Source organism: Carica papaya, chromosome 6, assembly GCF_054855325.1.
Source record: "Carica papaya isolate Zhongbai chromosome 6, ASM5485532v1, whole genome shotgun sequence".
Lineage (NCBI taxonomy): Eukaryota > Viridiplantae > Streptophyta > Magnoliopsida > Brassicales > Caricaceae > Carica > Carica papaya.
The window spans coordinates 29,079,281-29,218,439 of NC_142314.1; the positions used below are offsets into that span (position 1 = coordinate 29,079,281).

The following is a 139,159-nucleotide window of genomic DNA, read 5'->3' on the forward strand; positions in this document are numbered from 1 at the left end:
TTTTTCTCAATTTAATTACTTTATTTTGATTAAATTATTTTAAAATTTTTCTCTTTATAAATTTAATTCTAATTTATAGATAATAATATAATTTTTATAATTTTAATATTTAATACATAATTTCTATAAAATAATATTTTATATATTATTTTATTATTTGAACGATTTTGAATAACTACCAATTCGTCCACCAACATCTTAATAAGATAAATTAAATACTAATGAGTTGAAATGTTTACTCCATCCCTCTAACATAACTGCCTTCTCTCCTCTTTCTCCCTCGTTGCTTCTCATAAGCACAAGAAACTCAATATCTTCTCAGAGTGTTGTTACTATGTATTAAATTATCTTTTTTTTTTCTAAATTATTTAAACATTAAAAAAGTTAGATAATTTTTTTAAACAAAAGTTTACATCTTAAGTCTTTTTTTTCCTTTTGTTTTTTTTTACTTCAATCAATTAATTATACACCCCTATTTATCTTTAAAAAATTAATTTAGAAATTTCTTAACCATTCTCCATAATTTAATTATTTTAGCATACTTATATTATATTTATATATTAACATTTAATTAATGTGAAATTACAAAATAATTTTTTTTTAAATCTATAAATGTTACTAAAAAATATTTCACGTGTTGGTTTAGAAAAAGGAGAACAACTTTTTTTTTTTTTTATATACTTTTCGCATACAGATACATCTATATATATATGAAAAGAAAATATCTATACATAATATTTAATTTTTATTAAAGGAATATATAGGACACAAAAACTATATATTATAAATAAATAAATCAATAAAATAATTGGGCGCGTGTATAGAAAAAAAAATATTGGCGTGAAGAATCGAAGCAGTTCGTCCACGCTTACAACAACAAAAATCCTGAAGGGAACACGTGGATGCCATGCAAGTAAAATTGTGGGTCCCACTATCGTACTTCTACGATACGAGCCAAACGGAAATGATAATATCGCGAGAAAACGAAAACAAAATCTGTTTCATCTCAGTCAAGGTGAAGCCTTAATCAATGGTGGATTGGGATTAGATCTCCACAACTTGGGCTGTTCAACACTCGGGGTTGGTTATTACCCCTCTGTACACGAAATCTTCCTTCTTCTACATCTTAACGCCATTAAAATTCCTATTCATACATTTCTCATCATCAACCAGAGGAAACTTGCGAGAGCTGTTCCGCGGCAAGTTTAAAAATTCAATTTCAGATCTATCCAATTCGTGTATTTATTATATATATTAAGCTGAGTGTCTGAGTTGTGGAAGAACAGCTAATGAATTAAGTTTACCCGATTGATTGTCTTTCGGTTGGTTGATAGATTGATTGATTAATTGATTGGTTGAAGGGTGAGAATGATGATGAGGGAAAAGCTTGGGTTGTTGTTATTATCATGGTTTCTTCTCTGCGGGTCATGTTTGGGTAGGTTTGTGGTGGAGAAGAACAATTTGAAAGTAACATCTCCAGACTCCATCAAGGGAGTTTACGAATGCGCAATTGGGAATTTCGGCGTTCCTCAGTATGGAGGAACCTTGATTGGGACAGTTGTTTATCCCAAATCCAATCAGAAGGCCTGCAAGAGCTTTGACGATGTTGATATCTCATTCAAGTCCAGGCCTGGAGGCTTACCCATCTTTGTCCTCATTGATCGAGGAGGTTAGCTTTTAAATATTGTTTCTCTTGTATAACATTATTTTTTTAGACTAGTTATATTATATTCTTTGAATTCTCTTTCTTTTTTATTATTTTTCCTTTTAAATAATCCTGCTCTGAATGGTAAATTAGGTGGAAATAGAAAAACTTTTACGTTCGTGTTTGTGGTTGGGTTTTATTATCAATGGATTACTGAAACCCATTTCATAGGATTTTAATCCTCTCCTTTTCTCAATTTAAAAGGATCGTCCAATAAATGATCGATAACACCCCTTTCCCCATAATAACTAGAATGAGGAGCTGATTGTGAATGCAAATTAAGGAATATCAATGAACCTATGAAGAGACTACTCTCCAGTAGGTGCCTTTCCTGATCCTTGTCCTTGGCCTCCAAGATTTGTTCTTAATTCTCAAGCCAACAGGAAAAATAGAATGTCGCCTCCTGGTGTTTACCCTAATTAGGTGGTTCCGTTTGTTCGAATTCTTTTACCCTTTGGTAGGTGCACTCCTTAATTCGTTACAGAAATATACAAGAGAGGGATTCCATGAGAGTTCTAGATTTATGAGATACTAGAAATATGTTTTCAGTGAGAGACTTGTGAAATTAATCAGGAAAAGAGAGAAACCAGCAAAAAGCAAGAAGAAGATAGAAACCAGAAAAAAGAAAGGAGAGTGCATGATGGATTCAAGAAGGGAAAGAGGGAAATAGATTTTTCTCTGTTATCTGCTGCAGTAACAGTAGTTTTATAACTACAAGCGGTTAATGGACGTGGATCAATATTGTTAAAATTTTCAAGTGAGGTGGAGTTTAATTTACCATCTAACCAAGTGCTCCTTTTAAAAAGGGAAAAGGAGAGGACTTAAAATCCCATTTCATATGCTAAATTCTTTTCTTTTTTTCTCTCTTTTTGGAGATAGTATCTCATATTTTATTGACATCTAAAGTCTGTATGTATCTCATTGGGATTTCTTTTTTCTTTTTTGGTAAATAAATGATAATTGCTTTGGAGGTAAGTCGGGTCATTTCAAAGTGGTTATGTTAGAAGTCCCTTAAGATTCTGTGTCCAAGACCTGGTATTTCATAAGGAAATTTGTCATATTCCATAAATTTGACGGTGCTGCCTGGTATGCCATTAGTCACCAAGATATTCTTGGAATTTGACTTCGGATATTGGTGAATTCCATTTTATAGTCTCAGATGTTCATTAAAATTTTCTCTTGTGGCAGATTGTTACTTCACCTTGAAGGCATGGAATGCACAGCAAGCTGGAGCAGCAGCCATTCTTGTTGCTGATGATAAGAAGGAACCTTTAATTACCATGGACACCCCTGAGGAAGGGAACACTGATGCCGATTATCTGCAAAAGATCACAATCCCCTCGGCTCTTATCAGCAAATCGGTGGGAGATAGTATCAAGAATGCTATTTACAGCGGGGAGATGGTCAACATGAATCTTGATTGGAGAGAGGCTCTTCCTCATCCAGATGATCGAGTTGAGTACGAATTATGGACCAACAGCAACGACGAGTGTGGGCCAAAGTGTGACAGTCAGATTCAGTTTCTGAAGAACTTCAAAGGAGCAGCTCAGATTCTTGAGAAGGGAGGTTATACTCAATTCAGCCCACACTATATAACTTGGTACTGCCCAGAGGCATTTATCCTTAGCAAACAATGCAAGTCTCAGTGTATCAATCACGGGAGGTACTGTGCTCCAGATCCAGAGCAGGATTTCACTAGAGGGTATGATGGGAAGGATGTAGTTATCCAAAATCTACGCCAAGCTTGTGTTTTCAGAGTGGCCAATGAAACCGGCAAGCCATGGCTTTGGTGGGACTATGTAACTGACTTTGCAATCCGCTGCCCAATGAAAGAAGAGAAGTACACCAAAGAGTGTGCTGATCAAGTTATCCGAACTCTCGGTAAGTTGAACACCAAACCTTCGTGTTCAGATTGCCAACTTAATTAAATATTATAATCATATTCTTGACATTTTTTGCTCTTGATAAATACCTATACATGGTACACATTCCTTTGTTATAACCATTATAACTAATGCGAACAAATTGTTTTGACATTTCTCCTACGCTTTTAGCTTACCGCCCAAACTCTTTTGAGATTTTTAAATTCTAGAATATACAAAGATGGAAATAATATGGTTATTAACGAGCCTTCTTTTGGAATTCATTTTAATTTTTCTCACTTTATATTCTTGGAGAGAGATTGAGTGTGGAAACTAATAAGCTACTTATAAATTGAAGTTTTTACTGTGGCTTTTCATTTTTATGCTTTCTTCTACTTCTTATTTTTATAATAATTTCTTGTGAGTGAATTGTTTCTTATAAGTAATTGAGATGTGTTTAAACTATAAATGTGTTTTATATAAAATTCCTTAATTTTGTTTTCATGTAGACTTGGTATTTTATTTTGTTTGCTTCAGTTTGATTTTTGACTGTATGTTGCAAGGTAATTAACATGTTTATTTATTAGCATTAAAGCCCTTATATTTGTTCTGATTAAAATGTCTCAGGTGTTGATCTCAAGAAGATAGACAATTGTGTTGGAGACACCGAGGCTGATGTGGAGAATCCAGTCCTTAAAGCTGAACAAGATGCACAGGTAAGGCTTACTAGAAACTTGTTTTGAATAATTTTCTTGATGCACTTTAATGTTCAATTCTTTGTATGTTAGCTTCACTTATTTTGTGTTTTCTTGGACTTCCTCTTCAGATTGGCAAAGGCTCACGTGGAGATGTGACTATACTGCCAACTCTTGTTGTAAACAATAGACAGTATAGAGGTTTTGAGCAATAGTTATATATGTTAGTTTTTATATGACTGTCACTTGGCTCCCATAACCTGAGATTTTGTTTTTGGCAGGAAAGTTAGCCAGAGCAGCGGTTCTCAAGGCTATTTGTTCAGGTTTTCGGGAAACAACGGAGCCAGCAATTTGTTTAACTGAAGGTTACCACCTGGTGAACTTTTCCTTTTACATTTATCATCTAGCTTATCGGAAATATCTAGAATTTCTGGTAGATGGTACCACTCCTTTTACGTACTCTCATTAGCTTCTTTAGGGCTATCCCCTGTTTCTCACCATTATCTAAAGAATCTGTTTGTGTTGTCTTTTGGATTTCTTGATTTCCAATTTATTGACATCATATGATTTCTTTTTTGGGGTTTCTTATAAAGATTTTATTTATAACTTTTTTGTTTTCTTTTGTAATTGATGCAGATATAGAAACAAACGAATGTCTGCAAAACAATGGTGGATGCTGGCAGGATAAATCAGCCAATATTTCTGCATGCAGGGTATCTTCATGACCTCAACATTTTAAGGGGGTTTTATTTGTGAGGAATCTTGTGAAAATGCATTCTTCTAAGTTCAGTTTGTTTAAGGCTTGATGGATTTAACTTCAGACTGTTTTTTCAGGATACTTTCCGCGGAAGGGTGTGTGAATGTCCTATAGTACAAGGAGTGAAGTTTGTTGGTGATGGTTACACTCATTGTGAAGGTAGTTTTTCTTTTTATTATTTCCATTTAGGATATTCATGGCATGTCAAATATCTGCTGGTGACTAATTGTACTAGTAGGTTCCTGTTGTTTCAATCAGGTTCTGGACATGTGCTGTTCTATATAAAAAAATGAGGCAACGTGACATTTCTATCTAACCCAATACAGATTGACTGTCAGAGATATCATTTATTACTTTCATTGTTGCATCACTCATCTGAAAATAGAGAACTTCTGTACAGCTGTCTATGCCACTGCTGTCTCTCCTTACTCAAAGTAGCTGCCTAAATGGATTTTCCTTTTATCCGATGTTTTTCCATCATGAAATTGGTTCCAATCTTAGCTGCAACTTGTGCTTTTGCCACGATTTCTAACAGTCACTGTTGCATTTTTATGGCTTCTCCTTGTGCTATATAATAGAATAATCGTCTTGCTTTTCTGAATGATACATGTTTAATCTTGAGTCCCTACAGGCATCATGTTCTGTTTCTTTGGTTTTGCAGCCTCGGGAGCATTACGTTGTGGAATTAACAATGGAGGATGTTGGAAGAAAACCCAAAATGGCAGGACATATTCTGCTTGCCGTGTAAGTGGCATTTCTTAGCGGGGGTATATCTTCTTTTTTATAGTTCTTTTGTTGTTATTTGTTCGATCATGTGGTTGTTCAGGATGATCATTCACATGGCTGCAAGTGTCCACCAGGATTTCAGGGTGATGGAGTCAACAACTGTGAAGGTACTCTTTTGGATATTGTAGGAGTTTGCATTTGTCTTAGATATTATTACTGAAATTCTTTAAAAGTGACCAGAGCCTTTAGCTCAAATGGTCATTGTCTTTGCTGGGAAAGGTGCACGTATGCGATTTAGTCAATCCTCTGTTTATGCAATATTGGCACAGCCTCTCTTAACACCAGAGAGATACTTCCTCAAAAAGTGGATTGGACACACTGGCCAGCCCATATGTTTATTTCTGTCACAAAAAGAACCTGTAGGCTATAGAAGTCAGTAGGTCTCCCTTATGCATTTATCTTCTACTCTGTTTGGCATATTTGAGTTGCTTCTTGTTCACATTTTTAATACTTTAACTTGTTGCTGTACTTTGCAGATGTGGATGAGTGCAAAGAGAAGCTGGCCTGTCAATGCCCAGCATGTAAATGCAAAAATACCTGGGGCAGTTATGAATGCAGCTGCAGTGGTGGTTTACTTTACATGCGAGAACATGATACATGCATAAGTGAGTATATGCGGAAGAAAAACCTAATCTATTAATTAAACAAGTGTGTCATTTACTTCCTCATGCACTTTACATCTTAGTGCATTAAGTTCCTCTATGCTGATGCAGTGAAGTAGTTAAATATTTGTCAACTTGGTTGCTCTTTGAATTTGGGACATTGTGCACGTTTTATAGTATCTTGAATTCCTATTTTGGTTTTATGATGCCTGATTAGTGGCTTCCCATTTGATCCCTCTTGAAAACAAGCAGGTAAAGATGCCAAAACAGAGGTCAGCTGGAGCTTTGTTTGGTTTATTGTTCTTGGCTTGTCTGCTGCTGGTGCTGGGGGATATGCACTTTATAAGTACAGGATCCGGGTATGACTCTTAATGGACTAGAATCCTAAAATTGTTTCCTTGCGTTTATGTTAGGTTCCAGTTTACTGACAAACAGTTCATGTGAAGATGTGAATGCAACCACTAATCTAGGACAAGGCGATCCTAGTTTGTTTCTTCTTAGTGATCCTATGATGCGAAGAAGCAGGGAGATTGAAGATGCCTTGTAATAGGTCCTTAGAACTGCTGGATGGTCCAAGGGAATAAAACAAGGAGAATGTATGAAAAAGGAAGCAACACTTAAGCACTAAAAACATTTTAGGGTGAAAGAAAACAAAATTGATATTGGCTATGCTTGAAAACAGTTGAGATCAATATCCGTAGATGATTTTGAGGTAATCAGACAAATTAGAACATGGAAGAATTTTGAATCTCTAAAGAATTAGTTATGAATGTAGAGGTGCTGGGTTCCTTATAATTGCTAACCAAACAAATGCAATGTTTAGCTTGTGGATTTATTGACTAGGAATGCATAAGCAGTTAAATGTCTCCATCAAATATCAAAACTTGCTGGCAATTCTCATGTATGAACTGTTTTGCAGAGATACATGGATTCAGAAATCCGGGCTATCATGGCACAGTACATGCCGTTGGACAATCAACCTAATAATGTTCAACATGCGGAGATCTAAAATTAGGACGGTATATAAGAGATGCAAGATGAAGCAGATTAAGGATCATCTTTCCAAAATCCTTTTGAGTGCTCGGCACCAAACACCACATTTCATTCATGGGGTGTGATATCGTCTGCAATCTTTTGCCAGCTCTTTTGCTCGGTTAGCATTTTACTTTTTCCTCTTGGTTTATTTGGTTGGAGAATCTTGTCACCTGCTGTTAACAATGTAAATTTGAAGGTTTTACTGGTGCACATATTTTTAGTATTATCATAAAAAAATAATAATAATTTCCACCTTTTTAGCATTCCAGCAAATAATTTTTTTTTTAAAATATATATATATATATTTATAAAAAAAAAAAAGAAAAAGAAAAGAAAAGAAAAGACAAGTAAAGAGTCACTGGTGAGGGGGATTACTTACAAAGTTCAAAAAATTTTAACATGATCTTAAGGCTATAAAACTGATGTTATTACTTAAACAAGATATGTTCTTACGAGTATAAAACATTTTGTGAGTATAAAACATCTTGGGCTGCCTTCCCATGTCTAGAAATTGGATTAAAATTTTTTTTTAGGTTTAATTTGTGTGTGTGTGTGTTTATTCCTATTTGCTTTAGAATTTTTAGCTCAAATCTTTAATCAAGATCAATTCTATCATGGTTTTTAAAGGTGTTTTAAAATCAAATTTACCATAAATCTTTTTGTAATTTATGAATACTATTAATTCAACAATTTTTCAAATTTGAATTATTGTCTTTTAAAAGTTTAAACTTACATTATTAATAGTCTGTAACTTAAGCTTTTTAATATCAGATTTAAGTATCACATATATATATATATATATAATTATTAGTCATAGTGAGTATAAAATGCAAGAGAGGTATGTGGAAGTTAAACCCAATACGTGAGTTTATAAATGTATGATTTAATATATGCTAGCTATTTTGGCTTTTCTAAATTTTATATTGGGAATATGTACCTCACCTTTCTTTACTTTTTCTTCTCCGTAGCTTTTTTTTTTTTTTTCTCTCTCTCTCTCTCTCTCTTAATATAACCCCCCCTTTAATTGCTTATTGAGGTTTCTTACTAAGAACTTGTGATTTTATTTAGTTGTAGGGACTAGCTATGGTTTACAGGCCAAAAAAATAAAATGAAAAGTTCATAGAAAGAAATGAAGATCTAAGAGCGACATGAGTGTCTGCATCAACTTTCTATTCGTAACTATGTTTTACCTAATATTTATGTTAGCTTAAGTGAATTGTATTACGTATGTCCATGATCATCTAAATATTTAGTTTCATATAAGATGAATGTTTGATGACGATACTCTCTTACGTACAAGGTAGAGAAAAAAAAAATTAGTATTAATCGATATGATAACTAAAATATCGTAAACATTAAGTTTAAGTGATAAGGATATATAATGTCAACCATTAACTTCCATCATATGGATTTTCTAGGATCATTAAGTTTTATGTGATATCTACATGTCTTTTAAAATTGAAGCAATGAATATTTACTCTGTTACACATGAGCGGTCGTAGTAGAATTTTATGACTTTACCCTTCTGTTTGCTACTGATATTGGGGTGTTTTGTTTTTCCTTGACTTATACAAGTGATAAGCATAAATTGGCTAGTGAATCACTTAGTTTTTATATTATACTTTCATACTTTATTAGGGATTTAAAAGCAAAATACAAATCAAGAGTTTTATATGATATAACTGAAGATTGTTTTCTACTAGTGGACACCTTGTTGTCTGATGGAATCTTTATTTATCTTATTATGCATAATAATCTTTACCTTCTTAAATTATGAGTTTATCAATTAACACTAATTAGAGAAACACAATTAATTAAGGTTTTGGATTCTTTGTGTGTATTAATAATTAACATTTATTATGTTATTTAATTAATCTTGAAAATATATTAAAGCTTGTTTAAAGGCAAATTATGTTTATAAACTTTAATCAAATTTTATTAGCAGTTTTAGAATTTAGAAAATGATTCTCATTCAACTTAGTTTTTCTAAGTCTTAAACAACCCGTGCCTGATTGTGATCCTCCCAAGGAATATTTAGTCCTTTAGTAAAAGTGATAATGATCCATTAGCTAAATGACATTTCTTAAGGAATAGAGTCTATTATGGGTTTCAAGCACGACAAGGATAAAACTAAACTAATGGAATATTTGGTTCTAGGATAACATAGATAACTTTGGGGAAGATATATTAAATAAATTTCTAGAAGCTTGGAGAAGACTTATAAGTTTGTACAATTTGGAGAATAACTTGTCGACAAACTCGTCATCCTTAATATTAGATTACTAGATGTGCTCAATGCATAAGGATTGAAAAATAAGCGATTAACAAAAGCAAAAAGAAAAAGAACCAAAGTTAAAATGCATAAGTACAATAAAAAACTTAACTTACAATTAAAGTACAACAAAATGGTTACTATGTAGCCGTAGTATCACATAAATAGACAGTAGTTTAACAAGTTGTTAGATTAGTTATGCGATCATGGTTACTCAATGACTACATTTAGACAATAATTTAAGAAAAAAATATATACTTTTTATTTAATATTAATTGTTTGGTCATGTTATATTGGAAATAACTTTACAAAAAAAATATTTATTTATTTACATATTGAAGAAATGGATGAGGATGAGTTTGATATCCATGCATAAACAATTAGTTATTCAGTGTATAATGACAATGAAAACAAGAACAAAGGATACCTAATTCTAAAGGACTAAAAAATATGTAAACTAAGATTAATAGAGTGCATAAGGATGAGTTTTTCAGACCATTTTTTATATAAATAATGTTTAACTTCTAAATAAAGTCTCATAGATAAAGAATGCAAGAATCCCTTCAATTGAAACAGAGAATAGACATCAATGAATTTTTAGATTTAGTACACATTGACAAATGTGGGATCCAATAATAATACCTATCAAGAATTTTTTTTCCCCTTATTTAATTACCTTGGACATTATAGAGTATAGCATATAATTTATACCGAGATAAACAAGTTGTATAAGAATAATTGTATGCTATATGTTATCACATTTCATGGAAAATTTGTTTAAATCTTTATTTGTTTAAAATAAGGAAAGGGAATTGACAATCTTGGGTTTGATCCATTTAACTTCTTTTTAGACCCAAACACTAGTTTTAAAGGAGGTTTCTCTTATTTTACAACCTTTATTGATAAATTCTCCAGATTTCAATATGTGTAAATGGAGTAAAAGTTCAAAACTATTAGAAGTTTAAAGAGTTCAGGGTGAATATTTAATAATGAATTAAAAGAAGTATTAAAACTCTCTGATATGATAAAGAATGAGAATAATTGAGTAATAAAATCTCTTAAAATGAACTCCCTTGAGAACACTTCAATTAAATGGCATGTCAGAGAAAGAATTGTACTTTATTAATAAAGTACTATCAATGGTAAGTAATATCACATTCTTTATATTGTGTAAAGGGTTATTTCCTAATGACTATTATGTACATACTGAATAAAACTTTAACGAGACAATGCTTAAGGCCTAATATGAGATGTAGCATAACAGATTAAGATTTAGTAATGTCTCACTTTTGTAAAACAGCTAGAAGAAGAAATTCTCAAGGCTAAGTCAAATAAGTATTTATTTGTAGGATATAAAATTTTTTTGGATATTACTTTTATAAACCAATAGGAGGAAAATGCTTCTATCTTTAAACATCAATCATTTATAAATGAATGGTTCATTATAGATGGGAACAATTGGAGTATAGTTGATGAATTTCAAGAGAATGCAAAAACATCTATTCTTGTATGGAGTCTACCCATGATACAGATTACTCAATCTCAATTAAAGCATATAAATATTTTATTGAATAAGGCCATTCAGAGAAGATGAGAACTTAACGACTTACCTTGAGACAATAATAAATATCAACTCAAAAAAATGGCAAGAGATAATAGAATCTAAAATAGAGTTCACTCTTCCAATCAAGTTTAAATTTTAGTACATTCACCTAAAATAGTTTGACCCATAGTGTATAAGTGAGTTTATAAGAAAAAATAAAAGCAGAAACAAACGTGTGGAAACTTACAAGGCAAAATTAGGTAAAAAATTACGTTAGAGACAATCAGTTGATTATGAGAAAATTTTCATGCCACTAGCCTATTAATAATAATATTTTAACAAATCAATCATATGAGATATACATAAAAAAACTGATATAATAATCGGTAGATTCAAAAATGTTATAACTTATATCCTAATAATAAAGACATTTTTTTAGTTTTATAATTATATTGTAAACTATATAGTTGTTTAAAGTTACAAATAATAAATACAAGAAAGATAAGGAAAGATGAGATCGTAAAAATGATACTTATTTTTTATAAACATACTTTATGAAATCCTTAATCATAATATCAAATATAATATTTTTATAAACATACTTTATAAAATCCTTAATCATAATATCAAATATAATATAGATGTTATTAAATTCGGAAAGACTAGTACATAATAATATTATTTGGTATGTAAGGCTTTATATGTTTAACAAAGAAAACACTAACTTTCTGTAAGTGAGCTGATGAAATATAAATGAAAATGATAAAAGAGTCAATAAAAACATTATAGTTAAATTTATTTAAAATTATATTTTTATTATACTATTTTTAAATGTAAAATAAAAAATCAATCTATTAAAATAATGAACTTCCATTTTATCACATCAATACATAGAGTTCTTTTTGTAACATCCCAAGAAAAAAAAAAACAAGGAAATAAGAAATTGAGGGTCCAGATCTCATCCCGTAATGGACGGCTATGATTTAATTTTACCCACTATATAAATGGCACTGTTTGTACACCCAAAAAACCCTCAGAGAGAGAGAGAGGCTGCCGATGGATGGAGAGGGAACAAAATAAAAAGAAATTCGGGAAGAGAGGAGTGCAACCAAGCAGAGAAGCGAGTTGGCTGAGAGGAACTAAAAAGAGGAAGAGAGTCCACTCGATTTATTTCTGTCTCGCGAATCCGAGAGGTAAGTTCATTTCAGCCCCCTTTTGACCTGAATTTGAATTACAACGTATGTAAATTCATTTAATCACATTAGGAGGATTTGAAATGGAGTCTCTGGAGACAGATGGAAGCAGGCTGTAAGGAAACTTAACAATAAATGTAAAATGCATATATGTGTACTGGTATGTATTACATTGTCCGGATTTCACTGTGGCTGTTGGCGAATGGTAGGCTGAGGGAGAGGGCTCGGGTGAGGCTAATATATGAAGGTTCTGAGTGTAAAACTGGGCGGAGTTAACCAAAATTTGGGAGTGAATTTCTGAAGTGTGTAGTAGCCAGGGAAGGGAAAAGTTGGTAATAGACAGAGAGAGCACCGAATGAGAGATGAGTATCACAGAGAGGGATAGAAAGAGATCCTAAGTAGGCATAAGCATGAAAACATTTTGATAATTGATACAGATGAGAAACTTACTGGATGATAGGTTAGTTGGGACGATTTTGAGGTGAGTTGAAGTACTTTCAGGTGAACCATACATTTCAATGACTAAAAACCAGTGAATGAGGGTGAGGACAGAATAGTAATAATGACCAATGGGCATGAAAAGAGTAGAATATGGAGTCGTAATTGGCAGGGATGGTAGTGTGGGATAATGAGGACGCTGGTGACAGAAGATAGAGAGTAAATATTAATCAATATTAAACTGAGGCTAATTCACATTTTTCTGTATGTTGTTTCTTATTGTGTGGTGTGTGTGTGGCCTGTGCTGGCCGGAGTGATAGGAACCAGCTGACTAACGCTCAATCAGCAGGGTGGACCGGATAACAGAGGGTCCGAAGGGGAGTGAATATCCCGGATATGTTCTGTATATGAGGCCAGAGTTGTGACCGAGAAAGAGAAGGGCGGAAGGGTCATGTCTGGCATGTAGAATGCAAGCCGTGTGTGTGTGTGTGTGGCCCTAGTGGTCGGTGTTTGTGCGTTATTTGCTGGTGTGAACAGTACAGGTAGAGAAATGGGTCGGTGGAGCAGAATGTGAAATCCGATAGAAAATTAGTTAAAATAAGAGAGAGATGAGGGATAATCATGAAAACAAAACATGGAGTTATGAATGAGTGAAATAAGTAACTGTGTTGGGTGATTCAGTTGACAAATATATATTGTTTTAATGTTTTTCAGTTGCTAGATAAGAGTTGTTGTATGTATATGAAAGAGATGAGGGGAGCTCATGGAAATAAAAGTAGCGATTCTAATAAGTTAAATAGGTATCTATATTGAATGGTTTAGTGGATATGTATACACTGTGTTAATGTTTTTGTTCATCTGCTGGACAAGAATAACTGCATGTATATAAACTTCAGCATGTATGTGAAAGAATAGTGTTGGGAAGCAACTTAGTTCTGCAAATGGATGAACATGTAAGTAAGTTGAATGCTGGTTATTCTGTTTAAATTGTACAATATGTTATGGAAATTGTAAAGTCTTGATAATGGCTTGAAGAAACTTGTAAGATGAGTATAAGAAGAAAATTCAGGTAAGTGTTTTGAGTTGAGGAAAACACCCACTAGGGTGGATGAGTTTCTGCATTGTAAAAGAGATTCTGGTTGCTTGAGGTGTTGACTTGAACTTACTGAGCGTTTTATGCTCATCCCATTATCTAATGTTGTTTTTCCAGGTGAAGTAAAATAGGAAGAGGATCCTGGTCTAGTCAACATTGCTCTAGAAGCATAAAGAAAAAGAAACTAAAGTTTTTGTGGGAGTGAAGTGTGATAGAGGTATTTAGGAACTTAAACATAGTGCAGCTGGAATAGAAAAATAAAGAGAGGTAGAAAAAGGGTATATCTTTAGTAGCAGAAACTGAACATGATACAATTGTATGAACATTTTTGGATTTGCCTTATTATGTTTCTCAGTTACATTTTCCTGATATGAATTAATATAAGTATTCATACACCGATATTCAGGTCGGGTCGTTACACTTTTGGCTTAGATACAATTTTTGTCTTTAAGCTATTTTTTTAGTTCGATTTAATTTCTTTCCTAATTTTGTGTCAAAATTAATCTATATATTTTTTAAAAAGTTTAAATTATTCTATATATGTCAGTAATTATTGGATAATTAAACTTGATTTAATTAATATTGGAAATTAAAACTTCAATTAATTAACAATAAAAAGAGGTAAATGTGAAACTACAACAATAAATAGAGAAAATGAAGGACAACAATAAAGAAAGTGAAGGTAAAACGATAACCTTTCTGTTTGTATAATAAGTTTAGGCAAAAGAGAAAATACAGATAAGTGTGAGGAAAAGAAAAATGTTGGAGACGTGAGGTGAAAAAAATTAAATGAGAATTATTAGTTTCAACAAGCTAATACATAACGAGTTTAGGGAATGAGATTTTATCTTGTGAGTGTTGTAAGATTTATGTTTTTTATATTAATAAAATTTTGAGTGTTTGTTTGATTATGAATTTATTCTCTAAGCAATTATAACGAAATTAAATTGTCAATATATGGTATTAAAGCGTAAGGTTTGATTAATATGGCTTTTAGTTTAATTTGAGAAGTAATGGTTATGACGAAATTTTAGATAATGGTTTTGCTAAAAAGGAAAAATCGTCAGCAGCAGGTTTACAAGACTTGGTTCGTAATCATTCATTAAATGAGAAAGTTTTATTTTTAATTTGTTAGTCTGTGGAGTTGTCGGTTCTAGAAAAAATATTACATACCAAAACAATAAAAGAGACTTAGAATATTTTACTTAAAACATATGAAGGTACATATCCAGTCAAACGAACACAACTGCAAAAATTGAAAAGGTAGTTCAAGCTAATGGAGCAATATAAAGATGAAAGTATTCATGATTATTTTTTACAAATTGAGAAGTTAATAAATGAGATGAAAACTAATGGAGATCAAATAAATAAGAGAAATGTCATGGAGAAGATCTTACGTACATTGTCAAGTCGATTTGACTATTGATAACAACTATTGAAGGGTCCAAAAACTTAGACACCATGACCCTTAATGATTTATAAGCTTCATTACAATCACGAGAGATGTGGATGTGTGAAAGGTCTCCAAGCACAATAGAACAAACTTTAAAGGCTAAATTAAATTTAAAAGATGAGACACCTAGATCATAACATAATCAAAGTGGCTCAAATCTTAGAGGCAGAGGAGGAGGAAATTTCATAACGACTTCAAGACAAAGAGCAACAGAGAATGAATCTTTTCAAGATAAGTATCGCATCCAATGTCATAAATGCAAAAAATATGGTCATTATCAATTAGAGTCTAGTAGAGAATGTTATGTAAAGAGATCAGGACATAGAGAAAATTAAGTTAGGGTAGCCCAAAATGATAGTATAGAAACTTTATTGATGACAGCTCATGATAGTAATGGAAGTAACAATAGTCAATGGTTATTAGACTCAGATTATAGCAATCACTTGAGTGGAAATAAGGAAGTATTCTCTGAGTTAGATGAGTCATTTCATTTTTCGGTGAAACTAAGCGACAACCATGAAGTCTCAATTTTAGGAAAAGAAAAAATTACCATTAAACTAAACAATGGGTCTATATATTATATTTCTGAAATTTATTATTTTCCTATTATCTGTCAAAACTTGTTAAGCGTGGGACAACTAGTAGAAAAAGGTTATGACTTATGTTTCAACAAATACGGATGCACTGTAAGTAACACAAAGAAAGGAATGATCTTGAAGACAAAGATATTATCCAACCATTTATTTCCAACGCAGATCAATTATGGTAATGCTTATAACTGTAATTCTGTAAGTATCGATGATAATTGACTATGGTATATTCAGCTCGGGCAATTGAATTTTGGGAGCATCAAATTTCTTGCAAATAAAGAGTGGGTTTCAGACTTACTAACTATTCAAGTTCCTAGCCAACTTTGTGAGTATTGTGTCTTAGGCAAGAAGCATAGAGATACATTCCCTACAAAGCAGGCATGGAGAGCCAAAAACCCACTTGAGCTTGTGCATTCAAACTTATGTTATGTGAATATTCCTTTTACTGGAGATAACAAGTACTTCATTACTTTCATTGATGATTTTAGTAGAAAGGTATGGGTATATTTTTTGAAGCATAAATCAGATGCATGTAGAAGTTTCTATATTAAAAGACAAAGTCGTTATTCTCTCAAAATTTTAAGAACTGATAGAGGCACGTAATATATTGCTTGTGATGATTTCTTTGGAAACTATGGAATTAAACATCAGTTAATGGCTAAATATACTCCTCAACAAAACGAAGTGGTAGAAAGAAAAAACAAAACTATTATGGACATGGTGAGAATCATGATGCATTGTAAGAAGTTACTGAAGAGTTTTTGGGCAGAAGTGGTTACTCATGTAGTTTATATTTTGAATAGATGTCCTGTTAAAAGTATTCGTGATAAAACACCACAAGAAGTATGAAGCGGACAAAAGCTTAATTTAAGCCATATGAGGGTGTTTGGTTGTATCGCTTATTCACATGTACTTGATGAGTTAAGAAAGAAACTTGATGATAAAGCAGACAAATGCATCTTCATTAGTTATAGCATGGAAACAAAGGGCTATAAGCTATACAACCCAAAGACCCAAAAGGTAATCATTAGCTGTGATGTTACTTTTGATGAAGATGGAGTATGGGAATGGTCCGAAGAAGAAAAAAGATCATTATCAATTCCAGTGTTCATAAATAATGAAATAAAAACAAGTAATCGCACTGGTGAGCATTCGTCGCCTTCAATTTCTGAAGAATCATCTAGTGTCGCTCTAGAAGCTTAATCTCCTCTTGTACTAAGACGTTCACAACGAGATCATCGTCCATCTATCTATTTAAAGGATTATGAAATTAGTGATGATCCTGATAATGATGGAGATATTGTTCATTATGCTTTTTTTGCATATTGTGATCCAATAGTGTTCGAAGAAGTATCTAATGATGATCGGTGGATTAAAGCAATGGATGAAGAAATTTTTGCTATTGAGAAGAATAATATATGGGAATTAACTACTGTACCGAATGGAAAGAAGCCAATTGGACTCAAATGGGCATACAAAACAAAGTACAAGCCTAATGGAGAATTGGAATAGTTTAAAATAAGGCTAGTTGCAAAAGGATACAAACAAAAGTCAGGTATTGATTACTTTAAAGTATTTGCTCCTATTGCTAGATTGGATACTGTGCGTATGATTATTTCACTTGCTACCCAAATTGTTGGAAAATATATCAAATGGATGTGAAGTCAACATTTTTAAATGGTGTACTCGAAAAAGAAGTGTACATTAAACAACTACCTGGTTATGAAAAGAAATGCAAAGAAGATAAATTTTATCAGTTGAAAAAGACTTTTTTTGGGCTTAAACAAACGCTAAGGGCATGATACACTCGTATTGACAACTATTTTCTTGATTATGGTTTCCAAAAGTGTCCGTACAAACATACTCTATATATTAAGACAAACAAGACTGGAGATATTGTTGTTGTTTACCTTTATGTAGATGATTTGATCTTCACCGGTAATAATTCAAGACATTTATCAGAATTCAGGGAGGATATGATTGCCCACTTTGAGATGACAGATATGAGGTAAATGTCTTACTTTCTTGTTATTGAGGTCAATCAAACAGATACATGTATATTCATTTCTCAAAAGAAATATGCAGGAGATATCTCGAAGAAATTTAAAATGGAAACATGCAAACCAATACTAACACTAGTGGAAGAAAGGTTAAAGCTTATAAAAGACGGAAGCACTAATGTAGTTGATGCAACAAATTTTAGGAGACTTATTTAGAAGCTTGAGGTACTTAACAGCAACTGGACCTGACATTGTTTATGGAGTTGGTATTGTAAGCAGATTTATGGAATCACCAAGACAGTCTCATTGGCAAGTTGCAAAGAGAATATTGAGATATATTGAAGGAACGCTTGATGATGACATTCTTTATTCAACCACTAACAAGATAGAATTAATTGGGTATACAGACAGTGATTGGGCAGATGATACGAAAGAAAGAAAAAGTACTTCAAGTTATGTATTTAATCTTACTTCAAGTGCATTTTCTTAATCCTTTAAAAAACAACAGGTAGGAGCGCTTTCAACAACAGAAATAGAGTATATAGCAGCTGCAAATTGCGCTGCTCAAACAATTTAGCTGCAAAGGATGCTTAATGAGTTGGAACATCGGCAAGATGGTCCAACAACAATCTATTGTGATAATCAATCAACTATTGCTTTAATAAAGAATGCAGTGTTTCATGGTCGTAGGAAGCACATCGATATCAAACATAATTACAACCGTGACTTAGTGAAAGATAAAGAGATTGTGATTGAGTACTGTGCATCTGAAAATTAAATTGTAGATATTTTCACAAAGCCACTCAAAGCATATATATTTATTAAGTTAAAGAAGATGTTGAGATTAGTTAAATCAAGTTTAAGGGAGGATGTTGGATGCTTAAACTTGATTTAATTAATGCTAGAAATTAAAACTTTAATTAATTAACAATAAAGAGAGGCAAAAGTGAAGCGTCAACAATAAAGAGAGGAAATAAATGACAATAATAAAGAAAATGAAAGGCAAAACGACAACTTTTCTACTTATATAAATAGATGTAGGCAAAAGAGAAAATAAAGACAACTGTGAGGAAAAGAAAAATATTGGGGACGTGAGATGAAATAAATTAAATGAGAATTATTAGTTTCAACAAGCTAATACATAACAAATTTGATGTGTGAAATTTTATCTTTTGAGTATTGTAAAATTTATATTCTTTATATCAATAAAATTTTGATTGTTTATTTGATTATAAATTTATTCTTTATACAATTATAACAAAATTAAATTGCCAACAGTAATCATTAATACTACTAATGATTATGTTATGCGTCATTAAATTGAACACGGACATGATTTATTAATTTTTGACATGAGATATCGAATATTATCAGATGTAGCATTTGATATTACAAAAATTTTAAATAATATTTTAAAATAAATTAATTAAAATTAATCTTTTCTTTATTTTTCCCAATACTTTCTCTCATTTTTTCTTTCGTTCATTCTTCTTAAACACAAAAATAATAAGGTAAATCCCACTAAATCTCAAAAGTCGTAAAGAAAAAAAAACAATAATAACATAAATTATGAAAAAACGAAAATTAATTAACAAATAACAAAACACATAAATTAATTGTTCCCGGCTGCTGCTTCTCCGATCGAAGCACAACCACTCACGGCTCTACAAAACCCTGCGGCTCCTTCTCTATTGTTTGGTACGCCAATTTCCTGTCTTCATCTTTCTGCCATCTTCGATCAGCAGAAATGCTCTTGATGTTCACTTCTTTTTCTTCCTTTTTTATTTTAATTAGAAAAGAAGCAAAAATTCAATTTTTGTTGGGCCGGTCCGTCAATCCATAATCGGGTCAATTATGAAATTACAGCGGCCCGAATCAATCCATTAAAATTTCCTTATCTAAACAAATCAAGAAGACCAGAATTCTGACCCTCCAGATTTTGGGGGGTAAAATCATTCGGCGTTGGCGATTTCAGACATACCTTTTTCTTTCCTTTTCTTGGCATTTTTCTTCCTTCCCAAACTAGCATGGCGGGAACGGCCGCCTTCAGTGTTTCTCCGCGTCCTTCTTTCTTCTATCGTCCATTTTCAGCTGCATCACTTTTTCCTTCATCGTCTAAGCCGTGCATTCTTCCAGTGCTGTCTGTTCCCAGAATGCCCTTGCGTCCCAAATTTCCTGGTAATTTTCTGATACTCCGTCGTTTTAATTTGTCAAAAGCAATTTGACTTATATATTTTATGATGATTTACTATCTACAGAAATTTTTGTGCTAGACTTCTTTTGCATTTGATTGCAGGAATTTACGCATTGTCTAGCAACGATATTAAAGTGGGTACTAACATTGAAGTTGATGGAGCTCCGTGGCGTGTTTTGGGTATTTTCATCATCTTCTGGTTTAAAAGGTTCTATTAACTTTATATAGTAGAGATAGTAATTGCTATGTATGATTCTTTTTATTTAGCCTTAGGAGGGATGTGAAGCTGCAAAAGAGGATTTAGTAGATTTCTTGAAATATTTTTTTAGCTTTTGTGATTGCTAAATTGTTCCTGTTTCTGTTGGCTTCTACCCCAGCTATGGTTCCCAGTTTGCATTCTCTAATTGTTTGGTTGTATAGAGCTTAGTTAATGCTGTTCATGGGAAAGTAATACTTGTATTCTAATAAATGCCCTATTTAGACATCCAATTCTCAGCTCCTAAGTTTCTTTCTTGTTTGTCTTTCTAGAGTTTCTTCATGTGAAACCTGGGAAAGGGGCAGCATTTGTCAGGACAAAAATGCGTAATTACGTAACTGGGAACACGGTTGAGAAAACTTTCAGAGCTGGAAGTACGGTAATCTGCTTCTCAAATGCACAAAAAAAAAAGTGCTAAATTCTCGTTTAATTTAGTTTGCAATGGCCAGAATTCACAAGCAAGACAGACGTTGCATTTCTTTTTGGACTCTGTTTCTTTGGGAATTCCACTCAAACTGTGGCCATGAAGCTTTCGTGGAAGATAAATCCTGTGTTTATGACAATGAAAATGAGGACTTTGTAACATGATTGAAGATATATACCTGACAGTTCTTTTTGCTCAAAAAATCTAACAGTGACTCAATTCAAGCTTGACTAACCAACATTTCTACTTCTCAAATATATGCTTCGACCATGAACCCATAATAGCAGGAAATTAGGTAATTGAGTATATATATTTACTATTTGGCAGAAAGAGAATCTTCGGAAGAATTTTGTTTATTATTGATAACGGGTGATTTGGACAACCTCAAAATGATGGATCATGGATGCTTTTCTGCATTGGAAATGCTGCTTTACGAACCATTTTTAGCTCTTTTATGACTATAACGGCCTCTTCAATGCCTCAACATGCATGTCTTTTTGTAGATTGATGAAGCAGATGTCTTCAAGGAAACAAAGCAGTTTACATACAAAGATGGTTCCCAATTTGTCTTCATGGATTTGGTAAATTTCAAACCAATATAAGCTTCTAATGAAGGAATTTCTGTCTCTTGGATTTCCATTTATTTATGTAATATCACTCCCTCTCTCTCATTTTGACAGTCAGTGCATTTCAGATGTCCCAAAAACATGTAGATTTTGAAAAATGAAATTTTCGTCTAATATTTTCAAGTTATAATTCTTTTGTTTGTTTTTTAATCCAAATCATGCATGTATAAAAGTAAGAATTAGGAATTGATTTTCCTAACAGAAAAGTCTCTTATAATGGGCATCAAAATGGGACAGGGGGACTGAGTGAGTAATCAGGTATATAATTGCCAGTCAACCATTAGCTGTAGTATACATCGGAATAATTTCTGTTCCCAGGGTTTCGAGCAGATTCTGTTATAACAATATGTTGTTTTAATTACCATATCTTATTTATATGTTTTATTTGCACACAGACTACATATGAAGAAACTCGTCTTGGAGAGTTAGAGGTTGGAGACAAGACAAAGTGGCTGAAAGAAGGAATGGATTGCAATTTGCTGTTTTGGAACGGAAAGGTTGTTTTCAAGTTCTTATAATTGTTTTATAGTGTTTTCTGTCATTGACTTCTCAAAAGACTTGGGTTCTTAGGTGACTGACATATTTATAAACAGTGTTAAACGTTTATGTGAAAATTGAAGAAGCCTGAGTTTGTGTGGATGGTTATTAACTATTGTTCATTCTGGAGATATGCTTAGAATCTATTTTTTTATTTGCTTGCAGGTTATTGATTTTGAACTACCAATCACAGTACAGCTAACCGTGGTTGATGTTGATCCTGGCCTTAGAGGTGACACTGCTCAAGGTAATTTGTCTTTGTTTTTCATTAGAAGGTAAATTTTCTTTCATAAATGGCAAAAATGAAGAAAGATGAACTATGAAATCATATCATTTTTCTACGAAGTAACCTTTTTGATATTTCCTATCGATTCCGCTTGATATACAAAAATATAATTATATTTAGACAGATGGATAAGACTTAACCGGATCCATTATTCTGGGAAGAAACTGACTCTTGGATTCGATACTTGGGCTCCACAAGATCATGCTGCCTACTTCATTTTTATGACTGATAGTGCAAGGTTTTATGACTTATTTTCACATTACGTACCTTCTGAGAGTGAAATGTTGTGGCAGGAGGGTCAAAGCCAGCAACTCTTGACACTGGCGCGGTGGTTAATGTTCCACTATTTGTTAATATAGGGGATGAAATATTAGTAGATACAAGAACAGGTACATATATGAGCCGTGCATAAAGTTTTTGAGTTTGGAGAGTTGAAGGAAGGCTTTTGTTCTATTTTTGTCACTTGTCGTCCTTGATAGGAATGAACTTCCCAACTGTGGTATGCTATCCAACTGATATTTTACATAATCTGTCCTCTTAAATCCCACTATGTTTTCTCATATTTTTCTACTTCTACTTCTGCTGTGGAAGTTTGGTCAAATGATATAAAGGATGAATTCTTTTTGGTAAAAACAGAAGTTAGTTTTTTGCTCTTGATAAAAAATGAAAACTAGAAACTGGAAAATAACTTGTATTGGAGGAGAGGTAAGTAGTATTTTCAATAATTATATTTTTTATTTATTATAAATTATTTGAAAATTAATATGTATTCGGAATAAACTAAATTAAATAATTATATAAAAGCGAATAATATAAAATAATTTTAAAAAAATAATATTGTCTGAATAACTATTATGTTATTTTTCATCATTTTTAATACTTATTATTAATTTTATGACATAATTAATTAAATATTTATGTTAAAACCATTGTTTTTATTAATCATTATATTGTTTTTTTTTTTTTTTTTTTTTTTTTTTGAAAAAGAAAAAAAAAAATAGATTTTTTGTGCAAATGAAAAGTAAGAGAGCATTAAAAAAAAAAAATTTAAACTCAGAATGGTAGCGTGATTTTTGCTCTACTTATGTGTATTAGCTTTTGTGTGATATAAGGAAGAATGTAATAATGGCTCCTTTTCTTCCTCCAATGAAAGAAGAATCAGTCTTCAGATTATTAATTTGGAGTGAATTTTACATCTACAACTTTTTAAATTATGACTTTCTAAAATTTTCAGTATTAAAATTTTCCTTAAAAAAAAAAAAAAAAAAAATTACCCTCAAATACTAATAAAAACCCAATTGAATTCATATAAAATTTCTGAATTTTTAATTTTCATCATGAAGTTGCTAACAACTTCCCAGTCTCAATAATAATAAATTTACCAATACTGACAGCATTCTTGTGGATGAAGAATAGATGGTGTCTATTAATTACTGCTTTCACTTGGCCTTTTCAGTTTCCATGGAAGATGCCTCGTGAATAAAATTTACACACACACACACACACACATATATATATATATATATATAACATCTGTGCGTAGGAGAGGATATATACGTATACATATACACGGGTTGGTCGCATAATCAATAGATATGCAAGTGAAAGACATGAGATTGGGTGGTGCAAATGATGAGAAGAAGGCAAATGGGAAGGAAATAGAATCAGTTGAGAGGAGGTTCGGAGACGAGCAGAGCACATTGTTGGACCAGTTCGAGAGGTTGTCTGTGGAGGTTCAACTTAAACGAGCCATGCTGGGCCGGAGCCTCTCCGAGCCGAGCACCGCAAGCTCCTCCTACTTTCTCCAATCTCATCCGCCACCACCGTTGCAGTCGTTGTTCAAAGAGCGTCGTAGCTCTGGTCTCAACAAGCTCTTCAAAAGGCTCTTTCGACCATTTTTCCGTAGCAAAAAAGGTAATTCGAATGGAAGCAATTCCAACCAGCTTAATTCTGATCTTAAGAATTGGAAAGCTTTTAGTAGATCTATGCGGTTTTAAGTACTTTTCATATCAATCTCTGCATATTGAAATTAAATTTATATTTATTGCGCACACAGGTGATTAAAAGAAGTAGAATAAGTTGTAACTTTTAAATCACAAGTTACCATTTGCTCGTACCACTACAGGATTAAGTGATTTTTGTTCTTCTTTCTCTTTCTAAGTACTTGAGCATTTGTTCTCCTGTAAACATTCTCATACTATAAACAAATTATATGTATCTACACACACACACACACACACAAACACATGTATATAAATTATTTTTTGGGCATCATTACTGCAAAATGTGTAATTTATGTTTTTTTAGGTTAGCATGCTATCATTAAATGATGACAGAGAAATTATATTAGGGCAAAAAAACAGCAACCTCTTAATCAGATAATCCCAAATGATATTATAAGTATTTATATTTTTTATATATCGTTAAAAAAAATGTAAAAAAGAAATTAAGAAAAAATGAAAATAATATATATGTAGAAATAATCAATACTAATAATAGTCTCAAGAAAAGTAAACACAGAAAAAAAAGCTGAAACTAAACAAAAAATAATAAAACAGAAAATAAATTGATGTCATTGGTATAAAAATAACTTAGTAAATTTGTGCACTAAATTTGGCTCCATTAGTTACAAAAGACAACACTAATGCAAAAAATTCAAGTTCTTGTAAATCAATTTAAATTACTTACATACATATAATTTTGATAAAATAAAATTTTCTATTAAAAATTAATTCAAGTTCTTGTAATTTATTTTATCATCAATTTTCCAAGTTGTCTTATTTAATTGAATATTTGTGGAGTATCTTCAAATTATAATAAAAGTTAATTTTTCATATAAAATTTGATTTATTAAAAGGACAACATTATCATCTTTAATATCATAATAAATATTTATCCCAACAGAATGATGAGTGGGGAAAGGGGGCTGAAATTGTTGACTTCATCCGATTACACAAGTAAATCGTCACAACTTCATTCATGTCTTCCCCGTCACAACTTCAATCTACTTTCCTTCAATGTAGCAACAGTATCAGAATTAATCAGAACGATATCCGACGTTCAAAGCTGCTCGTTCCGAAATCCCAAGTCTTACCCATCAAACAAGCTAGTTTGAATCTTGACGTGAGAGTACAAAATCTCGTGGAGAAAATCAGAGCATCACCTTCAAAAGAGATGACTGATATTCTCAGAATCATTGAAAATGATACAGGGAAGACCAAATGTGTTCTAGATCGGGTCATTGAAATTGGGTATCACCCAGATGTTTCAACAATCACCGTTGTTATAAATTTACTGTGTAAAAAGGGTAAAGTGCAGAGAGCTTTTGAGGTTCTTGAGGTGATGGATAGAATTGGATGTAAACCCACAGTACAGATATACAACTGCTTGTTAAAAGGGTTGTGTTATGTTGGAAGAGTTGAAGAAGCATACGAAATGTTGATGAACATCAAGAAAGGTTTAGTCAAACCCGATATCTATACATACACAGTAGTAATGGATGGGTTTTGCAAAGTGGGTAGATCTAACGAGGCAGTGGAGTTGCTTCATGAAGCCATGGAGGTAGGATTAGAACCAAATGTCGTCACTTACAACACTCTGTTCACTGGGTATTGTAAGGAAGGGAGACCATTAAAGGGTTTTGGTGTTTTAAATCATATGAAGGAGAGAAATTGCAGGCCTGACTTTATTAGTTACAGCACCTTGCTAAATGGGTTGCTGAAATGGGGAGAAGTGAAGGCGGCATTGAAGATTTATGAAGAAATGGTGAGGATTGGGTTTGAAGTTGAGGAGATGATAGAGAACAGATTGCTGAGAAGATTGTGCAGAAAATCATGGGAGGAAAGAGAGCTGGTAGACGACGCCCACCAACTGTTTGATAAAATGATAGAGAAGAAAGTTTCTGTAATGGATCCTTGTACGAGGAGTATGTTGATTAGGGCTTTTTGCTTGGGAGGAAAGACGGAGGAAGCTTTGATTCATTTGAAGGAGATGATTGCAGAGGGTTTTACTCCCAGGACGATTACATTTAACAATGTGATTCAAGCATTGTGTTTGGAAGGGAAGGTTGAGGAGGCAATTAGTGTTTTAGTTTTCATGTATGAAGAACACAAAATCCCAAGTAGAACATCCTATGATTTCCTCATTAAAGAGTTGAACAGCCAAGGAGGTTTCACGGCTGCTTGTGTTGTCTATGCTGCTGCAATCAAACAACGTGTATTTATCCATATAAAACCTCAACAATCAAGTAATTAATATATGTTCAAAATGAATTTCTCTTTTGTCTTTAAGCACCAAGAGTGTCTTCGAGTAAGCTTTTCTATTGAACCGAGATCAAATGTTTATTTGGACAATGTAAGAGCAAACTCTCCAATATCAATCAATCTATTAGTGCATTTAGGATTTTAGTTGGATAATTTTAAAGGTTCATCTTCCTAAATTATTATTTAGAATTTTAACTCAATGATTTTAAGGGCATATTAAAGTATTACATTTAAGATTTTATTCTCAAGAGTGTGGTTAATAAGAATCGAACTCAATAATCAATACATATAAAACTATGCGTAATTTTATTGAAAAAATAAGTATGATTCTTTTTAATTATATTTAATAATAAAAACAAACAAACAAACAGTCGTTGTATTAAATATTTATCTACTTCTTTCTCTATTATCTTCGAGTTAGGTTTCAATATATTAAAATACGATCATACATCAACATAGTGTATTTAAAATTTTAGTTAGGTGATTTAAGAATATATTTTGTTATATTAACAATAGTGCATTTAGAATTTACTGTTAAAATATTAGGGACAAAAATGTAATCCAATAATCAATATAAGAAACATATATTTTATCAACTATACTAACAATCACATTTTCATACAAAATTAAAGATAAATAATTAATATAGTCAAATATTTCCTAATTATCTTGGAGTTAGGTCTTGATGCAATGAGACTAAACTCTTATTAACAATCTTAAAAGTGTATAATAATATCTAATCAGGTAACTTTAAACTAACAGTTTCTATTGTATTATAATAATTGTTTTCAATTAAATCAGGCCCAAATTGTGAGCCCATTAGGCCCAAAACTTAATCGTCTGGTCCATTCGCCCGCTTTGACAGGACACGAGACAAACAGCGCCGTACAGTCTTCCTCTGTGGAACAAGGCCTATGTCTATCCTCCCAATTTCCAATCAACCTCTATACGATTTCAAACATTGCAAGATATCTCAGACCTAAATTCTAATTTAATCTTCATTTTATTCTTCTTCGTCTTTGTATAATCCCATACATATCTTTTTCTTTTTTTTTTTTCTCATTTATTTGCGTGAATTATAAGCTTGAAAGTTTGTATGTTTTTTTTTTTTTTTTCTTTCTTTGTAATTGTTGCTTTTCATACGACGCCTGACAACAACTGATAATTTTTCTGGAGTATGACCTTGTCGATCCTGCTATTCGGATCCGGAGCCGGATCAGTTGACATGAACCTAATCTCCACAGGCTGAGAAGTCAAGTTTGCGGATCTCAATCAGGTTATGATGGAAAAAAATGGAGTCTGGGCAGTGTTTCTCACAGTCTTGTTTGTTGCAGATGTTGCCAATGCTTCCTTGTTTTATCGGAAGTTAGCAGAGGAAGCTCCAAAGAATAATTCTTCTTCAACGCCAGTAAGTATTTCCAGTTCTCGTCTTCTCCAAATAGAGCTGCTTGTTGTTTTGCTTTTGTCTGTTTGATGAATTAAATTTATCTTTATACAACTGAATTAAGTTAAAATATTATCCGTTTCTGCTTCAGGTTCCTCCATCTCCGAGTCCTATATCGGCCGGCAACAACTTGGATCCTAAAGCGACTGTTCATAATAAATCCAACGACCAAGATCCCAAAAAAGTTCCGGTCCCCGATAATAATTCAACTAAATTGGATCCAAGTCGGTCAAATACCACCGATTCTGCGACTCCAGCTCCTCAACATCAATCAGATAATACAAAAGGCTCCAGTAAAACTGACCCGGCAGTTCCACCTCACCAAAACCTAACGGATAATCAGAATGGGAACAATGAAAAAGGGTCAAGTAAAGCACCTCCTCAAGCCAAAAGAGACAATGGGTCGAGCAAAACGGACTCAGTGAGTCAACCTGCTCAACAAAAGAAGGGTTCGAGTAACAAGGATTCTGAAACTCCACCTCCTTCTAACACAAGGGATGACGGGATAAGCACTAAGAAGAATGATGATAAAATGAAGCCACAGATGGATAGTCTTCAAAACTGCTCTGGGATGCCTAACAGGTGCAGGGACGAGAAGAATTTGGTTGCCTGCATCCAAACCCCACAAAGTGGTAATTTTATATTGCTAATGCTAATGCGGATTTTCTTTTTTGACCCAATAATATTGTGTTTGTGATGAGTCTACTCTCTGGAGAAAACATGCTGCTATTGTAGAATAGTAATCTGAAGTTCTACATGCCCAAAAGTGTAAGCTTTTATTAACAGGGGCTTTCTTCATGTTATTACTGGAACTATTACCTATTGAAACTACTAGCAATGCAGTAAAATGTTAATCTTAAAGTAAAAATAAATATGTTTTCGAAGGGATATAGATTTCGCACTCCATTATATTTCTATTTTAGCATTATTACTTTAGGAGGAGAGAGAGATAAAGCTTGTGCACTCCAAATGGGGAAAAAGGAAAATGGTTGTGCAGGGTCTTACATTCCTTTGAGAGATAAGCTGCATGATTGCATGACTTGTGGCTGCAAGTGAATATATGTGCCAATTCTCAATACTTAGTAGATGGTAGCCTTCGCTTCCAGCTAGGTTGCAGTTATATGGAACACTTCTTTCACCTGAGACAAGTAGAAATTTCAATGTTCACCAAGTAGTCTTCATAGTTATGAAGCTAGGTAGTTTCAGGTGGGGGTCAATAAGAAGCATCTAAACTGTAGCCTTGTATATCCAGTTCATGCTGAAAATGTTACAATCTGATATTAGTTTGAAGCTGTTTGGCTTTGATCACTATTTAGTGTGAACCGTACTTGCTGTATATTTCAGGAGCTCTGTTTTGTACCATGGATATGTTCCCAACCATGCTGTAAATTCTGATAACTGTAATGGTACTACTGTCTGGCCCTTGAACTGGTCAGTCACCAGGGCTTGAATAGATTGATTGTGATTGGTGTAGACCATAGGTTCAATTCTGCCAGTCAAAAAGAGAGGCAAATGTAATAGATCCATATTAATGGGCTCGTTTTTTTACATTTCTTTTAAATTTTCTTCATGTGCTCAATAATTTGGATGTTCTTTTTAAATTAATCTTTTTATGTATCTTTGAATAATTATTGATGGATCATGATGGTAGTACTAGATTTTTTTTTTTAAATAAAAGTGAGAAATTTATATTAATGTGAGAGTGCGAAGGGGGGGAGGCAACCCATGTACAAGAGAAAGAAAAAGAATTTACAGATTTATGAGTATATCTACAATAGATCCAAAATCTTCTAAGCTATCTAGATTATGGCCAAGAATAGTTGATCGAAAGAAATGGAACCATCTATCCTTGATAGTGTCAAAATCAGTAACCTGGCCCTAAAAAATTCTGTTATTTCTTTCATTCCACATCACCCAAATAATGGAGAGTGGGATGAGTCTACGGCACCTATGTTTCGTTCTAATCCCCTCCCAAGCAAGAAATTCATCTTTGACAGATCCGGCAATGACCCAAGGGATGCCCAGAACATTATAGATCATTGACCAAAGCTTAAAAGAAATCGGGCACCAAGTAGTAAGTGATTGCAAATCTCAAAATTCTGCATGCACAGTGAACATCTGTTAGCCAAGCTTAGACCTCTCTTCATTAGATTATCTACAGTAAAAATTCTGCCTTGGCTGCCTTCCAGGCAAAAAAAGAGATTCTGGGAGGGGCTAGAGATTTCCATATCAATTTGGAAGGAAAATTGCGCAGGCCATCGTTCTGATCACCCACCAAAAATCTGTAAAAGGACTTAGTTGAGAAGACAGTGTTTTTGTTCAGGACCCAGCTAAGCCTGTCATCATTAGAGTTAAGGTGAATACTGGCCAGAAGCTGAAGGAGGTTCTCATACTCTTGCAACTCTCAATCTGGTAAATTCTTGGTCACCACCACATTCCAAGTGGAAGGATAATTGTCCCCATAAATATCCTTAATAAGAATATTTCTGTCCTTCGCAATGGCATAAATTAAAGTGAACCTCTAATGGTAGTAGTAGAATTAGGAGGGTATTAGGAGACTAGTTTAATTTTTTATAATATTAGTAGCATTAGTATTTCATTTTTATGCTTTAGATACTTTTTAGTTTCTGGAAGATTTCCTAATTATAATCAGACTACAACAAAATTGAGATGGTGTATTTTTTATCTTTTTTCTTCTTTTTTGTCAAGATGAACTTTTAAGCTACAAAATTTTAAATTTTTTTACTTGGTTGATACTTAATAAACAATATCTTATAAACTCTTGAAAAAGATATTCTTTGAAAGCTGTTGAGAGGTACCTTTTCTTTTTAAGTTTATTTTAGAGAGCTTAAACTCTCTAAAAACACTTTTATTAGCCAAGGAAAAGAACCAAATAACCCTTAACAGTTTTAAGAATTCTATTTCTGTATCCCTAATTACACAATATTTCCCATTCTTCTTTTTAGATGTGTTATTTTTTGTCATGTTAACAGAACTGACAACTTATAAATTATATTTTTACGGAATATATAAATTAGGTAATAAAGCTTACAAGTTTTTGTTACTCAAATACTTTAACAAGTTTTTATTAAAAAAATTGTATCATCTTGTACACCAAAGACTTATAAGCTCCTAGTTTTTAAGGTGAGTCAAACACCCCCTGGAGCACTATAAATACCTCTATAGCATTACTAAAAATATTTGAAGAAAGTATTTTAAGGATTTTCTCAATATCTTGATTGTTTGATGTAATCAACTCTTAAGCATGATGCTTAAGTAGGTATGGCATCTAAAGTATGTTATTATAAATGAGAATTGATCTTAAGTCCTATATCACTTATACGTTGAATCTTAAAACTGTAAACCTTAAGTTAAAGTTTGTGGAGAAATGAAACTATTTGTTTTAGAGATTTTGGTCTCTGGAACGTGGTCACTAGGAGAAATTAGGTCGAGATTTTGAAATGTGTTATAAAGATAATAACACTGATTTGTGACCAAGCAATTGATTTTTACTAATTTTTAGTAGCTCCTAATCTCCATTGAAAAATGCATTTCTCTGCTTTTTTTGTGACTATTTGTAGTAAACCTGCTTGGAATTCTTTTATTCTTTTTCTACTTCTTTATGTATCTCTCATATTATATCAAGTGATCAATGCTATAAGACAACTTCTTTACCACTATGTCATATAATATTGATTAGTAAAGTTCATCAGATATCTAAGTACTTTTCTTTAGCAGGTTCTACAGTACGTATGGTTCTAATCCAGAATGAAGGGGACACTCCCTTGAAAGTGAACATTGTGGTCCCTGCTATCAAAAAATATTTGGAGCTAGAAATACCAAAACACCATACTGAAAGGGTATGAATCCTCTTTCTGCTTCCTTTCTAAAATTTTGAGTTTAAACTGTAGAATATCGCTATCTTCATACCATCACTTCCTTACTAAGAAAGATGAACCCCAACCAACCCCCAATCCACCCCTGTCTAGAGAAGAAAAAGGAACTTGAAGTTTTTTCTTTAGTGATTACAAAAACACCAGACTGAAAGCATATGGATCCTCCTGCTTCCTTGTGCTTCTTTTCTAAAGTTGAAGTTTAAACTGTAGAATTTTAGGGTCCCTATGGATGGATCTTGTTATGGGTCTATGGACATAGAAATCAGTAGGAAGAGAAGGAATTCTTTTTAGATTTTCTACCTTAACCTATTTTTGATTTAAATTAGGGGCTTGATAGAATGAGAGAACCTTTTGATCTCTAGAATAAGAAAGTCCTCTACTTAATTGTCTTCTCCATACATAGTCTGTCTCAAGAAGACAGCCTTCTTTTAACAATTTATTTCTGGAATTAAATTTCCAGAATCACCCTAACTACCCCTTATCTTGATAAGACTTTTTCTCCCAGATTACAGTCCCATCCTACAGCTACTCACACAATGCATATTTTAACACTTACACAATATTTTGTACATAATACAGCCTACCATGATTAATGTCTAATTACACATAATTTTATTTTTTGTTCCTCTTGTATAGACCCTTTCAAAAGGAACTAGTTTGATGTTCCTAGCAAGAATATTGTTATTCATCATACCATTGCTACCCTTATTAAGAAAGATGAACACCAATCCCAGTCACCCCTGACTAAAGAATGAAAAAATCTTTAAGTTTTTTCTTTTCTTAATTAAATATCTTATGAGCGTTGGCATTGCAAGAGCATGGTGTTATCTTTCAGCACAATTTCAGATTTTTCTGCTATGTTTTCAATTGCAGCCAGCTTGAATAAAATTGTTATATAATATGTCCAAAGAATGATTACCCGAAAAGTTATTTTTTAAGTATTCACCAGAAACCATGACCAAGATAAGAAAAAGGGAAAGGTAGGTGAACATCTTCTGATACCAGATATTGGCTGAAATCAGATTTTCTTTATCTCATCGTAATTGTTAGGTTAATGACTGGAAGCCTTTGTTTAATTTTATGTTTCTGACTGGGTTGAAGATCCTGTATCGTAGATTCTATTTTTTGTTTTGCATTTCCTTTGAATTGTATTTAATTTCAGAATCATGAATGATGCAGAAATAGAATTTTTGTTTACCGCTGCAGATGGTGGTCAGAAGTCTTCTTATAAACAGAATTCTCATTTTTCTTTGCATATTCTCAGGTAAATACCTCTTTGGTTGGTGATAAAGGCAATAAACTAATAATAAACGCCGGACACGGAGATTGTGTGCTTCACATCAATGCTCTTGTCTCCGAAGGAAACTATTTTCTTCGGCTTCCTTCTTATGAGAAGTTGGTCACTCCAATCAACGGCGCCTACTTCTTGATTTTCACAGTTGTAGTTTTTGGCGGGACGTGGGCTTGCTGCAAATTTGGTAAGAGGAGACGACAGGAAGGGGTTCCATATCAGGAGCTAGAAATGGGATTACCAGATTCTTTTTTAGCTAATGACTTGGAAACAGCGGAAGGTTGGGATCAGGGCTGGGATGATGATTGGAACGAGGAAAACGCTGTTAAATCACTGGGGGGACAGCACGCAAGGAACATATCTGCAAACGGTTTGTCTTCTAGGTCTTCCAACAGAGATGGCTGGGAAAATGACTGGGATGATTGAGATTTTTGTTGCCGGAGATGAAGATATACACAGATCTGTGAATTTTATGAGCAAAGCAAAGGAATAGTCAAACGGAAACAGAGAATAGGAGATGTCACAAATAAACTGTAAATTCTTTTGGTCACAATTGATGATTTGAGAGTAGTAGTTTTCACGCCATGAAAATGTTCATAAGTTCAGTGTAGTACAGATTTATGCCTCTGCAATCTGTGTCACGTTTTCTTTTTTCTAACAACCATCTTTAATTTCTTCATCAGAATGCTTTGTATTTTTGTTATTACTCAAATCTTTTTTGTACCTATTATTTTGAATTTAGTGGGTGGTGGATAAATTAATAGTAACTTCAACACTTGCACCTCAAATATATATATATATATATATATATATATTTTTTCTTAACCTTGTAAGTATATATATTTGGTGTATGTATTTTCAGAAAACGATTCAAATCAATCCATCTAGGTAACATTTCTATAGTCTCTGTGTCTTGGGATCATATCATATTTCTAATTTTATTTAAAATTGGTTAAGTTCTTATATTTCCATCATTCAACTGTCTTCTACTTCAAAGAAACTTTTGAGGTTAGATTTGTTTGTGAATGGTTCTCTTTAGATTTTGTATCATTGTTTTCCTTTTCTCAAAAGAAGTTATTTCTAATTGTTTTCCACACAATTTTTCATCCTTTTTTTTTTTTTTTTTAATTTAATAATTAGATTTATTCATCAAATATTACATGGGTAAATTTTTTTCTAAATTCAATAATTACTAGTTTAATAACTTTTAAATTGAAACTACTAACATTCAAAATCTCAAAATCGAATAGTTGATATTATAATTGTAAATGACAATCTAAAATCTTACAGTGTTTAAAAGTTTATTCGATTAAAATTATTAATTGATATGTATTTTAGTACTATTCACACTGCTGAAACAACAATATTTTGACATAAAATTATTAGTTATTAAAAATTCAAACTCAAGTTATTGGTAATAATAATTTGAACTTTTATATAGAGTTTGATAATTATATATTTTTTTTCGAAGTAAACTCAAGTATGACTATATATATTTTAAAATCAGTAGATTAACTAATAAAATATGGATTTATTATGTCTAAAACTTAAAAAATTTAAAGTGCACAAGTAATACTTTTGGGGAAAGGTAAGTAAATACGAGCTTGGATTTTAGTACGTACCTTAATCATTGTTGAAGATGTAATAAAAGAACAATTGAATTGTTCATGAGAAGAGAAGAAAATCATGGTGGTAGAGCATTTTATTCTTTAAACATCAAATATTAATCAAAAATTCCCAACTGGGCTCCTGAATGGATCATTCACAAAACAGATAAAAAGTCCATTTGAAACATTTTATATGCTGCTGCAATTTCTTTTGGATCAGTACATCTTTCTCCTAAATGCTAAATGGGCTCTTAGCTCATCCTTTTTATTATTTAAATACATATTGTATCAATTTTATGGTTTAACAAAAGGGTATTTAAATTAGATTTAATAGTTCAAATTGGTGACTTTTTATGATAATTTTGTAAAAAAATTTGGAATTTTTTAATAAACATTATAGTAAAAAAAGATATACACACATATATATATATATAATTTGGGGTAGAAAATAGTATAATGGAAAGTGAAAAGGGCAGATGGTAGGTGGCTGGCAGAAAGAAGTGGAAGTGGAGAGTTGTATGATTTTGTCTGTGAATAAAGTGAAGGAGGGAAGAGATCTCAATTTTATTCTTCTTGTTTTTAACTCTTCACTTCCCATTTTTCAAGCATCCTCCTCAATCTTACTTCCTGTTGGATGCATGAATCTTTTTAACCTTTTTTTTTTTCCCCTAAAAATTTCAAATCTTTATTTTTTTTTTTCATAATTATTATTTTTAAATAAAAATTCATATATTTCATTAATTATATAATATCAATACTATAAATATAAAATAAAAAAAATAATCAACTATTCAATCAAAAATTAACTGATTCGAAGAATCGTTTGAATTAGTAAAAATTTTGTTTTACGAAAATAATTTTAAGAATGCACAATATAATTAGAATTTGATATGGGAAAGATTTTTAAATATTGTGTGAGTCACAAGGCAAAAAAAAAAAGCAAAGGAAAACATTAAAGAAAGAAAGTAGAAATGGGTGAGACAATGCATGATTGTGAAGCACTAAAAATAATAGGATTGAAAAAGTAGGGTTTAGTGGGTATTTTGAGGACCCTCATGTGATGCGTTTTAATGATGTCTAGGCCCCTTGTCCTGCCATTACAATCATCATATTACATTACCCTTCACATTTAAGCATTGCCTCCACTTCATTATTATAACCACTCATGCAAACTAAAACTATATGATTTCTTTTTCATATATGTATATGTATATGTGGGTGTGTGTGTGTACATATCTATAAAGAATGGCCTCTGTCTGCCCTTAAATTATATGAACTGTCTGCCATGAAGGAGTGCATTACCTATTATTATTTCCCAGCATTTCTTCTTGCATCAGTTTTGGTTGGAATTTAGTTTCTGTGTATTCAAATTAAATCTTTTCTTATTAGATATATATATATAAAAAATGAGTTATTTCTTCAAATAAAAAGATTTAAGACAAATTACTAAATTTGATCTAAAGATAGATATATATATATATATATATATTTTATTAAACTTGAACTGTGATGAGTTCTTGTTCCTCAGCAGACTGATTTGTGATTGTTATTATTAGATATGGGTGGGTGCAAAACACAAAGTGCGCATGGCTGCTGGTCTCATGACTCTTTTCTTGCTTTACATTACCAAAGAAAAACATGGGAAAAGCCTTCATCAACTATGTTGCAAGTCACCCTACACCAATTCTCACCCCATCCAAAAATAAATAAATAAAAACCAATAATACAATATTGAATCACAGCTTTAAGTACATCTCAAGCAAACTGAGTGGCTCTTTTCACTATCTCTATTTTCCTATGTTTGGTGGAAAATCTATACCCACTTTAGTTATTTTATTCTCTATCAATAATAATAATAATAATAATAATATTTTGTATAAAACCCTTCACTTCTCCACCACCAGCATAAGTTACAGAAACTTAGAAGCTAGTTTGACAAACCCAAAATGGATCATAACGAGAAAGCTTACATCAAGCAGGATAGACAACAGTTTAGCTGCTGTGTTGTATATAAGCTATGGAGGGTAATATGATTGAACAATATCGGGAATAATTTCATATCCAACCGGTGAAAAGGAATCCGGTAACAGACACCAAAATCTACTAATGTAACAAAAGATAAATGAACCAAAATCCAAAAGGGTACAAACCCATAAGACACAAGGAGAAACAAGAACAAAAAAATGGAAATGAAAAGAAATGAACCTCAACAATCTATTCTCTTGCTTCCTTCTGTTCAACAGAGAAACCGGATTCTTCTTCACCAGAAAATGCAGTTTTGTATTTTGCTTGTTTCTTTTTAACTTGATCTCTACAAGACTTTTTAAAATTTAAATTCATTCCAACTCTGAAGGGCATTGTACCATTTCTAAGATATTCACCACCTCTTCCATGTCTGGCCGATTGGAAGGCACTTGAGATGCACAGATCAAACCAAGCTTTATTACAGGAATTGCCTCCTCAGCTGGAAAATTACCCCTAAGCCGCCCATCAATGCATTCTTCCACCTTCCCATCCTCCAGTGCTCCCCTCACCATCTCACAAAGAACAATCACATCATCCTCCATGTATTCCACTGGTCTCTTCCCAGTAACAACTTCCAAAACCAAGACGCCAAACCCATATATGTCGCATTTCTCAGTTATCTTCACTGTTCGACAAGCAAACTCAGGGGCCATGTACCCAAGAGCACTTTGTATCTTGCTGCTTAAGATGCAGCGGTCTAACATGGGCAACAGCCTTGCCAGGCCAAAGTCTCCCACCTTGGGTTCCCCAGAGCTGTCTATCAGAATATTAGTTGATTTCAAATTGTAGTGTATTATGTCCATTTGATGTAAATACGCCAACCCTTTGGCCATCCCCAGAATTATGTTAAACCTCTGTCTCCAAGAAAGGGAACTATGGCCTGGTCCATCATGGAGATGCTTGTACAGACTCCCACCAGGTACAAATTCATAGATCAGAAGCTGCAAAGATGCAGTCCAGTAGTACCCTTGGAGTTCCACGAGATTGTGGTGCCTAATCTTTCCAAGTTTTTTTATTTCCCTTTCAAAATCTTCTTGAGACTTGATCAGACTCGAAACCGTTAGCTTCTTGATTGCAACAGGAGATCCATCTCGGAGGACTGTTCGATAAACAACTCCAAACCCACCTCGACCTAGTTCACAGTCCTTGTTGAGCAGTGCATGGTCCCCAGCAACAAATTCAGAATCACCAGAGAACATTACAAGCTTACCATAATTTGGATCATTAGAAGGAGAACAACTGAAATCTTCCCCACCAGATAATAAGACTGCTGCAGCAGCACGTGACCTAGCAGAACGTACATGAATGTTGAGGAATGTGACAGCAATTACCCCAACTGCAATGGAAGCTGCCGCACCAATAGCTATGAGCGCAGAGATGCTTAGAACAAGTTTCTTCCTATGGTAATTTAATGAGGAGTTACCACCAGATTCAGAATTGGGATTGAGGACAATGGGTTTGGGATGGACAGAAGGGCATGAGCGGTTGACAATGGAGCCACATAAGGACGGATTACCAGACACTGAAGAGGCAGGAATTGTATTGAAGAAACCCCCAACTGGCAATTCACCTTGAATATGATTATGAGAAATGTTAAAGGATACCAAGTGAGAAAGATTTGCAAGATCTTTAGGTAGACTTCCAGAGAGTTCATTCAGAGATAAGTCTACAAACTGAAGGTCAGTCAGATCCGCAATGGCTGCAGGAACAGAACCAGAGAGTTTGTTCTGAGATAGATATCTGTACAATTCAGATATTCTCATTATTAAGAGGTCAAGTCTGAGGAAAATATTTCTCCCAAGTGAAGCATCTCTATCTATGACTTTTCAACCACTAATAGCACAAAACTAAAACAATTTAACAACACTTAAAACGTTCAGAATCCAGTATAAACAACCCAGAACAAACAACAATCAAAATACAAAAGGAGGGATGGGAAACTTACAAAGTTGTTAGAGATGAGCATTTTTCAATTTGACTTGGAATCTTTCCAGAGAGAAAGTTGTTCTGCAATCTCAATTCCTTGAGTGATACTGCTCCTCCAATTTGAGAGGGTATGCTTCCATTTAGCAAATTGTGACTCAAATCAATAAAACGTATGGTTTTCAAGTCTCCTATGCTTTTTGGAATGGAACCAACCAGAAGGTTCCTGGACATATTCATGGACAGGAAGCTACTAAGGACCCCAACATTAGATGGGATTTCACCAGAGAAGAAATTTGAAGACAAATCCAAAACCTGAAGGCCTTGATAGAAGGCCACCAGTGACCCAAGTGGAAGATGTTGCAGGCCTCCATTGAGTTTTTCCACAGAAAGTGGCACACTTTGTAATCCCATGTTAAACATCCATGAAGGAACATTGCCCGTCAACAGGTTCCGGCTCACATCTATAGCCAAAAGGTTAGCGCAGTTTGCCATTGATTCTGGCAATCCACCTGTAAGCTTGTTAATTGATAGATTTAAGTTGTCGAGAAACTGAAGTTTCCCTATGGAAGATGGTACCTTACCAGTGAAATTATTAGCTGAAAGATCCAGACTCTCAAGACTAGTCATTTCTCCAATCCAATCAGGAATTTCTCCAGCGAACGTATTTCCTTGTAATCTGACGGAAGAGCATGAAGCAAGTTTCTGCATTGAATCTGGAAGGCTCCCAGACAAATCATTCTGACTAAAGTCAAGTGATTTCAAAAGCGAACAACCGCCAATATCCCCAGGAAGCTTACCGGAGAACCTGTTGTTAGCCATATTTAGGGCTCTCAAATCATACAAACTACCAACTCCACCTGGAATCTCTCCCTCCAACAAATTATCTGACAAATCAAGCGACTGCAATCCCCTTAAAAACCATATTCCTGAAGGCAGTTTTCCAGAAAGCTGATTAGAAGAGAAGTTAACCATTGCAAGATTTAAGCAGGAGCTTAAAGCATCCGGAATCTGTCCAGTGAGGTTGTTCCTGGCAAAGGAAACTGATCTTAACGACCCACATTGCTTAAAAAACTCATCTGGGACAGACCCAGAGAGACGGTTTCCACTGAAGTCAATTACTTGCAAACCCCCAAGACGAGGAAGATGAGGGTTTATCGCCCCTGTCAGGTTGTTGTTCGCCAGAGAGAGAATTTTAAGGAACTGCAAGCGCAGGAGGCCCCGGCCGATATGCCCAGAAAGAGAAAGCCCGTCGAGTACGAGTTCGGATACCCGGTTGGACAAAGGGTCGCATTTGACCCCAAGCCAGCTGCAGGCATCGTCGTCTTCCTCGTTCCATGATGTGAGCTTGGACATGGGGTCTTGAAGACCGGCCTTGAAGACGATTAATCCGAGAACGTCGTCATTGAATGTTTGGTCTACAGCTCGTACAACAACTGTGAGGGTAAGAAGAAGAAGGAATGGATTATTGTATACCATTTCTTTTCTGGCTTAAATTGTATATTTACGGGAGGGCTATAGGAGAAGGTAACCTCCCATTTGAATCAGAATTGTAAAACAATAAACTACTGACTGGTTTATTTTATAAGGGAAAAAAGAGGAATCTTGCTTTTCGGTAACAGACAGTGGAGCTTTAGAAATGGCGAAACCGGAAAAGAGGAAGTTAAGAATCCGATGAAACTGTAAAAGAATCAAGAGGCAAAAAAACCCATAAGAAGAAGGAATCGTGAAGAAAGGGTAGTTGAGTAAAGTGAGAAAGGAGCGGGAGGAAGAAGTTTAAAGTGTGTGTGAAGACTGAAAGAGAAGGAGATAAAAGAGAGAAATTGGTAGTGACAGAGAAACAGAGAAAGAGGAAAGGAAGCATTTAAAGGTTGCAAAGAAGAAAACAGAGGCAATGAATGAAATGTTTTATTTTAAAAAACAAAAAACAGTCAAACTCAATTGGGTCAAACCTACGTCCACGTGGCACTTCCCTTTACTTTAATAACATTATTATTGTTTTTTAATTTTAAAATTAAATAATTTTTAAAGTTATTTTTTTTTATTTTTAATTATTATAATGAACCGACAAACACGAGCGTGGTTATTTTTCATCAAAAACAAATTTGATTTTGTATATGTTAACTTCAATACTAAATTTATTATAATTTCTTTTATTTTGAAATATTAGTATATTTATATTGATAACAATTGTCATTATATTCTAACAATATTTATTTTTTGACTAAAATATAATATATAAAGTATTTAAAAAAAAAAAAAAAGTGAAAAACAACCGGTGAAACAATTAGTGAGAAATTGAAGTAATATTATTATTATTATTATTAGTGTCTATTATTTTTCTTGCATTGTAAGCCAAAAAGAAAAAATTTAAAAAAACAAAAAAAACAATCAGGCCTGGACCAACCCCTAAGCTAAGCAGCTGAAAGCTCGTCCCAAATACACATACATAGCCCACACTGAAAGTTAAATGGATCCAGACCAGCTAATTACTCTCCTTCTTAAAACAGCGTCGTTTTGGGAAGCTCTATGTCGTCCTCCTACAGCGACCAATAACAAGAGTAAAAGTGCCATAGGGAGACCCAAGCTCTGGCTGCACCCATACCAGAAGTGTGATGGTGACAAGTCGAATGTGGCGACGAAGATGTTGAGATTGCAATTTGATGCTGCGAGATGAGACGGAAAAAAGGAAAGTGGGAGCTTCCAAGCGACTCTGAATGGCGTTGACCAAGGCTTACAAGAAAAGGGGACCTAGGTGGCAAGATAGTATTGGAAGAGGCATCGATCGAAGAGTCTAACAAAAGGCAAAAGGGCAAAAGGAAGAAGTGAAGGCTTTCATTTCTAGTTTTTGCGTTGCGTGCCACCTGCAACGCAAAAACAGAGGTTAGTAAGGTGCCAGAGAAAGAAAGGGCGAAGGCAGTGGCTTGTTGACCCAAAAGTGTGAAGGAGCTTCAGGATCAAGGATGGCGAGGAAGCAGAGTGAATTGGTGAAGGGATGAGGGACTTTCAAGAGAGAGTAATCGTTAAAATGAGGGAGAGAGGGGAAACAAATTTGTGTTTTGCGGTTTCTTGTAGGAGGAAGACATGGAGAATTTTCAGGTTTTAGGAAGAGAGACAGCATTCTGAGAGAAATGAAGAGATAAGAGTAGAGGAGATTTGGAGCTTCAGGATTCCGGTAGAAGGCTTCAAGAGGGGCCAAATGCTTTGAGAAGAAGAAAAAAAAAACAAAAAGGTTTGGAAAGAGGGGAAAACTTTGATTATTGAGAAGACAGAAGGGTGACAGAATACGATTACCAGGATATTGGTATGCCGATGTTAATCCTTTTGACTTTTTGTTTTAAATTCTCTTGTCCAAAATGCTTGTGTTGTTGAGATTGAATGAAAGAACCTTATGGCATGAAGCTTTTGATTCTGGTGTGGTCTTGTTTATTTGATTATTAATTCTTTTTTACATAAGCTAGACAGAATGTTCACATGGGCTCCTCATATCATCAATAAAGTAGTCTCCTTTTTTTATGCTTTCAAACCCAAATAATACCTGCTGTGCTTCTTGGATATGTGCTGTGTTCACCTATGAAGAGGTTCAATTAGCTGGATTCCTTTTGACCCATTGCTTAAGGTTTTCACTTCCTGCGTAATGATAGATGTTGACGATGTAGTTTGCCAGGTTGTTAGAGCAATTGGATTGACTAATTTGATGTCCAGTTTAGAAAAATACATCATTTCTCTTTGCTCTTGGTTGTTTCATTTAGTTTCACATGTTTTAGTCAATAAGCATACATGGAAAATACATCACATGTTTTTGTTTCTTATTGTTAGAATTATACCCTCTGATCAGTAGAATTAAAAATGTCTAGTTGTTAAGTTTCCTTTGGGTTTTATTGGTAAATTCTAGTTATAAATAGAGAATAAATTTCTTTCACCATTTAAATAACATACCTCTTTGTTAAGCCTGTTTGATTATCTTTTTACAATTACTTTTTGTCTTCCTTTCTTAGTTCTGTGAAAGCGTTTTGAGATTGAAACTTTATTATAAATGCATGATGTTAGCTGTATGCTCTAAAGTTGAAAGGGAAAGGAAATGAACAAAAGGTTGTCTCTATTGAAAGCACCATGAGATCTGATTTCGACCGAAGAAGTATTTGGGAGTTCTTGAAGAAGATTGTGATAAGATGAGGGATTAGAGTGTTGTATCCTTTGATCTTGTATCTTAATGTCCCCCCACCGCATTGCATTCATAGATCTTATAATTATTGATGAATGAATATCACAATCACACGGTAGCACAACAATTAAGTCAATAGCTACGCATGCAAAACACATTTAGTTAGTCTCTATCACGTAGTAGATGTCTTACACCTTCTTAACTTGTACCACTTTGAACTTTGAATCTATGATTTTGGCTAATTATATGTTGTTTCTAGTATTTAATTCTGTTTCCAATAAAACTGATAGCGATTTCTAAAATTTTAAATTTATTATTTTTGCGGAATTTGTCCCTCATCACGGTTATGACACTCGACTCTGATAGAACCAACACTATAGTAAAGTTTTGCACCTTTTGACGAATGAGGGAGCCATGGAGCATGCTAGCAGTTGAGATTATTGAAGATGCTAAGGATGGAGTAAATTGTGTTCTTAAAAACTTTTTGACTAATTTCAATTTTGAGTATTATTAAATGATTAAGACAATAGATGAAGAAATGATTCATAGGTATTGTTTTTGTTTTTTTTTTTTTTTAATTTAGAGAATGATTTCCAAAATTGTAAATTTAGTCCACTAATAAATATGCAAGAATTGGTGTATTTATTAATCTAACTAATATTATGATAATGAATTTAAAAGAACAAGCAATTAGAACACCAAATGTATCTAAGAAATTATTAAAGTAAACATATAAGAATATATTAAATAACAAGCAAAAATTATTTCACAACTTTTAAATTAAAATGTAATGCGTAAATTTTTTAAAGATAAGGATAGACAAATTGCAAACTCAATTTTTATAGGGGATTCGACCACGCGTACCTACATCCTCTAATCAAACGAACCACTCGAGTATTTTCACTATCTTCTCAAATATTTTCTTTCATGTGTCCGATTTTATCTATTACAAATACTAGTTCAATGTGTTTAGTTCCATCAATTACAAATACTAGTTTATTTTGTCATCAAACTTTACCTCTTTAAGTATTTCTCTCAAACATCAATTCCCAAAGGGTGTTCTACACCTCTTCTTACAAATTCCTAAGAATATAGAATGAAAAATTTTGAACTTTCTTCTCACAAAGATAAGATTTATAAGATGAAGCTTAAAGAAATATTTTCTAGATTTAGCATAAAAGATTTATTTTTGGAAGAGTTTAACTCAGAGAATTTTATCTAAAATAAATCTTTCTTTTCAAACTTTAAGTATGTAGAAAAATAAAATTTTAAATATGCTTTTATTTTAAAAGCAGGAAACCTTAAAAGAAATAAATTATATTTTTAATGTAGAAACAAATAATAAAATTAGGATTTATATTCCTTATACAGTAAATTGAAATGCCCAATAAGTTTACGAGAATGCCCTTTCTACATTGTTTTATTAAAAAAAAAAAACAAACGATAATTAAAAATAAATAATTAGATATATTAGGGATTAACCTCCATTAGCACTTGGAGGGAATCTGAGAGGTAAACTACTCACAACCATTTTGATGATCAGAGTCTGGATTTTGATTTTCTTGATCTGAAATGATTAATGAAAGGGTGAGCTACACTAACCTATTAAGAATATCACACTAATCACTGATACGGAAAATCAAAGGTTGGTAAAAATCACAAAATAACTAATAAAACCCTTGATTTAAGTAAATACATTTAACTTTAAAACATTTTATTTCATATTTACCATTAAAAATTTTTTTCGAAAACAACCTATAAAAAAAAATAACCAAGTGATATTTTAATTTCGCTCATAAGATTAGTAATTCTTCTTTTTAACTTAGTTATTGGGACTCCTAGGGGTTTATAGGAATATCCCTCTACTCGTGGATCCAATATCAAGATTTGACAATTAACTTTGCCGTTCCCATATCCTGTCTGGCAATGGGTATCAAAAACAACATCGCTTCGATACCCGGTCCAGTATGAGAGTAAAGCATATCTCTCAAAATCGTTCCGGTATGAGACTTTTCAGCCCCGTCCTACTGAGGTAATGTCTACGATAGAGTTTTCTATGTATCGGGTCCGTCCGCCATTTCCTAGGATGCCCGGTAAGCTTTCATTTATTTATATTCTCATAATTCAAACAATCACCAAAGTATACTAATATCTCATTTTATATTCACCGATTAATTTAAACGCCATTTAAGTAAGCGATATAGTTTAACATAATCGAATAACTAAGTAATCAGATAATCAATTAAATAATACATGAGGAACTAAATGAACCAAGTAATCGAGAATGACATAAAAATTATCAATTTAAATACGCATAATATAATAGTAAACAATTTAGGCAGAACAGGAAAAATAAACAGGGAATCAAGACACATATAAACTAACCGGTTTCTCCAATATGGCTACAGGGAGACTCAGAATCAAATTCTGAGTGGGAAAGAGAAAATTTTATCTTTTTTGGTGGTCGGTGGTGGCTCTAGTGTGGCAGTGTCCGGGGTTCGGTCTCTTTCTCCGGTGTTTGGTTTTTCTTCTCCAGCGATGGCAGGTGCAGCTAGGGTTAGGGTTTCTTGAGATGCGATGTTTAAATACACATACCGTGTTGATCTTTGCCATCTGTCCGCGTCGGCGTAAAGCGAGAAAAGTCGTCAAATCGTTACTTGTTTAGGCTGATTGCGTGAGTAAATCTGGACCGTTCATCGCGATTGATCTCGTTCGTTCAATCGCGCCTAAAAAGGGAATGCATCTGAGTTGTTTGTGCGTGCGGGACGTGATAGGGACCGTTGAATCTCCAAGCACGCAGATCGCCCGCATAGCGTCGATGTCAGCGTGTTTTGCCACGCGGCATACTCTTGTTCACCATGGCTGCTGACTAGGCCGTCCCACATGGCTGAAATTTCTCTTTTTGCGATTTTACTCTCTTGTTTTCAAGTTTTCTTTTAAAAACACTCTATTTATTTAAAATTTTACCAATTTTTCTCAAAATAATTTTTAATTTTGTCTTTATTTTATTTTTTTCAATAATTTAAATAAAATTAAATTAATTATTTATATAACTTCTATAAATAAAAAGGATTATCCCGGGCCGATTTTCAGGCCGAAATATTATATTTATAAAGTATATATATTTAAGTTGAAGCTCAAAGAGAATGGAAGAGATTTTTCAAATGATTAAATCAAAATTTTGACTTTCAAATCTCCTAAAAGTTTGCTTAAAAACAAGTAGATGAATAATAATCAAAATTACAAAAAACTTTTAGAAACTTTTACTAAAGAATCTCTTTTTAAGAGTAATTTTAAGCTGAAAAATAAATATATTCAAAAATTATAGTTTACAAGAAAATAGAGAGTTTTTACTTGAACGACTTCAATTTTTCTTTTCAAAGTTATCATAAATGAGGTAAATATGCTCTTTCATACACAAAAGCAAAAATTAGTCGTTACTCACGTTAATATACTATTTTACTATTTTAAAATATATCATACGCACTGATATAAAAAAAATTACTGATATATTCTGAATAACATCATATTTTTACATTCTTATATAGAAAGTATTTTATGTAATGAAGATATAATATTACATCACAGTTTACACCCTTACACAAAAAATATTGTGTGTGATGTAGATATTATTATATCACTTTCTTTTTTTTTTTTTACTTTCTCACGAAACATAAGATTTTTGTTCTATAAATTTTCAAACATACTTTTATTTTTAAATACCATTTTAAAGATATTTTCATATAAAAACTTACATTAAAAAATGCTGTTGAAATTTATTCAAGAAATCTCTCCAATTTGGAAAAAGTTTGAAGTCATATTTAATAATTTTTTAATTTAGAAACTTTAAATTTAATTTTTTTTTAAATATTTTTTAAAAATAAATCTCGAGTTAAAAAGAAAAATCGTCTATTTACATCATATGACAATATACTAAAAGAATTACATCTCTATTTTTTTTTTTTTTTAAGTATATCTCTATAACCATTAAGCATTATATCTTCCTTTATATATATATGTCCAAGAAGTTTCCAAGCTCTAATTTTATTGTTTTAATTTTCTTATGATTATTTTTTTTAAAAAAAAACATATTTAAAGTAATGTTAATATAAATTAAATATTTATTATTTTATCAAAAATCAATGCATATACTTCAATAAGTTTATATAAAATAATAAGAAAATTATATTAGGATAATAAAACTTTCAAATATAAATGAGACAATATGGAATTAGAATATTACATTTTAAAATCAATAAACGATAATGATATGTATTACTACTATATATCTAATCTGAAATTTACGTGTAGACTTTAATCTTTATCATTTTAGTGAGAGTGCTCTCATTCTTCAACAGTTATAATAAATGTACTTTTGCAAATAACCTGGGCTTTATTACAAATGTAGGGAAAGAGCAATCTCTGTGAAGGTTATGAGATTTTATTTGTATGTATACGTACTAAGGGAGGTAACTGATTACTCTCGTCTCTTTCCCTATGCAAGTACTTCCCAAGAGAATATAGCAGTATATAATAACTGCTACACAACTGAATTAGTTAAGCAGTCAATATTTATTTTAAAAAAAAATCAAAATCTTTAGTTCAAGTAAGCAAACTCATCTACAAGTTAGCAATTGACGGCAGACTCTAGAATGGCGATAACATAACGTTCAGACGGGAACACCACCTAGGACATTACATACAGTAGATTTAGACATTTTCTAAAACTTCCTGGCATTTGCAACCAAAACTGGAACCATCTTCATTTACATCCTCACCCAGTTCATCAAACAGCAATCGATTACAAGCATGATGAACACAAATCCATACAGTTCAGAAAAGACCATCTGCTCAGCGAGAACCAGCGTCAATACCTAAAACTAAACCTAACTCAATAGTTCAGTAGGGAGTATTTTACCCTCAAAACTATCTTCCCTTTCTCCACACCAAGCTTTCCTCCGGTAACCAACCAATGACCTGGAGGATCTTCTGGCCCCTTGTTCATTTCAGACATGTCAACAAACTTCACCAATTTGTTGCCCACAATGTTTTCTCTTGTACCTGAACTTGAGTCGCCCAAGTTCATGGAAGAGAGAACTTGTTTTGACCTGTCATTTGGGGCATGGTCCCATAAAGATCTTCTTATTGTGCAGCCTGGTAGTCTAGAATACAAAAGCTTCATGTATAAAACATTTCTCGACCCAAAATCCCAAACTCCAAGTTGCCCTCCCGTGACTACATAGACACCAGAGTTTTCACCTGTGAATGTTTCAAGGTTCTCAATTGGTGCAGTGCTCACATGAGAGAAGTTCTTCCATTTTACTGGCTCAAACCATCGGCTGTCTTGCTCCTCCGGTCCCTGCCACTTTGGAGCACCAATTGCCACATCAGTATCCCAGTGTGGATGAAGGATTTTCGGAAGGGATGCCAAATGTTGAAGATGTATGCTTAATCGATTTCGTTTGGCTCCTTCAAGACATAATCGTAATCCTGTTACAGGTTTACGTCCAACCGACACCTGCATTTCCATTGAAATAGAGTTAAAGCAGAATTTTGTTTTGAAAGTCGACTTAACACCAAGGCAACATCATCAAAACTAAAAAACGCAGATAAAATTTAAGCAAGAAGAAAGAATTTTCTTCCGGCGCACATGTATACTGTAACATCCCCATTCTGTCAGGAATTTGACTGTTGATCTCCTTATAAAGGTTAAAACTATTAATGTTTAAGTTTTTAAGAGCTAAGTAGTTGAGTCTGAAAAGCTACTGAATGCTAAAAATGCTACCAAACCATGTATCAATGCCATGCCTCCACTAGTGTGATCTCAAGCCTGTGGCATTGATGAGGAGATATAGAATATGAAGACCCTTGAGTGGAAGTCCTCCAATATTAAGAGATATTTATTGCAATTAAAATATTTCATTTATCATTAATAATAATTCTTTTATTTAAAAACTGTTTATAGGATGAGTACTAACAGTAAGACGTTTCTTAGTTATGATCCTATCTGGTTATTTTCTTATTTAGTATTCTACACATAATTGGTGATTATGGACTGTATTATTATTTCACTATTGTAAGCATGCCATAAAGATCATTGTTCAAGATTATTAAGATGTTTACTTAATTATTGAGATTCGAGGTCCTCATTATGATTTTAATTTTTCTCTTGTGTTTGTGCAATCTCTCATTTAAACTAAACATCCTTGATAATATATTAGATCATAGTTCCATACATATTTCTTAACATTGAAATACTCCATTCTATTGTCCTTATTCAATATCATAAAGAAAAAGAATTTGAGTAGAAAAAATTGTGGTAGAGACTATCCGTGGCCTTATAACAGTTCAAGCTGCATCCTTTTGGCTTAAGTTTCTTATGCCAAAGGTATGAACCTGAAAAAGATTTTAGCAAATGTTACTTGGACCAGATGCATTATTTATCCTTGAATATATTTCCTCTCACAGAACTCTCAAAAAAGAAAATTAAGAGGCAGGCCACTAGATATCAGTTATAAGCCAGCAAAACTGCACCTGCTCTTGGCTGACATAAAGCTTTTGCCCCATAATGCTGAACTGCAAAGAAGGGCAAACAGGTTCCTTTCTTTGGCAGCCAGGAATCTTGTCCTGTAGAGGAGCCCATACACGAGGGATCTGAAACTCTAAAAAGTATCTCAGCTCTTCAATCTGGGGCTTGTCTGCATATATCACAGTTTATAAGTTTATTTTCGGCATTAATAAGTCATAAACACGAGAGCCAGCATGGAAGCAGAAAGACTTTGACAGAATAAAATTTGAATCTCTTACATTCGAGGTAGAGACCTATAGCACGGGTTAGATGCTCCTTTCCAGTTACCCCATCAAGAAGAGCGGTGATAGGAAAGAATGACATTTCAATGACATCCGGAGAGGATCGTACAGTTCTTGCCCATTGGCTATGGTTTTGTTCAAGATCATCTCCTCCCCTCCTCCGAAAAATGACTGTAACATCCTGCGCAAGTAAAAATTGCAGAAATCTTTAAGTTAAGGCAGCTTCACTAAGTTATAGTGACTCAGCAACTTAAGAACTGGTAAAACAAAATTTTCTGAGATGAAGAAAAATAAAAATGATACATCCTGTTCTTACAGATCCTATAGCCCAGGGCTCACCATTGTCAGTTGCAGAAGAAAATCAGTGCCAAACATAGATGCACTGGCTCTTCAAAGCTCAACATAATCAATAATTCAATCACCCCAAACACCATTGCAATTTGAGTTCCAATCAAAAGAATAAATTAAAATTTCAAACGGTATGGTTTAACCTTAATCAAATTTAAACAATGTCGTTTCTTTTGTGAAATTCAGTAACTGTGGTTTAGTTTCTTTCATTCTACATAAAACCATTAGTTTTTTACCTTTTTATCTTACAACTTCAGGTTTTTTCCCTATCACTGATTTGCTTCGATTTGGACTTTGATATATATGTTGTTAGAAGCTCAAACACGTGTAAATATACTCTAAAAACTAATAGTATTATGTAAAATGACAAAAGCTTAAACCACAATATGGAGTTGTCACACAAAAAAGTACATAATTTGAATATGAATAAGACCAAATTAGCTTTACCTTACTTTACTGTTTGGTTGCAATAATTGAGCTTATCAGAATGCAATATGAATTTTAAGAATAACTACGTAAAATATTAAAGCATACTTCTTTTCCAGTAAGATATGACACACTGGTAGGCTGAGGGTATATCCCTTGACTATTAAATAACCCAGGTTCAAGGACCTGTAGAAGTCACAAAAAAAGAACACAATAAGCCAATTGCCACCAAAAGGTCAACATTTATGAAAGGATTAACAAAAATAAAGCAATATTTAGGAACTAGCCTTATCCTTGAATTTCATTTGACCTGAACTTGTATGAATTTCTTTGTCAGAGAACCGCTGATTTCCAATATCATGAACATAGTTTTTAATCTCCATAGAGGAAAGACTTGATGACTGATGTTGTTTAACATATATCATATCTTTGCCACCAATAGTAACAGAAGTGATGACATGCGTCCCAAAATTTTCAATGAAGCTGTCAAAGGATTGTAAGAAACAATCAGGGACATTTCGGAGCAATTTTTTGAACATATCTTTTCAGTGAATTATGACATTCTTACCTGGCCAAGGATGGTGGATCCCAAGAAGTTGGGACAGCACGTTTAACATTTTCTTTCAACAATAAGGGAGATTTTGTCAGCTGAACTTTAGCAAGTGGAATGTAAAATCCATCCACATAGAGGGTTTTAGTAGGTGCTGCATCAATATGCTTTGAACCAGTAAAGCTAAATGCAGCATTAAAACTACCAAGACAAGAACCTCCATGTTCAGATAGATTAGCTTTCTGATTGAAATACTCCGCCATCTGCAAGGTAGTTAAAAGAAGAATATTAGGAGAAAATAAGGCTAATAACAGATAATAGAAGTGATGCTTTTAAGTTCGTAATGATGTTTATTCGACAGCCGCATAATATCATGGATGCCAAGAGAATTTGGGAAGCATCACCATCCATCAAAATTTTAGCCCTAGTACCACTTAAATATCTCAAAGAGGAACCAGGGAGCTAAGATGAACTTGTCAATGAATAGCTCATTTGGTTAACAAATCAACATGCTATAATAAAGTATGCTATTATTATGAAATTTTTTTTTAAAAAAAACAATAAAGGTGATGGCAGGCTTGAACTCCTGTTTTCTTATAGTTCTAAAGGCGCATAAGAAATTTTGTAGTTAATTTCTAGCAGAGCATCAATTTATTTTGGCATCATTCTCTTAGTTGGACATCAATGTCATCAGTCCATTAACATTTCTCCTTCTTGTATGACTACATCTATTTATTAATCCTTCTCCAAGCATCATGCAGATAATTGACAAATCAAGCATCAAATTAGTAAAATGTCTTCAATATAAAACTCAGTTCTCAAACGGCAAAAACCTCGTGTACGATTCAATCGCCAGTCATCTGGAAGCACATGGATCAATTCAAATCCTCCATAACCCAAAATCAAAACTAGCCAACTGAACGTTGAACTGATGATACAAAAATTCCACTAAAAGGCCAAAAGCAATAAATCTGCTAACTAACATAACTAAGAAATCTGAAAAGGGAGCAGAGACGTGCAGACTTACCTCATTGAAACTGCAAACCCCAGAACTCTGACGCCCAACAGAGTCCTGAGAGTTCTTGATATCTCTGGACACATTGGGCAAAACAATATCATCGTACAAAAAGAGATCCCTGGAGTGTTTTTCATCGACCTCAACCACCCTAGACCCTGCCACTCCTTTACAGTAAAGCAACCTCGTATCGAAGTTGACATCGAATCCCCTCCCCAGTGCCTGTACAGAGTTCAGTGCAGTGTGCTTGGCTGCTGCATATTCCCCCATTTTTCATCACAAAAACCTTCAATTTCTCCCGATTTTGCTCTAATCAGAAGCTAACCAAGTAACAGCATAAACCTCCGCAAACAATAGACACAATTCCTCACCCGTTATGCTTTACTTCATTATTAGAGCCCGTATTTACCAGTGTTGATCAAATCGTCTCTGTAAACCCATTTCTCTCTCACGGGGTTGAAAAAAGAAAAAGATTCCTATCGCCGAGAAGCTAGATGTTCATGGATTGAAATCGGTACCCATCGTGGATCTTCAATCGACGAAAAACCATCCATATTAGCTCCCTTCCTAATACATATATATATGTACATATATGAGTATGGTGCGTGGACTATGGACTGTCGACTTTTCTGGCCGTCGTAAATCTCATATTTCTGATAATTCTCCGCGTGTGAACTTTTGGTAAATAACAGCCGTTGATTTTTATTTGATCCATGAGCCTTTGACATCATCCAACGGTTTTTAAGAGATTAATTTAAAACGTTTTTCTTTAGAGTGAAAAAACGGCTAACTTTCACTAAGTCTACCTCTACCATTCTGTGCTCCCTTCCCCGTCAAGGATGGATATATATATATATATATATGTGTGTGTGAGTGTGTGTATAAATATGTATATGTATATGTATTATATAATATTATATAATGGATGTATTTTTCTGAAAAGAAAAAAGAAAAAAGAAAAAATCTGACATATGAATTATTTTGGATGGTCAGATAAGTACAATTATTTATATCCATTCTATTTTTACTTTATTACGTGTCTCTGTGTGTGTTTTTATAAAAATGTGCTGATTGGTCAGGTCAAAATTTGACCGTCAAATATTAAAAAGAAGATTTTATTTTTGATAAAAATAAAAATAAAATTTAAAAAAATTTCGGCTTAATGAGTACATTAAGTGTGTTTATATTTAAAATATAATATTAGTTCTTGTTAGTGATTTTATATTCTTCATAAAAATAATTTACATAAATTAAAAATTAATCACATTTATTGATATATGTTATACAAAGTTTACATGACAAGTTATGTTGGGAACAGAAACAACTGGCAACAGCTCTTGGAAGACAAGTGTGCCAACTTGCCTAGCTCAGCGAAAAGTTCCAGTCAGCATACCAACTCATCAATTGGATCGTCGACAAATACGCATGACCGACAATTAGAATACAATCGTCCTCCGCTTAAGAGGCAAATCATCCATCTCTGAAAACCAGTAAAGCTGCATGTACCTCCTGCTCTGTGCGCATTATTTTTGGTTTTCTATGTCTTCTGTGTTGTTTTTGTTTTCTATCTATCAAGAGCTAAAGAGCTCTATAAATGTATTCTCCTCTTAACCAAGATTGTCATGAATGAATATTGCAATTTGTTGTGAATTGTCTAGCTCCATACACAACTCCAAAACAATTAGCTTTCTTAACTTGGTATCAGAGCCACATGCATAATGGCAGGAGAGAACAGTAACTCCTCAACCTTCAACCCAACACCTCAAAGAGTTCAAACTCTATCTAGCAGCTCAATGAGTTCTGTGTGTACTCTGAAACTCAATCACGACAACTATCTCCTTTGGAAAAACTTGGTTCTCCTAATCATAAGAGAAAACAAACTTGAAGGTTACCTCACCGGCGCCAAATCGAGCCCACCTGAGCACACAAAAAGAACCATAGAAGGAAGTGCTGAAGTCGAAATCATAGCAAATCTGGAATTCGAAGACTGGTTTGCACAAGATCAAATGCTGCTGGGTTGGCTTTACAGCTCCGTTGAAACCAACATAGCCTCCCAATTGATGGGGCATTCAATATCAAAACTCCTCTGGGTAGAATCCGTGATCTTTTCGCAGTTAAAACACGAGCAAACATAATCTACTACAAAAGAGAATTTGTTAAAATGCAAAAATATAACCTGAAGATGGAAGAACATCTCAAATTCATCAAAGAAATTGTTGATAATCTTGCCCTAACAGGACATCCTGTTACTCTGGAGGATCTCACCTCAGAAGTTCTTGCTGATTTAGACTCCTTTGAATATAACCCTCTCGTGTGTCAAATCACGGAGAAAGAAAACATAAGTTGGGTCCAACTGCAATATCGACTGCTCAACTATGAAAGATGACTAGAACAACACTATTTGATCACGACCACTCCAAACTTCGGACGTTCCTCAGCGCTTTTCTCTAGCATAAAAAATAACAGAACCCATCAGAACTTACCTTCTCAATCAATTAACAAAAGAGGAGGACACAACAACTCTTTTAACAGAGGAGGTCGTCACTGCAATAGAAGAAGAGCAAGAGTCGGTGGTAACTTCAGACTAATTTGCCAGGTGTGTGGCAAAATTGGCCACACTACTGCTTACTGCTATTACCAGTATGACAATAACTACATGGGAACCATTCTAGAAAACTCTCCAAAAGCTTATCAAAGTTCAACTCTTTCAGCAACCCCTGAAGACACTCTTGAAGACCCACTTTGGTATGTTGACAGTAGTGCAAATAATCATATAACATGAGATGCCAACATGATGCAGTCCAAGCAACAATATGAAGGAAGTGAAAGTTTCATGATTGGACATGGTGAGAAAATGCTCATCAAACACGTTGGTAAGATAAACATTTATACTCCCAAAAACAGAAAACTAACCTTAAACAAAGTCCTGCATGTACCAAAGATCAATAAAAACTTACTGAGTGTTTCTCAACTTACCTCCACTAACAATGTTGAAGTTACTTTTTACTCATCTTCCTGTTTTGTGAAGGACAAAGCTACAGGCAAGGTGTTGTTGCTAAGGAAGCTTAAAGACGGCTTATATTGCTTAGACTTATCAGGATCAACTCCTCCCTTTCATCCTTACTGTCAAGCCCTCTTCACTAGCAAACATCATTAAACCCCTAAATCAAGAATCTTGATGTGGCATAGAAGATTAGGACACCCATCTTTAAAAACCTTATCTGTCATCCTGAAAACATGCAATGAATCACTAAAACTTAATGAAAACATATTTTGTGATGCATATCAACTGGACAAGTCTCATCTTCTTCTCTACACTTTATCTTTATCAAATGCAAAAGCCTTGTTCGAAATTGTTCACATTGATGTTTGGGGACCATCTACTCTCCATTTTCTCTCTGGCCATAGGTACTATGTAATCTTCATTGATGATTATAGTCAGTTCACTTGGCTTTATCCATTAAAATAGAAATCAGAAGTCCTTCAAGCCTTTACTCTGTTTAAACACCAAATAAAAACTCAGTTTGGAAAGAAAATAAAATGTCTTCAATCAGAAATGGGAGGAGAATTCATTAGTTTAGGTCAGACTCTCCAAAATAATGGGATTAAGGTCATATACTCATGCCCCAACTCTTTAGCTCAAAATGGACGTGTTAAAAGAAAACATCGGCATATAACCGAAACCAGTCTCACTCTTCTTGCCGAGTCAGGTGTACCATTGAAATTTGACTGTACATTTAATCTTAAGTTTATGCTGAACTTAAAATTAGGTATCATTATTAATTATGAATTTTAATTTCTTTTGCAATTATAAACATTATATCGTAAACCAATACATTCAAGCATACCCACATGCATATACATATATAAAACATTATGCATCTAACTTCATTAGATTTTATATTTATACATAAGATATAATTTCATTAAGAAAATATTTCAATTCTTTTTTTTTTCTATTTGTAGTATTAGATTGATCAAACTTAACATTTTTTTTGTTCTTCACTCTTTCAGTGACCACTACTGAATCAGGAGCTGTGGCCGCAAACTTAATTTTAGAACAACCAGATCGTTTCAAGCTTGTTACGACATCCCTAAAATTACGTGATATGAATATTATCGTATTCTTAAAAATAGTCAAAAGAAGAGGGATTGCTACAGTTTGTATGTTGCTTCAAAATTTAATAACTCATTTTAATTTTCAGATGTTCTTTATCTATTTTTATTACCATGCAGTGATGGGATTAGAGACCGAAATGGACATTACCCTTAAAGCATTGCAGGATGGTGTATGCTTCTGTTTGGAGAAACCCATTTCACCACAGAATGTTAGAGACGTGTGGCAACACGGGATAAAGAAAAATAGATCAAATGAAATTGGATCGATTAAAGAAGGAGAGAATGATAATGGAGTTGGAGAAAATCAAGCTAAGGCGAACCCTCAAAGTATTCTAATGTTAAACCGAAAGGAACCAAATGCTGGACTTGGAAATGGACAATCAAAAGTGAGAAAGATAAGATCTGCTTTTGAGAATACTAGTGTTAATGCGGTTTGGGAAGAGGGTGAGGAGGACAAGGGCGGGAACTGTGCTAAGAAACAACGTATGGTTTGGAACCATGACCTGGAATTAGAGTTTACAGCTGTTGTCAGTGCTTTAAGGGACAAAGGTGATTTCCCACTACTTATAAAAAGTTATTACTTTAATTTTAATGTATATATATATAACCATATAATTATATCCTTTGGTTTCTACATGCAGAAGCTCGTCCAAAGTCAACACTAAGTTTTATGGATGTTCCAGAGTTGACTCAACCCCAAGTTGCTAGTCGTAAAAGGTTTCATACTGTGACAATTTTTTTAAAAATCAAGTAACTATTATGTGCTCTAGAAATATAATGGATTTGCAATTAAGAGCCTATTTAGTGAATTTATTAAAAATTATTTTTACAATCAAACGAATAAAATACAAAATAGTTTTGACAACAATTAAAGACAAAATTTTTTTTTAATAATTTTAAACTCAAAAGTTAGAATGAGTAATTTTTATAGAATAACTTTAATTTTTATTAAAAATATATTTAAAACTTTAAAAGTCAATTTCCCAAAACACAAAATTTTTGTTTTTTAAGGTGGCAATATTTTTTATAACTATTTCTATCAAACGTAAATTAGCTTTTGACTAAAAACACTTTTAATTAATAATTATTTTAACAATATTTCTAAAATTCACAACACAAACTACAGTTTATTCAAATATTCACTGAAAATACGAAAATAGCATTAATTACCTAGTATTTCTTTGCTTTTATATTGTATGTGGTAAGGTTCGTGTACGTATTAATTATTAATCTTTACTAGCCCAACAATGAATTTAATTAAATACTGATGTAATTAATATATGATTCGATATAGTTTATAGAGATTTGATTCTAAATTTTAGATTAAATCTCATAAATATACATATTAATTATTATCTCACTGAACAATGTTCAAAACAATGCTTCAAGGGTGCAAGTTGGATCATCATATGAGGTACATAATAACAATTCATTCTTACAGATTGGGGACTCATTGAACAATGCTTCAAGGGTGCAAGTTGGATCATCACATGAGGTACAGAATAACAATTCCTTGTTGCAGATTGGAACCTCATCAAACAATGTTCAAAACAATGCTTCAAGGGTGCAAGTTGGATCATCATGTGAGGTACATGATAACAATTCATTGTTGCAGGTTGGATCCTCATTGAACAATGTTCAAAACAATGCTTCAAGGGCGCAAGTTGGATCATCATATGGGCTGCAGAATAACAATATGCTTCTACAGCCTGGATCGTCATTAAACTGGCTGCAGAATAATTTGCCGATGTTTCATCCTAGACCCTCATTTAATTTCCAGAATAACAATGCAGCTTTGCAATGTGAGTCATCACTAGACGTGCAGGATGATGAAGTGTCGTCGATATATAGACCACAACCAGAAGGGATGCAGGAGACTCTTTTGGTGCTACAACAGGGATCATCATCATCATCACATGGTTTATGGAAAAACATTTCAAACCTGTAGCCTAGAATCCCATCAAATAGTTACCTTCCTCCCCCTACTAGTCAAAGCCAAAACCAAGGTGTAACGGATTACCAGATCTTGTAGAACTTTCTTGACAACGAAGAGACAGAAACTACTGGTAATGGCAATGACCCAAAATCGGAGAAGGTTGAACAACTATGTCAATGGCTTGCAAAGGTTTTGGCTGGGGATGAGGAGTGATGCTGGTAACTGAAATTCTCTTCAGTACACCACAAACTCTCTTATTTGATCAACTAATCGAATGATGTCTATACAGTAAACTGTACTAAAATTTTCATATGCAGTAGTAATATGTTTTTTCCTAATACTTTACAAGTACTTTTGTTTTGCTGCAGACAAGTAGAAGAAAAGATTTGTTTTTATCCGTGAATGAATTTTATCCTGATCATCCCCTTTGACCAAATTTATTACTACCTCATTCCCTCCACCTTTACTAATATTCTCTGCTTGCTCATTTAATATTCATTGCATGTACTTATTACTAGCCTACACTGATCATAATGCAAAATCTTCTTTTACATAGATGAATATTCCTTCATACTGGTTAACAGAAATATTAATGAAATGAATCTGGCTATCAATATATGCATTCTTTCTGCATCTTGAATTAATTCTTACTTAATCCAGTTCTCAGTTTTTTGAAGCTCAGCACTATTTGAAACTGCATTAGCTCGTATGTAATGGCCCGAAACTTGAAAGGAAATAAATTATAAATTTAATGCAGAAGCGAAATAATAGTGTTAGGGTTTACATTCCTTATACTATAATTCAAAATACCCAATAGGGCTAGGGGAATGACCCGTCTAAAAAAGCAACGAATAATCAAAGAAATAAATAGAAAGTAAATAACTGAACATCCTATTCGCAACCCTCTTATCGATCGGGATCTGTATCTTGGTCCTCTTGATTTGAAATGGTTAATGAAAGAGTGCGCTACACTAGCCCAGTTAGAATCTCACAATATTCACTAATACAGAAATGAAGGTTGGTAAAAATCATGAAAACAACTAATGAATCTCTTAATTTAAATAAATTCATTTATTATAAGTAAAATAATTTATTATACACTTACTGTAGCGAAAATTTTAAAACTGACCTATAGAGGCAATAGTATAAACAATATTATAATCTCATATTTAATTAACCAGAACAACAACTTTCCTTTTTTATCTGCCTACTGGATACAATGGTATCCATGGGGGTCCATAGAGATGTCCCCACTATGCGTGAACCCTTATTTAACATTTTTAAGTAATTAGCCGTCCCCATACCTGTCCGGTATGAGCGCCAAAAATACCACCCCTCAATACCCAGTCCGGTATGAGGGTGAAACTGGTCGTCTCCATATCTCGTCTGGTATGAATGTCAAAATACCAATTCTCGATACTCCACCTGATATGAGGCAATATTCACAGTAGGGTTCCCTATGCACCCGGTAAGTCTACCATCTATCAAGATATCCAGTAAGGCTACCATTCATTCAATCACTTAATCAAATAATTATTCGTTTACATTTAATTTTTAGTTACACAATTTAACTGTAAATAACGTAAAACAAGCAATACATGCATCAAGGAAGCACAACAAATCATTATACAAACTCCAGTGTATTATTATGCATTTGCAACTGTAAAATCAATCAAATAGGATAAACAGTGAATAATAACTAGTTGCGACTCCATTAGTAACCTGTGATTAATTATTGAGATTTTTTAAATTGTACAAAATACCACATTATTTATAATTAAACTTCAATTCTGTAACAAGGAATAGGGTGAGGGATTCTTATACGAATCGATGTCTGAAACGATAAGCTTTCAGCTGCGTCTACTGGCAGTCCTCGGGTTCCCTAAATTTTTATACGGAGATTAAAACACGCTCCATATACCTAGAAATACCCCAAAAAACTCAAAATAGGTGTTAAAAAGTCTTTCTAGCAAATTTTGGGATTCCAGCATGGCAGTGCCGTCGTGCTCCGACTGCGGCACAGCTGCCTGCGGTGGTGGTTTGCCTTGGGCTGACTAGTTTCTGCCAGTTTTGGCCGATTTCGGCCAGTTTTGTATCATCCTTGCGTGAAAACACATTTAGGAACTCGGTTGGCCAAAAAAGTCAAAAAACAGAAGCTTACCGGCGGTGGAGTTTTTCGGTACGACGGCTCCACCGGCTCACCTTCGCGATTGGACATTTTTCTTCGGTCAACCTGTAGGAAACAAAATGGTGAAAAAATTACACGAAACAGGAATCGGGAAGGGCCTCATCGGAGGCGATTTATGATTTTTTCCGTGGCGGCGCCGCTGGACTTTACCCGCTATTTTCGGCTCATCCGCCGGTTCTTTTGCTCTGATTTGGCCATGGGATATTAAAAATCAAATTTCGAGCGACAGAGAGAATTTTTACATTTTTTGGCGGTCAGAGGTGGCTCCGATGTGGCGACGGGTGACAGTCGACTCCCTTCCCGACGACTGGTTCTTCTTCTCCGGTGGGGGGGCTGGCAGCTAGGGTTAGAGTTTGGTGTGAAGTGAGATATTTATATCTTTCTTCTTTTAATTTGGGCCGTCCATCGCGTTATGTGATAATTTATTTTCATTTAACTTCTTCCTAAATTTCAATGATAGTACTTCAACAAATTTGCCCTTACTTTCATTTTCTTTATTTAAATTCCCACTCAGTTTACCCAATTTGATTAAGTTAGGTTTGTTTTTTTGGTGAAGGTTTGGTTGGTTTATAATTTGTTAAATTCATTGTTTAAATTTTGTCTTAAAATTTTATAAATCCTTATGTCACTTACCTATCCAGCTTGTTTTTAATTTCTTATGACTAATTTCCATTTTATGTTTGTATGATTTAATTGATCTAATATATTAAGCAAATTTCTTTTCCAATTAACTCCTTATTCAAAGATCCCAAAACTTGGTTAATTTTTTTTGTTTGGTTTTTTTGAAAATTTGTTTATTAGAGGTTTATTTATTTAAGTTTTAGAATTTAATTGTTTTAATTATTAAATTTACTTCCATTTTTTAGGCAAATAAATCATTTCATCAATCAATCAAATAATTTATTACATGCAATATTAAAATCAAATAATTTTCAATCACTCAACTCATGATTCAATCATCGTTCACATGAGACCTTTTCAAATTCCTAATTCGAACAACTTTCATACATTTTCAATTTACACTACATACACAAGCATAGAAAGATCATACAACAAGCATCGTGAATAAAAACTTTATTAATTTTTTGATCACTTAATTCTTAATTATTAACTTCTTAACTTTATTAGAATCCTTAATTTTTTGAGTTTTTGAAAACGTTCTTTGTCTTTGAAAAACATGCAAGTGAGGCTTTGAGATAGCTACTAAGGGCCTAATTGGATGATTTGTATAATGATTCATTAATGCTGAGTTACGGTTCGGTATGTGCAAGACTCATTAATATTCAAATTTAACCATATTTGGATGATGATTTATTAATGTTTGATAGTAGCAACTGTTTTTGTTTGGATTGACAATATGATATGGTTGTATATTTGAACAAATTATTTATTTTGCCCCTACTTTATTTTATATAGTAATAAATACAAAATAAAAAGAAAAAAGATTAAAAAAATATGTAGTGTTAAATATAGAGATATATAAATATATTTAGCTAAATATATACATATATAATATATATATAATTAAAGATATATATATATATACAAGTAAATATATTAAATACATATATATAATTAAAATATTACATACATGAAAATGTCTGCACGCAGGAAAATGCCCAAACACAGAGAGAGAGAGAGAGGGAATCTGTGAGAGAAAAAAGAAATAAAAAATCGGAAAGTTGTAGGTTGGAGTGGAACCAAGGGTAATTTAGTAAATAAGAAAAACTTTTAAAGTTATAATGAAAAAAAATAATCAGACCATCATAAAACAACTAAATCGTTGGTTTAAAAAAATTGAAAAAAATTATGGTATTGAGGACCATGACTCAACAAGTAAAAAATCGATGTTTGGAAATGCAAACAAATAAAAAAAAATCATGAAAAATCATACTATCTTCACTTAACCATCATCCAAACATGTCGTAAAGGTACTTACCACATTCCGGACAAATAAAACTTAACACTCACTTCACGATCCTTTAACACCTCCATTTTTCCAATTCCACAATGCCTACGCAAAACTATACATAACCTTAATAAAATTTCGTATTGATGAAATTAACTCTTAGTTACTAATTATTTTAATTTTAATATAATCCTAACCAATTAAAAAAATGACTTAAGTTACGCCAAGAGATGTTAAATGGTTAATTTAGGAAATCTGCCTTGAACAGGTTCGGAATTCCCGAAGGAATGCACGTGGGAAAGTTTGGAGTGGAATTTGACCTGTATAGAACAACCACAACTAGTTAGTGGTTAAAACTGGTTCAACAGACATGTTTTGGGGCCGATTCAAATTGGTCAAATCGGTTGGACCGGTGAACCCGAAAAGAAGGCAAAAAACTTACCAATAGACATAGAGAAGGTACGAATGTGACCTTTGGTCGGTACCCATAGCCATACACGGCATCCCTCGTCCAATTCGCATAGCCCGACGTGAAAACTACCCAAAATAATTGCCTCCACTCAATAGCGGAACGCCACACGCATCTAGTGTCCCAGACCCCTGTGGATCCAGCACTAGTGCTTGCAGCATAATAACCTCATGTAAGAAAGGCACCCGCACATGTGACAACGACCCCTGTACGCAAGCCTGAACTCGCAACCACCCCTGGTCGTGGCCAAACCCAGTGCATGCTCCTTCCCTCGGTCTCCCTTTCCTTTGTGGGCAAATCGGCCCGCTAGGCTCCTCTGTTCGCAGGCGACATGCCTGGTTGTGGATCACTATCTTGGCACGCTCACAGTCTGGCCACTCGCGGCCACACATCTCTTTTCTTTTTTCGTGCTCTCAGCCCACACTGTTTGCACACGCAAATCACTCCTCTTCTCTGTTTTGTGGTCCTACGCTGCTCCCTCTTTTCTTCCTTCTCCTCCCTCAGCTCGTCTTCTTTTCTCCCTTACCCCGCTCTCCTCTCTTTCCCTTCGGCTAACCTTATTCTCTCGCTTACCCCGCTCACTTCTTTTTTCCCTCAGTCTATCTCTCCTTCCCACTTCTCCCCCTCGCATACGTGGCCACCGTCACACCAGGACCACTACCCCTCTCTCCCTCGGCTCCTTCTCTTCTCTTCTTTTCTCTTCTTTTCTATTTTTTTCCTTTGTTTCTTCCTCTTCAGGCGAGAACACCGCTGGGCGGTCTCTCTCTTCTCCCCGGCTCGCGGTGGTTCACTGTGAGCAGCTCCTTCTTTGGGTGAAGATCGCTATTACAGGATCTCTCCCGTCCCCTCTCCTTTTAGCCGAATGGCCCCAAGTGAGGGAAACCCAATTAGGGTTTCCCCTAAATAGGCCCGCCCTTGGCCGTTGGATCTCCATTTGGGAGATCTAGTCCTTCATTTTGGTCAGGGGCATTTTTGTCCATTCGTATCTAAAAATTTATCTTGACCGTTCGATCAGGAGCCCGTAGATTGTAGCCGTATGATCTAGGGTTTTATTAAGGATAAAAGGGTCCATTTAAATGCATGAAATATCGACCGTTAAATCATATCTCATGCGATCTGGACTACTCATTCGAATTTTGAATGAGATGGAATCCTGACCGTTCGATCAGATCCGACAGAAAACCATCCTGGCCATTGGATCGCTATCTACATGAGGGAGAATCTCAACCGCATGATAGTAACACACGTCGACCGTTGGATCGTGATCTATGTGAGACGGCTTCCTAGCCGTTAAATCAGAAAACCCACATAATCATGGTCGTCCATCAATAACACAACAAGGACGACCCATGACCATTAAATCGACTTGGTCAAGAAATGCCCACGACCATCTAATTCGCGCATACGCAAATTGCCACACACCAAGTGCAGCCTGCATGTCCGCCACATGGCATGTGGCTATTGGCCGTGTGGCCACGTCACGCACTAACATGGCTGAACTTTAAGAAATTACAAAAAGACCTAGTTTTTTGTATTTTTGTTCATTTAGGTTCCCAGACCCCCTTTTTTGGGCCCAAACGACCACCAATTTTTCTTATTTTATTTATTTTTAGGCTTAAATATTATTTTCAAATCGTTTAAATATTTATTTTATGATATTTAATTTATTTAATTTCTTATTTCTTTATAAATTTATTGTTTACTTCCCTAATCTCCTAAAAAATTTTGTCTTATTAATTTATGAATTTTAATATTTTCTAAATTATTTTAGTTTAATTAATTTCAATAGTTAATAGGTTTCAATTCTTTTAAAATTCCTTTCTAGTTTATTTAAAATTTAATTTTTTTAAGTTAGGGGATCTTGGGTTTGGCTGTTACAATCTCCCTCCAAAAAGAAATTTGATCCTCCAAATTTTCATTTGCTTGACATAGGAATGGCACATGTGACTCTTAAGCATGGTTTAAGAGGTAATTACTAGTTTATCACACCATCGTCCTCTTATTCAGTTTGAAGAGAGAAATAGCAACGGTGTGATGGTTAGGGTTCAACACACTTCTACTACGTACTATGATGAGAAATGCATTGGAGACTTATTGAATAGCTGGATAAGGCCAAGCTCTTAAGATTCTATCACTTATGAAATTTTAATTTAGGAATACTTAGAATTCTATCTAAGTGTTATTTGATTCTCAGTAGCTAGATTTATTAGGAGAAAGAATCCTAACTAAGTGTTGATTTATTTTTGTTACCAATCAATTTTGAAATAGGAATAAGAGTTTTGGAATACCTAAGGAATTGCTCTATCTTAGAGAAAAGCAAGGAAAAGTTCTTTACAAAAGAATTAATAATTACTATTGGACTCAGATTAGAATAAGGGTTTGTCATTTCCAGGGAGAGTTTATGTGGAGGGATTTTCTCTCATCTTGGGAATTTCACCCATATGAGAATTTCCCACACGAGGGATTTTAGTTCTATGATGGAGGAATTTTCCTCATATTAGGGAGATATTTTCCTCAACTTGGGGAATATTCTCTAGTTTGGAGAAATTTCTTCCACATGGAAAGTTTCTCATAAGGGGGATGTTCTCCAATTGAGAAAAGTTGTCCCCTGCAGTGGGAAATTTCATGTGGAAACCTAACCCTAAGACTCCACAACACTTTGATACCTCATGCACAAGGGATGCCCTAGGGTCATATTGCTATAATACCACATGTGACAGCCTGTAATTCTACTGGGGAACTGCAGTCGTCGAGCACTAACTAATTTAGAAAATTGGCTGGCCATAATACAATGCAATGTAGAAGCGCATCTACTTATCCCTTGTAACATTGTAAAAATAATAAATTACAACTCATGAGGTATCAGAATGTAAAGAGTCAAACTTAAAAAGAACATACCTGAAAATAAAATAAACTGTGAATCTTCTTATTTGGGCACTACAATATATGTTTTCTGATTTGGAAAAGATGAGAATTCGAATGGGATGAGCAAAACAATGAGCTCAGTAAGTACACCTAGTAGCCTACACCCTAGGCGATGCATACAACATACAGTCAAACATATATATAAAACGTTTATGACCTTCATAGAAAAGGATGAATTTCAAAAAAGAGGGTTTTAAATCTTAATCTATAAACCTAGAGGTTGCGTTTTTTTTTCTATAAATTTATTTATTTAGGTTTTAGAATTTAATTGTTTTAATTATTAAATTTACTTTGATTTTTTTTTTTGCAAATCAATTAATCAAATAATTTATTATATGCAATATTAAAATCAAATAATTTCCAGTCATTTAACTCATGATTCAATCATCATTCACATAAGATATTTTCAAATTCTTAATTCAAACTACTTTCATATATTATCAATTTACACTATATACACATGCATAGAACAATTATACAACAAGCATCGTGAATGAAAACTTTATTAATTTTTTTATTAATTTTTTGATCACTCAATTCTTAATTATTAACTTCTTAACTCGGTTCACATAGCCCGACACAAAAATTGCCCAAAATAGTTGTCCCCACTTAGTGGCCAAATGCTATACACATATGGGGTCCTAGACCCCTACGGATCTGACACTGGTGCTTGCGGCACAACAGTTTGTGTGTAGGAAAGGAACCCACACATTTAGAACGGCTCCTTGCACATGTGCCCGAGCATGAAACCACCCCCCCATTGTGGCCAAACCTCGCTCATGCTCTACCCCTTAGTCTCCTTTTCCCTTACGAAAAACCTGGCCCGCCAGACTCTTCCACTCACGAGCGACGTGCTCGGTTGCAGATCCCCGCGTTTGCGACCCACATCACTCACGCACGAGAATCACTTTTATCCTCCGCTTGTGGTCCTATGCTACTCCCTCTTTTCTTCCATCTCTTCCCTCAACTCATCTCCCTCTCTTGCTCACCCCACTCTCTTCTCTTTCCCCTTAACTCACCTTCTTCTATCACTTACCCCGCTCTCTTATTTTCTACCTCAGCCTTTCTCTCCTTTCTGCTTCCCCCCCTCGCGTACGCAGCCACCACCGCACGCAGGGCCACTACCCCTCTCTCCCTCGACTCCCTTTTTTTCTCTTTTTTTCTCTTATTATCCCATTCTTTTCCTTCTTTTATTCCTCTCCCAACGATACCATTACTGGGCGGTCTCTCTCTTTCTCCTTGACTTGCATCTACGCGATCTCCCCCACCTCCCTCTCCTTTCGGTCGAAGGGCCCCAACCAAGGCAAAACATATTAAGATTCCCCCTAAATAGGCCTGCCCTCGGCCGTCGGGTCTTTATTTATGAGATCTGGGCCATTCATTTTTGTTAGGGGTATTTTCATCCATCCACATATAAAAATGCATTTGACTGTTCGATCAGGAGCCCCTAGATCGAACTGTACGATCTAGGGTTTCATTAAGGATAAAAGAGTCCATTCACACATGTGAAATCTTGACCGTCAAATAAGATCTCATACGATCTAGACCACTTATTCGAATTTCAAATGAGATTGTCACAGACTATATCCCGTCTAATAGATGAATGAATGGAGTATACTATTTTAAATAACATAAACTCGAGTTAAGTACAATAACTTAACTTTATTAATCATAATATAGTCTCAAAGTCTAGCTTCAAAACTTTTCTTTGTATGCTCACTCTATAGTGGTATCTTCAGTATCTAGAGGGTGATAGGAGGGTAAGATAAAATATTCTAATAAATAATATTATTAAATAACAATATAGTACATGCAATACATATATTTTTGTACATACAACAAAATAAATATCATATAATATTTCTAAAAAAAGATATACGAATCAGAAGACAAATTCATAAATCAAAAAACAGATTAACCATTGCTTCATTAAATACTTCATCATTATTATAGAGGGTAAATCATTTACGATACATTATGCGTAGGCACACATACTTATCACTAGTTCTCCATGTAGCTGAACACAAAATGGTATACATGAGTACCTTAAAACACTATTTTCCCATACACCCGAACACAGAACAATTAGAGCACAAAGATCAAACTATTTTTTCATACACCCAAACATGAAATAATTATGTACGGGTACACACTTATCACTTTGTTAATACATCCGAATATAAAACGGTTATGTATGGGTACACAGTTATTACTTTGCCAATACACCTAAACACAAAACGGTTATGTACAACCACATTAAAATCTAGCATAATGCAGGTACTTTCAGAACAACTTCTTTCTATAATGAGTGATGCACACGTATCAACATCATATTTCGAAAACAAAAAGTGAAGTAACACTTATATCAAAGTAAAACTTTAACAAATACTTATCTAAAAAATACTTCAAAGCTACCTAGGCCAATGAATCCATAATATCCACTTACTCATTTATTTATACTAAAATATGTAAAACAATTAAAAAAACTACATAGGCTAACAAAATCATAATACTCACTTACCTTAGGTCTTTAGTAGTCGCAATCTTAATTTGGCAGAGTTTTGTCTTTATTTATGACATTTTTTTCTTAAAAATTCGATGGAGTTTCGGGATGATTTTTGATCACTTTTTTGACTAAAAACTATCCAACACAATACTCAAAAACTAATATCGAAAGTTAAAAAGAAACTGAACTTCAAAACTTAAGAAAATACTTACCTTTCTAAGGGTTTATAACATTCTTTTTATCGTGAACCTTCTTTTTCTTCTTTTTCTCTTCCTTTACTATCACGAATTTAGCAGAGTTTTTCTAAGATATTAATCTAAAACCTCATAATACTCTTAAAAATCACACACTTTATACTCCTTCTTTCCTCATCTCTATGCTTCTCACTATTTTTCTCTCATCTGGAATATCTCTTCCTCCTTTCTTCCATCCCCTATTTATAGGAGTATGGAGCCACAAGAGAACGGTTGCAACCATTTTGTCATACAATTTCATCTAAAAGTTGCCACCTTTCATCATGTCACTTCATTTAAAAAGTTATCACTTTTCACATGCTGTTTTATCTAAAAGGTTATCACTTTTCACATGTCACTTCATCTAAAAGCTTACCACTTTTCACATGTCACTTCATCTAAAAGCTTACCACTTTTCACATGCCACTTCATCTAAAAATTACCATTTTTTATATGTCATCTCATCTAAAATTTGCCACTTTCGGTTATGTGACTTCATCTAAAAGTTACTACTTTTCATTATACCACATCATCTAAAAGGTTTTTACCTTTTTCCATTTTTTTTCATGCGTATTCTAGCTCCTTCATCCTTATCCATCCTTTTTCGTTTGACTTTAAATTATGTCCTTAACCTTATTATATATTTCGAAACATATATAAAAATTAAATTAAGTATATCAAACATAAAAAATTAAAACGCGAGTATTTTTGAATCATCACATCCTCCCCCCTTAAACAAAATTGGTCCTCTAAATTGGACTTACCAGTGGTCACAAATAGATGTGGATATTTGGCATTCATATCCACTATACTACCAGTAAGGGCTGAAGTAGTCCTACTAGCCTTTGAGGTTCAACCTTTACTTGTTGGCAGGTGAGACATTTACAAATGAACTCTGCTATACCCTTCTTCATCCCACTTCACTGGTACTTGGTCTTCAAGTTTTGATACATCTTAGTGTTGCTAGGGTGTATAACAAATCTAGAGCAGTGGGCTTTTTCTAATATCTCATTTTTCAGACTATTATTATTTGGCACATATATCATGTTTCCAAACCTCAATACACATTCTTCTGATAGACTTAATTCTAGCTTTAGTCCCTTACTAACATCTTCCATAATCGATTTAAAGGTAAGATCAGATTGCTGGGCTTCTCTAATTTATATACCAAAATGGATTATACTTTTATATTCGCTAGGTATCCTCCTGATCTCTTATGTCGAACATTCAGGTTCAACTTTTAAAAATCCTCGATAAGTCTCTACTCTAAGGCCATCATACAGGTAAGAGCACAAGTACTCTTTCTACTAAATGCATATGCAACCATATTGCCTTTTTGCAGATGGTATAGGATCGTGCAATCATAATCCTTAAATAAATGCATTCATAACTTTTGGTGCATATTAAGTTCTTTCTATGAAAATAAGTACTTCAAAACCTTATGGTCCATATAAATATAAAAATTTTCACCATATAGATAATAACGCCAGATCTTTAAGGAAAAAACTATGGTGGCTAGTTCTAAGTCATGGGTAGGATAGTTGATTCTTTAATTATCTAGAACCATATGCTATCACTTTTTCCTATTGCATTAACACATATCCTAATCCTTACTTTGAAGCATTACTGTAAATAGAGAATCCACCAATACCATTAGGAATAGTCAATATTGGGGCTGTTATCAACTTCTTCTTTAGTTCCTGAAAATTTTGTTCACACTTATCATTTACTCGAACTTTATGGCCTTTCTAGCGAGCTGAGTTAGTGGAGTAGTGATCTTTAAAAAACTTTCAATAAAATTCCTATAGTATCCAGCAAGATCGAAGAAACTTCAAACTTCAGATACTGTTATAGGCCTTTTCCAGTTTACTATCGCTTCTACCTTAGTTAGATATACTGATATCCCATCCTCTGAAACTATAAGTCCGAGGAAGGCAACCTCTTTTAACCAAAACTCAAATTTCTTAAACTTAGCATACAACTTCTTTTTCCTAAGTATCCCAAGCACTATTGCCAGATACTCCACATGTTCAGTCTCGCTCTGTGAATAGATCAGTATATCATCAATGAAGATGATGACAAACTTATCTAAAAATGGTTAGAAGACTCTGTTCATTAAATGCATAAATACTGCAGGAGCATTTTTTAGACCAAAAGACATGACTAAGAATTCGTAATGATCATACTTGGTCTTGAAGGCAATCTTGGGAACATCCTCTTTCTTAATCTTTAATTGATGGTATCCAGAACATAGATCAGTCTTTGAGAATACTTGAGCTCCTTAAAATTGGTCAAATAGATCATCGATACGAGGCAACAAATACTTATCCTTTATGGTAAGTTAGTTCAGTTGCCTATAATCGATATAGAGCTGTATGGTACCATCATTATTCTTTACAAATAGTACTGAGGCTCCCTATAGCGATACACTTGGTATAATGAAACCTTTGTCCAATAATTCTTGTAGTTTTTTCTTGAGTTCCTCTAGTTTGGTTTTTTCCATTCAATATAGAGCCTTAATGATAGAGCTTATACTAGGAATTAAGTCAATAAAGAACTCAATCTCTCGATATGAAGGTAGATTTGGAAGATCTTCTAGGAAAATATCAAAAAATTCCTTCACCATGGGTATTTGTTGTAGATTGACTTCTTTATTTTTATTCTGCACTACATCAACCAAATACTCTACACTTCCCTTCTCAAGTAATCCTTGAGCTTGAATTTAAGATATGAGACGTGGATGTTGGGGCTCCTTAATCCCTTTGAATTCGAAGGTCTTGTCACCGGGAACATTAAAAGTCATTATTTTTCCATGACAATTTATATTGGCATAGTACACCGCCAATAAGTTCATTTGTAATACGACATCAAAATCATGCATACCTAAGAGCATGAGATCTACTGGTAACTCTTTGTTGGCAATTCCACAACATATGTTCGACAAACTGTACTAGTGGTCTAGTCCCTATTGGTTGGGAGAGAGACTACTAATACATAATCTAAAGGTGTATTGTTCAATGTTTAGATGCTAAACAAACTCATGTGATATAATAGAGTGTGTAAATCCTGAGTTTATTAAGATCTTAGGCAATATACTAAAGACAGTAAGCATACCTTGGATCATATCCTGGGAGGCTTCGACATCTCTCTCTATAAGGTCATATACTCTTCCTTGAGTTCTTAGCCTAGTCTCTTCTTTATTGATAGGATACTTTTTGATTCGTTGTTGAGTACTACCATATCTAAAGTATCCATTTATCAGCTTGTAGCAAGGTCTACTACCATGGTTCTTTTCACAATGAGGGCATATCTACTCTGACCCTTATGCTAGGACTATGAGACCCATCTTTTATCTTTTATTAGGTTGTTGTGGCTCTTGAGCCTTCCTCTTATTGTTTGGTATGAATGGTTAACCCGCTGGATCTATTGTAGGATTGAGCTTATAGCCTCTTCTGTAATCTGGGCTTGTTCCAGTGCTTTTTGGTAGTCATTAAACTTCAGAATTGAGATTTTATTCCATATCTCCTTACGCTGGCCTTTCTGAAACTTCTTGGCTCTTAAGCTTCTATCTGCTACTAAGTTGGGTGCGAACCGAGCCAACTCTATAAACTTTTATGCATATTCTGTCACTCTCATATTCCCTTGTTTTAACTCTAAAAACTTCATTTGCTTCTGTTTCCAAACAAAGTAAGGGAAATACTTCTTGTAGAATAACTCTTCAAATGTTTTCTAAGGATTACTGTCCTTAGGGATCGCTTCTTCAGGCAGCACCAGTGTTTTGCAGCTCCCTTGAACATGAATGTAGTTAATTATACTTTTTGCTCTGAAGTGGGGGTTAGAACTTCAAACATCTTCTCCAACTCTATGATCAACTGCTTGGCTAATATCAGGTCAGTTCCACCAGCAAATGGTGGTGGGTTCATCCTCTTGAATCTTTTGATGAGTTTTCCATCATTTTCCTCCATCGGCTAGGTGTTACCGGTACCATCATTACTAGTGTTAGTAACACTTTGGCTATGGGATACATGTTGACCTACCACCCAAACTAAGCCTTCGACTTTACGCATGACTCTATCTAGACTTTGTTCGATCTGGTCTTTTGGAACCCGATGTGCCTGCTCTCTTGGTATCCTTGCCATTTTCTACATTCATGAAATTCGAACTTGGAGGCATTTCACTATGTTTCACAACTCTATCTAGGTCTCATGTAACCCTAAACCACATATTTAAGGGACATCCTAAAATCGTGCTCTAATACCACTTGTCATAGATCATACCTCATCTTAGAAGGTAATGACCGAAGTATACAACTTTAAATCACATAGACTCGAGTTAAGTAAAATAACTTAATTTTATTAATCATAACATAGTCTCAGAGTCTACCTTCATAACTTTTTTCCATATCACAACTCAGTTTGCAACAATATCTTCGGTATATGTAGGGTGATAGGGAGGGTGAGACAAAGTATTCCAATAAGCGATATTATGAAATCACAGCATAGTACATGCAATATATAGTTTTCTTTAAACACAACAAAATATATATAATATAATCTTTCCGAAAACAGATATATGAATCAGAAGACATATTCACAAATCAAAAATGGATTTACTATTGCTTCATTGAATACTTCATCACTATTATGGAGGGTTAATCAATTACCATATCTTATGCGTAGGTACACATACTTATCACTAGTTCCTCATGTACCTGAACACGGAACGACATACATGAGTATCTTAAAACACTGCTACCCCCCTATATGGAACTGTTAGGGCACACAGATCAGACTGTCTCTCCCTACACCCAAATATAAAACGGTTATGTGTGAGTACACACTTAACATTTTGTCAATACACCCGAATACATAATGATTATGTTCGGCCACATTAAAGCCTAGCATAATGCAAGTGCTTTCTAACAACTTCTTTCCATAATGAATGATGCACACATATTAAAATTACATTTCAGAAAGAAAAGGCAAAATAATATTATATGAAAATAAAACTTTAACAAAACTTACTTAGCAAATATAAAAGACAAATTAAATATTTGCATATTTTTATACTGAAAATACGGAAAGTACTTCAAAGTTATGTAGGATAATGAATCCATAATATCCACATACTCATTTATTTATATTAAAAATATGTAAAACACTTTAAAAAACTTCATAGGCTAACAAAATCATAATAAACAATTACCTTGAGTTCTTAGCAGTCGCAATCTTAACTCCGACAGAGTTCCAGCTTTATTTATGACTTTTTTCTCTCAAAAATCCAACAGAGTTTAATGATTATTTTTGGTCACTTTCTTGACTAAAAAATATTCAATGGAATATTAAAAAACTAGTCTAAAAAATTAAAGAGAAATCGAACTTCAAAACTTAAGAAAAGACTTACCTTTCTAATGGTTTATAACCTTCTTTTGACTGTGAGTCTTCTTTCTCTTTTTTCCATTTTCCTTTACTATCACGATTTAACAGAGTTTTCCCAAAGTTTTTATCTAAAATCTCACAATGCTCTCAAAAATCACATACTTCGTACTCCTTATTTCTTCACTTTTACGATTCTCACTTCTTTTCTCTCATCAGGAATGTCTCTTCCTCCCTTCTCCCATTCCTTATTTATAGGAATGAGGAGTCACCAGAGAAAGCTTGCCATAATTTTGTCATAAAATTTTATCTAAAAGTTGTCACCTTTCATCATGTCACTTCATCTAAAAGGTTATCACTTTTCACATGCTATTTTATTTAAAAGGTTACCAATTTTTACATGTTACTTCATCTAAAAAGTTATTACTTTTTACATGTCACTTATCTAAAAGTTATAACTTTCCGTTATGTCATTTCATCTAAAAGCTACCATTTTTCACATGTCACTTCATCTAAAAGTTACTACTTTCTGTTATGTCATTTTATCTAAAAGTTACCACTTTTCATTATACCACTTTATCTAAAAGGTTCTCACATTTCTCCATGCCTCTTTCCGTTGACATTAAACTATGTTTTTAACTTTATTATATATTTTTAAATACATACAAATGCTAAATTAAATATATTAAACATAAGAAATTAACTCAGAGTTATTTTAAAGCTATCACATGGAATCCTGATCGTTTGATTGGATTCGATGGGAAACCATCCTAGCGGTTGGATCGCAATCTGCGCGAAGGAGAATCTCGATCGCATGATCGCGACACGCGCATACCGTTAGATTGTAATCCACGTGAGATAGCCTCTTAGTCATCGGATCGACAAACCCACACGATCATGGTCATCCATCAATAACACAACAAGGACGGGCCATGGCTTTTGGATTGGCTTGGGCAGGAAATGCCTAGAGCGTATGTGCATGTTGCTATTAACCGCGTGGCTACATCACATGTTGATGTGGCTGGACTTCCAAAAATTACAAAAGCCCCAGTTTTCTTTATTTTTGTTCATTTAGATCCTTATGCCCCTTTTTTAGGCCTAAATGGCCTCTAATTTTTCTAATTTTTCGCATGTAGCTTTCTAATTTCCTCTTTAATTTATTTTTGGGCTTAAATATTATTTTTAAATTGTTTAAATGTTTATTTTATGATATTTAATTTAGTTAATTTCTTATAAATTTATTTTTTACTTCCATAATTTTTTAAATAATTTTATCTTATTAATTTACGAATTCTAATATTTTTTAAATTCCATTGGTTTAATTAATTTCATTATTTAATAGGTTTCAATTATTTTAAAATTCTTTCCTGGTTTATTTAAAATTTAATTTTTTTAAGTTAAAGAATCTTGGATTAGGTAGTTACAGCCACCAAACCATTTTCAAACCCTATCTGGTATGGAACTTCATAGCCACGTCTGATTGAGGTTATATTCATAGTAGGGATCACATACACATACTCTCAAACACGATTTAGTTACATTTACATCCAAACATCCACCAACAGCCATGCATATACCCACATATATACATTTGCTTACAACTTTTCTCATATATACATACCCATAATTTATATCTATACCAACACGCATTTATAAAAATTTATATATATATTCATACAAACATATTCACATGAACACTTTATCCATGCATTTACATATATTTATATATATACCGTATATAAAAACACAAATACACACACATGTAATTTAGGTTATGACACAACACACACAACAATGCACATATATGTATATCGAGCACACACAAAGTATATTAAGCAAGTAGACAGCCACATACATATATGTATATAAAACACATGGCTTATGTTTATATTTAGATATAAACGATCACACATAGAATTTATTTAACACATACTTTACACCTACACATCCAGCTTTTATATTTATATATACTTTTATATTACATCCATATATATATATATACCCACCCAACATACATACATGTTTAATCCTACAACACCCACCTCCCCTATTTAAACATCCACACACATTCATTGCAGTATCCGCACACATAGTTTCACACATACAACAGCATGCTCGTTCCTCTTCTTATACCAATACAAATGCATTTATGATTAAAACATAATACCACTTTACAAATAATAACATCATAGAAATAAATATACATTTGATCTATATCAAAAACTGATTTATCTAGTTCCATTGGCACATATGGGGTATTAGTTTTCAAACAACATACATTTTTAGTTATTATATGACCATACTTTGATCAAACAATTATAGAGATGGTTTGATATATCCTTACCGAAGCTAGAGATCGACCACATTATTTCAAGTAGTCGTCGCTCGCAGTCTTCACACCTCTTCCTCTCGGGTTGATGTTTTCCTAGTGGAGGCAATTTAGACTTTTAGAACGCCGCCACCGCCTTCGCTTCGCTGTTTGTAGCTCTCTCCAAGTATTCCCTACTTCCTCTTTCGACATCTCCCTATCGGTTAAGGTTTTTAGAGTTGATGGGAGAAGGGTTTAAAAACTTCTGTCCACAAGATCTCGACCGTTGATCGAGTTGACGTGGCATTGGAAGGGTCATTCGATCATAAACACGTAGATTGCCAGTGTGTGATCATGTGTGAGACTCCTTGCTGGCGTGGCCACCATACAGGGTGACCCAATTGGCCGAGCTATCATGTGGGTTTTCCTACGTGGCCCACTTCTTGGAAATTACAGAGTGACCCTTGGTCACTTAAGATCTTTTCAAATTTGTGATTTTTAATTCGAAAAAGGCTCTAACTTCAGAATTTCTTTTCAAGGAAGCCATAATTTAATAATTTTAATATATTTGCATTTCTAGGTGGATTTTGTGATTTTTTATTTAATTAATTCAAACATTTTTTCCAAAAAAAGAATTTCTCTCTTAACTTACAAAATTTACTTATTTCTATAATTAAGGTTATTACAGTTTACTTTTGAGCGATTACTGCGAAATGTAAAAGTAGTTTCTATAATCCAATGTAATTGGGTGTGCGTCACTCATTATAGGCAACACAGACACAAACGCACCACTTGGAAGTTTTTGTAATGGAATATTATCCCAATTGAAAATTCAATCATCACATATTTTATTATTTTATCAGTTTAAAATTGAGCAAAAACAACTACTAAATCTATAAAAAAAAATTTGTTTATAAAAAATTCCAACCATATTATTTTATTTAAAAAATTTCAGAGTCTCACCTTGAAATAATTGAATCTGCAACATATTTATATAGTAGATATAGATACACATACATATACATATAATTTTGTTTTCTGTATCATTTTGTGTTCTTATCTAGCTTTTAAGATAAAAAGGACAAAAAAAGAGCAAATGATTATATCTGAATGCAAACCTATTCAATCTTAATACGTCGAGGAGAGCTCATCTGAAACTCTATTGAAAAACATGGAATCTGAACCAGATGACTCTACACATAATCAACATAACAAATAAATAGAAAACAAATATAATAAACTATACAAGTCATCAACAAATACAACAAACTGTACACGTTATTAACAATCTTACAAACAACCCAAGTCAATATGATGATATGTCAAGTGTTTTTCATGGACTCCACGCGACCCACTGTGACTTTAGTGTATGTCCTTTAGTACTCAATTTGGTCTCAATCTTCATGGCTTCAAGCGACCCAACTTTATAAGTATGTTATAACGTGCTGAGACAAAATTCATCTTAATCATAATAGTCTTATTAACATATTAATGAATTAAGTCATAGGTCCTATTAATAAAAAATTACGGTTTGACTATTACCTGCCTATAATATACTTATAAATTGACGAGTTATATATTATTAGTGGGGTTTGAACTGGTAAACTTCAAGTAGAGCGTAAAGATCTTAATTAGAAGATGGTTGTATTGGTGGTAATTAATTATGATGTATTTAATAGAAACAGAGAAACAAAAAGTTAATTAGGTGTAAATAATTTTCTACTTAAACTACTCTTTTAAGTAAACTCGTAAAATTGAAGAAAAAATAGTATATAACTGAAAAAAATGAATATGATACATAAATGTTTACCAAATTTAGATTGAAAGACCTTTTAGTAATCTCATAGGTTTACTTCTTGCGTTACTATAATCAAATGAGATAGACATTACTGATCTTTTATTTGTAAAATCTAGCAATTAATACTTGTATATATGGAATCTAATGATTAGTAATCTCACATGTTGAACGTGTAAACCAATGATTGGATTTTTAAACATAACTCCATATAAAAAAGTCGAAACCATTATCTTTTTACTTTTTAGTAGGATTTTCCACAAGTGGCTCTAAAGTTGCCACGTTGTTGCATATGCCACGTGTCAATTGTGCAACCTTATTCCTTCATTCATTGCTTTATAAATCCAAAACTAGTCTTTTTCTTGACTCTATCTCTATATCTCTCTTTCTTTCTCTCTCTCTCTCTCTTTCTCTCTCTCTATATATATATCGCGGTAGGTTTCAGACTTTCAGAGCTTGTGCTTCGTCTTCTTTGTTCATCTTCTTCAATTTGCTCTTTTTGATCTTTCTCTCCACCCTAAAATTAACCATTTATGTTTTTTTCCTAGTTTCCAATGCACACCGTCAAGCTTCAATGTGACTAGGGGCTTTTTCAAATTTTTCTCTCGTTATCATCATCTTCTTCTCAATTTTTCTCTTCAAATCTAAAGCTCACCATTTCGCTTTATCTGATCTTTTCTGACCATCATCCTTTTCGATCTTCTTATTCTTTGGTATCCAGGTAAATCGATTAGTTTTTCTCTTGACGAAAATGGAGGTATTAAACAACGATATTCTTCCAAAGGACTCTATCCCAACCTTCGATCAAGGCCTCTCTGTCCTTGTGGTTGATCAAGACACAAGCACGCTCATGTACCTGTCTTCAGTGCTTGGATACTACAAGTACAACGGTAAACTCCCATATATATGTGCGTGTATATGGATATATGTATATATTCAATGGATCTAAAATTTTGTTATCACACTTTATCTTAATTTTGGTTTAAATTTACATTTTTAATTTGATGAAAATATCTTCTTATCTAACCGTAAATCTGGTTTTGGATTCTCTTTCTATATGCATATGTATTTATTATACGTGTCTGTACATGTTTACGAATGTATTGGCATAGATCTTGTAAGTTATCTATCTATACCAATGTCTTGCATAAAAATGGATATTTTTGAGATAAATTTGTTCAGATTTTTCATGGATCTACGACATAATCAACCAACACAAATAAAATTACAGTACACATATATATAAGGAAAAGAATTGAAGGAAAGGTTGGTAATGTAACATATATACGTATATATAATGTATATACAGCTAGCTTCTCCTCTTAAGTACATATATAATATTTTTTGTTTTTGGTTGAATGAGAATTGCTTTTAGGACACGCATCCAAACATATATAGCTTTGTCCGTATACATGTTTGATTTTATCTAACATTTTTTTTAATTTTTCTATTTTTCTTGGTTTGGCAGTGATACTTGATTATTGTTATAATTTTAAATTCAGATTTTTTTCCACGTAAATCGTTGTCCATTATTGTCCTTTTGTATTTTTTTAAACAAAGAAAAAAATCATATTTTATTATATATTATATATGTCTATGTCATTTTAGATACATATAAAAACACATGTATCTGATCAGATTAAATTATTCATTATTAATAGAAATAGAAAATCACAAATAATAATATTAAATAAATTAAAAAGAAACATAATCCGATAACAAATGCTATATAAGATGACAATTAAATATATTTTTTCTATTTTGATAATCTAAATTTAATTCAATCATTAATATTTTAGAGAAAAAGTTCGAATATAGCTACCTAATGTAAGAAGCATATCATTAATATGGTCTTTTAACTTTAATATTATGTAATTATTATATGTATGTTCAAACGATAATTTAACTTGACAATCAATATGATTTATAGAAGGATATAACACAATACATGACTTATCACACACTTCATTATCTCAATACGTTTTACATAAGATGAAATGTCGGCGTATTAGGCTATCGTGTCCACGCATGTTCCATGTTTTGTATATCTGAATGTATATTTAATCTTAAGTTTGTGATGAAACTTAAAATTAGGTATCATCATTAATTATGAATTTTGATTTCTTTTGCAATTATAAACATTATTTCGTAAACCAATACATTCAAGCATACCGACATGCATATACATAAGACATTATGCGTCTAACTTCATTAGATTTCATATTTATACATAAGATATAATTTCATTAAGAAAATATTTCAATTCTTTTTTTTTATTTGTATTATTAGATTGATCAAACTTAACATTTTTTTTTCTTCACTCTTTCAGTGACCACTACTGAATCAGGAGTTGTCGCTGCAAACTTAATTTTAGAACAACCAGATCGTTTCAAGCTTGTTATGACATCCATGAAATTACGTGATATGGATATTATCATATTCTTAAAAATAGTCAGAAGAAGAGGGATTGCTACAGTTTGTATGTTGCTTCAAAATTTTATAACTCATTTTATTTTATAGATGTTCTATATCTATTTTTATTATCATGCAGTGATGGGATCAGAGACCGAAATGGACATTACCCTTAAAGCGTTGCAGGATGGTGTATGCTTCTGTTTGGAGAAACCCATTTCACCACAGAATGTTAGAGATGTGTGGCAACACGGGATAAAGAAAAATAGATCAAATGAAATCGGATCGATTAAAGAAGGAGAGAATTGTAATGGAGTTGGGGAAAATCAAGCTAAGGTGAACCCTCAAAGTATTCTAGTGTCAAACCGAAAGGAACCAAATGCTATACTTGGAAATAGACAATCAAAAGTGAGAAAGACAAGATCTTCTTTTGACAATACTAGCGTTAATGCGGCTTGGGAAGATGGTGAGGAGGACAAGGGTGGGAACTGTGCTAAGAAACAACGTATGGGTTGGAACCATGACCTGGAATTAGAGTTTACAGCTGTTGTAACTGCTTTAAGGGACAAAGGTGATTTCCCACTACTTATAAAAAGTTGTTACTTTAATTTTAATGTGTATATATATATGTCCATATAATTATATCCTTTGGTTTCTACATGCAGAAACTCGTCCAAAGTCAACACTAAGTTTCATGGATGTTCCAGAGTTGACTCAACCCCAAGTTACTAGTCATAAACAGGTTTCATATTGTGACTATTTTTTTAAAAATCAAGTAACTTTTATGTGCTCTAGAAATATAATGAATTTGCAATTAAGAGCCTATTTAGCGAATTTATTAAAATATATTTTTACAATCAAACGAAAAAAATATAAAATAGTTTTGACAACAATTAAAGTCAAAATTTGTTTTTAATAATTTTAAACTCAAAAGTTAGAATGAGTAATTTTTATAGAATAACTTTAATTTTTATTAAAAATATATATTTAAAACTTTAAAATTCAATTTCCCAAAACACAAAATTTTTGTTTTTTAAGGTGACAATATTTTTTACAACTATTTCTATCAAATGTAAATTAGCTTTTGACTAAAAACACTTTTAATTAATAATTATTTTAACAATATTTCTATAATTCACAATACAAACTACAGTTTATTCAAATATTCACTGAAAATACGAAAATAGCATTAATTACCTAGTATTTCTTTGCTTTTATATTGTATGTGGTAAGGTTCGTGTACGTATTAATTATTAATCTTTACTAGCCCAACGATGAATTAATTAAATACTGATGTAATTAATATACGATTCAATATAGTTTATAGAGATTTGATTCTAAATTTTAAATCAAATATCATAAATATACATATTAATTATTATCTCACTGAACAATGTTCAAAACAATGCTTCAAGGGTGCAAGTTGGATCATCATATTAGGTACATAATAACAATTCATTCTTGCAGATTGGAGACTCATTAAACAATGTTCAAAATAATGCTTCAAGGGTGCAAGTTGGATCATCACATGAGGGACAGAATAACAATACCTTATTGCAAACTGGGACCTCATCAAACAATGTTCAAAACAGTGCTTCAAGGGTGCAAGTTGGATCATCATGTGAGGTACATGATAACAATTCGTTGTAGCAGGTTGGATCCTCATTGAACAATGTTCAAAACAATGCTTCAAGGGTACAAGTTGGATCATCATATCGGCTGCAGAATAACAATATGCTTCTGCAGCCTGGATCGTCATTAAACTAGCTGCAGAATAATTTGCCGATGTTTCATCCTAGACCCTCATTTAATTTCCAGAATAACAATGCAGCTTTGCAATGCGAGTCATCACTAGATGTGCAGGATGATGAAGTGTCGTCGATATATAGACCACAACCAGAAGGGATGCAGGAGACTTTTTTGGTGCTACAACAGGGATCATCATCATCATCAAATGGTTTATGGAAAAACATTTCAAACCTGCAGCCTGGAATCCCATCAGATAGTTACCTTCCTCCCCCTACTAATCAAAGCCAAAACCAAGGTTTAACGGATTACCAGAGCTTGCAGAACTTTCTTGACAACGAAGAGGCAGAAACTACTGGTAATGGCAATGACCCAAAACCGGAGGAGGTTGAACAACTATATCAATGGCTTGCAAAGGTTTTGGCTGGGGATGAGGAGTGATGCTGGTAACTGAAATTCTCTTCAGTACATTGCAAACTCTCTTATTTGATCAACTAATCGAATGATGTCTATACAGTAAACAATACTAAAATTTTCATATGCAGTAGTAATATGTTTTTTCCTAACACTTTACAAGTACTTTTATTTTGCTGCAAACAAGTAGAAGAAAAGATTTGTTTTATCCACGAACGAATTTTATCCCGATCATCCCCTTTGACCAAATTTATTACGACATCATTCCCTCTACCTTTACTAATATTCTCTGCTCGCTCACTTAATATTCATTGCATGTACTTATTACTAGCCTGCACTGATCACAATGCAGAATCTTCTTTTACATAGATGAACATTCCTTTATACTGGCCAACAAGAATATTAATGAAATGATTCTGGCTGTCAATATATGCAATTCTTTCTGCATCTTGAATTAATTCTTACTTAATCAAGTTCTCAGTTTCTTGAAGTTCAGCACTATTTGAAACTGCATCAGCTCGTATGTAATGACCCGTAACTTAAAAGGAAATAAATTATAAATTGAATGCGGAAGCAAAATAATACACCCAAACATGAAATAGTTATGTATGGGTACACACTTATCACTTTGCTAATACACTCGAATACAAAACAGTTATGTATGGGTGCACACTTATTACTTTGCCAATACACCCAAACACAAAATGATTATGTACAGCCACACTAAAATCTAGCATAATGCAGGTACTTTTAGAAATACTTCTTTCTATAATGAGTGATGCACACGTATCAACATCACATTTCGAAAACAAAAAGTGAAGGTTATATCAAAGTAAAACTTTAACAAATACTTATTTAGAAAATACTTCAAAGCTACCTAGGCCAATGAATCCATAATATCCACTTACTCAATTATTTATACTAAAAATATGTAAAACACTTAAAAAAACTACATAGGCTAACAAAATCATAATACTCACTTACCTTAGGTCCTTAGCAGTCGCAATCTTAATTTGGCAGAGTTTTGTCTTTATTTATGACATTTTTCTCTTAAAAATTTAGTAGAGTTTCTGGATGATTTTGATCACTTTCTTGACTAAAAAATATCAAACATAATACTCAAAAACTAATATCGAAAGTTAAAGAGAAACCAAACTTCAAAACTTAAAAAAAATACTTACCTATCTAATGGTTTATAACATTCTTTTTATCGTGAACCTTTTTTTTCTCTTCCTTTACTATCACAAATTTAGTAGAGTTTTTCTAAGATTTTAATCTAAAACCTCACAGTACTCTTAAAAATCACACACTTTGTACTCCTTCTTTCCTCATCTCTATGCTTCTCACTATTTTTCTCTCATCCGGAATGTCTCTTCCTCCTTTCTTCCATCCCCAATTTATAGGAGTAGGGAGCCACGAGAACAAGTACTTCAAAACCTTATGGTCTATATGAATATCAAAATTTTCACCATATAGGTAATAACGCCAGATCTTTAAGGCAAAAACTATGGTGGCTAGTTCTACGTCATGGGTAGGATAGTTATGCTCATGATTCTTTAATTATTTAGAACCATATGCTATCACTTTTTCCTATTGCATTAACACACATCCTAATCCTTACTTTGAAGCATTACTGTAGATAGAGAATCCACTAATACCATTAGGAATAGTCAATACTGGGACTGTTATCAATGTCTTTTTTAGTTCCTAAAAATTTTGTTCACACTTATCATTTACTCGAACTTTATGGCCTTTCTAGTGAGCTGAGTTAGTGGAGTAGTGATCTTTGAAAAACTTTCAATAAAATTCCTATAGTATCCAGCTAGATCGAAGAAACTTCGAACTTCAGTTACTGTTATAGGCATTTTTAAGTTTACTATCGCTTCTACCTTAGTTAGATATACTGATATCCCATCCTCTGAAACTATATGTCCGAGGAAGGCAACTTCTTTTAACCAAAACTCACATTTCTTAAACTTGGCATACAACTTCTTTTTCCTAAGTATCTCAAGCACTATTGCCAAGTGCTCCACATGTTCAGTCTTACTCTGTGAATAGATCAGTGTATTATCAATGAAGATGATAACAAACTTATCCAAAAATGGCTAGAAAACTCTATTCATTAAATGCATAAATACCACGGGAGCATTTTTTAGACCAAAAGACATGACTAAGAATTCGTAATGATCATACCTGGTCTTGAAGGCAATCTTGGGAACATCCTCTTTCTTAATCTTTAATTGATGGTATCCAGGACGTAGATTAATCTTTGAGAATACTTGAGCTCATTAAAATTGGTCAAACAGATCATCAATATGAGGCAACAAATACTTATCCTTTATGGTAACTTACTTCAGTTGCCTATAATTGATATAAAGCCGTATGGTACCATCATTATTCTTTACAAATAGTACTGAGGCTCCCTATGGTGATACACTTGGTATGATGAAACCTTTGTCCAATAATTCTTGTAGTTTTTTCTTGAGTTCCTCTAGTTCGGTTTTTGCCATTCAAGAGCCTTAGTGATAAGGCTTATACTAGGAATTAAGTCAATGAAGAACTCGATCTCCCGATATTAGGGTAGACTTGGAAGATCTTCTATGAAAATATTAAAAAATTCCTTCACCTTGGGTATTTGTTGTAGATTGACTTCTTTATTTTTATTCTACACTACATCAACCAAATACCCTACACATCCCTTCTCAAGTAATCCTTGAGCTTGAATGCAAGATATGAGACGTGGATGTTGGGGCTCCCTAATCCCTTTGAATTTGAAGGTCTTGCCACTGGGAACATTAAAGGTCACTATTTTTCCATGACAATTTATATTGGCATAGTACACCGCTAATAAGTTCATTCGTAATACGACATCAAAATCATGCATATCTAAGAGCATGAGATCTACTAGTAACTCTTTGTTGGCAATTCCACAATATATGTTCAATAGCCTGTACTAGTGGTCTAGTCCCTATTGGCTGGGAGAGAGACTACTAATACATATTCTAAAGGTGTATTGTTCAATGTTTAGATGCTAAATAAACTCCTATGATATAATAGAGTGTATAGATACTGAGTTTATTAAGATCTTAAGCAATATACTAGATATAGTAAGTATACCTTGGATCACATCCTGGGAGGCTTTAGCGTCTCTCTCTATAAGGTCATATACTCTTCCTTGAATTCTTAACCTAGTCTCCTCTTTATTGATAGGATACTTTTTGATCCGTTGTTGAGTACTACAACATCTAAAGTATCCATTTGTCAGCTTGTAGCAAGGTCTACTTCCATGGTTCTTTCCACAATGGGGCCATATCTATCTGGCCCTTGTGCTAGGACTATGAGACCTATCTTTTGTCTTTTATTAGGTTGTTGTGGCTCTTAAGCCTTCCTCTTATTGTTTGGTATGAATGGTTAACCCGGTGGATCTGTTGTAGGACTGAGCTTATAACCTATTATGTATCTGGCTTGTTCTAATGCTTCTTAGTAGTAATTAAACTTCAGAACTGAGATTTTATCCCATATCTCCTTACGCAGGCCTTTCTTAAACTTCCTGGCTTTTAAGCTTTTATCTGCTGCTAAGTTGGGCACGAACCAAGCCAACTCTATAAACTTTTATGCATATTCTGCCACTCTCATATTCCCTTTCTTTAACTCAAGAAACTTCATTTGCTTTTGTTTTCAAACAAAGTTAGGGAAATACTTCTTGTAGAATGACTCTCCAAATGCTTTCCGAGGATAAGTGTCCTTAGGGATCCCTTCTTCAGGCAGCACCAGTGTTCTGTACCTCCCTTGAACATGAATGTAACTAATTATACCTTTTGCTCTGAAGTGGGGCTTAGAACCTCAAACATCTTCTCCAACTCTATGATCCACTGTTCGGCTAATATCGGGTCGGTTCCACCAGTAAATGGTGGTGGGTTCATCCTCTTAAATCTTTCAATGAGTTTTCCATCATTTTCCTCCATCGGCTGGGTGTTACTGGTACCATCATTACTACTGTTAGTAACAGTTTGGCTATGGGAACCATCATTACTACTGTTAGTAACAGTTTGGCCATGGGATACATGTTGACCTACCACCCAAACCAAGCCTTCGACTATACGCATGACTCTATCTAGACTTTGTTCGATCTGGTCTTTTGGAAACCCGATTTGCTTGCTCTCTCAGTATCCTTGCCATTTTCTACATTCATGAAATTCGAACTTAGAGGCATTTCACTATGTTCACAACTCTATCTAGGTCTCATGTAACCCTAAACCTCGTATTTAAGGGATGTTCTAAAATCGTGCTCTGATACCACTTGTCACAGATCATACCCCGTTTTATAAGGTAATGATCGAAGTATACAACCTTAAATCACATAGACTCGAGTTAAGTAAAATAACTTAACTTTATTAATCTTAACATAGTCTCAGAGTTTACCTTCATAACTTTTTTCCGTATCACAACTCAGTTTACAACAATATCTTCAGTATCTGCAGGGCGATAGGGAGAGTGAGACAAAGTATCCCAATAAGTGACATTATGAAATCACAACATAGTACATGCAATATATAGTTTTTTTATACACAAACAAACATATATAATATAATCTTTTCGAAAACAGATATACGAAAACCAAAAATATATTCACAATTGCTTCATTGAATACTTCATCTCTATTACAGAGGGTTAATCAATTACCATATCTTATGCATAGGCACACATATTTATCACTAGTTTCTCATGTACCCGAACATGGAACGACATACATGAGTATCTTGAAACATTGCTACCCCCCGTATATGGAACCGTTAGGGCACATAGATCAGATTGTTTCCCTATACACCCAAATACGAAACGGTTATGTATTAGTAAACACTTATCACTTTGTCACTACACCCGTATACAGATGGTTATGTTCGACCACATTAAAGCCTAGCATAATTCAGGTGCTTTTAGAACAACTTCTTTCCATAATGAGTGATGCGCATAAATGAAAATTACATTTCAGAAAGAAAAGGCAAAATAATACTTATATCAAAATAAAACTTTAACAAAACTTATTTAACAAATACAAAAGACAAATTAAATATTTGCATATTTTTATACTGAAAATACGTAAAGTACTTCAAAGTTACGTAGGCTAATGAATCCATAATATCCACTTACTCATTTATTTATATTAAAAATATGTAAAACACTTCAAAAAACTACATAGGTTAACAAAATCATAATACACACTTACCTTGAGTTCTTAACAATCACAATGTTAACTCCGACAGAGTTCCGGCTTTATTTATGATATTTTTCTCTCAAAAATCCAGCAAGGTTGCATGATTATTTTTGGTCACTTTCTTGGCTAAAAAATATTCAATGAAGTATTAAAAAACTAATCCTAAAAATTAAAGAGAAATCGAACTTCAAAACTTAAGAAAATACTTACCTTTCTAATGGTTTATAACCTTATTTTGACTATGAGTCTTCTTCCTCTTCTTTTCCTCTTCCTTTACCATCACGATTTAGCAGAGTTTTCCCAAAATTTTTATCTAAAACTTCAAAATACTTTAAAAAATCACATACTTCGTACTCCTTATTTCTTCACTTTTACGATTCTCATTATTTTTCTCTCATCAGGAATGTCTCTTCCTCCCTTCCCCCATCCCTTATTTATAGGAATGAGGAGTCACGAGAGAAAGGCTGCCATAATTTCGTCATACAATTTTATCTAAAAATTGTCACCTTTCATCATGTCACTTCATCTAAAAGGTTATCACTTTTCACATGCTATTTTATTTAAAAGGTTACTAGTTTTTACATGTCACTTCATCTAAAAGTTACCACTTTCTGTTATGTCATTTCATATAAAAGTTACCACTTTTCATTATACCACTTTATCTAAAAGGTTTTCACCTTTCTCCATGCCTCTTCATGCTTATTTTAGCTCCTTCATCCTTATATATCATTTTTTCGTTTGACATTAAACTATGTCTTTAACCTTATTATATATTTTCAAATACATACAAATACTAAATTAAATATATTAAACATAAGAAATTAGCTCAGAGATATTTTAAAGCTATCACATGGAATCCTGATCATTTGATTGGATTCGACAGGAAACCATCCTAGCGGTTGGATCGTAATCTGCACGAGGGACAATCTCGATCGCGACACACACAAACTATTAAATTGTAATCCGCGTGAGATAGCCTCCTGATCGTCGGATCAACAAACCACACGATCATGGATGTCCATCAATAACACAACAAGGACGGGCCATGGCTTTTGGATTAGCTTGGGCAGGAAATGCTCAGAGTGTATGCACAGATTGCCACATACGCAAGTTCGGCCTGTGTGTTCGTCACATGGCATGTTGCTAATAGCCGCGTGGCCACGTCACATGTTGATGCGGCTAGACTTCCAAAAATTATAAAAGCCCTAGTTTTCTTTATTTTTGTTAATTTAGGTCCTTAGGCTCCTTTTTTAGGCCTAAATGGCCTCTAATTTTTTGCTTGTAGCTTCCTAATTTCCTCTTTAATTTATTTTTGGGCTTAAATATTATTTTTAAATTGTTTAAATGTTTATTTTATGATATTTAATTTAGTTAATTTCTTATAAATTTACTTTCTACTTCCCTAATTTCTTAAATAATTTTATCTTATTAATTTACGAATTCTAATATTTTTTAAATAATTTTAGTTTAATTAATTTCATTATTTAATAGGTTTCAATTCTTTTAAAATTCTTTCCTAGTTTATTTAAATTTTAATTTTTCTAAGTTAGGGAATCTCGGATTAGGTAGTTACAGCCACCAAACCATTTTTCAACCCTATTTGGTATGGAACTTCCCAGCCACATCTGATTGAGGTTATATTCACAGTGGGATTCACCCCATACACACTCTCAAACACGATTTTGTTACATTTACATCCAAACATCCACCAACAGCCATGCATATCCCCACGTATATACATTTGCTTACAACTTATCTCACATATACATACCCATAATTTATATCTATACCAACACGTATTTATAAAACTTGTTATATTCACACAAACATATTCACATGAACACTTTATCCATGTATTTACATATATTTATATATATACATATATAAAAAGACAAGTACATACAAATGTAATTTAGTTTATGACACAACACACACAACAATGTACATATATATATATATATCGAGCACACACAGAGTATATTACGTAAGTAGACAGCCACATATATATATGTATACAAAACACATGGCTTATGTTTATATTTAGATATAAACGAAAACACACAGAATTTATTTAATACATACTTTACACCTACACATCCAGTTTTACATTTATATATATTGTTGTAGGATTAAACATGTATGTATGATGGGTATATATATATATACCCATCATACATACATGTTTAATCCTACAACACCCACCTCCCCTCTTTAAACATCCACACACATCCATTACAGTATCCGCACACATAGTTTCACACATATAACAGCATGCTCGTTCCTCTTCTTATACCAATACAAATGCATTTATGATTAAAACATAATACCACTTCAAAAGTAATAACATCATAAAATAAATATACATTTGATCTATATCGAAAACAGATTTATCTAGTTCCATCGGCACATATGGGGTATTAGTTTTCAAACAACATACATTTTTAGTTATTATATGACCATACTTTGATCAAACAATTACAAAGATTGTTTGATATATCCTTACCAAAGCTAGAAATCGATAACATCATTTCAAGTAGCTGTCGATCGCAGTGTTCACACCTCTTCCTCTCGGGTTGATGTTTTCCTAGTGGAGCCAATGTCGACTTTTGGAATGCCGCCACCGCCTTCGTTTGGCTGTCTGTAGCTCTCTCCAAGCATTCCACACTTCCTGTTTTGACGTCTCCCTGTCGATTAAGGTTTTTAAAGCTGATGGGAGAAGGGTTTAAATACTTCTGTCCACAAGATCTCGACGTTGATCGAGTTGACGTGGCACTTGAAGGGCCATTCAATCACAAACACGTAGATTGCCAGTGTGTGATCCTGTGTGAGACTCCTTGCTAGAGTGGCCACCACAAGGGGTGACTCAATTGGCCGAGCTACCACGTGGGCTTTCCTACTCACCCCACTTTTCTGAAATTACAGAGTGACCCTTGGTCACTTAAGATCTTTTCAAATTTTTCATTTTTAATTCGAAAAAAGCTCTAACTTCGGAATTTCTTTTCAAGGAAGCCATAATTTAATAATTTTAATATATTTGCATTTCTAGGTGGATTTTATGATTTTTGATTTAATTAATTCAAACATTTTTTCCATAAAAAGAATTTCTCTCTTAACTTACGAAATTTACTTATTTCTATAATTAAGGCTATTACAGTTTAGTTTTGAGCGATTACTGAGAAATGTAAAAGTAGTTTCTATAATCGAATGTAATTGGGTGTGCGTCACTCATTATAGGCGACACATAGACAGAAACGCACCACTTGGAAGTTTGTAATGGAATATTATCCCAATTAAAAATTCAATCATCACATATTTTATTATTTTATCATTTTAAAATTGAGCAAAAACAACTACTTAATCTATAAAAAAAATTTTGTTTATAAAAAATTCCAACCATGTTGTCTTATTAAAAATATTTTAGAGTCTCACTTTGAAATAATTGAATCCGCAACATATTTATATAGTAGATATAGATACACATACATATACATATAATTTGATTTTCTGCATCATTTTGTGTTCTTATCTAGCTTTTAAGATAAAAAGGACAAAAAAAGAGGAAATGATGGTATTTGAATGTAAACCTGTTCAATCTCGAGGAGAGCTCATCTGAAACTCTATTGAAAAACATGGAATCTGAACCACCGCTGCCTACAGCGGTGGTTTGCCTCGGGCTTGCCATTTTCGGGCAGTTGTGGCCGATTTCGACCAGTTTTATACTCATCCCTGTGAGAAAATACGTTAAGGGACCTCGGTTGGCCGAAAAAAGTAAAAAATCAGAAGCTTACTGTTTTTGGGTGCGACGGCTCTGCCAGCTCACCTTCACGATTGGACGTTTTTCTTCGGTTAACCTGTGGAAAATAAAATGGTGAATACAATGGTGGAAAAATTGTATGAAACAGGAATCGGGAAGGGCCTCATCGGAGGCGATTTTTTATTTTTTCCGTGGCGCCGCCGCTGGGCTTTACCTGCAATTTTTTACTCATCCATCGGTCTTTTGCTCCTATTTGGCCATGTGGTGTTAAAAATAAAATTTCAAGCGACAGAGAGAATTTTTACCTTTTTTGGCGATCGGAGGTGGCTCCGACGTGGCGACGGGTGACAGTTGACTCCCTTCCCGACGACTGGTTCTTCTTCTCCGGTGGGGAGGCTGATGGCTAGGGTTAGAGTTTGGTGTGAAGTGAGGTATTTATATCATTCTTTTAATCTGAGCCGTCCATCGCATTTGATCTGGACCGTCCTTCGCGTTTAATCTGGACCGTCCTTCGCGTTTGATCTGGACCGTCCATCGCGTTACGTGATAATTTATTTTCATTTAACTTCTTCCTAAATTTCAACCATAGTACTTTAACAAATTTACCCTTGCTTTCGTTTTCTTTATTTAAATTCCCACTAAATTTACCCAATTTGATTAAGTTAGGTTTGTTTTTTTTGGTGAAGGTTTGGTTGGTTTATAATTTGTTAAATTCATTGTTAAAATTTAAAAAACTTTACCACAAAAGGCCTAACTACAAACAACTGAAGATTTTTGGGTGTGCCTGTTTCCCGTGCCTACGACCATATCAAAACCACAAACTCTCCTTCCACTCAACAAAATGTGTTTTTCTTGGTTACAGTCCACTGCACAAGGGGTACAAATGTCTCAGTTCCATTAGCAAAATATGTTTATAAAAATGTTGTCTTCAATGAACTCGAATTTCCCTATCACCATGGCTTCGTAAAAGCACATCAACCCAAAAATGTCTCTACAATCACACTCCCCTTTTGGCTGAACATATCTTCCAATCCTACACCTCTTATCCCAGAATGTCCAAGCAGATAAGTCGTTGAAGAACCTCTAGCACCAATTTCCTCTCATGTGGCAGAGTCCTCACCACAACGCTCACCAAGAGATGAAGAACCAGTGTCTTCTCTCATTCAAAGCATAACACCATCAGAACAAGAAGAAGGGAGAATACAAGCTGAAAATACGCTGACAGAAGCACCAAGACACCAGATGATGACCAGAGCTCAACCAGGGATCTTTAAACCAAGGAATATGCCACAAGACTTCTAATTATTCAAAGTAGTGATGGTAATAGGCCTTATAACACCTACTTCCATCGCCGAAGCAATCAGAATTCCTCATTATAAGTCAATTATGGAAGAAGAACTATCTGCACTCAGGAATAATCAAACATGGAAGCTGGTTCCTCATCAACCTGAAATGATCTGGTTGGCAACAAATGAGTTTACAAAATCAAGACCAATGCTGATGGAAGTTTCCAACGGTGCAAAGCCAGATTAGTAGCAAAGGGGTTTCATCAAATACCTGAAATAGACTTCCATCAAACCTTCAGCCTAGTGATTAAAACATCAACACTTCGAGTGATCTTGGTGTTAGTCATAACAAACGGTTGGAATATCAAACAGCTGGATGTAAACAATGTTTTCCTGAATGGAGAATTGAAAGAGACGATTTTTATGAAACAACCTGAAGGCTTCAAAGATCCCAAACACCCCAACCAAGTCTATCAACTCAATAAAGCGCTCTATGGTCTCAAGCAAGCTCCACGAGCATGGTTTGACATGCTCAAATCCTCACTGATCGAGTGGGGCTTCAGGAACTCACAAGCAGACATATCTCTCTTTCTCTTCCTCGCAGGGATAACCCAAATCTTTATCCTAATCTATGTTATAACATAATAGTTATAGGAAACAACCAGAAATGATGCAAAATGTCATCAACTGACTTCACAACTCATTTGCACTCAAAGACCTTGGAGACATCCATCTTTTCCTCGGCATTAAAGCAACATGTGATGACATTGGTCTCTTTCTCACCCAAATAAAATATATTTGCTAAAGCTTGTCTGACACCAGCTGTTCTCGGGAACAATTTATCCACTAGAGAAGGGGAAGAACTGAAAGATCCAACTCCCTATCGGAAAATAATAGGGTTTCTTCAATATTTAACTCACACAAGGCCAGATATATCATTTATTGTTAACAAACTTGACCAATGCATGCAAAAACCCACTGATCTTTACATGAAAGCTTTGAAGAGAGTCCTCCAATACTTAAAAGGAATGACTGATGTCGGTCTTCATATCAAACCTAGTGATAGACTAAATATTGTTGGGTATTCGGATGCCGACTGGGCCTGCTCAAAGGATGATCGATGCTCGACTTCAGGCTATTGCGTCTATCTTAGAGAAACCTTGATCTTTTAGAGCTCTAAGAAGCAAAATGTTGTGTCAAGGTCAAGTACGAAATCCGAATACAGAGCCTTGGCTCTTCTTACCTGTGAAATTATCTGGCTGGAATCCCTACTTAAAGAGATAAATGTAACTACTCCACAAACTTTGGTAGCCTAGTGTGATAATATGAGTGTCGTGGCCCTTGCAAGCAATCCCATTTTTCATTCACGAACCAAAAATATTGAAGTGGACGTTCATTTTATTCGTGACCAAGTGACAAAAGGAGCTCTAGATGTTAGATACGTACCTTCATGTGATCAGACTGTCGATTGCTTCACCAAAGCCCTATCACAAACATAGATTAAGTATTTCAGGGAAAAACTTGGACTGGTTCACCGACCACTTTCTTTGACAAGTTTGAAGGGGGATGTTGATAACAGGAACAACCAGCAACAGCCGCTCTTGAAAGACAAGTGTGCCAACTTGCCCAGCTCAACAGAAAATTCCAGTCAGCATGCCAACTCATCAATTGGATCGCCGACAAATACGCATGGCCGACAACTGGAATGCAATCATCCTCTGTTTAAGAGCCAAATCATCCCTCTCTGAAAACCGTTAAAGCTGCATGTACCTCCTGCTCTGTGCGCGTTATTTTTGGTTTTCTGTGTCTTCTGTGTTGTTTTTGTTTTCTGTCTATCAAGAGCCAAAGAGCTCTATAAATGTATTCTCCTCTTAACCAAGATTGTCATGAATGAATATTGCATTTTGCTGTGAATTTTCCAGCTCCATACACAACTCCAAAAACAACTAGCTTTCTTAACTAGCTAATCATATTTAATGTCTATCGGTTGATATTATTATAATCTTATTTCAAATATAATTTTATAATAATGTAAGACAAAATCTTGAAATCATAATGCTAAATATTCAATTGGATTATGCAATGTCAATATGATGGTGATGAGATTATAATAATGTAACACATTTACAATAAAGTAACTCATTAAATATTTAATCATCATTAAAAACAATGTTAAAATATCCATATAGGCCAATATACATTATGTTATTATGGTGAGAATTTAATTTCATTAAACATTGGTACATTCAACACTAAAACAAAATTATCACAACAAGTTTACTGAACTCAACTGTGTGTCAAACAAGAACCTAATCATAATAACAACATAAGAATATTTACTAAAGTTGCACTGTAACTAGATTATTTATATTTTGTATTGAAAGGTTATTATTATTATTTTATTTATAGTTTCGAACTAAGTTAATTATTAATTGTAATTTAAATTGCATAAAGTCATATTTGTATAAGTTAATAATCCACGTCTCTTGATAAAAAAAATGAGATACTATCATGTGAATATAGTAGGTGAACAATCTAAATTTCTATGTTCATAACATTATGTGATTCAATGAATATATTTTCTCAAATCACTTAAAATTCATCCATAGAAATATATATCGGTAGCTATTGGGTAAATATTATCTTCTTCGATAAACAAATTTATTATCTTCTTAGAATTATTATATATTATTTCTTATCATCCATGGTGTCTATTTTTGATGTAAGTAATAAACATAATTTATTTAACTACGTTATAAATCAAGAGAATTGATTGACAAATCCATTGCAATTAAATGATTGAAGTTTATGCATTAATCTAATTCAATTTTCTATAAGCTTTAAGATAAACTAAAAATAAAAATTGTAATTAGTCTTTATGTGAATACTAGAAATTAATTAACTAGATGTATTCATTATAATATAATGCATTTAATTAAGGACTTTAATAAAGTGTCGGCTACCTAAGATTTGAAATTAATTTTATCAACAAATTTAATTAATTGTTTTACAGCCATGATAAAATCAGTGGAGGTAATTATTTGTCACATAACTTAATAACATAAATTAATTCCAGCCCGAGCATTAATTAAAAATATATTTAATTAATAGATCAAAATAAATTTAAGCTGGGTTTAATTATAGGGTATGATTTAGGATTTAATCTAAGAAATTATGTTTGGGTAAATTACAAAGCATGGCTAGCCACCATGCATAATGGATTAAAAACAAGAGAGAAAAAATGTCATATTTGTTTTACTGCAAAATGCTTGGTGTGTTGGAAGATTAATGAAACTAGTAAATTTAATTAAGATTAATTTTGTTCAAACTTAGACATTAACCCAGAGACTAGTCCTTATTTCAAAGTTTCTTACCATTTTAACCACACCAGGGAAAGCACTGAAGGAGGACTTGAACTTGTCTAATTTCCATATTCCTCATCTCTTAGGATAAATTTCCACTTAAATCTGGCTAAAGCCAGGTTTCTTTGGAACTTTCACATCTATCATCTCATTCCTGACTGCTTCCACACCATTCCATCTCTCTGCTTCTGCATAAACATTTGATAGCAGAATAAAATCCCCATCAGTAAGAGGTTCCAACTCAGTAAGCCGCTTGAAGCTTTCCTCTGCCAGCTCCATATTTCCATATATCTTACAAGCACCCAACAATGTTCTCCATAAAACGGAGTTTGCATCAAACGGCATAGTTTTGATGATCTGGTGCGCTTCATCCACGAATCCCCACCTGCTAAGCAGATCCACCATACACCCATAGTGTTTTATGTCAGGCACAATGTTGTACTCGTTGATCATCCGGTAAAAGTACTCCCTTCCCTTATCCACCAAACCCTGGTGGCTACAAGCAATTAACACACCTATGAATGTAATCCTATTAGGCCTAGCCTGATCAATCCTTTTTTCCATGGAAGCAAACAATTCTAAAGCTTCCTTGGAGTTACCATGAACAGCTAAACCTACAATCATTGCATTCCAACAACCAACAGGCTTCATCTTGAATTCATTAAACACCTCCCAAGCACAACTTAAGCTCCCACATTTTGCATACATGTCGATAAGTGCAATCCCCAAATAACCTTCGATATTAAACCCTCTCTGTTTCAAGAACTCATGAATTTCCCTACCAATCTGCAATGCTCCAGTTTCAGCACAAGCGCCTAAAATAGAAGTAAGCGTTACATCCGTTATATCCAATCCAGCAACCTGCATTTGACGATGTAACTCATGAGCTCGACTGTAGTCTCTGACATGAATGTATCCGGCAATCATAGAATTCCAAGAAACCGAATCTTTCACACCCATCTCTTGGAACACTGCTGTTGCAGCTTCCATATCACCTAGCCTAACATATCTACGTATCAACGTGTTCCATGAAACAACATTCTTCCTTGGCATCAGGTCGAGAAGATAATCAGCAGTTTCAAAATCATTGACCTGATCATAGGCCGATATCATGATGTTCCAAGAAGTCACATTTCGGTCAGGCATTTCATCAAATACTCGACGCGCAACATCCAACAGTCCACACTGGTTATACAAATGGAGAAAAGAATTCCCAATGTACTGATCAGAATCGAATCCCAACTTCAAAACCCTGCAGTGAATCTCCGCTATCTTGTAATGAACAGCAAGCCCGCCATACTTGACGTCTCTCCGCATGCACCATAGAACTCTAGCGCAAGCCCTGAGCACAAAGCTGTAAGTAAAATGATCAGATTCAATGTTCATGTATTGCATATGATTGTAAATATCAAAAGCTTTAATTGGGAAAACGCTTCTACTGTAGGCCCTAATCATAACGTTACACAAAAATGTATTATCCATTGTGGTGTCGTGGAAGATGGACTGAGCATGCGCGAGGCAGCCTGACGGTGATAGAGAAGCAAATGCGATGAGTTTGGAGATGATTGGGGAATGAGGATAGAGACCAGCTTTGATGATAGAAGCTTGGATCTGTTCCACCTCTTTCATGGAGGAAAATTGGAGTTTATGCATGCGAATGCCTCTTGCCCACATCTAACATTTCTGGAGTAAAGATTTCTACATGGATGATTGTAATAATCAGTAGGAAAATTCTGCAATGCCGCGGCGCTGCACGGTCTGGACACGTGGGACGATATTAGAGTGAAAGTAACCGAACTAGAATCATGAACTTAAAATTTATGAACTCTACGGTGTAGATATTATATTATTTAAGTTAAATACAGTAAAAATTTATGGATTTAATAATCTTTTTCAAAGTACTCAAAAGTTATTTTGAGAGTATTAATGGCATAATTGGTAGCTGTTATAGTTTCTACCGTGAGTTTTAAAATGTTTATTAAATTAAAATAATTTTTTTAAAATAAAAAATTTAGTAGTTAACTAAATTTTCAATTTTAGTAATACTTGAATTTTTAATAACGACAACTACTATTTGCATGATGAATGGTGGTCACAGGAAAAGACGGTTGGATGCAGATAGTAGCAATTTATGGGTGGTGGATAATAGCAGGTGGCAAATGACTAACAGCGAAAGGCAGGTAGTGGGATGCAGAGGGCAATTGAGGACGGGCATGGACAATACAGGAACGGGTAGTAGGCGAAGGAAGACGAGCAACTATAAGTGACTAGTAGGTAGGGAGAAAAGGTGGTGGAACCTGGAGTGACTACAAGTTGAGGAGGACGACAACGACAAGTGATTGGCAAGTGGGTGGGCCGCGAGGGGAAAAAGGTGGTGGAAGATAGGCAGGGACGATGGAGGATGGTTAATAGACGATGGAGTGTGGCTGATAAGCGGCAGGAGAAGGTGAAAAGTAGGCAGGGTGGCTGATAGATGGCAGAGGGCTGGTGATGTGTGGTGATAGCTAGATGGTGGCAGTAGGTTGGTTAAGTAGTGGATGGTGTAAGGTGTGCAAGGACAACGAAAGAAGACTAGTAGGCGGCAGAAGACACAAGGCGGAGTGTCACCAGTAGACAAAAAATGGTAGGCAACGTGCGATGGTTGTTAAAGGATAGGTGGTCATCCATAAACAGTATAATTGTAATTAAGGTGTTCCAACCATGGATTGAGGTTAGCTGGCTGGAATTACATACATTTTTAGCAAAGCAATCTGCGATGATAGAGGGAGAGGAGAAAAAAAAAAAAGACAAGGAGAGAGCCAAAGTTGAGATAAAAAATCAAACTTGACTTGGTTTTAAGTGTGCCTAAAGTACAGTACAAAAATTTATATAGAGGTGGCTGATAATGGGAAGAGTGAGGAGAGATGAAGGCAAATTAGCGGTTTTGCATAATGGAAGTTTGGTTAAGAAGATGAAAAAGAAAATATTGCAGAGTTTTTCATTGTCAACTAAACCAAACTCTATTGTTCATGATTTAGAAATTTTTCTTTATATTTCTTGATTGGTCTCGATGCTCAAGTAGGTGGGTACATGTTGCTTATTCTCAATTCGCGGAGTAGAGACAAAAAGAAATGAAAGAAAAATCTCACTAATCCTAAATTCTCATATTTATCTACTAATTTTTTAAAGTTTAAATATAATTTTTGATTTCTGTTAGTCGAAATTAGAATTTTTAATATTTTATATTTTTATTTGATTAAAAAAAAATTATTTTATTTTTGAAACAAGAAACGATAACAAACAATTCGAACTAAATGTTTCTTTATATTTACTTAAAACTAACAATATATATAGAATAATGTTAGATATAAATTATTTTGAATAAATATATTTTCTTATTCTGGTCGAGAGAATTATTATTATTATTTGTTTTGTACTTCTTTCCTAGTACCATATTTGTGAATCCGTAGATACTTCAAGTATTCTATGGGCATTTCAAGGAAGGAGCTGTTTTCTACGCCTCCAATGATTATCGAGGACGCAAATAAAAAAATGTTGTTCGTTCCAATAAAGACATAACAATACATATAACGCTTTACCCCCCACCAAACAACATGCATGTAGTTAACCTTCCAAATAATTATTAAGGATGAAGTACACATTCTGAAATTGGAGTGCTGATTGCTTTCTAACATCATTTCATAAGAGTACTATTAACTTTCGTTGAGAACAAACACTGAACTTTGGATTGCTAATTGCATCTTTCCCAAAATGAGCAACTTCCATGTGAACAGAAAAATTGTCTGAAAACCATGTATTTCCTGTACAACAGAGTCAACCTAGACAATGTGAGGAGCTGGCTATTTGTTCTTTTTTATTTTCAACGTGTTAGGCCAGCATCATTTCCTTTTCATCAGTTTTCATATGTTGCTAGTAATCATCAGTAAGGTAATTATACCCAGATACATTAAGAGAACATAGCTGCTATTAAATACCAACTTTCAGCTGGGACAAAAAGCTGCTACAAAATTTTACCCCCTCATTGCAAGTTCCTTGTCCTCTTAGCCATGAACAGTTGGCGGAGGAAGCCAAACTTCCCTTTTTGTCGACCAGAGAACTCCGTCATGGTACCATTACTTGTTGCTGCTGCCTCATTGGTGAGAGACTCTGACATGGATGGCAAGGGTGGTGAGAGAGTAAAGAGAAAAGCATTGAGCATGCGGATGATCTGGCTGAAGCTGGGCCTCATGTTGGGGTCCTCAACCCAGCATGACTGTACGATAAACGCAAGATCAGGAGATATATCCTCTGGAAGATTAGGCCTCTCTTGCTGCACATTCTTAATCAAGCAGAAATCAGTTAGAAACACAAACAGTTTGGATTCTACATGGTAATAAATGTGATAAAAAGATGGACGCAATCTCTTCGACCTTAAAAGCAGCAGCATAAGCAGCCTGCAAATTGGACATTCCTTCAAATGGCATGCGATTTGTTAACAATTCCCATAACACAATTCCAAAGCTATACACATCAACCTTGTTATTATAATGTTTCTTCTCTCCTTGACGTAATGTCACAGTGCTATATAACTGCACAGACACATTAACTTTAGTTTCTGAAGAATACCAAAATAATCCTATTTACATGCATTACCTTGTCAAAAGAAAGCATCTTCAATCATTCCATCAAATAAACATGCTGAATTCCAAATCAAAAGTAAAAAAAGGGTGGTTCCCTAAAGTAAATCAGAAATGAGTAACGATATTAAATACCACAATCTGTAAAATATTTTGTTCAAAAATGTTTACATATATTACTTTTCATAATAAGATAAATTAGATAAAACTATCATATATTTGTCTTTTTAATTAATTAATGTGTCAAGAAATTCAGATATCATCACCGTATGACATTACTCATCTACTGATGTTATGTATTTTGGGGGTGGGGAGTTGGGGAGAAAACTACTCAAATCCCACGAGATTCAAGATAACTTTTGGATTTTACCTTTCAATTGCCCTCCCCAGTAAAAAACTACTCACAGAGCACGCCTGCTTATTATTTTGAAATCTCTAAAATAATATTCTCTAATAATACCATTTTTTATTCATATTAAGAAACCAAAAATAATGTTAGTGAGCTGAAAAAGATCTAAAATCTTTTATAATTAACTAAAAATTTGGTTAACACGTATCATAATTTTATTATCTAATCAATCTAATATTAGTTTTACTGTTCATCTTTTGTGCTAGGATAACAAATCATAATCCTTTCTCACTTTGAATCTGTAAGGAGATAATCTGTACGGAAGTGCCTATTAGCCCTTGTATTAGATGACCACTTTTTCGTCCTCTCTGCTTGTGGCATCAGTGAGCCGTGGGGAGGAATGGTGCTTCCAGCAACCAAGAAGTTCCTGGTCATCTAAGCAAGACATTTGACATTGGAATTGCGAGGAAGTGAGGAGAAGGTATAACGGTGGTGAGTGAGAATGGTAAAGGGTTCAAATCGACTCTCTTTTAGGGAGGAGAAACTCGAGTGGCTCCTAGGTGCATTGCAGGAATTTTACTGGACAAAAGGGGGAAAACTTTGGAAGTGTAATTTTTCCAGCAAAGACCACAAGCTCCGTTGGCTTTGGGAGGGAGCAGTAGAGGGAAGTTTTTGGTTACCGCAGAGCAGACAGCAAATGTAAACAGATGCATTTTCAGCAGGCGAGAGGGTGGTGAAGGATGATGATGGCCATGCACGAGATAGTGAAGAGGAAGTTTAGAGCACCTGAACATAGAGAAACAAGCAATTTGTGCTTGGAAAAGGCAAGGCTGGGCACGGCTAGTGAGGGGAAGAAAAGTCAGGCCATGATACAAACTAAACCCCGTGCGCAGTGAAGTGCCCAAGTTGTCAGGTGGAGCTGAAGGTGACATCGGAAGTTCGGGAGGTGAGGAGGTATTATGAAGTGGTGAAGGAGAGCAGGAGAGAGGAGAGTTGGGTGGGGAAGAGAAGGTCCGAGTTCAAACTGGGTCAGTAAAACTCAAATTTCACCAATATGCAGGAAGTAGGTGTTGTTTCATCAATCAAAAGACCCTGAATGGGAGCAAGCTCAGTAAATTGATTTGGCCCAAAAAGAAGAAGAAAGTGAGTCAGGTTGAGAAAGGAAAATGGATTGAACCAAGTGAAAATGGCCAGCAAAGAGAATGGAAGCCAGTGGCTTGTAGTGAGCAAAAAGGGCTTGAGTTGAGAATTGAGGAGAGTGGCAAGTGGGAGGCGGTGATGGATCGTGCAACATCTTCCAACAAGGATGTAGATTCAAAAGGATGGGAGAGAGTAGCAGGAAGGGGGACAAGGAGAGGGAATTGGTTATGCAATCAGAGGAGAAGCGTGGGATGGAAGTGTACGGGTAGGATAGATGATAGGGAGCTGGAGTTCAAGCAATTGGCGGTGATTCCACTTGATGCTGGTGCGAAAGAGGGAGTTACCAATGGAGAAAGAGGGTTAGAGCTACAAGAAACTGTGTTGGCTGTTGAAGGGGCAAATACCAAAAATGGACTGGTGGATAGGAAAGCTGCTGCATGTCATTCAAAATATTCAAAGAATTAGCAAGTTGCTAGGGGTAAATTTTGAAGGTCTTAAGGATCAGACCATGAATTTGTTTAAAGAGATTGAAAGGAGAAGGAAGGAAAAAAGAGATGGAAACCAAGCATTATCCACAAAAAGAAAAACAAGGGTGGACAAATCCAGAGAATTAAATAGGCTGCAATCCACAATTAATTGTGATAAAGGGGAGAAGAAGGGAGAGGGAGAGGGGGGAAAAGAGAAACTTGTCATATGAAGGGCACATTATCTCTTGGAATATAAAGGGGAATGAATGATTATAAGAAAAGGTTAATGATAATGGGTGCATGACGAGGTGGAATCTGAGGTTATTTGTCTCCAAAAAACTAAAGTAAGCTCCTTCTTGGACAGAATGGCTCACAGTATATGGAAGATTAGGGAGATTGTTTGGAGGGAGCTACCTGTTGATGAGACTACTGATCTGGTTGTAATCTTGTGGAATGAGAATTCTCTTCAAGGTGCCAAGATCCTGATTGGGGACTGTGCCATTTTGTACTTACTTGAGAATAGAGGAAATGAAGGCGGTAGGTAATTCGTTGGAGTATATGGCAGGGATGAGGGTAGGGAGAGAGGTAACTTCCAGGAGGATTTAGAGGAATGTAAAAGAAAATAGGAGGTCCCATGGGTGGTGTAGATTGCAATGTGATTTTGCATACACAGAAAGGGATAAGTTTTACAGGATTTATGCTGAGGAGTTTTAGTGACATTTAATAGCCTAAATATTGATGGATTTGCCTCTTGTTGAAGGCAAATAGACTTCATTTAATCATATATTAGAACCTGTCTGCTCTAGGATTGATGGATTCCTTGTATCGGTGAATTGCCAACTTGAGTGCTCCACACTGTGTTAGAGACTGTTACAAGAAACCATCTCTGATCACTTCCCAATCTGCCTGGATTCTGATAGGATAAAATGAGGCCTTCTCCTTTCAGAATTGAGGATAAGTAGCTTAAAGTTACAAGGTTTCAGGAGAGGATCGGGGATTGGTGAAATGACATGATGATGGAGGGCAAGATAAGTAATCGGGTGGCTAAGAAGTTTTGGGCAGTCAAGGAAAAAATTAAGAAATGGTATAAAGAAAAGTGGGGGTGAGAATCTACTATTACTCAATTCTTACTTCAGAAATTAGAGAGCCTTGATAGAATGACAGGGAAGGTGTTTTGTCTACCACTAATCAAGCCCGTAGAGAATCTAACCGCGTTTAATTGGAAAACAAAATCCAAATGGAAGAAATATCATGGACAAAAGTCGCGAGAAAAGAGGGAGATAGAAATACAAAATTCTTTCATGGTATGACTAATCATTATAGAAAGATTAGCAATGTGGAAGAGTTGGAGATTGATGGAGGTGTGGCGAAGGGGAATGAAGATTTGAGGGAGGGGGTCAATGCTTTTTTAAAAATAAAAATAAAAAGTACAGTATATATTAACAAGGCACCAAAAACAGGGAGTACCAACCATGTAGAAAAGCTTTACATCATATTGGCATATCAATGACATTTCCAAAATTTACATCACTAATAATGTCATGTTCTGACAAAATAAAACCAAAATAATGAATTTATTTATCTTTTAATCTATTAGAACTATTCCCAATACTATCAAAAACCCTAACATTTCTTTCCTTCCAAATGACTCAAAAAATAGTCAAAAGAATCAAGTTAACAATCTTTTTTTAAACATAAAGCCCGTCCCACGCTGATAATTCTCCTTTAACAGACCCCGCAACAACCCAATCAATCCCCACGAGGCAGTAGATCAAACATCATAAGCTGTACACTAACGGACACCATAATAAGAGATGGTTACACGATTCCTCCCCTTGCAAACAGCAATAACAGCCATTAACCATCACTCTACCTCCAATTCTCAATTTTTCAAATGTCAAAATCCTCTCCCACATGCCTCCCAAGCAAAAAAAAAAGCAATATGGGTGGAGCCTTCGCTTTCCAAATTTTTTTGGCTAGAAACTTATATGTCGTTACATTCACTTTACTGCTAAGATGATTGTCGTAAGACTTGAATGAGAAATTACCACTTTTTTCAAATTTCCATACAATCCGGTCTACTTTGTTGTCAACCACCTGCCCGACCAGCATCTTCATCAAACCCTCATATTCAGCAACCTCCCAATCATTCAAATTCCGAATGACATTGATAGACCATACAATTTTGTCATTAACAGTCCAATAAGCTAGAGACTAAAGTTGGATGACTTGAATTTTTTGTTACTAGATGATCACACCCGTGCAGCTCTTGTGCAAAAGTTTTTTTACGAAGAAATTCATGAAAGCGTGATGAACAGTAAGGATAAAGCTTCTGGGTCTGATGGATTCAATATGGGTTCTTTCAGAGATTTTGACATGTGATAAAGGAGGACATTGTTGAACTCTTTAATAATTTCCATGAAACAGGACAATTCGTCAGATGTTTAAATTCTACTTCTCTAATTCTTATTCCTAAGAATACAGAGGCAACGAGCATTAAGGATTTCAGACTCATCAGTCTTATGGGTATCATGTATAAACTTCTTGCTAAACTTTTGGCAAGAAAAATAGCTAAAGTGATGGAAAAAGTTGTAGGAGAGTGTTAACATGCTTTTGTGGGAGGTAGGCAAATTTTAGTTGTGATCTTAATTGCAAATAAGATTGTGGATGAGCTAAAACATACGAATTTTGAGGGGGTCCTTTGCAAACTTGACATTGAAAAAGCCTATGACCATGTAAATTCAGAATTTCTGGTTTTCATGTGGCGAAAGTGGATTAGATGTTGTATCTCTATGACCTCCTTTTATGTTATGGTAACTAAGGGGCCATCATATTTTTTCAGGGCCACCACAGGTCTCAAACAAGGTGACCCCTGTCCCGATTTTTGTTCATCATTGTTATGCCAGGTCTGAGTTCATAAGAATTGGAGATGGATGGGATACTGCTAACAGATTATCTAGTATCCTTAGATGTAAAAGAGTTAATTTGTCAATCAAGTTGGGACTACCGTTGGGGGGCTAAATACAAGGAAGCTTTAACTTGGGATCTAGTGGTGCCTCGGTTTGAACAATGTTTGGCTAGTTGGTGAAAAAACATTTTATCTTTTGGGGAGGGATGGAGGGAGGGAGGGGAGATGAAGGAGTCACCCTCACTAAAAGCAATTACTACATGTCTCTCATGACAATCCACGTGAACGTTGCTAAGACACTAAAGTCCATACAATATAGATTTTTATGGGGTGATTCTAACGAAAAGAGGAAATTTTACCTTGTGGCTTAGTACGAGGTTAAAAAGTCTTTTCATCTTGGTGGGCAGGGATTGAGATCTATGATGGAGGTCAACCGGCTTTTCAGGAGAAATGGCTACAAAAATTCATAAAGGAAGATGGCAGTCTTTAGTAGAGGGGAATTGAGGCAAAATATGGTGCTGAGGAAAGATGTTGGTTCACTAGGTTGACGTCTAAACCTCACAACAATGGGTTATGGGAAAAAATATGCACGGGAAGAAGACAGTTCAACAATTGCATTAGATGGAGGACTAATATGGGGATAGGATTAGGCTATGGCATGATAATTTGATGGAAGGGGGTCCTCTCAAAGATGCTCGTAATTAAAATGCCTTGATACAAGATGCCTACACCAACACTATGGGATTCGATGAGTGGTTTGTGGAGCTTATGAAAAACTTCAATGATTAGAAAACTACAGAGTTAGGATTGATGGGAGTAGAGACAATCCACTAAGGAGCCTTAATATTAAGGATCTTTCTTTGTAAGGTTTTTCTATAACTATTTGACTAAGAGAGAGACTACTGCAAGAGGCTTCCTTATAGACAAACTTGGAAGGTCGATGCATTGCCAAGAGTTGCTTTTTTCTTTCGCTTTAAAGGCTACCAGGGATTGCATCTTAACCTTGGACAAGCTGAACAGATAGGGCACGGTTTTGGTGAATGGTTGTTATATGTGCAAAAAGGATGCAGAGACATGTAATCATCTATTCTATAGTGTCTTTTTGCATTTAAATTATGGACTCTTGCTTACAGACTCTTGGGTATTAATTGGATAATGACTGGTTCAAAGAGAGAGGAAACTTGGGATGTAGAAAGGGATCAAAGGTGAGAAGAGACATGTGAGCCTTATCCCTCTTACTATTTTTTTTATGGTGTAGAAAGAAAGGAACATGAGAGTTTTTGATGACACAGATGTCAAATTTAATAAGGTTAAGGATAGCTAGTTCTAGACCCTAGATTTTTTTATTAGGAATCATAATTTTTATTCTTTTGAGGATTTGGAGACCTTATTGATATTCTGATTAATATGTAGATAGCTTTTTGTATATGGTTTTGCACCTATTTAGTACGTGTGAATGGATAGCTACATACTTTTCAATAAAAAAATCTACTTTTTAATCGATATTTACAAAATTAAACAGAAACTTAATATCAGAGAAATATATCATAACAAATTGTTGTTTCTCTCTGTCTTTGGCATAGCGTTAACCACATCCTTTCGCTTTTTGCTTTACAACTAACCTAAGCACCACATTCACATGTTAGCCAACCCACCAAAAAATTAACTGTGTCGTGGTCAATCACTCTCCAGTTGCTTCATTCATTTTAAACTTGTTCATCTGGACTTTAGTTGCTTAAAAAAAAATCAATTCTTAGAGTTCCTAGCCACCACTATATGCCTTAAAATCTCAAACCTATTAGCAATTGTAGGGTCCTAGCCACAAAATCAAGCCTCTCCCCTCTCTTCCTAGTCATCTGACCCTTACCCTAGTTCAACTAATTCATCTACAACCACCATAACCCCTTCTCTCACAATAATTACCGCTTTTTCCATAGCTCGATGATTATCAACTCTAAGAGAACCCTTGCCAAGAAGCCTTCTTGCAGTTCCTTCATTCTCCATGGTTCCTCTGTTGAGATTACCCACTTACCTGACAGGGTTACCTTAGACAAGATTGTCTCATCCCATTACCCTTAGCTTTAACTTTTGGTTGTTCTTCATTATCCTCATTAAATGAGCACTTGACATCCTTTATAGTCTTATAACTATGAGAAGTTGGTGCATATTGATGTCACGTGCATTCCATGAAACAGCCTAACAAGTAGCCAAGTAAAAGAACGTGAAAATGGCCTTATTGCTGCCAGTGTACGAGAACAAGCTCAAATTTTTCCAACATGTTTTGGCTTTCACTTTAAGCCCAAATCAGATTAATCAATTGTCCATGGAAACACATGTAAGTCTTGCATGCATTTCTTCATGTGTCATTTAATTTGGGTACTTCGACAATAACATATGATCAACTGAAGCCAAATAGCTTAGAGTTGTTGGAATTCCAAGAATACACTTAATTCCCAGCCAAGTCTTTTAGACTTTTATAAAGCAATTGAAATTGAATAACCCTTCTACTTTCTTATTTTGTTGTTTATTTCTTTAGTTGATTTCACTTTGGTAGACTCCAGAGAGTGGTGAGTTCATTTGTGCCATATCCAAAGAGTGGTGGCTTATATCCCAATGATTCATTAATTTCGGAAAATGATCAGGTCATGATTTCTATAGGCTTTCAAAGCAATTGCTTCGTTCTCCATTTTGATTGATTCTACCCAAAATAGAAGTTCAGAAGTTTTAATTTTTACACTTCATTTTGTTCCACGTCTTTCTGAGTTGTATACTTAAGGATATGAACTAACTATCGATGGTGACCATTCTGCCTACAACTCAGTTACATAAATTACTCCTACTTTCATGTGCTTCATATCAGATGCAAAGTAATGCCTTTTTGTGGTCATTGAATCTACGCTCATGAGAGTCAAGTCCATGATTTGGAGGTGGATGAACTAAAGAGACAACTTAAAGAACGTTGCAGATTCGGATTGTTAGGAAGATCAAGAAGAAAATGATCTCTGCCATTGGTAATACTGTCACAGATTCGAATTCTCCAATTTATGATGTTTGCACAAATGAAAACAAGACTCTAAAGTTTCTAATTTGATTATGTAACCAATTAATGATGCTAATGCAATGTATGTGGATGAGAGTGATATGTTAACTATTCAACACTACATGAACACGAATCACACAGAAGATATTGATTGGGAACATAAGGTCATTTCCTATGAAATATGCACTTCCTATGAAAGAGTTAAGCAATTAGTAGAGAAACTTCAATCAAGGACTGAAAAACATCATAAAACATATTGGACTCAATGAATCCGAAAAGAAAATGAATGAGTTGAGATGGGCGAGGGGGCAGGGTTTGTGAATATGGCTTATTACAACCACTAGACTATAACCAAATTTCCAGCAAGTATTATAAACTTAGTTTTTCATCAAAAGTCTTCTAAAACTTCCATAAAGCATATATACATGAATTGAATCCTTCTTTTACACTTTCTTATACTTGGAGGGTTGTTCCAAGACTAGAGTAAGTACTTAAGTTCATTTATGTGATGAGCACGAGTGTTTTGAACATATTATTAATTTTGGATTAATAATCTTTGTGCTTTCTCTTTTTGTAGTGCATCTCTCTGATGGATATTACTAAGCGATGGACTATCCTAATTTTTTGATGTCTGTCTTAGATTCCAAAAAGTGGCAAGTGCATTTATTTTGCATCTCTAAAGTTTTGGGATCTTTTATATTGGTAGCATATCAACCATCCAAAAATTCTTGTCTCAAAATTTAAATTGTGATCTTGTAGGTTTCTTCTCCATTTTGAGTGATAACTTATGTAAAACTGTACTTCAAAAATTTAACTTTTTAGTCAATTCTGTTTCACATCATTCCGAGTTGTATACTTAGAGATGCGACGTAATTATCAACAGTAGCTATTCTATCTGTGACTGAGAAACTCTAACATTCGTTCAGTCTGTGAAATAATTTTCATGTTTCTGCTTAGGATTTTATCTGCCTCTCTTTGTACCTACGCCTGTCTAATATTTCTTGTTCTCCTTACCAAGTCCACTTTTATTCCCTTTCTTCCTCTATTCTCTTCCCCATATTTCTTCTATTCCTCTATTGTAGGATGACTTTGGTTCGACCATTCCTTAAAAAGGCAAAAAGGGTGGATAGGAGTAGGGAGAAGGTGTCCATGTCTAACTTTTAAGAGAGCGTTCCTCTCCAAAATTTCAAACTGAAAACCAAATTGAAGAAAAAGAAGACTTGACTAGACTGGCTCATCCCGATCCTTGTACTTTTTTTTTTCTTTTTCTCATATATTAGTTCAAAATTAACATTATAAATATTTTAAATAAAACAAAAAAATTAGAAATCTCTATATAACTTTTTTTTGAAGTACAAAGAAATCTCTATATAACTATTGTAATTATAAAACTAAAAAACAAAACCATCAAAACAAATACAACATTAACATTTAAACACACATTAAAAATAAAAATAACAAAATGTGCATATACGATCTTGACAAGGAACTGAGTTTTTAAATATTTGGACCAAAAACGAGTAGACCAAAACTACCTCAGTTAGGTTTGAACCGGTTTTTAGGTCCAGATTAGTCTTATTAATTGGTCCAGACAGATTAATTAACAACCCTAAAGGAAAATGAGGGTAGTATACACCCCCAATTCCCCTTACTGAACTCCCCGACTTTCCATTCTTTCCATCAGCTATCCTGTACAATTTAGGCCAAAAAAGCCAAACCTAGTTCCTGCAAGTTTTTTTAAGTATGCTGCTAGTTCAAAAAGGTTGAGTGATTGGATTTCCACAGCTATTTTTTGTATGGTACATATTTTTCAAAAAATTATTATATTTAGAATTTTAATTGATTGTACCCATCATATTAATAATATATTTTTTTTGTTTACTTTATTATTATAAGAAAATAAGAAAATATTGTTTAAAGTCCCACATTAATACATATTATAAATATACTATTACTTTGTATTAGTACTTCAAATATATTAATTCAACAGAATTATAGTCATTTCTCCACTTATAACCGATATGTATAGTCCCAAAAATACTACAGCCACTCATCTCTCCTTTGTATTATCAAATTGAAGGAGTGCGAATAACACTACTCGTCCTTTTTAGTGTAGTATCAAATGGAAGTACAAAAGTCTATTATCTTCTTACTCAGGGAATGTAAAACATATGGTAAAGTAACAATTTTACCAACATACCATACTTTATTCGATTGTCCCAACTAGTTTATCAAAAATACCAGATATTGTATGTGTTCTTAGGAGTCGTATGTGGGTGTGCAGTTGTGTTCGGGAAAGAAGACTGTTTCAATCTGGTGAAGAAACCAGTCGATGAGTGGGTGATCAGGAGAGAAGAAAAGAAGGGAGAGAACACATGTGATTTGATCTGATAGGTCACACCTAATACCCAACTCAGGGCAATGTCCTTTTTGAAAATGATAAGGCATCTCCTTTAAGTTTTAACAAATTCCATTAGGGGGACAAGTTTATAATTCAAAAACACATTAATAAGGTTAGGCTAAAGGCTGTCACACTTTCTGGGTGATTTTTCCCTTTTTTATGAACCCTATTAAAAAACAACACTATTGGTGCAAAAGTTTAAGGATTCACTAATTGGTACACGATTTCTTTGTGAATAAATTTAAGATGTTTAAGTTGTAACCTGCAACAAGAATTTCAGCATCCTGAAATCCATGATTTTGTATAATCCTCTCATAAAATCCTTAAAAAAGAACAGGCTGCATAACGAATCAAATGTGCACTTATAAAAAAATAAAAATGCTGCCTAGAAATAATTATTAAAAAAGAAAAGCATATTTAAATATTTTCCTCTTATTCTTTTCTGGTTTAAAAAATAATTACAACACATCAAACAAGCAAGAAAAATTAAAAGGAGCCATGAAAATCTTCCTTATTGAGAAAAAATATCATGTTATTTCACAAAAGAAAAAAGAAAATAGAAGATTTTCCGTTAAGCTCAAGCAAGTACATACCTCAGGGGCCATCCAACGATAAGTCCCAGTTTCTGCAGTCATCATCTCAGTCACAGTTTCTTCTCTAGCAAGACCAAAATCCGCGAGCTTCACAGACTTCTGATTTGCTGTAAGCAACAAGTTGTCTGCATTGATAAATTTGCATCATATTTTTAATTAGTCCAAGGAGTAAAGGCATATAAATTGAACCATATAGAATACCCTCAAGTAACATATGAAATTGCAATCCATCCTCCGGTTTCGGTAAACAGATTTTCATCAAGAATGACATAAATCAAAAGTGGAAACTGATAAAAGAGCAGAATCCATTACATTTACACACATATAACAGTCATATTTAGCATGAGAATAGTTACCTCCAGGCGCCGGTTACTTTTATCTCCGGTTCAAATTAGGATAACTTTTCTTTTAAACTGCCCGTGGAAGAATATATAAGAAAGGAAAAACCTAAGGAAGCCAAGAGTCCAGCTCAAACTTAACAATAAAACATGCTTATTATTAAGTTACTTTTGACAATTGACACATACACTCTCTCTCTAGCACAGAGATCAAACAACTGGAGAGACAAGGAATCGGATGGGAGAAATAAAATTCAAAATACAATGCCTCTATAATGTAGTTGGAACTTTCACGAGGTCCTCTCTATAGTGTAAATGAAACTTTCAAGGGGCCCTTTCTATTAAGTATAACAGAAAACAATGTATTGAATCTCTTTTTAAGCGTAAAAACACTTGATGAACCATGTTCATTTAAGTACCAGGTTTTAGATCTCTATGTATAATCCCATTGGCATGCAGACAATCCATTGCCCGTGCGACATCAAGTGCAAACTTTAAAGCCAGACGAAGATCTAATTGCTTTGGACGGATGCCTAGCAAATACTTCCGCAATGACATCCCAGGTAATAGTTCAGTGACTATCACCATCAACGGATCCTTGCAAGCTCCGATGAACTGCAGAGAGTAAAATGATAACATATTAGCCAATTTCTTTCTTTTTAAGTAATCGAAAGCCTGTTGGGCATAAAGAATCAACTCTCGTCCTTTACTGTCCAGAACCAGTATGAGCAGAATGTTGATACCATGTTTATGCACCTACTTGCAAAATAAGTTGGCCAATATCCTAGAAACTCAGGACAACTAAAACCATCATCTCAATTCCTCACCTTAACTAGATTTTCATGTTTTACTCGGGACATCATATTAACTTCACGAGCGAAACGATTCTCAAGTGCAGCTCGCTCTTCTTCAGTACTCCCACGATTAAGCACTTTGATTGCAACAATTCTATCTCCATACCTGAAAAGACATTAGACTAAATGTAGGTACGATGTCATTAACCAGCGAAACTAGCTTTAGAAATTTAGTGCTCATTGATACAAGTTGACTATAACATTTTAGCACTGAACAACAATTTAGAGCAAGAACATCAGAAGCTGTCTCAAAAGCAATAGGAAAGAACACAAACATAAAACCCAACTTTGCATTCCTTTTGTGGGCTCTAAGAAAAAGGTAACTTTAATAGAAATTAAAATGAATAAAAAATAATAATAATCAACTCTAGCTATTTGAAAATAACTACTCCGATCATAATTCCAATTCTTCATTAATTGTACTCTATCCTTGCATAAAGTTACCAAAAACTGCAAACAAGTGACTCTAAGATTGGATTCCATTCAATTTTCATCCCATTCCCTGTTAATTGCATCTATAGTTGTCATATTAGAGTTCACATGAAAAATTAGAACATGACTTATATACTTAATCTAATTCTTGGCCTCCTCTCAAATTCTTTGAAGATGGGAATTTAATTTGTGGAAATTAGATTATCAACTTAGGAATTCAAGGTGGGAGTAAAGGGTAAAACCAAAACAACACATATTCCAATTTTATATGCAACAGTAATATGAAAATTAGTTGGGGGGTGGGGGGGAAGAATAGAATGAGAATTGAAACATTTGCAATTAATAGTACAAGCTCTTGCATCAGATCCCAAAATCCATTACAACGTATTACCTTGCAAAGAATGATATGCACCCTAGGATTTCAGCTTGTTATATCAACACAATCCTTATAGCATGCAACATAAGCACCCCCTGATTACAGATTGCATAACACAATCTCGACAGAGAGTATCATTATAGAATCAAAGAAAGGTATATGTCATCATAAAAGCAATCTATATCTTATGCAGTATTTCACTTGGCTCTCAGACCTTGCATATGCTGCTGCAAATATTTAGTGGTTACATAGGTCATCAATCTAAAAAAATTTAACCTTTTTGTCATAGAACACTGATGCTTGAAAAGTTGAAACTGACCTTCCTTCATAAACTTTACCATGAGCACCCTCCCCGATTTTTGATCCTATAAACAAGAATTTCGGGTCAACCAGCAGGTTCTCATCGATTGTTAACTGTGAGGCGGTTATTGATCCATTCTGCGTAACCGTTGAGGTCTCTTGCTCCACAGAGCGCCGCAAAGTTGGCGGCTCATATTCTCGTTCTTCTCCTACACTGCATCCTCTGTTACTGTCGCTGCAACTCATGTCGAACCTCAAATGATACCCCAATTCCTCATTTTCAATTCAAAAAATTTTCACACGCTCTCTCTCTAACATTTACAAAACTAGCCCTGTCTTTGACCCACAAAATCAGCTAAAAACTACAAGTACTTACCACTTCAAGCAATGATAATAACATCGTCAAACCAGCAAACCAAGACCCGATTCCTCCCAATAAAGCATTCAGGTAAATGACCACCTAAAAAGAGAAAAATCACTTCAAATTTCTAACCGATCAATCCATGCTTGCTCTAACTTTCTGCTTATTTTCTCACTACTCTACAAAAACAAAAGAAGAAAGTGAGGGAGACTAACTACTCTTTCAAACTCTCTCTGTCTCTCTCCTCAGAACCTCGATTGAACTCGAAGCATGGTCTCCGCCCTCCGGTGAATTATATATACACACACACAAGAAGAGAGAAAAGAAACAATAAGCTAAGAAACAGAAAAAAGACAAAAGCAACTTATGGTCCACGCCAAAAAATTTCCCAAAGAAAAATTAAAAAAAAAAGCTAATAATCTAGCATCTAATCATGAAGAAAATGTCGCGGTGTTGTAGACGTCGACTGAAACTTGAGGTCGAATATAGAAATGGAAAACCTCGAGTAGAAAGGAAGTGATAAACGTGGTAAGGCACTTTCCCTCTCGTATAAAATACAGAGTTCCGACCAAGAAAAGGAGATATTCCGAGTATCTGCTCCGGCGCAGGCCTTAAATTAAAAAGGTAATAAGAAAAAGAAAACAGTGATGTTCTGAAAAGAGTGATTCGCCAATCGGAGAAGGACACGTGGAGAGCACCGGAATAGGCCCTTTGCGATTCTCGTAGCATCGGCGATTTGGACGTTCTTGATCGACGAGAGCACTTGTGCAGAGACAGACCTACTCCACTTTTTCTCTCGGCTCGGCTCGGCTCCTTCACCTAGTTGTTCCCTCTTTAGTTTTCTTTCTCTAATTAGTCCATAAATTCAACTCCAAAAAAATGCAAAGTATGTTCATTTTTATTTTGATTTATAAGTTGATAATTTATAAGGAAAAAAGTATTTAAGATATTTATTTTGATTATTATAAGTCATGCAATAAAGTGTATTTTGATTATTATACTTTTTACTAAAATGTCCTTGTTAAAAATTATTAAATTTTGTTCATGCATATATATATAGATTGTAATATTTTTTTTATGAATATTTTGACTTATATTTATTATTTACGAAAAATCTATTAATCAAACAAAAATCTACTAACTAAATACATTTTTCGCTTATTTTTACAAACTTTATAAGTTTCACAAGCTTATATAACTCACTAACTTATAAATTAAAACAATAATTCGAATCAAAATGATTGTTTCATCTCTTTTTCTTCTATTGTACAATTTTTCTATTATGCAATATCATTCAGGATCGACGCCCAAAGAATTTTAAATAAAAATTGAAAGTGAACCAATCTAAAGAAAATGGGGGAGTCATGGATAAGATAAAAATTAAGATTTTGTGACTAATAGATTACTTACAAGCTAAAATGACTAATTTATCCTTCTCAATTATGAGAATGAAGGCTAGTTACAAGTTGAGAAAGATGTTAAGGACCAAATCATCTACCAACAAGAATTATTTTTGGCTCATTTATCCATTTAGTTGCCCAAAAGCAAGTATCATGGATTTAATAAACTGAGAGTGACTCAATAGCAAATATATCATGGGTGATATAAAAAAAATCAATTTGATAAAGGTTAAATCACATTAGAAACTCTATTGCAAATATAATTGTAACGACTCCGAAAATTAAAAGGAGATGTATATATATTAATTCTAAGTGCGGAAGCGAAATAAAATAGATTATGATTAACATCCCTTACACAATAACCAAAACGAATTAAAGTATAAAAGAATAAACTAACTTAAAGGAAATACTATGAATGAATACTATAAGGAAAACTAATAAATTCTTTTGCTTCTACTCGTCGTCTTCCTGCAGAACGGGCTCGAGAACCAAATCCTCCTGATCTTAAATGGTTAAGGAATGAGCTACACTAACTCAGTAAAGAAATCACACTATCTCACTGTCACAGAAGTAAAGGTTGGTAGAAAACGAAAACGACCAATTGAGCATAATTTATAACAAACTCATTTATCAATAATAAAATCATTTACCGTCTATTTATCTCAGTCAGATTTATATAAACGACCATGTAAATAATAACATCATAAATATCATGAAATCACGCACACTCTGCAACATAGTACATATCATGCTTTTGTATTTCAATCATCAGGCAATAAATTTTCTCTTTTATCAGCCTACTAGTATTCATGGGGATCCATAGGGGGTCTCCGCTACACGTGAACCATTCACATTAATAACTTAATTCTAGGACCGTCCCCATACCCCGTCCGGTATGGGCACCAAAACTATAAACCTCAATACCCCCTCCGGTATGAGGGTGAAACGGGTCGTCCCCATACCTCGTCCGGTATGGGTGCCAAAACACATAAAGTCTCCATACTCCGTCCGATATGAGAGACCACGTTCCCGGTAGGGTTCCTTATGGACTCGGTCCGTCCACCATCTCTCAAGATATCTAGTTAGGCTATCAACATTATCCATTTATCAATTCACATACCTTTTTCTATTTTTCTTAATCTCAATTATCCAATCAAATATAAACACGTAAACTAGTAATGGACACCAAACAAGGCAACACAACATCGGGTTCATAATAATTCAAACCATAATAAATGAAATCGTAATTCATGCATACGAAATCATAGAATAAACACATCAGGAACCATACTGCATTTAAAATTATAAAATAAATCAAACAACAACTGACCGAAAAATACATCAGATTCGGGCTCCATTAGCAACCTTAATTAATTTTATATATCTATTAACTCATAAAATACCATTTTATCATTTATTAAGCTTTAATACCGTGATATGAAATAGGCTGAGGGATCCTTACTTGTTTCGGAATCTGAAATCGGGTTCTCACTGCGCCTACGGGTAGTCCCTAGATTCCCTGAATTTTTTTCCGGAAACTGAAACATACTTCCGGTACCTACACATGTTCCCAAAAAATCCCAAATCAGACCCAAGGCCCTTTCGACCAATTTCAAAATTCCAGCACGGTGGCTCCGCCGTGCTCCGGCGATGGCGCTGTCGCCACAGCGGCGATCCGCCTCGGGTTGGCCATTTTCGGTCGAATTCGACCAAACTTATATTGGTTCCTGTGATAAAACACTCCTAGGGCTTTCGATGGGCCAAAAAAATTCCAGAAAACTGAGACTTACCGGCGACAAAGCTCTCAGGTACGGCGGCTCCTCTGGCGTGAGTTGCAATTCGGTGTTTTGCTCCGATCAACCTGTAGAGAAAAGGACGGTGGTCACAGTAGTATAAAAATTACATCGAACGGAAAACGGGAAGGGCCTCATCGGAGGTAAAAATTGAGGAAACCCGCGGCGGTGCCGTTGGACTTCGGCAGTATTTTTCGGCCAATCGGCTGGTGGTTTGGTTTCGATTTGGCGACAGGGAGGTTCGACATCGAAAAACGAGCCAAGGAGAGAAATTTTACCTCGTTTGGCGGATGAAAAGTCCTCCGGTGCGGCGGCGGGTGGCGACGGCCGGTTCCTCCGGTGGTTGGGTCGTCTTCTCCAGCGAGGGTTCTGGCAGCTAGGGTTTGGGGTTGGGTGTGGATGCGATTATTTATAACCCTCCCCTTTTAATCTAAGCTGTCCATCATGATTTAATCTGGACCGTCCGATCGCAATTAAATTGAAAATAAATCTGAATCATCTATTGCGATGCGATCTGGACCGTTCGTGCGTGATTAAATCTGGACCGTCCGCACACGTGAGATCTGGGTCGTCCGTGCGCGCGGGAACGGATCTGGGCCGTCTGATCGTGCGCACGCGGATCACCAACGTGTTTTTGTCCCGCGTGGCTTCCCGCGTCAGCGTCCCTGCCACGCGAAGGTCCTAGTTAGCCGGGGCTGCTGACCGGGCTACTGTCGTGGCTGCTGATGTGGCATTATTTTTCTAAATTACGTTTTGATCCCCGGTTTTTGATTTTCTTTTCAAAAACACCCCCAGAATCTAAATTTTCACCACTTTTCCCCAAAATCAATTTCAATTAAATCTCAAAAATAATTTTACCATATTTTATTATTATTATTATTTTTATTTCTATTAAATTAAATTAAAATTTTATAAATTAAATATTAAAATAGAATAAAATTAAACAAAAATTCCAATAGAAATTAAAATAAATTAAATAATAAAAATAAAATAAAATAAAAATTTGGATGTTACAATAACGGAATGAAACTTCATAGCTCGTTGTTTTGCAAGAAAAAGGTGGGTAGAGAAATATGTTGGCTTAGTTTAAATGCTAAGTTTTTTGTTTTAACTTGAGCTTTTGTACTTGGTTCTATCTATATGATCTTTTTCTAGTTGTATAGTTACGGTTTGCTACATCAAATGATCTAAACACTTCATTTGTGTGTCATGGGCTCTTTTTATAGGTAAGAGACTAAAGGCATTGATTTTAGTTTTTCTTTTATTTTCTTCTATTATTTTATTTTCCTTTTTATTATGGTTGTTAGCATTTTATCTTACTATTGTTTTGAAGTTTGGGACTTTTGCCTATCTTCTTAAAATACATTTTTAGTCATGCTGACAATAGGTCAGGATATTTTCTGCGCTATTTTTTTTTTTTTTACAAGTTTGGGACTTTCGCTTATTTACTCAAAATACATTTCTTGATGAATTTTAAAGGTTGGCCTTTAGGGGCTTTTGTGATGAATCTGTCATACTTGTTTTTCAAATTCGATCTTATGAGGTTTTTCCTTAATGGTTGAAGGGGGTTGGGAGCATCTTTAGTGGCTTGAGGGTTTAGCTTTTATTTGTTGAAGTGTCGAGTCGAGGGCTTTGGGGGAATTCCAATTTCTTCCTCTTTGTTTTTTGCTGTTTTTTGAGTTCAACAGGTTCAGTTTTAGTCTCAATTGAGTCTGACTTTTTTTGAGGGCTCATTCTAATTTTCTCACTCTTTTATTTTCGTTAAGAGGAGTACCTTTCTTGAAAGGGTTGAAAGGTTTTATGGTCTCAAGTTTGTACTAGTCTCTTTAGTCCTTACATCATTGGTTTAGTCTTCGAACTAATTTTTTAAGGTTACAAGACCTATGTTTTTCTTACGTTATATGTTTCCTTTGGATTTTAGCCTTCTATATTATTTATTTTACATTTTTTTTTCTTTTTATGTTTTTGGTTTCTATTTTTTATTTATAGATGTTTTAGGATGAGTTTCATTATTTTGCAGTAATTATATATCTCATCCACCACTCTTATTCATGGAAGAAACCACAAATCAGAAAACCTAATTTTTCAGAGCTCTCATAATTGCTAGCTAATGATTTGTTATATTTTTCTCTTTAATAATTTCTATAGGTGCCTAGAGATTGAGCATGCTTAATTGAGTTGTTGGGGGATAATCTTTTATGGAGTTTCTTTTCAGTTACAGAAAACCAATTATGCTTATATTGGCCACTAGGGCACCTATTTAAAAAATTGAGTTCAGCCAAAGATGCTTCTATGACTCTATGTGGTCTTTCTTTGTAGTTTGGTATACTCTCTACACTATCATGATATATTATTTGTTGCAATCTATTTAGTTCATGTTGATTGTTGCAAGATTTTTTGTTTTGTTTTCTTGAGTTTTGGTTTTTTCCCGTTTATACTATCTCAAAATAGCAAATATATGTCCATGCATACATTCATCCACTAGGTTTAATGTTTATGACACTCTTCATCTCATTGATTATAAAATGTTTTTTAAACTATAAATAGAATTTATTTTAATTATATTGGTTTAAAAACAAGAATAGCTGACAGCAAAAAAAAAAAAGAAAGATATGGGAGGAAATTGCAGTACTTTTTTTTTCATTCAAGATCAGTTATTTATACAAAAGAAAGTACTAATTTCTTACTTTTAGTACCCAATATCTGGACTATTACATCTAGCAAAATTTAAAAATATTAGATAAAATTTTAGAAGATTTTGTTCAATCATTATCTCATTATATTTTTTGAAAAGATCTTATCTAAAACTAATTTTTAAAAAAAGGTCTGCTACAATTCTAATTTTTAAATATTTATCTACTGGAACTAAAATGCCAACTGTTCAACACTCCTCCTTGGCATTTTTCTGACAAACATCGATCCTTTCTCCGAGAATTTCAAACCTTTCTTTAAGCAACACCTTTGTAAATATATCAGCATGTTGATTCTTTGAAGAACAATAAATCAGTACCACTTCATTGGATTGTTGAACTTCTCGAATTAAATGAAACTTAATCTTCATATATTTTGTTCTTCCATGAAATATTGGGTTCTTTAAAATTGACATCATTGAAAGATTGTCACATTTGATTTAAATCGAATCTTTTCGTTGATAGCCAAAATCCATTAAAAGTTTCCTTAACCAGATAGCTTGATTCACAGTAGAGGCAACAACAATATATTTAGCTTCAATTGTTGATTATGCTGTTGTTTCTTGCTTCTTTGAGCTCCATGTAGATACCAGAACCCAAGGAGATAAAATTCTTAGAAGTGCTTTTGAAATCATCTAAATATCCTCCACAATCACTGTCAGAATATTCTAGCAACTTCACTTCTTCATATTATACACTTTTATACATAACACTAAGGTCTATGATACCTATCAAATACTTGAATATTCTTTTTGTTGCTGAAAAATATTTTCCAGATAAAGAATACATATATCTAGATAAAATACTCACAATAAATATAATATCAGGTATGGTTGTTGCGAGATATAAAAGACTTCCAATAAGACTTCTATACAAGAATTCATCAACCTTCTTTCCATCAACATATTTTCTTAATTTTTCGAACGTAGATATAGAACAAATCAACCAAATACCGCATCTTTTTCTAAGATTTCTTTTTTTTCAATTCATTTTTTTCATGTCTTTCATCAAATATTCGATGAATTAATTATATTATTCTTATTCGACTTATTAGTAGTTGAGATCGCTTCTATTTAGAATTTATTTATAAATAGAGTCATTTATGATATAAATAGTAATCATTGATATATTACTAATTTAGTTTTTGCTAAATGGAGCCTGGATACTTCATTTTATTTGTCCAAGTAAGTCAACCATAAATCATTCTAATTGATAATATTAATCTGAATACCCCCCAAAAAAATAGATCTAATTCCCCTTCATTGCACTTCATGCTACAAATTCTTGACAATTCAATCAATTTTTTTGTGCGAAACAGAGGATATCTCGATCACGAGAGAGAATAGGAAAATCCCATATGGCCCAATATATCTTACAAGTCGCACTATACGTCCAACCAAGATGCATAATCCTCTCCAAGACTTTGAAAAGGCATTTTTGGAAGTCCAATATGCATTAAATGAAAGAAAAAAGAATTAAGTACTCTATTTCACTTTGAAGTGGAAGCGTAACAATGGGTTTATTGTCTTAATATAGCCTTACAATCTGCCACGTGAAATTTCTTCAAGATTTCTACTGCATATTTTTTTTGACATATGAAAATGTCATTTCTTGATTGCTCCACTTTCATGCCCAAAAAGTACTGCATCAGTCTTAAATCTATTATTTCGAAAGCCTCCTTCATTTGAGCCTTAAATGATTGGATGAGTTCAAGATCTTCCCCTCTTATTAGCATGTCATCAACGTATAAAGAGAGAACCAGAATTTTGCCATCTACTTCTTTGATATATAAGGTTGCTTCACTATTACTTCTCTTGAACCTTGATTGTCTATTATGTTGTACCAAGCTCTTGAAGCTTATTTAAGACCATAAAGGGCCTTTTTCAACAAATAACCATATTTTTTCTTTTTCAAAAATTACAAAACCATCACGCTGCTCAACATATATTTTTTTTCAAGAAATCCATTTAAAAATACAGATTTAACATCAAGTTGATGAATTTGCTATTTTAAATATAGCAAAGATAATAATTAATCTGATAGTGTCATACCTAGCAACTGAAGCAAATGTTTCTTAGTAATCAACTCTCTATTGTTGCGCATATCCCTTAACCATAAGCCTTGCCTTGTATTTGCATATTGAGTCATCAAGATTAAGCTTGGTTTTAAAAACTAATATGACTTCAATTATTTTTTAGACTTTAGGTCTTTCAACAAGCAGTCACGTCTCATTTTTATTGATCATTTCAATTTTCTCCTGCATTGCTTTTTTCCAAGCTGGTGAAGTTTTTGCCTCATAGAAATTGATAGGTTCTAAGACAACAAAACTACACATTTGATATATTTTTTGCAAGGATCTGATACCTCTAATGGGTTCATCATCGATAGTTTTGGAATTTGCTATAATCTGTGATTGGTTTGGTTCATCATTGAGAACTTTTGTTTGTATATCCTCAAGATTCTCCCATTTTTAAGTTATTATTTCATTGAATTTAACATTTCTGCTCACAATAATTGTGCTAGTTTTCAAACAATAAATTTTGTATCCCTTTGTGATAAGGCTATCACCAACAAAAATTCTTTTTTTTACTCTTTTATCAAGCTTGTCCCTTTTCTGTTGTGGAATTTGATAAAAATAAATATAGTCAAATACTCTAAGATGATGTACTGACGGCTTCATATCATGTCAAACCTCATTTAGAGTTTTTTCTTTGAGCTTTGGTAGGTAACTTTTTTAAAAGATACACTAAAGTATTTACAGCTTCAACCCAAAAATATTTTAGTAAATGTTTCTCAAAGATTAGACACCTAGACATCTCTATCACGATCATGTTCTTTCTTTCACTTATACCATTTTGTTGATGTGTGTAAATTACAATTAACTGGTGTTCAATCCCTTCATATATGTAAAATTTATCAAATTGGCTAGAGTTGTACTTCGTCTCATTGTCAAATCTCAACGTTTTAATCTTCAAATTGCTTTAGTTTTCAACATAATTTTGAATTGTTGAAACATAGCATAAACTTTACTTCTAGTTTTAAAAAAATAGACCCAACATATTCTAAAAAAATCATCAATAAAGAAAAAAAGCATCAGTTACCATTCATTGATGGAACAGTCATAGGACAGCGCACATCGGTGTGTATAAGTTGTAGCTTTTAGGAAGCCCTCTAAGCTTGACCTTTTGAAAATGATAGCTGTGCCTTTTTTTTCTCAAGTGACAAGCATCACAATCATGGGATCTAACTACGATTTCTGGCATATTTTGAACAAGATTCTGCTTTATGAGTTAGGTTAAACTCTACTTATTGAAGTGTCCATTCCACAACAAAACTTCTCTCTTTCATTTTCACACAAAACAACTCAACCTCATTATGATCAAAGATAATGTAGTTTTTATTTTTAAACTCAAGAGAATAACCTTTCTCTAACATTTTTCCAACACTCAACAAATTTTAACTAAATTTAAGAATATATCAAACATCATTGATGAGTTTGATACTTATAAAAGTTCTTACTTCAGTTGTACTTTTACCTTTTACTTCAAGAAGTTCTCAATTGCCAATTCTCATAATGGTTTTGAAGCTCTTATCAAAATCTTTAAAGATCACTACATTAAATGTCATATGGCTTGTAAAATTCGCTGTCAATGAGCCAGGCATTGTCGTTATTTATGTTTTAAAAAATGAGGCAACAAAGAGTTTCTCCTTATGGGCTTTTGACTCAGTTGTTTGTACTTGTAAACTACTTTGAGGAACTTTGACCTTGCTTTTGTATACTTTCATGACGTGTCCAAGCTATTTGCAATTGTCATATACTGCATCAAACCTCCACCAACAATATTTCTTCATATGAGTGGTCTTTTTGCAGTGCTTACAGGGAGTAAATTTTCTCTTGCCATCACAGCTTGCATTTTTTTCTTTTAGCTTCTTGAAAAAGTGTTGTTTGCCTTTATTTCTTTGATGATTTTATGTATGAAAGGCTCATTCAGTAATTTTTCATGCCACAGAACCCTCCTTTGTTCTTGTGCTTGAAGAGCACTCATCAGTTCAACGATTAAAATATTGTTGAGGTCTTTGAACTCTTTTAGAAAAGAAATTTTAGACTCAAACCTCTCAGGAAGTGTCACAATAACTTTCTCCACAATTTTGTTATTTGAAAAATCCTCACCAAGGCAGCATATTTGGTTGATTACAAAGGAAATTTTATTAGAGTATTTGCTGACAGATTCATCTTCTTTCATGCTTAAAGCTTCAAAATCCCTTTTTAAATTCAAAATCTGCATTTGTCTGGTTTTGTCGTTTCCTTGATACTTCACTTTTAATCTGTCACAAGCTTCTTTAGCAGTCTTGCATGCCATGATTCTCGAAAAAATTAAATTTGCCACTGAATTTTGAATAACAATCTTGTCTCTGAATCTTTTGGTTTTTTCTTCAGAATGGTTTTTAATTTGTGCCAAGGCAAGATCTATTGGCAGTGGGAGTACAAGTCTATCTTCTACTATAATCTCTCAAAGATCAAAGAATTCTAAATATGTTTGCATCTTTACTGACCAAATTTGGTAGTTTTCATTATTAAAGGCATGTGGAGCTGTCAAAGAAAACTATTGCTAGTTGACATTTTGAGTTAAGAAATATAAGGTTTTTCTTTGTTTTTTTGCAATTTTTTTTTCTCACAGGTCCTCTAAGACTAATTGTAACTCTGATACCACTTGTTGGTTTAAAAACAAGAATAGTTGACAAAAAAAAAAGATATGGGAGGAAATTGTAATATTTTTTCCTTCATTCAAGACTAGTTATTTATACAAAAGAAAGAACTAATTTCTTATTTTTAGTGTCCAATATATGAACTATTACATCTGAAAAAATTCAAAATTATTATATAAAATCTTGAAAGATTTTATTCAATTATTATCTCTTGATCTTTTTTGAAAAGATCTTATCTGAAACTAAATTTTGAAAAAATATGTGCTGTAATTCTAATTTTCAAAAATTTATCTGTTAAAATTAAAATGTCAGTTGTTCAACATATTAATACTAATTTATCTAATTTATTCTAAATTATTTAAGAAAAAAATCATATTGTTAAATTCTCCAATTCAAATTTTAAATATTTTTTTAAAAAATAAATAAATTCTAGAGGCATGGATTGTAACACTCAAGTGAAATAAAATTATATTTTATTTTTTTTAATATTTTTTTTATTTATTTGATTTTTATGTAATTTATTTTAATTTGATTTAATTTAATGAAAAATAAAAATAATAATAATGATAAAATTGGGTAAAATATTATTTGGATTTAATTGAAATTGATTTTGGGAAAAATGGGTGAAAATTTAGATTCTGGGGGTATTTTTGAAAAGAAATTTGAAAACTGGGGGTCAAAACGCAATTTAGAAAAATTGTGTCACGTCAGCACCATGTCAGCAGCCACGTCAGCGGCCCGGTCAACAGCCCCGGCCAACCAGGACGCGCCGCGTAGCAAGGAAACGCTGACCAGGGGACGAGCCACGTGGGCGATCTGCGTGCGCGCGATCGAACGGCCCAGATCCGTTCCCGTGCGTACGGACGGCCCAGATCAAACGTGCGCACGGACGGCCCAGATTCACGCGCACGGACGGTCCAGATTCAATCAGGCACGGACGGTCCAGATTGCATTGCGATGGACGGCCAAGATTTAATCCCAATTAAATCGCGATCGAACGGTCCAGATTTAATCTTGATGGATTGTTGAGATTAAAAGGCAAAGGGTATAAATAACCCCACCCACACCTGACCACAAAAACCCTAGCCGCCAGTGCCTCGCCGGAGAAGAAGAACCAGACGCCGCCACCCGCTGCCGCACCGGGAAAGTTTTCAACCGCCGATCGAGGTAAATTTTCTCCCCCTTGCTCGTTTTTCGATGCTGAGTCCGCCTATGGCCAAATTGGAGCCAAACCACCGGCAAACGGCCGAAAAATCCAGCCGAAGCCCAGCGGTGCCGCCGCGCCCCTCCTCGATTTTTGCCTCCGATGAGGCCCTTTCCGGCCTTCGTTCGATGGAAATTTTATACCACTGTGATCACCGTTCTTTTCTCTACAAGTTGATCGGAGCCAAACATCAAAACGCGACTCACGCCGGAGGAGCCGCTGTACCCGAGAGCACCGCCGCCGGTAAGTTTCAATTTTTCATGATTTTTTTTCCCACCGAGGGCCCTAGAGTTGTTTTATCACAAGGACCGATGCAAGTGTGGCCAAATTCGACCGAAAACGGTCAACCCGAGGCGAATCGCCACCGTAAGCGGCGGCACCGTCACCAGAGCACGGCGGAGCCGCCGTGCCGGAATTGTGATATTGGCCGAAAGGGTCCCTAGGTCTAATTTGAAATTTTTTGGGACACGTGCAGGTACCGGTAGTGCGTTTCAGTTTTTCGAAAAAAATTCAGAAAAAATTAGGGACAGCCTATATGCGCACTGTAGAGCCGTATTCAGACCCCGAAACAAGTAAGGACCTCTCACCCTATTTCCTATCACGGTATTAAAGCTAAATAAATAATTAAACTGTACTGTGCGACTTTATAGATGTATAATTGATTAAGGTTGCCAGTGGAGCCCGAGTCTGATATAGTGTTGGTCTGTTATTATCTGATTTAATTTTCAGTATTAAATACAGCATGATGTTTGATGTAATTATATTATGGTCTCGTATGCATGAATCATGGTTTCTTTTATTTTGGTTGGTATTATGCTTAACCCGATACTGTGTTGCCTTGTTTAGTGTCGATGACTGGTTTATATGTTTATGTATGATTGGATGATTGAGACCAAGGAAAATGGCAAAAATGTTATGTGAATTGATAAGTGGAAAATGTGGATAGCCTGACTAGATATCCTGAGAGATGGTGGACGAACCGGGTCCGTATGGAACCCTACCGGGAACGTGGTCTCTCATACCGGACGGGGTATGGAGACCTTATGTATTTTGGCGCCCATACCGGACAGGGTATGGGGACGGCCCTGGAATCAGGTTGTAAATGTTAATGGTTCACATGTAGAGGGGAACCCCTATGGATCCCCAGGGATACTAGTAGGCTGGTAAAAGAGGAAATCTGTTTCCTGATGATTGAAATGTAAATGTGTGATATATGTTATGTTATAAAGTGTATATGATTTCATAATATTATAAGGTTATTGTTTTCATATGTTATTTTCATGGATCTCGCCGAGGTAAGTGGACAGTAAAGGATTTATTTGCTGATAAATGAATTTGTTATAAATTATGCTCTATTGGTCATTTTTGTTTTCTATCCACCTTTACTTCCGTGGCGGTGAGATAGTGTAATGTCTTTACTGGGCTGGTGTAGCTCATCCCTTATTTAAACATTTCAGATCAGGAAGACGTTGTTTCCGAGCCCATTTCGCAGAAAGACGGCGAAGGGGACGCCTAAAGACTTTATAGTTATATTTATGTTTTTATTTCGAGTACCTCTCTTAGTCAGTTTGTTCCTTCATATTTTGAATACGTTTTGGTTATTGTGTAAGAGATGTTAATCAAAATTTTTATTACTCTTCCGCATTTGACATTTTTAATACATATATTTTATTTGAATTTCCGGAGCCGTTACATGGATAAGTCATTCTAGTGTTCACTTACCTTTTATAATTATTATAAAATATTTTAAAATTATTTGGAGCTTAAAATATATTTTTAGCGATTTTTAAGTGAATTTGCCACCATAAGCTTTAAGTTCATTAATAGAGTTAATGAACTCAGATTTAATTAAACCTATTAAGGTCACCAAATTAGAGTTAATGAAACACTTTATAACTAATTTGTAAACTGATTGAGTGCAAACAAATAATGAAATCACAGTGATTTGGTGAAATCTAAGAAGAAGAAGAAATTTTTTGCTGATATTGAATTAGGAAAATTATGGTATTTATACATGGTAGCTTATGATTATTCATATAAGAACCCCAAAACTAAAAGTAATTACACAAAAGAATCCTTTATAAAATTACAAAATTGCCACATATCCAAATAGCCCCCTCCCCTAAGCTGGAGTATACAAACTTTGAATACCCAACTTAGGTATTGCATCTTGAAATTGGGAAGAAGATAAAGGTACGATATGAAACAAATAACAAACGAATAAATTATTTAACAATCTTTTGTCGAACCACATGACAATCAATCTTAATATATTTTGTACGCTCGTGAAAAATTGGATTTTTAGCAATTTTCATTGTAAAAGAATTATCATAGTAAATGCAAACGAGTAACATGCAAATCATGAAGCAAATAACTCAACTACTTCGTATTGCGTCGATGTTCGTGAGTGTCAAAAGAGCTCTTATCTCCATCCTTCCACCGCTCACACGTCCCTTCCTCTCTATTTCGGCCTATCAAACTTCCGTTTCTTCTCTTTTCCTCCACCATATACTATTTTGCCAATTAGGATTTATATTGACCATGATCTAATTGTGGTCGTGAATGAGGGAGTACAATATGGGCCATTAAACTTTAAGTCCTTCCCCTAAACCGATAAGATTTTGTTCGTTCTTTTAAAAGCCAGCAAAACTTGACGTGGCTTGCCAAATGGCTTCTCTCAATTGGCCCCCTGGGACACCTCAACCACTGAGGTGTGCGAAACTTTTAAAATTTACGCTTTCACCCCAAATAAAAAACCTTCTTCATTTTTAAATTTACAAATTTTTCTTAATTTTCTAAGTTATTTTCAATTTGACCCCTATGAATAATTTTTCTTAATTTTTATAGTTTCAGAAATACTTAATCTTTAAATGAATTTATCTATATTTTTAAATTAAATATTTTTGTATATAATTTTATTAAAAAAATGCAAAAAGATCTTTACATTTATCGCTCAATTTCTTTTTGGTCTCGGAATATTACATTTCCCGGTTGTTACAATTTAACTACAAATTGTATAAGAAATGTCATTATTACTAATTTTATAAATGAGATATTTTTTCATAATAAATATATATCAATGACAAAATAAACGTGACAAATACATCATTTAAATAGTAACTAAAAATATATTATCGTGATAGCATAACTAATAGTGACTAGTAATTGATCATTAATAGAGTATAATATTTATGATGAATAATATCCTAACTTATATGATACACATTTACCACTAAAAAATTACGATACACTTTGTCATTAATTCATGTGCTTTTAGTCACAAAATAAAAATTATCACAAATATCATCTGTTACTTTTTATTATCCGTAGTGACAAAAAAAAAATTATGTCGCTAATATACTTGTGACATTTTTTTTACATAGAGACAACATAATGATTAATGAGATAATTCATATTACTTAAAATAAGCACACAGTATATATCAATTTAAATTATATTTACAAATTTCTCATGTTTGTGATCCTACAATTGAGAATATTTTAAGAATTTAAAAGTTTGGTTCACTATTTTTATAATCTTTATTGCAATCTTTTTTTTAAAGAATCATAGAAACTTTTTATGTGATACTCAGTCCCAAAATTTGGCCCATGATTAATTTTAAAATTTAAAAAATATATAAAAATATAATTTTAAAATTAATAAAATTTAATTTAATGTGAATTATGAAAAAAAAATAGATTGAAAATAAAATTGAAAATAATTTTTGAAAAAAATATGTGAAAATTTGGGTTTGGATAGTCTTTTCGAAAGAAAAATCAGAAATCAGGAGTCATAATGTAAATTAAGAAAAATTGCACTATGTAGGACTGCCTAGTCAGCAGCCCTGACGAACCGGAGCATGCCTCGTGACAAGACACGTTGACTTGGAGCCACGCGGGAGGCCATGCTGGCAATCCGCATGCCCCCCGATCGGAGGGTTTGGAAGCGTTTTCGCGGGTGTGGACGTTCCAGATTCGTTCTCTCTTTAAATACGATCAGATAATTGAGATCAAATTACGATGAACAGTCCAAATTTATTTTCTCTTTAAACGTGATCGGACGGTTGAGATCAAACGCAATGAACAGCCTAGATTAAAGCGAGACGGGTATAAATATTTTACACTACACCAAATCCAAACCCTAGCCGCCAGCCTTCCGCCGGAGAAGAAGAACCAGTCACTGGAGAAGGCAGCCGACCGTCGTCCGCCGTCGCACCAGAGTCACCTCCAACTGCCAAAAAAGCTAAAAATTCTCCTATTAAATTTCGAGCACCTCCATGGCCAAATTGGAGCAAAAGAAACAGTAGGTGAGCCAGAAACTGCGGGCAAAGCTCGAAACCTCCTTTGATGAGCTCCTTCTCGCTTTCTGTTTCGTGCATTTTTTCACCATTGTGTTTACCGTTCTGTTTTTTACAGGTTGACTGAAAAAAAAAGCTCAGCCGCGAAGGTGAGCAGGTGGAGCCACCGCACTGAAAAATTTTGTTGCCGGTAGGTTTTTGTGTTTTGACTTTTTTTGGCCAATCGAGGTCCTCTAACGTATTTTCTCGTAAGGATGAGTATAAAATCAGCCGAAATCATCCAAAACTGACTGAAAAAAGCCAGATCGAGGCAAATCGTTGTAGCAGGCGGCGGTGCCGCCGTGTCGAAATTCTAAAATTAGTCGAAAAAAATTTTTAGCACTGATTTTAGATTTTTTGGGGTATTTTTAAATACGTAAAATGTGTTTTAATCTCCGCAGAAAAATTCAGAAAACCCGGGGACCACTAGTAGGCATAGTAGAAAGTTCGGTATTTTAGACACCGATTCGAGTAAGAATCCATCACCTTATTCTCTGTTATGGAATTTAAGTTTAATAATCAGTAATATAGTATTTTGTGTAATTTAGAAAACTTTGAGAATAATTACAGATTATCAATGGAATCAGAAACCGTTAGTCATTTATTTTTTATCCTATTTAACTGATTGTTGAATTTACAACTTTAAGTACATAATGATGTACTAGAATGATTAAATGATTCAATTGTATTTCATTGATATATATATATATATATTGCTTATCTTGTGTGATTTATGATTGATTTGTGAAATTGGTAATTAATATGCAAACAAAAAATTGTTTAATCATGTGAATTAATGAATGGTAGACTTACTAGATATCCTAGGAGATGGTAGACAGACCGAGTACATAGAAAATCCTATCGTGAACGTTGTCTCATACCGGATGGGGTATCGAGAAATAATATTTTTCGCACTCATACCGGATCAAGTATGAGGACGACCCGATTCACCCTCATATCGAACGAAGTATTGAGGGATGATATTTTTGGCGTTCATACCAAATGAGATATAAGGACGGCTGGTTTACCGACAATGTTAAATATGGGTTCACATGTAGTAGAACATCCTTTTGAACCCTTAAGGATATCAGTAGACAAATAAAAAGGGAAAGTTATTATTCTTGCTAACTTGAATATGATGTTAGAATGTTATTTGAGTTATTATCTCTATAAGTTAATTTTGAAAATCTTGCAACGGTAAATATATATAATAAATGATTTTTCTTATGATAAATGAATTTATTTAAATCAAAAGTTTCATTGGTTGTTTTTATGATTTTTATCAACCTTTAGTTTCTGTATTGGTGAATAGTGTGATATTCTTACTAAACTAGTGTAGCTCACCATTTCATTAACTATTTCAGATTAAAATGAGCAGAACTAAGATCCCGATCAACAAGAAAGTTGTGAATAAGTTCACCACCCGCACTCTTTTCAAAAACTAGTGAAGGTCGTTATAGAATGCTCAGTTAGTTGTCTTTGCTAATTTCTTTAATTTTTGTTTATTTTTTTAGAATGGACATTCTCGTAACCCTATTGGTTATTCTAAATTATTGTATAAGGAATATAAACCCTAAACTCTATTATTTTACTTTCGCATTTAATTTATGACCTTATTTCTTTTTAAGTTCCGATCCTTTACATTTTATCATGCAAGAATGAAATATAATAGTAACTAAATAATGAAAATATTCAACAACTCATGATGAAAAAAATTATCTTCATTAGTAACACAATAATTCAATAACTAAAAGAAGGCGATCATATAATCATACATGTTTATGATTTTCTTATGTGATTAACCTAAAAATATATTACTAACATCAAGTATGCTCGCATAATAAACCTAAAAAAGGGTCTCGAGACAAGAACGTCGATAATGAAATTCATAGAATAGAATTTGATATTGTGGATTGTAGCTAGGGCTAATATTTCAATTGATAAAAGCATTAAATCTAAGAGAAAGACTCCAAGTCTCGAGCACATTAGCAAGTAGATTTTGGCTTTTCAAGTTGCTAAGAGACAAATATCATTTTTCTTTAATTCATAAAGTCGGATATCAAGTTGAGATGACTGTTTCGGAATTTCAGACTTCCAGAACAATTTTTTACTGTAGTGATTTTTAGTGCTCTGTATTGTCATCCATATATATATATATATATATATATGTAGATATATACGTAATGGCTTGTTTAATATTCTCTTGCAAAGTAGATGGTTACGGAAGAATATATATTCAAATAATTTTGTTCATGTATAATATTATATAACCTCAGTCTTGTGTGGAAAGAAAAGGAAACTAGTGAACATTGTGCAAGTAATCACCTACGTTTATGTATTAATTATTAATTAGTCAGAAACAAATTGCTACCACGAGCATTTCTTACAAATTAAAATTTTATGTATTAATTAGAGTAAATTATTAAAATTAGTTTTTAAAATTTAAAATTTATTATAAATTAGTTTTTGATATTTTTTTTATTACAATTTAATCACCTACGTTTTATGTTTATTCCAAATATTTTTTTTTTATTTTTTAGCCGAAAAAATTTAGAATAGTTACATTTTAAAAATAAGTCAAAAATAAATTAAATCAATAAATTAGTAACAATAAAAGTAGACTTAATATTTTTATTAATTTAATTAGTTATTTAATTTTTTAAAATTATTTTTCAAGGCATCTGAAGATATTAACTATTTTTAATTTTATTTTTGTTAAAATATATATATATATATATATAAATTGAATGTTTAACAAAAATAAAAATTATTAAAAATCAAATTGTATTTAAAAAATATTAAATACAAAACTCTAACCATTATCAAACTTTAGAGTAGTAATATAATAATTTACCTTTTAAGAGTAGTAATATAATAATTTACCTTTTAAGAGTAGTAATATAATAATTTACCCATTAATTAAAATATAGCCTACTCCTGAAACTCTCACGTAGTTCTTCAAAATCAAAACTTGATTAGTGGGTCAGTGTTGACTGGTAAGTAAACCAGTCTCCAGATCGGACATGTCTCCGGCGGCCAGAGTCAACTCCTCAGCTCGTTTAGCCTGGTGTTTCCAATCCGTTTGTTTCAACGTATACAACATCATGCACAAACACGTAAACTGTGCTGCCAGAAGACCAACCCACAATCCTCGAAACCCAACATTAAATTGAAAAGCTGCGAGAATTGCAACTGGCAATCCGACAAGATAAAATGAACAGAGGTTAATGCGTGCGCCGTCTTTGGGACGTGCAGTTCCTGTCAAGACTCCACAGGCGGCTGTTTGAGGAGAGTTTCCCAGTTCACAAAGTCCTAAGATTGGAAGTGCAGCTGAGATTAGTTCAAGAATCTGAGGCTCCTCCGTAAATAATCTTCCCCAGATTGATCTGAACAGAGCCATGAAAACGGAGGCAGTGAGTCCGAAAACGAATGCTAAAACCAGACCAGTTATGGCTGTCCATTGAGCACGAGATGGTTGACCAGCACCCAACGCGTGACCAATACGTGTAGACAAGCTACTACTAATTGCGTAAGGAAACACGTACAATAATCCCGTGGTTTGGATGAGGATACCCATGGCTGCCACGCTCGCTTTAGGGTTAACTAGAAGACCACAGAGAAAAAGCATGATCTCATACCACCACCATTCCAAACACACAGAAAAAAGACTTGGAACTGCTAACCCCAACAATGGCTTCCAACCTTGGAAAATAGAAACGAGTGTAACCCCATGCCAGGGCTTCAACGAAGTTTTTGAAATAACAACGTAAAGAATCAAACCCAGGTTTAGATTTATTGTGTTACAAGCAAGAGAGAAAGCAACACCACGAACCCCTAAATTGAATTGCACTACAAAAAGATAGTTAACCAGAGGATGGACGAGAACAGCGGCAATGGCAGCAATGGTTAGAGGGGAACTCAAGCCTTGGGTTCTGAGGAAAGTTCTCAGGGGATGAAGGGTTGCTTGAGCAATAAGTTCAGGAATGGAGAAAACCAAGTAAACTTTAGCAACTTTGGTGATATCAGGGTCTTGGCCAAGACGAAGAAAGATATGTTCAACGTTGAGCCATAGAAAGGAAATAGGTATAGAAACGAGGAGGAGAAGAGAAAGCATTTTGAAGTAAGTTTGGGTAAGAACTGACCATCTTTTGGCTCCATAAGCTTGACCACATATAGGGTCCATCCCCATGGATAAACCCTTGACAACTGAGAGGCCTGTAATGTTGACAAAGCCGAGAGCCAATGAACCACCGGCTAACTCTATGTTACCTAAATGACCCAGAAACAACATGGAGATAACTGATCTGGAGAAGAGTAGGAGGTTTGTAATTACAATGGGACATGCGATCTTGCCAAGAGACACTACCTCTTCCGCGACCTGCATGGACAAAATTATGAGATGAATTAAAGAATATATATATATCACGTGGCCAGATGGAAACTGGGAAGAATTGAAACATGATAATCAGCTTTTAACTTTTTGGGAAGTAAGTATAAAATTGCAAGTGGCCAAAAAGTGAGTCACGAAAAGGGCTTTTTAGAACTGGGTATAGGGTAAGGTACAACTTTAATTTTCTTGTTCTGAGAAGGTACACAGCACAATTTTAGCATCTCAACTTTCGGGTGTTAAAGTTAATGGAATTCATGAAAAGAATGAAGAAACCTTTGCAATTTTTAAAAAGAATAGTAATATATTCTTATTTTGGTAATGCTGCCGTATACTCCAGCTAATATATTATATCCCATGATTTTCGATATTTGAGTAGTCAATGTAAGTCAAAATACTACACAGAAAATGCAAAAGGAAATTACTATATCTATATAAACACATTAATGGAGGCGATATACGAGTGCCGAAATTGGTGTTGTTTAATTCGTTTGAAGTGTTGTCATTTTTACAACAAGGGTTATTTTCCTTATCTTGAGAAAACAAAGGTTATAATTCTATAACAACTATACTTTTTTTGCAAAATATATTCAACACTAAAAAACTGTCTCCTTTAAGAATGAAGTCACAAATCACTGGTGTTGAAATATATGCCAAGAAGAAATGTACATCTATACAAGCATATATATATATATGTATATGTATATACACTTGCCTCAGCGAGGGGCAGTCTGTGGAGAAGATTGTCTAGGGGAAGGCAAAGAAGAAACTTGTGGAAGAATTTGGGTTCTGCTCCTGATCTTCTTCTCACTCTCTCATCATCCTTTGAGATCAAATGCTGATCACCATTTATAATTTCTCCAGATTCGCCATTAACACTTGAAGAGCACATATTTATCCCACTAAAAATTTGGATATCTTCTATACGCTCGTAGAATCAAACTAATCCTTGAAACAAACACAAGCAATTACTGCCAACCTGCATGTCAACGCCCGTACAAATCAATAGTATATCCATCCAAGTATCACTCTTTACATAATAAACAACCATATACATATACACCTGACATAAATAAATATATACACAGAGAGAGAGAGAGAGAGAGAGAGACAACATTAAGTTATACGTATAAGATCCAAGTAGTGTAGAAATTACCTTCGAGTTTATCAGGGGAAAATGGTATGGATGGCATTGCAAATCTGCCGGGGAAGACGGTAAAAGAGAAAGAGAAAAGAATTGGTAGAGAGAAGCTTGAAGTTGCTTATCCCAAGGCTTAACCCTATATATACACATACATATAATCTATACATTTAATGCTCAGTGAGAATACTTTTATATTAAAAAAATTAAAATATGTAAAATTAAAAATTGTGTTCAATGTTATTGTCCACTTCCCTTTACTTTCTCAAATTTTTTTTTTTTTTTTTTTTTTTCCTTTCACATTTTATAATGGAAAAGGTCTACAGAGATTTTCTATCGTCCTATATAACGTGAAGCGCCTAAAAAGAGATCAGAATAAATGAATTAAGTGATTAATTAGTCAATGTAGGACAATTCCTATCTGGGTCAATAAAATAGGACAATTTTATTCTCCAATAAAGTGAATATATATATATATATATATATATATACACACACACACATACATATAGTTCACTAATTCAAATAATGGATGCCTCCTTTAAAATTCTTCACATTTATATACACACATACGCACGCACGCACGCATGCACGCACATGTGTATATGTTTATATACATTTAACATTCAAATAATTGAATTAATTATAATAAGAGGAAAATAATTACACCCATAAGCTTTAGCCTTTAGTTAGCTAAGGTGATTTTCTTTTTCATTTTTATATTCCTCAAAGAGTACTTGAAAGAAGAAACTTCTTAACATAATATTTTTTTATACGAGAAAAAAAGTTAATTAATACTTAGTTGCCTAAAGACATAGATTATAGTTAAAGGCTTAAGCATTAGTACTGTTCTATTTAACAACTTATGGAATTAATATAATTTATTAAATTATATGTACTTTTAGAAAATGACTACTAGAGTTAACTCTATAATGCAGAGAGTGTGTGTGTGTGTGTATATTATATGTACACATGTATTGATTTATGTGGCAACTGATGTTATTGAAAGAAAAGTGAACTGCTCAACCAACCATATAGTTAAAGTGAATGAAGTATCAGAATTAATTTAGAGGGTGTTTTAGTATTATCTACTTAGTCTCTCTCTCTCTCTCTCTATATATATATATATATATAGAGTTATAGCTTTAAGGGTTGGCGCTTTTTTGGTAATTTTATATTTAAATAGCTTATTAACAGACAATTAGGTAAATATGTTATGTTAACCACCAATCTCATATTGACTGATCCACCATACAACTAGATAAAGCATTAACTAAAAGTGTTCATATGAATGTTTAAGGCAGCACAAGAGGAGGGGAGGGTGAATTGTTGTTATTAACTTTTCAAAACTTTTTGAACAGATTTCTAATGTTTCTTCTTTTACACAATTTCAATGTGGAATAAACAAACTATTTACAATTTATATATTTTCGTTACTTAATTTATATTGAAATGGATAAAATTTTATAAAATTTGTTTCTGTTAATTAAGTACACAAAAAATAGGAAAGATGATATATACACGTGAGTATAACTCAAGTTTGTGACAATGCGATGAATAACAGTAATATGATATCGTATAAAAATAAATAACAATAGAAAGTAAAGATAATAAAAAAGAGAGTACAAATTCTTTTATAAAAGTTCAATCATATTATTGTGTTTATGTTCTTTTCTTTAAGTCGTATTTTATTATCTATCAAGGTGTTAAACTCACTTATTGTTTGTTTTTTTGTTGAATATTATAATTCGTTTATTAAGATATTAAATTCATTGTCAATGAACTTGTATTTTACAAAATATTACAACTTATTTATTAAGGTGTCAAGCTCTTTCATCATTCATTTTCGGAACACTATAATTTTTTTTTTTTTTTTAATCAAAGTATTAAATTCATCTGTCATGTGAAACAAAGTAAATAAATTCTTTTTTTTTTTTTTTTTTTTTGCAAATTTTGTTATAATGCCCCAAGAATAAGAAATTTACAATTTTTACTCTTTAAATATATATAAGTACAAAATGCAATTAAGAGAGCTCGAAAAATGCACAAAAGAGTAAAAATTTATATATGGTACATATGTAAATGATGTACATTATTATTAATATATAAAGAGAATGTATAAATTTTTATTTTTTTAAAAAAAAAATGGTAACATAATAATAATAATAATAATAATAATAAATTAAATTGGTTGGTAAGTGGTCCCCAGTAGGGATTCATAGTACTCTTCGAAGATGAGATGAATAGAAATTACTTTTTTGTAATAACAAAAAGATTAAAATAAGTTAAAATGTAAATAAATATTAATTAAAGAAAAGCGTAAACATGTGACGTCCATTTCCTCACACTCAATTAGTTTTTATTATCTTATGGGAATTTATTTTAATATTATTGTTTTAGTCTTGAAATATATAATAAAATTATATTTCAAATTCAATGTTTTTTTAATTTTGAATAAAATATTACATATCTGAATGAAATGAAATAAATACTTTCAAAACAAAACATATATTTTTCTGAATTTTGACAAAATTATTTAATGAAAAAGTTGTGAAGAATTAATTAATTAAAATATAAAATAAAATAAATAAATAAAATAAAAAAGAGCATATGCTCCAGCACTGGTTGGCCGGATTCAGCATCTTTCGTACTCATCTCTTGCTGGTCCTCATAACACACTTGCATCCCATAACTAATTATTTAAAGTATTTATTTATTTATTTTTCAAACTTTTTTGTGCGCTACTCAATACTACATTGCTTAATCAGATTGGCCTATACATGTACATATACATATACATATACATATATACTGCTGCATCATTGACTACATGCATGCCTCCTCTAAAGACTACTTGCAATAAATAATTTAGTTTTTTTTTTTTTTTTTTAATATTAAATAATGTAAAATCTTAATAATTCTTATATATTATATTGTGTTAAAAAAATAATAATACTTTAACGTTGTATTAAGTAAGTAAATGCCAAAAAATATTTATACGGTTATAAATTAATATATATTATCAAATATTTGTTTTAGATTCCCATATTATAAATCAAATAATTTAATTATTTATATGCAAATTAAATAATTATATGAAAGCAAATGGTGCTGTGCTGGGCTGCTCCCAATTTTGAAATGGCTTACACGGTGCCCCCCCCCCAATCAGTTATTATAATAGTATACATAAAATTCAGAAAATAAAATATAAAATAACAAACTGATTTTAATTTAACTTGCAAAATTAATTTTAATTATTGTCAAA

The 139,159-nt window shown here is 33.8% G+C and overlaps 7 protein-coding genes, 3 long non-coding RNA genes and 1 pseudogene across 14 annotated transcripts; 5 read left to right on the plus strand and 6 right to left on the minus strand.

Moving 5' to 3' along the window:
- Positions 1-993: 993 nt before the first annotated feature.
- On the plus strand, positions 994-7,705 carry LOC110811635 (vacuolar-sorting receptor 1-like). The gene is made up of 12 exons (XM_088222779.1): positions 994-1,669; positions 2,894-3,586; positions 4,195-4,283; positions 4,394-4,463; positions 4,544-4,627; positions 4,899-4,975; positions 5,097-5,178; positions 5,681-5,763; positions 5,846-5,912; positions 6,282-6,410; positions 6,660-6,766; positions 7,327-7,705. Exons 1-12 carry the CDS (start codon positions 1,369-1,371, stop codon positions 7,414-7,416), a joined length of 1,872 nt encoding a protein of 623 aa, XP_088078905.1. The 5' UTR covers positions 994-1,368; the 3' UTR covers positions 7,417-7,705.
- Positions 7,706-12,225: 4,520 nt separating this feature from the next.
- LOC110811652 (uncharacterized) lies at positions 12,226-13,816 on the plus strand. The gene is made up of 2 exons (XR_002539177.2): positions 12,226-12,450; positions 13,238-13,816. It is a non-coding gene; the product is annotated as an uncharacterized LOC110811652 (long non-coding RNA).
- A 5,929-nt stretch (positions 13,817-19,745) lies between these two features.
- On the plus strand, positions 19,746-22,907 carry LOC110811594 (elongation factor P (EF-P) family protein). Of its 2 annotated transcripts, none has more exons than XM_088222160.1 (7): positions 19,746-20,202; positions 20,321-20,398; positions 20,747-20,853; positions 21,402-21,479; positions 21,920-22,021; positions 22,227-22,308; positions 22,468-22,907. In XM_088222160.1, exons 1-7 carry the CDS (start codon positions 20,052-20,054, stop codon positions 22,704-22,706), a joined length of 837 nt encoding a protein of 278 aa, XP_088078286.1. In that variant the 5' UTR covers positions 19,746-20,051; the 3' UTR covers positions 22,707-22,907. The 2 variants fall into 2 exon arrangements, with proteins under 2 accessions (XP_088078286.1, XP_021893824.1); XM_022038132.2 differs by having other exon boundaries at positions 22,641-22,907.
- Positions 22,908-27,498: 4,591 nt separating this feature from the next.
- On the plus strand, positions 27,499-34,015 carry LOC148253487 (uncharacterized). Its single transcript, XM_088222904.1, has 4 exons — positions 27,499-28,017; positions 28,145-28,685; positions 31,792-31,913; positions 33,214-34,015. Exons 1-4 carry the CDS (start codon positions 27,889-27,891, stop codon positions 33,664-33,666), a joined length of 1,245 nt encoding a protein of 414 aa, XP_088079030.1. The 5' UTR covers positions 27,499-27,888; the 3' UTR covers positions 33,667-34,015.
- Positions 34,016-36,828: 2,813 nt separating this feature from the next.
- Positions 36,829-40,682, minus strand: LOC110811645 (Leucine-rich receptor-like protein kinase family protein). 2 transcript variants are annotated; one of them, XM_088223231.1, is made up of 3 exons: positions 39,380-40,682; positions 38,818-39,307; positions 36,829-38,612 (listed from the first exon to the last, which is right to left on the minus strand). In XM_088223231.1, exons 1-3 carry the CDS (start codon positions 40,272-40,274, stop codon positions 37,184-37,186), a joined length of 2,814 nt encoding a protein of 937 aa, XP_088079357.1. In that variant the 5' UTR covers positions 40,275-40,682; the 3' UTR covers positions 36,829-37,183. The 2 variants fall into 2 exon arrangements, with proteins under 2 accessions (XP_088079357.1, XP_021893889.2); XM_022038197.2 differs by having other exon boundaries at positions 38,818-40,682.
- Positions 40,683-41,340: 658 nt separating this feature from the next.
- LOC110811598 (uncharacterized) lies at positions 41,341-43,262 on the plus strand. The gene is made up of 2 exons (XR_002539168.2): positions 41,341-42,099; positions 42,846-43,262. It is a non-coding gene; the product is annotated as an uncharacterized LOC110811598 (long non-coding RNA).
- A 4,251-nt stretch (positions 43,263-47,513) lies between these two features.
- LOC110811625 (MACPF domain-containing protein CAD1-like) lies at positions 47,514-52,754 on the minus strand. Its single transcript, XM_088223016.1, has 7 exons — positions 52,122-52,754; positions 51,113-51,357; positions 50,832-51,027; positions 50,653-50,730; positions 49,768-49,951; positions 49,495-49,658; positions 47,514-48,478 (listed from the first exon to the last, which is right to left on the minus strand). Exons 1-7 carry the CDS (start codon positions 52,377-52,379, stop codon positions 47,852-47,854), a joined length of 1,752 nt encoding a protein of 583 aa, XP_088079142.1. The 5' UTR covers positions 52,380-52,754; the 3' UTR covers positions 47,514-47,851.
- A 9,479-nt stretch (positions 52,755-62,233) lies between these two features.
- Positions 62,234-63,663, minus strand: LOC110811651 (uncharacterized). The gene is made up of 2 exons (XR_002539176.2): positions 62,704-63,663; positions 62,234-62,581 (listed from the first exon to the last, which is right to left on the minus strand). It is a non-coding gene; the product is annotated as an uncharacterized LOC110811651 (long non-coding RNA).
- Positions 63,664-95,976: 32,313 nt separating this feature from the next.
- Positions 95,977-97,658, minus strand: LOC110811618 (pentatricopeptide repeat-containing protein At1g06143 pseudogene; annotated as a pseudogene). The gene is made up of 2 exons (XR_015821235.1): positions 97,525-97,658; positions 95,977-97,415 (listed from the first exon to the last, which is right to left on the minus strand). The product of XR_015821235.1 is annotated as a pentatricopeptide repeat-containing protein At1g06143 pseudogene (transcript).
- A 2,169-nt stretch (positions 97,659-99,827) lies between these two features.
- On the minus strand, positions 99,828-115,091 carry LOC110824531 (Protein kinase superfamily protein). 2 transcript variants are annotated; one of them, XM_088221714.1, is made up of 7 exons: positions 114,452-115,091; positions 113,895-114,335; positions 112,741-112,873; positions 112,333-112,528; positions 111,576-111,700; positions 100,471-100,629; positions 99,828-100,379 (listed from the first exon to the last, which is right to left on the minus strand). In XM_088221714.1, exons 2-7 carry the CDS (start codon positions 114,119-114,121, stop codon positions 100,080-100,082), a joined length of 1,140 nt encoding a protein of 379 aa, XP_088077840.1. In that variant the 5' UTR covers positions 114,122-114,335; positions 114,452-115,091; the 3' UTR covers positions 99,828-100,079. The 2 variants fall into 2 exon arrangements, with proteins under 2 accessions (XP_088077840.1, XP_088077841.1); XM_088221715.1 differs by having other exon boundaries at positions 99,828-100,370; positions 113,895-115,087.
- An 18,215-nt stretch (positions 115,092-133,306) lies between these two features.
- LOC110811617 (MATE efflux family protein) lies at positions 133,307-134,813 on the minus strand. Its single transcript, XM_022038169.2, has one exon. It carries the CDS (start codon positions 134,748-134,750, stop codon positions 133,350-133,352), a length of 1,401 nt encoding a protein of 466 aa, XP_021893861.2. The 5' UTR covers positions 134,751-134,813; the 3' UTR covers positions 133,307-133,349.
- Positions 134,814-139,159: the final 4,346 nt, after the last annotated feature.

What these genes read in the sequence shown, in the direction of transcription:
- LOC110811635 (XM_088222779.1), top strand. Translation starts at nt 1,369, where the DNA reads ATGATGATGAGGGAAAAGCTTGGGTTGTTGTTATTATCATGGTTTCTT. An exon ending in CCAATATTTCTGCATGCAGG is followed by an intron (nt 4,976 to 5,096) that starts GTATCTTCATGA and finishes CTGTTTTTTCAG; the next exon opens with GATACTTTCCGCGGAAGGGT. An exon ending in TTTATAAGTACAGGATCCGG is followed by an intron (nt 6,767 to 7,326) that starts GTATGACTCTTA and finishes ACTGTTTTGCAG; the next exon opens with AGATACATGGATTCAGAAAT.
- LOC110811594 (XM_088222160.1), top strand. Translation starts at nt 20,052, where the DNA reads ATGGCGGGAACGGCCGCCTTCAGTGTTTCTCCGCGTCCTTCTTTCTTC. An exon ending in CTTGCGTCCCAAATTTCCTG is followed by an intron (nt 20,203 to 20,320) that starts GTAATTTTCTGA and finishes ATTTGATTGCAG; the next exon opens with GAATTTACGCATTGTCTAGC. An exon ending in TGCTGTTTTGGAACGGAAAG is followed by an intron (nt 22,022 to 22,226) that starts GTTGTTTTCAAG and finishes ATTTGCTTGCAG; the next exon opens with GTTATTGATTTTGAACTACC.
- LOC148253487 (XM_088222904.1), top strand. Translation starts at nt 27,889, where the DNA reads ATGATGGAAAAAAATGGAGTCTGGGCAGTGTTTCTCACAGTCTTGTTT. An exon ending in CATCCAAACCCCACAAAGTG is followed by an intron (nt 28,686 to 31,791) that starts GTAATTTTATAT and finishes TTTCTTTAGCAG; the next exon opens with GTTCTACAGTACGTATGGTT. An exon ending in CAAAACACCATACTGAAAGG is followed by an intron (nt 31,914 to 33,213) that starts GTATGAATCCTC and finishes GCATATTCTCAG; the next exon opens with GTAAATACCTCTTTGGTTGG.
- LOC110811645 (XM_022038197.2), bottom strand. Translation starts at nt 40,274, where the DNA reads ATGGTATACAATAATCCATTCCTTCTTCTTCTTACCCTCACAGTTGTT. An exon ending in TGCTCATCTCTAACAACTTT is followed by an intron (nt 38,613 to 38,817) that starts GTAAGTTTCCCA and finishes TGAATTGTACAG; the next exon opens with ATATCTATCTCAGAACAAAC.
- LOC110811625 (XM_088223016.1), bottom strand. Translation starts at nt 52,379, where the DNA reads ATGGGGGAATATGCAGCAGCCAAGCACACTGCACTGAACTCTGTACAG. An exon ending in GGGTTTGCAGTTTCAATGAG is followed by an intron (nt 51,358 to 52,121) that starts GTAAGTCTGCAC and finishes ACTACCTTGCAG; the next exon opens with ATGGCGGAGTATTTCAATCA. An exon ending in AAATGAAATTCAAGGATAAG is followed by an intron (nt 50,731 to 50,831) that starts GCTAGTTCCTAA and finishes TGACTTCTACAG; the next exon opens with GTCCTTGAACCTGGGTTATT.
- LOC110824531 (XM_088221714.1), bottom strand. Translation starts at nt 114,121, where the DNA reads ATGAGTTGCAGCGACAGTAACAGAGGATGCAGTGTAGGAGAAGAACGA. An exon ending in GGTAAAGTTTATGAAGGAAG is followed by an intron (nt 112,874 to 113,894) that starts GTCAGTTTCAAC and finishes ATGTCTTTTCAG; the next exon opens with GTATGGAGATAGAATTGTTG. An exon ending in ACATAGAGATCTAAAACCTG is followed by an intron (nt 111,701 to 112,332) that starts GTACTTAAATGA and finishes TTATCAATGCAG; the next exon opens with ACAACTTGTTGCTTACAGCA.
- LOC110811617 (XM_022038169.2), bottom strand. Translation starts at nt 134,750, where the DNA reads ATGCAGGTCGCGGAAGAGGTAGTGTCTCTTGGCAAGATCGCATGTCCC.